At 46.7% G+C, this 121,896-nt stretch overlaps 1 protein-coding gene across 7 annotated transcripts; it reads right to left on the reverse strand.

The window, feature by feature from the left end:
* Positions 1 to 10,827: 10,827 nt before the first annotated feature.
* On the reverse strand, positions 10,828 to 121,576 carry ZFPM1 (zinc finger protein, FOG family member 1). 7 transcript variants are annotated; one of them, XM_081920160.1, is made up of 10 exons: positions 121,150 to 121,576; positions 65,513 to 65,644; positions 58,085 to 58,180; positions 31,420 to 31,553; positions 20,376 to 20,481; positions 17,561 to 17,770; positions 16,703 to 16,927; positions 15,692 to 15,736; positions 14,166 to 14,321; positions 10,828 to 13,146 (listed from the first exon to the last, which is right to left on the reverse strand). In XM_081920160.1, the coding sequence occupies exons 1-10, from the start codon at positions 121,187 to 121,189 to the stop codon at positions 10,859 to 10,861; spliced, it is 3,432 nt and encodes a 1,143-aa protein (XP_081776286.1). In that variant the 5' UTR covers positions 121,190 to 121,576; the 3' UTR covers positions 10,828 to 10,858. The 7 variants fall into 7 exon arrangements, with proteins under 7 accessions (XP_081776286.1, XP_081776285.1, XP_081776288.1 ...); XM_081920159.1 differs by having other exon boundaries at positions 15,692 to 15,787; XM_081920162.1 differs by lacking the exon at positions 121,150 to 121,576 and adding an exon at positions 118,448 to 118,466 and having other exon boundaries at positions 15,692 to 15,787.
* Between the last annotated feature and the right edge of the window lie 320 nt (positions 121,577 to 121,896).

Genomic DNA, 121,896 nt, shown 5'->3' on the forward strand with positions numbered 1-121,896 from the left:
CTGCTATCAAGGCAATCAGTATTTTAATGCTGGTTCTGGATGTGTTTTATTGTATTTTAACTCATTTGTTTTTATTACTCTGTTTTCAGTAATGTTGTTTTTAATTGTAAGCTGCACTGAATCCCAAACTGGGAGAAAGGTGGCATATAAATGTGGGATGAAAGCATCCAAAATGCTAAGGAAAGGGTTAATGCTCACAAGGGCTATAGAACTCTGTGATGTCATGTGCCCGAGGCAGTTATTTTCAGTTGGTTCAGTTATGGCAGTTATTTACAGTTTAACAGTTAGAGCAGCATACATTTCAAACATTCTCATAATCCTAAAAACCATAAAATTACACATCATGTGCTCCAATCTCATTAAAAGGAAGGAATATATTATATTTGCAACAATATGAAAGGTTAAAATGTACATGTATTCCAAACTATGTTACCCACCTCAAACACAACTCACCCATGCGCCTCACAACCTGTGTGTTCAATAAAATCGCCCCATACTGCGTAGATGTTACACTCCCATCACATATGTCTGTATGTCACAATTGTGGGACACCCTCTCCAACACATAGGAGAGCTGTTGGGTTTTATATAAGCTAGACATCTAGGTGTTAAATACCAGCCATGTGAGATTTTGAGGGCTCTTTCTCTTGTCATTGACAAAATAGATTTATACAGGGCTTTGATCCACAGTCCATTCCATGTCTCTTCCTCAATTTCTAAATTCCAATTTGATTCCCACCATTCTCTCATATTATTCTGGGGAGGGAAATATGCCTCTATAGTTGATTTATACAGGGATTATATTAATCCTTTTGTTGCTATATTTTCTTCTACTATTATTTTTTCATATGATGTTAATTGTCTCGTGGATTCAGTTTTAATCTTAGAATTTATTAGAAATGACCTTAGTTGATTTCCTAATAGCCACGGTATTTGAGGATATCCCAATTGGGTTTGTATCTCATTAATGGTAAGCGGCCTTCTGTTTTTGGAAAAATCTTTCAGTTAGTATAATTCTTTCCACGCTTTTATGTTATAGGTTTTATATTTATTTGTAAAGATTGGGTGAAACTGTATTGCCATTAAGGGCGATGTGCCTGGGACAAAGAGCTTTGCCCATTTGGTCCAAATGTTAAAAGTGTTCAATCTGTGTAAGGAATTTGGTTTATCTTTTAAAAGAGGTATTACTTTTATAGGGATACCGTCTATTTCCACATTCTCCAACTTATTCCATTGGATTCCCTCATTACCAGACATTAGGTCTAGCATATTGCTCAGCTGACAGGCATTATAATAGCTATTTAAGTCTGGAAGTCCCCATCCTCCAACAGTTGGGTGCTGATACAGCAGGGATTTTTTAATGTGTGTTCCATCTGATTGAAATATGAATTTATTAATTTTTCTTTGCTACTTGGACATGTGGGCTGGTGGGATCTACACTGGTAGGGTTTGGAATAAAAATACAATCATATCTTGGTTCTTGAACGGAATCCGTTCCGGAAGTCCATTCAATTTCTGAAAACGTTTGAAAACCAAGGTGCGGCTTCCGATTGGCTGCAGGAGCCAACCAGAAGCCATGGAAGCCGTGTCGGACGTTCGGGTTCCAAAGAACATTTGCAAACTGGAACACTCACTTCCAGGTTTGCGGCATTCGGGAGCCAAAACGTTTGAGTCACAAGGCATTCGAGAACCAAGGTATGACTGTAATAACTTTGGAACAATCATCATTTTCGTTGTGGCCAGTTGGTCCATAATAGAAAATTTCATTTCCCCCCAGCGCCGCATATCCGTGTTTATTGTTTTCCATACGTTACCACAATTTGTCTGATATAACTTATTTAAATTTTGAGCAATCAGAACACCTAAGTATCAAACTTTTCTTAGCTATTGGAATTTAGAGAAGGTTTTTTGAAGCTAGGGGGTGGGGGCAGGTTTATGAAAGAACATTACATCTGATTTTTGAAAATCTACTCATAAGTCCAGAAATATTGGAGAAGTTCTCCAATTCCAGACTCAATAGTTTTCCGGTGTTGATTGGCTCTGATGTGCATAAAACAATGTCACCTGCATACAGACCCAGAATACATTCATTTCCATTGATGATTAGGCCCTTTCCTGCCAGAATTTGGTGCAGTCTAATTGCCAAGTGTTCCAAGATTATGGCAAATAATAAAGGTAACAGTGGGCATCATAGCTTTGCCACGGCCAATTTGACATTTTTGCGAGTCTATATTATTTACCCTAATTTTAGCAAATGTGGTGCCATAAATGTTCTCTAATAATCCAGTGGATTTTGAGCCAAATGCAAACTTTCTTTATCACTTCAATTAAACACCTGGGTTCTACACATTCAAATGCTTTAAATACATACAATGATAGACAGGCTGGTGTTGAAGTCTGCTTGCTGTGGTATATTAAGTTCAGTAATTTTCTAATTGGGTCTGCAATTTTGCATTCTGGAACAAACCCTGGTTGGTCCAGGTGGATGTATTTCCCAATAAATGCTTTCGTTCTAGTAACCATTATTGTTGTAAAGATTTTATAGTCAAGATTAAGTAGAGAAATTGGGTGATAAGATTCCACCAGAGAATGATCTTTGTGTGGTTTAGGAAAGAGTACAATTCTCAGTGATTTCCAAGTTTCTGGCAGTAAGTCGCCAGCTAGGTAGCCGATCTATTCTGTTCTGTTGCTATCTGCCTTGGAGTTACTCATTCCATAACAGTATTTATCTTAGATAAAAATCTATGTAAGATGTATTAGTAACATAAGTAACACCTATCTGCATTGTATATTTTAATCCGCAAGTGCAAGTACACTAAGGTAAGCCCCGCACCACATAATTGATCACATGACATGATACACACACACCATTTGAGTGGCAGTGCCCATCAACTTTGGGGGCTCCCGGTCCCCTCAAATATTATAGGGGGTGAAGACCCCCTCAGCCTCCAGGAGATGCCTCCTATGACACTAAGTAAAAATTATGTTATTTAAACTTTAGAGAGCGTATTGCATAGTTTTTATAGGAGGGAAAAGGGAACTAAAAGGGTCAAATGATTCATGCTGTCTTCCGCATAACTCTGTAAATGGGAACTAGAGTTTAATTCCTACAATAAATCAATCAAATAAATATAAATAAATAAATTCAGTGAGGCAGTGAATTTACCCTTTGCCTTAGTCCTGGTTCTGGACTTGCCAGTGGGCGGATTTACCTCACGCTGCTTTTTGTGTGGTGGGTCACCATCACTGGGGCTGGGAAGGTCATATGTGACTGGCACTTTGGGTGCTTTCTGCTGGAGTTCCCCCTGAGATGTCAGCAGCTCTTTGGCCATCAAGCTACACAGGAGCCGCTTCAGGAAAAGGTCAATTGCAAATCAATTACGCCTGGAATTTACAGCCTTGCAGAAAATGGTGATAAATTTACCCTCCACTCCCACCCACCGCCCTTCCCTTTAAAAGGATGGCTGTCAGGTTTTGACACATCTTTAAAGCTCTCATGGTTGCTTTTTTGGGCATATATTTAGGAATAGGATTTGAATAAGCATTGTTATTAAAAGCCAGACTATTTAAAGATTCCCTTGCTTTGCTGCTGCCGTGGGTGAAGCGTGGAGGATTTCACAGGAGGGAAGGGTTTCCGGAAGTTGGCAGAGATGGTTTTGGCAGGAAAAGTAATTACTTCTTGCATGCAGCAATGTCCTGATCCAAAGGCTCTGCTTGCACCATGCCTGGGCAGCTTTTAGAAGCCTTTTCCTCATCCTTCTCTCACTCCAGGACAATATTCATGTCGCCCTTAAGCTTCTTGGGACTCTTACATATCTCAGGACCACAGCTTGACATTTGATTTTTTTTTTAAGCATCAAAGTAGTCACCATGGAAAAATAGAACTTGCATTCTTCTCAACATGCTCTCTCTTTTCTTCTGTTCTTTTTATTCACTTATCCCCATCTAAATGAGAGGGGCGTCCAACTGTCATAGATGGAAATAATGTGAGAAAAACAGATCTCATGTGTTGCAATGAATCTAAGTTTTATTATTATTGGTATGCGCTTCTGAGCTATATATACAGTGATACCTCAGGTTAAGAACTTAATTCGTTCTGGAGGTCGGTCTTTAACCTGAAACTGTTCTTAACCTGAGGCACCACTTTAGCTAATGGGACCTCCCGCTGCTGCCGTTGTGGCTTTGCTGTTCGATTTCTGTTCTCATCCTGAAGCAAAGTTCTTAACCCGAGGTACTATTTCTGGGTTAGCGGAGTCTGTAACTTGAAGCGTCTGTAAACTAAGGTACCACTGTACATGAATCTGTGTGTGTAAAAATATTTTACATAGTGCAATTTTATTTTATTTTTCAAAGTTTTTTATTTTGAGTTACATATTGGGGGCACCATCATTTTTTCAGTCCTCTCTAAAGGTCTTAATCCAACCCTGCTGCCCCTCCAACCTCAGCCCACCTCCACCTGCCTGCCTTGTTACTTCAAACCAGTCCAATGGGGTGGCACTGGCTGTCAGAATGAGTTGACTCCACCTACCATTGGCTGTGGCTCCACCTACTGTTGGCCACCCTGCCTTCCACCCCACCAAGCCCAATGCACACCAGCAACTGGTGCTTTTAGATGTCATGTGAAGATGACTGTTTTCCTTCCAGCTTTTAGGAACATAGGAATTATAGAATCTCAGAACCATAGAGCTGAAAGGGACCCAACTCCACCCAGTCCCCCATACAATTGGAAACCATACCATATCTTGCTTAGCTTTGCAAATGTGCTAGCAGTTTTATTGCTGCACTTCTACTGAATTGGTCCATCTAACTCAGTACTGTTGACACTGACTGGCAACAGTTCTCCAAAGTTTCAGTCAGGACCTCTTGGTCGTTCTCTCCCAGCTCTACCTGGAGATGCCAGGGATTGAACCTGGGACCTTCTGCATTCAAGGCAGGTGTTCTGCCACTGAGGTACATCTCCCTTTTGGAAATGGATGAACTACATGTCTGGTGATATCTATGGTCATGGCTGTGAGCTGCTGATGTTTTTCATGCTTATTGGTTTTATGTAATAAATAGCATCTTCCTATATACATAAAAATGTAAGGCTGTCCTCACACAGCCCCTGTTGGGTTTGTATGGATTTGCATGGTCAGGGAGAGGAGCAGGGGAGAGGAGTAAGAAAGAAAGCAGGTTTTAAAATGTTTGCCTGAACCAACAGCCAAGGTTTGATTAAAACAGGGATGGAGAAACACAGAGGAGCTGTGAGGGGATATGGGGGGCCCCTGAAGGCACTGTGAGGGGATTTGAGGTGTAAAAGGAGGAAATGGAGGGTTTGTCAGGGGTAGATAGAGTTTGCGATCAATGAGAGTAGTGGCAGCAGCCCCATGAGAGTAATGATGATGATGAATGGCTCTTATTTAAAAAGCAAACCCCTTCCTCTCTTGTGTTAACTTTGGATTGCAAGCTCCTTCAGGCAGGGATCTGTTTTCATAGTCTTTATAAAGTGTCATATCCATAGATGACACACAGCAGGAGGAGGAAGAAGGGGAGGTGGTGCCTAAAGGTGGGAGCCGGATCTGGAAAGGTTGACCACAGCTCTAGGGGAACAGTGTCTGACTGTAACGAAGGAAGAGGGTGGTTTCCACCCACTCCTCTACTGACCTTTGAATCTTAAATATGAGGGTGCAGAAGACGTGGCTTTGTGGCAATGCCGAGCTGGAGTTCCCCCTGAGTTTCATCCAGACCTTATCTAGAGTTTTATCCAGCTGGTGCCAGTCTGCTGCCTTCCAGATATTTTGAACCACATCTCTGATCAGCCCCAGCCAACAGACTGGTTTCAGGCACTTCAAGACATTTGCTGTTTTGGGGTAGGATTCCATCACATGCAGGTAGTGCAGTTAGTTGGGAGGTCTTGTGAAACAAGCTTGCTTCCCCAAAGGACTGGACTTTATGTAATAAGGGAAGTGACAGAAATGTCCTGAAAAGTGTGGATAATGCTTGCTTTGCTGCAACATCATCTAAACTCCCCACAAACAAATCGGGATGAATGCTCAATAAACAGGCCACCCGGAAGAGATCTTGGTCTCAGACCTAGTTTCCAGTGCCAGAGGCCTTGGGGCATAAATCCTTCAGGCAGAGATGCCAACACCCAACCGTGTTTGGAAATTATGCATTCCAATTTTGAAAGCCTTATCCCAAACCCTATAAATAAGGGTGCTCATTGGGAGAGAAATGCATTCTGCACAAGCTCAGGAGCAGTATATGCTTTTCTAACTACACGTTTCAGGGCTTGACCCATGGCACTAAAACATAGGTTCATGGGCTGAATTCTTGCTCATATCAAGCTGTATGTCGCTGTTGCTCATTGTAGACAATAATGAGATAGATGGACCAATCATATGATGCAGTATAAAACTTCCCATGATTCTTCCTGTTTTTCATAGCTCAGCTGTAGAGCATTTGCTTTGCATGCAGAAGGAACCAGGTCCAATTCCCAGCATCTTCAGGTAGGGCAGGGAATGCTCCCTGGCTGAAACCCTGGAGAGCAACTGCAAGTCAGTACAGACAACACTGAGCTTGATGGGCCAATGGTCTGACCTGGTATAAGGCAGCTTCCTAACTTCCTAACGTAATACGGATTATTAAAGGTCTTATGAGTCCCTGCAGTGGCATTACTCTGGTGTCAGTGATGCAAATATGAAATGCAGGTAGGGAAACAACTTCTTGTGGCTACTAGCAGTGTTTTAGCGACACCCTGTGGCCAGAATCATTGCGGGAAATGCTGTTTAACAGGCAAACTTGCTCTATTGCTTGTCTTTGTTCACATTGAACAGAAGGCAGCAGGTTAATTAAAACTGAATGTGTGGATATATCCAGGGTGGATATATTGCCTACACCCAGCAACAGAAGTGTTTCCACTTGTTGGCCACATAGCCTCCCACTGCTCCACCGCCTCTTCAAGTACAGTGGTACCTCAGGTTAAGTACTTAATTCGTTCCGGAGGTCCGTCCCTGAAACCGTTCTTAACCTAAAGCACCACTTTAGCTAATGGGGCCTCCTGCTGCTGCCGTGCCGCCGGAGTACGATTTCTGTTCTCATCCTGAAGCAGAGTTCTTAACCTGAAGCACTATTTCTGGGTTAGCGGAGTCTGTAACCTGAAGCGTATGTAACCTGAGGTACCACTGTACTGTACTCCTTTCAAACTACTCGCCCTGAGCAAGGAAAGAACTGTACTCTCCAGCAAAGCACCACAACAGTGGTTGTCATAACATCTTAGGAAGCACCATCAGGGAGGGACAATAGGGCCCATGCATTGTATTTTTCAAACCAGACAGGTGGAGCAGTAAGGCACCAGAGGTCCTCTGGCCATACCATCTGTCCCAGTGTCCCAAGGCCCTATTAAACCAGAATTGTATAGCCCTGCAGACTGGGGCTGATTCTGTCTCATACCTTGGAATGATGCTTCCAGAAGCTGCTAACTCTGTGGGACTTCCTTTGTGCTCAGTGGTCCAGAAACTGTGTTTTGTGCAGAATGCTGTTGTGGCAGGATTGTTGACAGGGACAAGACCCTGCCAGCATATGGCACCGCCTGTTCAAAGATCTGCACTGGCTACCAATTTGTTACCACGCCAAATTCAACGTGTTCCTCTTTGGAAAGCTACCAACAGCTTGTAACCAGTTTACATGAAGGATTGTCTGAAACCAGGCGCAGGGAACCTTTTGCTCTCCCAATGTTGCTTAAGTACAACTCCCATCAGCCACAGCATGCATGACTGACAAGGGGTGATGGGAGTTGAAGTTCAGCAACTTCTGGGAGGTCCAAAGGTTCCCCACCCCTAGCCTAAACCTGAATGCAGCTCCTTGAAGGCTTCGATCTGCCAAGGTGGCACCCCTACAGTCATCGCAAAATGTTTGCTCTGCATTTGTGAGAACTCAAGTCTTTGGCATCAATGCTATGCTGACTGGCTTTAGGCAGGCCCCTGCATTGTTGTTTTTTATGCCTACTCAAACTTTTTTTGTTTAGGCCAGACATGTAATTTTATTAGGTGTGTTTTAAAAATCTGTTGATTTTATCTATAGTTAGATAATGATTAAGCAATACGTAAATCTGTTAAAATTAATAAAACTTTTACAAGGGTTTGCAGATCTGGGGAACTGCCAGAATCTGAGACTGTGTTGAATTTCCTCCTCTTCTACAGGCACACACACAAGCTTCTTGGCTTGCCTGAGGCTTGTGTCCTTTGGCCAGCCAATCTTTGTGCAAAGCCCATAAACAGGCAACATACAAAGAGTAGCTATGACAGCAGCAGGAAGGTTAGAGAGGCTAGGGGCAGATATAGAAGCACCGGGGGGGGGGGGCTTGAACCTGTGGCCTTCCACATGTTGCTGAATTGCAATTCCCATACCCTTGAGCTGTTGGACATGATGTCTGAAGCTGATGGGGAGTTGGAGTTCAACATCTGCAGGGCAACAGGTTAGACACCTTCACTCTAGGGTGTCCTGGGGAGAGGCCCAATCAGGCGCCACCTGCCTTGTCCATAATGTGTGGATCAGAAGGCTGGGAGAATATTCAGAAGCAGCAGCATGGGGCTGTGCCACAGAGAAGCATCTTCCATCGTTATACAAATGAAATGGGGACATGGGGTGTGGACATCAAGGCCAGAAGAAAGGCTTTGCTGTTACTGAATTAATTCTTACAGATTTCATATTGTGTTGATATGAAGGTGGCTTTGTTGACTTATTTTATAATTTGAGATTTGCTATATTTATTACGCTGAGTTTTTGTACCAATTGAGCTGGTTTCTGGGCTTCCCTTAGGAAGGAAAAGTGGAGTTTAAGCAATAAGTGGAAGCAAATGAAACATCACAATTGCAAAACATGGCTCTGTGATCATCCCCCTCCCCCCGACTATCTGATTCCATTCATCAGCAGCCAGGACTTCAAATCCTCTGGCAAAAGGGCCCCTTTTCACGTGTATCCAGGCGCATCCAAACCAATGGAAACTGGAGGCACAGATTTAGTAGACATTTATTTATGTACACACTTATACACACAGTTCCCAAGCAGAGAGGCCTTGCCTTCTCTCTTCAGTGCTCTCTTGTTTGCAATTCAGTTCCAGTCCACATCGATTCTACATAAACCCACCGGACGACAATTTGGGAAGGGAAAGGGAGAAATGCACACCCAGAGGCGGGGGGAACCCTCCCTCCTACGCCCCATTGCCTCTGCAGAAAGGGACAACCAGAGAATGTGAGGGAGCTCCTTTGCTTTGCTTTAAGAGGATGGACACCCTACCATCTGGTGCAAGCTACCTGGCTGAGGAATGCCTATGGATACAACACCTGGTGCCTTCAGGCTACTATCCTAAGATGTCAAGGGGCAAAAGGAGTGGAGAGTTCTGGGGCAAGTGTGGATGGACCATAAGGTGCTTTTTGCCTGGTCAGTGCACTGCGGTCCAGCCCCATTCTTTGCACAATGCCCACTGAAGTAGAAATAAACCCAGTTGTGTTATTTGGGCCTGGGGCGCTTCTAGTTGGCAGAGCTGTGCCTCACTCTTGATTGACTGCTCTAGAAGCACAGCCAGCTGCTCCCAAGGGCACCTGTATGGCATTCCACCCTTGTTAGGCACTTGGAGGCTGAGAGTCTGCAGGCACCTGAGCTCTCGCGCCACTCTCAGGAGAGGCACATGGCTAGTGCCGCACCCCGCAGTGTGGCACCCAGTGCCCTCTATGCCTCTGCAATGGAAGCCTGATGCTTTCCACTGATCCATGGTTTAACCCCATAACTTTTTCAGACATCAAGGCATGTCAAGAAATCAGGGTCTCCCTTGAGCATATTCAGAGAATAGCTCCTTCACTGCCAAGTGAAGACAGTTGCTCTCTCCCACCTCTCATAGAAGGGGAGCCAGTTCCCAATAGAGAAAGATGTGTGTGTGCCCGATGCACTCTGTACATGGGTATGCACTCTGTACATGCTCAAGGAGTTGCTTCATCATTCTGACTTCATATGAAAAAAGCAAAAAAAAGGTGGGGCAGAAAAAGGAGATGTGGGGGTAGGGGAGCTGCTGTCCAGGAACCCTGGCTTAAAGTGAGGCCCTGAAAAAATAAAAAGGAGACAGATATATCTTGGGGGTCTCTCTGGGTATGAGAGGTCTTTCCCCAACACCCCTGGTGGAGAAAAGTCCCCAAAACTTAGGAGAAAGGCATTGGGGAAATAGAAAGCAGAGATAGGAAGCAACTTGGGCCTCCAGAGGGGTTGGCTGAGTTGGGGGATGCACTAGAAAAGCAGAGAGGCTCCCATTCAGAAGCTGGCAACCTGGCCCTTTGCCCCAAGATTTCACCTGTGCAGCTGCTGCCCATTCTGAAATGCCGCCACTGTTATTGTTTTCAGGTCAATTCATTCTAGACAATCAGGGCTGAGAAGGGGCAGAGCAGTGCACCTCCCCCGCAAACTGGCCTCAAACTCCCCCAGATGTAAAAAGGAGGGGGTGGGTGGGGTAGAGTGATCCCTGATCTCTTATTAGCGCTGGGATTGAGAGGAAGGGTTTACACCGAGTCTGTGAGCTGGGGCGCCCACTTTGTAAGGAAGACATCCCCATGGCTTCCTTCAGCTCCTCCGAGCCCCTGCGTGCAACTTGGCTGCCCCCCTCTCCAGGGCTCCACTGGCACCTTAAGGAAGAACCTGCCCCCTTTCCACAGCCCTAGTGCAAAAACAACCCTTCCCCAGGTCCAGAGCAGGGGGCATGGGACGCTCTCGACGGCAGGAGAGTCCATCACGACTGGCTGCTCCCAAGCCCTACGTCCTGCCCCCCCATAGCCATGAGGGACCAGAGGCTGTGATTCCGGGATGCCAAACAACACCCAGGCCTGGACGAGGCTTTACTTGACGTGCTCGGCAGCGTGTGAGGAGCAGTAGTACTTCTTGTGGGCAATGAAGGTCGACAGGCTGCTGAACTTGATGTTGCAGAGGCGGCAGTACCTGTGGTTGCCGTTGGCCACAGGGGTGGGGGGTCCTTTGCCCAGTGGGGTCTGCATGCTTTTGTCCGTGTACCCAGAAGGTGGGGCGTTGGGTGTTGCCTCAGGCAAGGGGGAGATGGGCAAGGGGGCAGGAGGGGAGAGGGGGAGAAGGGGCTGTGGGGAGACGGTAGGGCGCGGGCTCCCGTTGGAGACGGAAGGAGTGGGAGGCTCCTTGCCGTTGAAGCTGTCCTTGCGCAGTCTGGGGAGGGGCTGTGGCGGGGAGGCAGTGGGCAGCGGCGGGAGCAGGCTGCCCTCCGCCAGCGTCCGGGTGGCCTCTATCAATGTGGCGCCAGCCACCGTTTTGGCAACAAATAGGCCGTGGGCATTGCGGAAGTGCTCCACCAAGTCTCCCTTAATGGCTCCGTTGAGCGGGCAGTAGGGGCACACCACCAGGGGCACCTTGGCGCCTGGGAGGTGCAGGGCTTTGGCATCCAGGTAGCGCTGCGGAAGTGAGTCCAGGCCAGGGAAAGCAGCCGGGGGTGCTGCAGGGCTCACAGAAGGGACCCCCTTCTCTACTTTGACTAATGCCGCTTCAGGTTCCTCGCTCAGCCCTTCGGGGCTGCCCCGAGGTTTCGGCACAGCTGGGACGGCCCCTTTGATCTTCTGCAGCTGCTCGAGTGTGCTGGGCTGCAAGGGTGTGGCTGGGCAGTAGTACTTCTTGTGGGCCAGGTAGCTGTCCAGGCTGTGGAAGCTGATGCGGCAGGCCGTGCACTCGTGGTAGTCGGCCAGCGGCAGGAGGGAGGCCGGCAGCACTTCTGCACCGCTGTGGAGGCGGGGCTTCTTGCTCAGGTCAATGGGGCCGTCTGTGTCGGGGCTCGAGCTCGGAGAGGGGGCAGCCTTGACCACTGGAATGAGAGCTGGGACCACGGGGGGCACCTCGGGGTGGGTGGCATCCGGGGGACCGCTGAGCTGGTTGGCGGCATTGTGGATTTCGTACAGCTTGCGCCGCTTGCGTGTACGGATCGGCTGGGGGAGGAAGGGCACCTTGCCCGCAGTGCCAGCCCGCCGCAGTGGCGGGTCGTGGCGGGAGGCACAGTAGTAGCGCTTGTGCACCATGTACGTCTCATGGCGGCTGAAGCGGATGTTGCAGGCTTCACACACAGTCCGGCTGGGGTCATCGTCTGGCTCCTCCATGGAGCTGCCCCCGGGGCTCCGGCTGTCCTCACTGATGCGCCCCGTCCCATCGGCCTCAGGGGAGGGGCTGGTTTTAGCCCCACCCTCCTCCACCTTGATCTCTTGCTTGACCTCTGGGACACTGGGTGGGCTGGCGCCTGGCCCAGCTTCCCCCTCATGTGTGGCCTTGCTGTCTCCCGGCAGTGGGGGCGAGAGGAGGACTCCAGGTGTGGGAGGGCCTTTGGGGGGCACTGAAGGAGCCGCCTTCAGCTTGCGAGGGCCAGGGGGGCTCTCTTCTGCCAAGCGGCGGCTGGAGCAGTACAGCCGCTTGTGGACGTAGTAGTTGTTGATGTTGTTGAAGGTGATCTCGCACTCAAAGCAGGTGGCGCCCTTGGGCACTGGGGTGCCTGGGAAGAGGACAGGGGGCACCACGGTGTGGCCTTGCTTCAGGCGGCTGTGCACCAGCTCCGACATCTTGGCCAGGATCTCTGAAGCCTGGGGCACCACCGTGGCCTCGTGGCCAAACATGTACTGGGGGAGAAATATTGTGCCACCAGGTGTGCTTGACCCAGGCTCGCTGGGCACTGGGCTGGACCCGGGCGTGGGGCTAGTGATTTCAGACTTCACCTTTACTGAATGCAGGCTATGTGGAGAGGATGTGCGAGAGGAGGCGTCTGGCTCCAGCTCAGGAGCAGCGGTTGCCCCTGTCTGGGAGGTTCCCTTGAGGACTTCCCCCTCGTCTTCAGGCTCCTCCTTGATCTGCACTACTGTCACCCCATCCCCCAGTGTGGAGGAGAAACCTTCTTGGGGTGGGGAGCCATTTGCCGCTTCCTCCGTAGGGGGCGCCATCACACCCTGTGTTGCCAGTTTGGCAGGGGTGTCCAGCTGGCTCTGGGCAGCTTTGGGCTCCAGGCCTGGCAGTACAGCTGCAGCGGTGCTGTGCAGGACCACGTGCTGTTGGAGGCTGGGCAAGCAGTCAGCCACATAGCCACAGAAGCTGCACTTGAAGGTGGAGGCTGGGCCCGGCGTGTTCAGACCTGTAGGGAGAAGGGAGAGGTGCTTAGGTAGTGGCTCGGCCATGTCCTCACAGCCCTGAGGTGGCTGGCTGTAGCATTGTCACTGAATCTTGTAATTTTGGGCTCAGAGATCTACGGATTCTGGCTGCTTGTAAAGCTTGCCTGGGAAGCAAAATGGAAATTATTCTGCCCAGATTCTTCTTGGGCTCAGATTAAAATCCTACCTAGAAAAGAACAAGTCCTGCTCCACTCCAATTCCTCCCCAACACTGGCCACATACCTTCTTCCTTAATGCTTGGCCAGTAGTGGAATGGAAGGGATTTTGGGAAATGTACTTTTCCCAACCCTACTGGCCAATAGCACTAGGAAAACTACTTTGCCCAGTGCTCCAAGCTCCTAGGTAGCCAAAGAATGGGGGCAGCAGGGAGGGAGATTTCCTCCCTTTCACTGCTCCTCTGGCCCAGGCAGCAAGTCATGTAGACAGGCAGGGGAATGGGAAGATTCAGACCCTGTTGCTTTACCACAGTCCCATAATGAGGGCCATGATGAGGTCTGAATTAGCTTGGAATCAAACTCAGAATGAACTGAGGACGTTTCCAAGTCACAGAGGAAAGCAAATCTGCTTTAGTTCCCCGAGCATGCTTCTTCCACAAATGCTTGGCTGTATATATAAGCCCCTCTGTGGACACAACCCCCAAACTGACTCAAATCTCTGCAAGTTCCTGTCTTCTTTAAACAATTTATGGCAGGCCACCCCCTTAATAATATTATTAAATAAAGTAAAAATACTCAGTAGACTCACTGAAATAAATAATTATATATTAATTAAAACAATAATTATTAATATGATGATGGTAAGAACCACAACATAAAAATTCTATCCCACCTCCGCTGTAAGAAGCTCAAGGTGGTGTGCATAGCTCTTTCTCATTTTATCCTCACAACCACCCTGTGAGGCTGGCCTAGCTGGGATTTAAACCTGATCTCTTCCTGATCCTAGTTCTAGACCCAAACCACACCATGTCACGTGTCTGACTTACCTGGGGCCAGGGGCTTGGTGGCCGGGGCAGCAATGGTGGTGCTTTGGGCGTAGACCTCCCCCTTGGAACCTGGCTGGCAGATCATATGATTTGTGACCAGGTGACTGTAGAGGATGTCCCTGGTGGTGGAGATGAATCCGCAGCTGTGGCAGACACCTGTAGAAACAAGGGAGAGCGTTAAGAAATCAAGATGCATGAAGCTGCCTTCAGGCTGAGACCGCCTACCAGCCCACCTAAATCCAGTGCCATCCACTCTGACTGGCAGCAGCTCTCCCAGGTCTCAGAGAAGGGTCCTTTCTGAGCCCTGATACTCAACTGCTTCCCTAATGGAAGATGCTTGGGATGAACCTAGGGACCTTCTGAATGCAGAGCTGGTGTTATACCACTGAACCATGGCCTAATATTTTGTTGGGCTTTGAGTGTGAAGTGGGTGAGCAAGAGCTCCACGCATTAGCAAGGGTGTGAGGTCAGCTGATGGAGGGAAGCACTGTTGACTGCAAAGAGAAGGACCTCCAGACAGCTCTGCTATGCTACATGCAGAACAAGGCCACATAAGACCACCCTTAGCCCATCTAGTCTAGCATCTTGTTCTCACAGTGGCCATTCAGATGCCTCTTCTGGGAGGCTCAGAAGCAAAACTCAGAGTGCAACAGCAACTCTTCCCACTTGCGATTCCCAGCTGCTGGTGCTCAGAGCCACTGGGTGGTTTTCAGCTATGTCTTACTCAAAACAGACCCATGTAAATGAATGACTAAGCTAGGTCCATTAGTTCTAATACGTCTCCTCTGAGTAAAACTGAGCTGAATACCACCCATACTGTCTCTGATCCTCAAGGTGGTATAATGCCATCATGAGTTGCCACTGGATCGTTGAGCGGGCAGGAGGACCAGCACTTTTGTGTCTATTTATTTCATTTATATCCCACCTTTTCCTCCAAGGAGCTCAAGATGGCTTCCTGATTGTGGAATGTTCTCTCCAGGGAGGCTCACCCCGACACCTTCAATACTTTTGCACCAGGCAAAAACATTCCTCTTGTCCCAGGCCTTTGGCTAATTAAACAATTCATGGCCTTTTCAACTGTGGTTGGATCCAGGGGTATTGTTTTTGCTATGTATTTTTGTGTTTCTATATTGTAAACCACCCTGCGATCCTTGGATGAAGGGCGGTATAAAAATTTAATAAAGAAACAAAAATCCCAATACAGGTACATGGTTCTTCCCCTCTCCTCAGCTCCTGCAACAATTCTGTACGGTAGGTTAGGCTGAGAGGTAGACTTTGGTCGAGGGTCAGCCAGTGAACCTCATGTCTATGTGAACCCCAGCCTCCCAGGTTCTAGGTCCAACACACCGCACTGGCTAACATACTCTGGGATGGGACCACCTCACCTTTTTGTTTGAACCACTTCTAAAAGCCTGTCCCCATTGAAACCAAACAGTGCTCTATCTAAACAGTACTGTCAGTGGTCTACCTCTACAGAGCACTGCTTGTGAGCTGGATCTCTCACTCCAATATTGATTGGGGATTACCGTTCAGTGTGTCTGTGTGGACCTTCAGGTGACGCTCACAGTTGGCTTTTGTGGTGAAGGCAGAGTGGCAGATAAGGCACACAAATGGCCTCTCTCCTGAAAGAGAAGCCAGAAGGAGACAACAGCATGAGAAAGGTGACCACAAGACTTGTTCCATCCCAAACACCCAAACAGCAGGGAAGGGCCCAGAGCATTCCAGTGCCCTTTATGTTGGAGAAACTGGACATGGAGGAAGGAGTTCCTTTTTTCAAATGCACAAATAGCCTCATGTATGGGATAAGCCAACAGCCAAACCAGCTGCTATGTCAACAGCCCAGTGCTGTCTATATAAGTGATTAAGGTGTGTCAGCTCATCAGTCAGTGAGTGGGACTTGTGCTGTGTGTCAGGGTCAGTCTTCAGAGCCTGTTATGCTTCAAATGGCTGGAGCTACAGAAATACTTCTTACTTGTATGTATGTATCTATCTGTATCTGTATCTGTATCTGTATCTGTATCTGTATCTGTATCTGTATCTATAACTATAACTGTATCTGTATCTGCAAAGACTACAAACTATATGCACATATCAACATCTGAAGCCTTCTGCTGCAGTAAAAATTTGGGACCTTAAGCTGCCTCTGTGTGGTGACTGGAACTGGGGGTAACTTCTGCTACAACTTCACCTAAGATTCCCAACACCTTAGTAGACTATTCCCAGAGAAACATATCAGGATCTTCTGCAACGTTTCTGGGATGCAGCTGAAAAGCACCCCCTGCCAAAATGCTTTGCCAACCCAGATCCCCACAGCATCTGGAGGTTAGCTACCTTTGCTCTAAACCTTGCTGTGTCTTTTGCATGCCTGCACTCTTTGTCTCCATCTCTCTCACACATACACCCCCCACCTTCTGAAATGCTGCCCTTCTCCTGCAATCCAATTAGTTCAGTCTTCTTTAACACCTCCTCATTCCTCCAACAAGCCCAAAGCGACCACCCTCCCCCATCCCAGAAGGACAGAGGCAGCACCCTCGTACCACTGTGGCTCCGCATGTGTATCTCCAAGGAACTGGCGCTGGGGCAGCTCTTCTTGCACTGGGGGAAAGGGCAGATGCGCTCATTCGGATAGGCCTCTTTGGGCTTTTCATCCACCGTGGGAGACGTGGCGTTCTGGCGGCTGGCGCAATAGTACATCAGATGGGCCTGCAAGTTCCTCTCGCTCCGGTACCAAATTCCGCAGTCCTTGCAGGGAAAGACGTCCTCTGGACAGAAGGGAGAAAGTCGGGGAGAGGGAGGGAGAAAATAAAATAAAGGAAGCACCAGCTATATCCATCTGGATTCCTCAACTCCAGCATCAAATGAAGGGGAGTCCACCACCTCCCAAGGTGACACTCCTGTAGCCTCCAGAAATTCCTTCTAACAAGGACACCAGAAGAGACCTATGGGATCAGGCCAGTAGCCAATCAAGTCCAGCATCCTGTCCCCACAATGTCCAAAGCCGAAAAGGATGCAGGGCAAAGCATTGCATCTGCGCATTGAGCAGTTTGCACTACTGTGCAAGTGCGAAGCGTGATTTAGCGCTGCTGCGCATGCGGCAAATCCAGAAGTAACCTGTTCCGGTACTTCTGGGTTTGTTGCGGATGTTCGCCAGAATGGACGCTGGATGAGGCGGACGTTTGCGGAGGTATTACTGTACAAGACTTGGGCTATGTACACATTGTTGGCTTAAAGTGAGTGCATTTATTGTGCTAGGGTGACAAAGCACTTTCATCCTCTTTAACTGAGCAAACCTCAATGTCTGTTTTGCCCTTCCACACAATAATGACCACCTTGAGGTGCCCTAAATTTGGGATCCAGGGGGCATAAGAAGCATGGACCATACCCTGGGTACTTACTGTTCACAACCGCTGTGGCCAAGATGGCTGCCATGCCCGCTTGCTGTGGCAGAAGCTGGATTTCAGGGGCCAGTGCCGCTGGGTAAGAAGGCCCCTCAGGCTCAGTCTTCACGGTGTGGTTGGGAATCCCCATTGGCTCAGCCATGACAAACGCGCTCAGTGCGTCTCCTTCTGAGATGGCTTTGGTGGTTTTGCACCAGATAGAATCATCTGCAGATATGGCAATGGGTGGGGAGAAAGACTATTAAATTAGATTAGCCACATCTCAGTAAGAATGGTCACATTTGGGTTTCTTTCAGTTTCTCATTTCCCAAGTATTCAGTTCAGGTCTCTACACTTATCACCAACATTTTAGAGCTAATTTCTCTTAATATACACATTATCGCAAAGTAGTTTCCACTGATATAATGCATATTTGCATGCTGTTTCTTTGCACCATCCCTGTACCACTTAATATATAAAAATATCTCCATGTGGTGTACAGAAAACTAAAGCAGCAACAGCAAAGACAGCTTAAACAACAAATGTTACAAAAATACACACTGTTACATATGCAAAAATGTTAAAGGTAAAGATACCCCTGACCGTTAGGTCCAGTCGCAGACGACTCTGGGGTTGTACACTCATCTCGCTCTATAGGCCGAGGGAGCCGGCGTTTGTCCGCAAAAATGTTACATTAATACAAACGGCTAATAAAGATAGACCAACATAAATCGTATCTCCATCTGACACACCCACACCGTCTCCTCGCTCTTACCCAGGACTCTACCCATCCACTCTGACCCTCACTCAGGGCCCAAAACAAGCTCACAGAACACCCACATAATTTGACAAAGAAGAGGGTTCTTCCTGGAAACTGCTGGCATCATCCTAGCCTCTCACTCCAGGCTTGCTTTCATGGGCAGGCACCAAAATGGATGGAGCTTCCTCAGAGGTCTGTCCTGTTCAGCAGTTAATCAGCTCCACTGCACTCAGCCACTTCCAGGGAGCAGAAAGTTGGGTGAGTTTCCTGGGAGGCGGTCCCAAGGATGGGAAAAGGACAGCCCTCCACTCGCGGCACTCTCTCCCCCCCTACTTCTCCACTTCCAACTTCTTAATTTACCATAATATGCGCATTATACTCTAATGTATGCATTTGCTGGAGAACTGCAATGCAGAATTCGGATAAGTGTGAATTTTGAAGGGTTTGCTGAGTTTTGGTTCACATATTGTTTCAGAAAGTGTGAATTTGGTAGGTTGGCTTTTAAATGTGAACTGAATCAAATTTCTCTTTCATGCCCACTTCTGAATAACCCCCTGAAAAGTAGAAGACAATTGGTTTGGGGGGACATTTTCCACCCTGAGCTAAATTCCAGTGTAAAATGTCCCAAAAGAAAGACATGCTTGTTGGGTAGGCAGTTAAGGCTCTTTGCTTAGCTTAGATATTGTTTGGAAAATGTCATGGGATATGTTAAGACTGGCCAGGATGAAAAGGCAGTTGAGTGACAGTAAGAAACAGATTCCTTCTTTTGTTTTGTTTGTCCCAGGATCTCTTTTTGGTTTTCAGGGGAAAAACCTGTTTGGGTACTTAACACTGCATCATGGCTATTGGTACACATAGATCAGAGTACCAGAAAAATAAATTCTCATTTAAAACCTGAAAGTGAGAAAAACTGAGGTTCAAATCCATACACAGTTCATTAAGTGGCCTTTTGCAAATCACTATCTCAGCCTAATGTACCTTGCAGGGTTAGGCTGCAGCTAAACCGTTACTCTGAGTCCCCTTGGAGGCAAAAGGATAGGATGTAAGTGGGACCAAATAAACTGAATAATTAAGAATAATGTTGTAGCAGCAGATGCATGCAATACACAAAACCACCCATAGGTGGCAGCATCAGCCCATGGCTTGTCAAAAGCTAGCATTAATCATTTCCTTCTCTCTCTCCGTTTGCCACTCTGCTGCCCATAGCTATGCCGTCTCAATCTTTTTTTCCTTTTTCTTTTTACTCTCAGCCACCTGAAGGTCCTTTGCCTATTATCCTGGGCCTCCCCTATGGCTGGAACACCCTCCCTAAATGTGTCCACAGTACCACATCTGCCTGCCTTCATGTCTTTCTCTTGAAATCTGTCTCCAAACCCATTTTTTCCCAGGTGGGCTTTGGCTTAACTGTCAAACCCTCATGCCCAACAGTAGTTTTATTTTGGGTGCATGCTACTGTAATTTGCCCACCTTCATTCCTTCCTATTCTCGTCTCTCCTTTCCTCTGCTATTTTCCATATTGTTTATCTTAGAGGGCAGAGGCCAATTTGTTGCCTATGATAATCTGAAGGGCAGTTACGTACACTAATGGTGTTGTATATGTTGCGCTAATCATCACCATCACCCCGAGCATTTACAGAGTGCTTTTGTGAGCTCAAAGTGCTACACACACACACACACACACACACACACACCTGTGTTGTAATCTGCACTCTTGTGTTGTAATATGCACAACAACCCTCTAAGGTGGGCTAGTTTGATTATCCTCATATTGCAGACAAGGGCCGAGGGTTGGCCAAAGTGTGGCTTAATCAAAGGGAAACTGGAGAGAGGAGATGAAGATGTTCAGAGAAGATGAAAAGGGATGGGACATCTCTCTGCCCTGAGAATGGACCAATTACAGAAAGACTAGGTTGTGGCTTAAGAAAACCCTTAGGAATCCAACTCTGCCCTTAAGTGCCAATAAAAAAAAATCTGGCTCTGTTAAGCAACCCTGTTTTTGTTTTGAGAAAACACTACAGATCAAATGCCTCCAACTTCTGCCAGGTGCCAAGAGGCCATTGTCCAAATACTTACCCTTCTTGTAAATCACGGAGTTGGTATCGCCTTCTCCAGAAACCAAGGGCAGCTTCAACAGCCAGCAGTTGTCATCTTCCAGCACCAGGGTCACAGGTGGGTTTGGCTAGAGACAGAAATATAAAAAACAACATATGTGTCACTTACATAACCGGACCCTCACCAGCACATTGTGGTTTCTTCACTTCAGCTGTTACCCTGGTTCCACATTGTGTGGAGTGTGTGTATATACAGAGCACCCTTTGTCAACCAGGGGCCGTCCAAATAATTTGGGCTACAACTCAAGAAGAGAAGTCATACACCATCCACTGAAATGCCCTGTGTGAACATCTCAGCGAGCTAATTTTTCTAATATAGACACTTGCATAAGTTTCATAAATGGGGGGGGGGGAGAGAGGTTGCATGGACAACCTTCCAGGGGCCACATGCCAGTGGTGGGAGGTTCCAGTGTCAAAAGTGGGTGGAACAACAAATGTAAATTTGACCAAATGTACAATAGGCTAGTTTCTACACCCATCCTTCTTTATCCTCCATGCAGACAAACAAGAGGAATTACCAGGGTTCAAAGGCACATTTCAGTCAGGCAAAAACGCTTCCGGTGTAGCCTGCAAAGTTCTGAGGGCCAGTTGGAGAAGGATGGGTCCCAGGCCCTGAAGTGTCCCACCCTTCCCATATGCTCCAGCCCAACATGTGGCACATAAACCCTCCCACCACATGTGCAAGGAGCCTTTCCTCCCATGAGGAGTCATGAGGATAGGGAAAGGAAGCACAATGTGCACAGATGATGAGTGGTATATGTCTGTATGGCTGCTTCCATCCAGAGATGGCCAACCTCCAAGCAGCTGATTCATCCTTTCACTGGCCTAGTGGCAAGATCAGTTTGGTCACGTAGCAAGGGAGGGAACTGATGATCACAGCCAAATCTAGGTCAAAGATGACAAGACCAAGGCCACATTCACACCATGCATTTAAAGCAGTGTGATACCACGTTAAACAGAGATGGCTTCCCCCAAAGAATTCTGGGAGCCGTAGCCTGTTAAGGGTGTTATGAGGCCCCTGTTGGCTTCCTAGAACTACAATTGTCAGAGTTCCCTATGTGAAGAGGGATTGATTGTTAAACCACGCTGGGAATTGTAACTCTGTGAGAGGAATGGGAATCCCCAACACTCAGCACCTTTAACAAACTACAGCACCCAGAATTCTTTGGGGGAAGCCATGACTCTTTAAAGTGGTATCATAGAGATTCCCCTCACAGAGCTACAATTCACAGAGTGGTTTAACGGTCAATTCCACTTGGCAGAGAACTCTGCGAATTGTAGCTCTGTGAAGGGAATAGTGGCCTCTTGACAACTCTCAGCACCCTTAACAAACTGCAGCTCCCAGAATTCTTTGGTTGTTTAAAGTGGCATCACAGTGATTTAAAAGTATGGTGTGAATGTGCTGCAGGTCGTAGCAGCTGCATGCCTGGTTAGTACACAACTGGGGAACACCACATCTCCACCCTCGCTCTCTCACACAGGTCGGCCAGCCATCCTTGGGTTTCCCAGAAAGAAAGCCAAGGCTTAACTCCCCTCAGGGTGACACTAACAAAGGGGTCCCAGCAAACCTCCTACAGAGAGGCCTCCGCCTCTGGATAGCCCACCCCCCCCCATGGGGAAACTGAGCCCACTGCTTGCTGCCTGGGCAACCCCGTGGCACGGCCAACGGCTGGCGGAGCGTGACTGCGAACACAACAAGCTTGTTATTTCCTCTTCTTCTTAACCTGAGGGCCGACCATCACCGGCTGGGGAGGAAACAGCCACTTCACCCCTAACCTCAGCCATGCAGAGAGAGGAAAAGAGATTGGGGGAGGGAGGGAGGGAAGCAGGAGGGATGGGACGGGGCTGGAGCAGCCTCACGCTGCAAGAGGAAGGGCCTCGACGGCGTCCCAGGCCGGGCGAACAATCCTTGTGTTGCTGACACGGCCATTGATGGTCAGCAGAGATGGGAAGAGCACCCTGATTTGGGGCAGGCCAAGCCAGCCACAAGGCCCAAAGCCATGACAAGAAAGCCAACTGCCACATGAGGCTTCTTTCCACCCCATGAAAGAAGTGGCACTTGTAAGCACTGGCTAGATTTGACAGGTGTCTGGTCTGAGCCCTCTCTCCCCTGATCCCAACATAAAAGGTGTTCCCTGAGCCCAAGTAGAAAATGACAAACCATTCACTTTTGTGTGTATGAGACTGATCTTGGGGCTAGTCCCAGCCCAAAAGAGGCTTGCGAGAGTCAAAGGATCCGGTGAATCAAGAATGGCAAGGCCTCAGAGCTAAACAGGGTTGCCCTGAGTACAACCTCTGACTGGTACAGCAACAAAAAAGCTGTGTCCGGAAGAAGTGTTGGCCGAAGCCTAGGGAGGTTTTTTTTAAATGAGACCTTCCAGGGCAGACACACGCTCTAATGAATGCAAATTGCCTCGCTCACATTTATGCTTGCCAGCGTGCAATAAATAAATAAAAAACAAATGGATGGCAACACCCCCTTCAGGTGACCCACAGATCTATGTCCCCCTCTTTAAAAGGTGGCAGGTTAGTGCAAAGCACTCTGTCCTGTCAATTCAGCATCCACACTGCCTCTGGCGAAAGAAGAAGTAAAAAGAACACCCCCAGGCTAATTCATGGAACATGTGCATCTCCAGTGCCCTAAATCCAGCATTAGGTACGTATGGGTGCTCCAGCTCAGGAACAAAGGTGCAAAAACAAAGATGGTGTGACTATACATGGAATACTGTGCTTAACTCTTAACTGCTGTCCCTTACAAAGGATAGTGTGCAATAAGAAAAGGCTCAGGAAAGGTTGGAGGGATGGAGGAAGAGGCGGCTCTGGGTCAGGATTTGGGAAGCTGTGGTGTGCCTGGCCTCCAGATCCCAGCAGCCCCACAGCCAATCGTCAGAGATGATGGGAGCTGGCCTGGACCACACCTGGAGGATCCACAGGGTTACAGCCATGCCCTGGGCAGAGAGACACTTTCTTTGAGATGAGCAGCAGCGCTGGCCTTCCTCATTCTCTCCCCCCCCCCCCCCGCAACTTTGCCTCGGCTCCTCTCTGCCTTCATGTGCCGCTAATGAATATTAATGAGCAGAGGAGGGAAAGAGAGAGAGAGAGAGAGAGAGAGAGAGAGAGAGAGAGAGAGAGAGAGAGAGGAGAAAAATTAATCTGCCTGATCCTTCGATGGCTGCAGCAGTAACGATATGAAATCTAATTATTCGTCCCAATATTTCTAAACCCTCCAACTCAGACTGACAGTCTTGGTCGGTTTAGAGCTTATCACTCCAAGGAGCAGAGTGCTCACGGCTTGATAAAACGCACACACATGCACCACACACACAACTCTCCCCCCCCCTCATTTACACACACGCGCACACACTTTTGCTGATGCTGCAAGAAAAGAAACATTCCTAACTTCAGAGAGAGAGAGAGAGTGCTCAAGCAAGATATATCTTGGGGGTGGAAGAGAAGTGTGTCACTGAAGACACATCCACGTGCCTGGGTCTTTTTTTAAAAAAAAGGGGGGTGGATGATTCTCTCCAATCTGCTGATTCAGCATTTCTGCTCCTGGCTGGCCACAAAGCCATGAAAGGGGCCACCGTGAATGGCCGTGTTCACTGGGTGGAAAGATGCCCAAAGCCTCAGTACAGTATGGGACACTTCACTGTCTGATAATGGTTTGCTAAAGATAGAGATGGGGACCCATGCCATCCTCCCCCATCAAACAGTACTCTCCTTTAGATCCCTCCTCTAGAATGTAAACTTAAAAGTAATTTATCATATCATATACTGTATAACATTTTGGCACAACTAAATCGAAGATGTCATGAATCAATTGTGCAACGCAAGCAAAATTTTCAAAGGCTTTAGCTCTCTTCCCTATTCAGTTGTGCAGGGGGGCAATGAAGACCATCCCCACCCCGCTCTGGCTTCTCAGTGTTCCCCAGGTTCACTGGCCACATTTGGCCATCATGGCTTACTACACATGGCCCACTGGCACCTGCTATGCACCTCCCTGCTACGGAGGAACAAAGCACAATCCCTGGCTTAGACCCACATCTGAACTGGGGAGAGCAGCTTGTTTTGGCTGCAACATTTGTAACAAGCCAAGATCTGTAGCTAAAGGTTTTGCCCTTGGGCTTACTGACCGTGCTCTGCTACGAGCAAAACAAACCATCGTCTCTGGGTTGGATGTGATGCTAAGCCAGGGATTGTGGTTTGTTTTCTCCTTTTCTCATAGTACTAGAACTCAAAGACGTCTAAAGAAGCTGAGTGTTGGAGGAGGCAAGGCAGACAAAAGGAAGGACATCTTCACACAGTGAACAAACTATGGAATTCTCTCTCGCGAGATGCAATGATGGCCACCCACTCTCAGGCAGCTATAAAAGAGCATTAAGCAAATTAACAGAGGATAAGGCTATCCATGAAGACTAGCCAGGATGGCTATGCTCTGCTGCCATTGCTGGAGGCAGTAAGTCTGTGTACTACCAGTTGCAGGGAGTAGTGGGTGGGGACGGTGCTGTTGAACTAAGTTCTGCTTGCAGGCTTCCCATTAAGGTATCTGGTTGACCCCTAGGAGAACAGGTTGCTAGCCTAGATGGGCATTTGGCTTCTTACGTCCTTGAATACTTTTATTTATTTAACTTGTTCTTAATCGCTTGCTGTTATAATTTAGTTCAACTGTTTGTACGTTTGGTATTTTCATTATGGTTCGGGGGTTTGCTTTTGACTGGAAAGTGGCATATAAATCCCAAGTTTTCAATAAAATGTGTTTTTCCATTTTTTTTAAAAAAAGCTTTTCTTCTTTGCTGCCCCATATATTTGGAATCATTACCCAGCACAAAGCCACCTCTCCCAGGATCCCTCCTGAAAGCCCACATTTCCTTTGAAGATTCAGGGGTTTTGTGAAAGGTTCCCCTTACTATAAACAGCAGCTTTTTCAATATTTGTGCCTACCTGGGCTACAATTCTCCATCAGGCCCCATGGGCACAAGCTGTAGTCCAGAGCTCCAGGATGGGAACCAGCTTGGCAAAGGCTGCCCTTCTGTAAGTCAGTCATTCACTGTAACTCTATTCACAACTCTTTGGGGCAAGGAGTTCCCCCCACATTCTCATCTGCAAAGCTCCCTGCAGGCTTATGGTGCTATATGGGTGTAAAAGGATGCCTGCACAAACCACGACGATGGACACATTGGAAGTGGCTCATTCTGTTGCCCATTAGCCCTGCCCTGTCGTCACCACCCCCAGGTTCTCGAGGGCGCCCTGGAGTCAAGTAACAAGACTGTCTCTTACAAATAACTCCAGGCGACAAGCTTCCCAAAGGTCTGCATCCGTGCCAACCTGGCTCCCCAAAACAGCCCCCCCTTTCCTCACAATGCCCCATTGGGAGCATAAAGGGGCTGTGAGAGAGACAGACTGGCAAGCAAGGTGTGGCTTCCTTCCCGGACACTCTCCATGCCAGCCCCTCTGTGGTAAGTGGGTCCGGGCAGGAAGGCAAGGCAGAGAAACCCTCCTTGTTTTCCCCTTAACAAAGAGGTCAGTGTCTCCAATCTGCAGCGGCCCAGATAACCATCGGAAACTGTATCTGAGCAACATCCGCTTGGGACTTTTTTTTTATCTGGGGCAGCCGGACCCCTTGCCAAACAAGGGAAGGGAGAACCGTCACGCTGGTTAATCATTAACCTCCAGGATGATTTGGCCCTCCCCACAGGAAGGTTTGGGTTTTTTAGCTTGCCCTTCTTTTTTTTTTTAGGCTGCGGAGAGACACTTCATTGTGGCAAAGAGTGCCAGTCTTGCAGGGAGGGGTAAGGATGCAGCGAATGTGTGCTAATGGCATCTTCCCACATGCCTGGCTTGGGGAAAGTCCATAGCCCAGAGGCAGAGCATCTGCTTTGCATGCAGAAGGTCCCAGGTTCAATCCCTGGCAGGCTTGGGAGTGAGACCTCTGCCTGAAAAGCTGGAGAGCTGCTGCCAGCCAGAGTTGACAGTACTGAGCCAGGTGGACCAATGGATTTGACACAGCAGCTTCCTATATGCCTATGGCATTGTAGCATGAAGCTGGACACAGCCTATTTTTTTACAAAGCTGCATTAGGATGGACAAAGACTAGGGATGGGCTGAGGAGCTAATTCCATCTTGTTTCAGCCTCGCTGCCACTCAGTCGTGAGCCTGTCCCATGCGTCGTGTGTGCACCTTTTGATGTAAACACACACTCTTCAATGCATTCACCTCAAAACACGTGTTTTATATGCACTGTTGACACAACAAGCGGATTTTGGTGTGCACTTTTTGCAGACTGCAAATGCATTGCAAAATCCACCGTCCAACTGGGAGCTGTGTTATGATCCACAAGCAGGGCTGGAGCCATCAGGTCAGGTTGGTCTGTTGCAAAATGCAGATTCCTCCCTCATTCCTAGTAGGGCCTGGCAGACTCAATTCTGCTGCCCATCAATGGCATGGGAGCGTGAGGAGAGGGCAGCTACGTCAGCTCAAAGATCTATCTAGTCCAGCAACCCGGATTCCCGTAATGTGCCTCCTGGCTGCTCCCACAAGCAGGGTGCAAAGGCAACCCCCCCCCCGCTTCTCTTTTTGTCTCTATTAGGACTCACTGCAGCTGTGATTGTGAGCTGTTTTAAACTGTTTTGCATTTTATATTGCTGTAACCCAACCTGGGGCCTTCTGGTGAAGGGTGGAAAATAAATATAATAATCAACATATTGAACATATTTAATCCCGGCACTTTCAAGTTAAGAGGGTCAGCCAGCAGAGGATGGTAAATGTTTCTCTGCCTGGGACCCTGGAGAGCTGCTGCCAGTCAGAGACAACTATACTATCTTAGATGAACCAATAGCCTGATGATATAAGGCAGCTTCCTGCTTTCCCTTCCCTAATAGCCATCATAGACTGGGGATTTTTCATTCCAGTTACTGAAGAAAAGATGTTGGGAGACCCATTTTTCCATGCTTCCCCAACCTCCCCCTCCCCAGGCAAGAAAGAGACTGATAGTCACTTTCGGCCATAGAGAGCAACAACCCTTTCCTCTGTCTTCTGGGTTGGAGAAAAAAAAAAAACAGAGAAGGGAGGCAACTGAAAATATAAAGAAAAGGAAGAAACTGGGGCGGGGGGGATGAGAGGAGAGAGAGAGAGGGCAGGGCTGGGAATCATCAACACGACTTGATAAGGGAAGCTGCTGAAATGGGAGCAAAAATATTTAGACAATAAATGAAGTATCAGAAAAAAGCAGCGGCATATCTTTAAGAAATCAATCATCCCGTACCGGTTGTCTGGACATACGGCGCCACAGGAGAGATAGCCGCCAAACTGGTAAGATAAGGGTTAATCAAGGATTTAATTTGGCAAAAAAAAAAAGATAAACGGGGAGGCTTGAGCTGGGGGGGGGGGAGGGGGAGAGAGAGAGAAAGAGAAGGGAGAGGAGAGGCCAGGGCTTTCTGTCCCACATCCTTCACAAAGCCCCATAAAAAAGAGTTGGAAGAAATCCCAAAAGAGCCACCGCCGCCTCCTCCTTTTCCCACTGGCAGAGATCGGGTCTTGCCCAGGCCAAGGTCCCTTGGATAGCACTTGGGGGCAGCCTAACCACCTATAGAGCAGGGCATGAAACATTGTGGGTATGGGGGTGCCAGGCATCCCCCCCAAGTTGGAAATTCCTTCCCCCACAGAAGTGCGACTTTCAGCATATGCTGAAGATGCACCTCATTGCCCTGACCTTTGGGCACTTAAGGACACTGGATCAGGCTGAAAAGGTCCCGCCTAGCTGAACGTCCGGCTCTCATGGTGGCCAACCAGAAGATTGTGGGAAACTCTCACGCAGGACCTGAGCACTACTGCACTCTCCCCTTCTGTGGTTTCCAGCAGCTAGTATACATAAACATAGCTGCCTTGGACCAGGTTGGTACAGCATCGCCATCATGGCTAGTAGCCATTGACAGTGTCCACCTCCTCTACTTGAGATGTCTATTTTTAGGACCCACTCTAGTTGTGATTGCAATTTGTTTCAAACTGCTTTGACTGTTGTATTTTTACATTGCTATGACCTGCCCCAGGTTCCTTCTGCTGAAGGCAGGTAATAAATCTAACAACAGGAATGGCAATAATACAGTCAGGGCTCAAACAGAAAAACCCAGAGCTATGGAACAAGATCCTCCGAAGAAAGTTAGCACCGCCTTGCTCCCATTCTGCTCTTCCTGCCTCCTCCAGTGGGGGGCCAAGAGGGGGTGGAAGGGGCCAAACTGCTGCTCCTCTCCAGTGCCCAACTCCTCTCTTGTAGGAGGAAGGGTGAATCCTTTGTGTTTCCCACCCCCTTCCCCTTTTCTGAATTCCAAGTCATTTCAGAACTCCCTGAGCCTAGTTATAAATCATATCCATAGCTGTTTTTTTGGAGGCATGCACATTGCTATATTATTCTTATCATTTGTTCTAAAAGGTTTTGCAATATTTTTATTGGAATCAGACGTGTACTTGTTGCACAAAATGAGATACTCATGCACACACACAACCCCACAAAACAATCTTGATTCTGACGTCCTTCCCCTCTTCTGCCAAAACTTGAGAAGTTTAAGAGGAAAAGGAAGCAGGGCCAAAAGAGGTTGTGAGGATGAGATACTGGGTTTGTAAGTCAATACAAAACCCAGGTTTGGACACCCAAGAGGAGCACAAATGGAACAAACTAAACAACAGAAGCCAAAGATGCGCAAACAACATATTATGCTGCCTTCTTCTGTGATAGACCATCAGTCCAGCTACTTTAGGGATGCCTACACTCACTAGCAGCAGCTTTCCATGGCTTCAGGCGGAGAGGGGCCTTACCCAGCCTCATGACCTGGGATGCTTACGGAAGAGATGCCTTGTGGAGAACCCCCATTCCCACCACAAAGCTGCAACGCCCAGGGTGCTTTAACCACCAATCCCTCTTCCCAAGGAACTTTGGAAACTGTGGCTCTGTGAGAGGAAAAGGGGTCACTTAACAACTCTCAGCACCCTTAAAAGACTACAGTTCCCAGGATTCTTTGGGGGAATCTGTGACTGTTTAAAGTAGTATGATACTGCTTCAAATGTACGGTGCGGATGGGGCCCAGTTGTTCCAAAGGCAGGTCCACTTTAAGATTTATATCCTGTCTTCATTGTAATTCTTGCCGTTTTACTTTCAATCCCTTTCCTTAATCATCACTAACATAGAATTTCCCATTTCCATTGTCACCATTGGGAGCTGTCCACAATGACCCCAATACTTCTTTCCTGGCTAGTCAGGAAGCTCCCCAATGCAGAGACCTGTGTGGAGGGTAGTGGGGCTGAACACATGAACACAATGGGGAAGTAGGGTCAGCCAGCAAACCCCTGCTCTCGGAGAAATCAAGACCCAAATGAGATGGAGGTGTGGAAGCTGTGGCCCTCCAGATGTTGCGGAACTACAATTCCCATCATGCCCTGGGCTACTTGCCATGTTGGCTGGGGCAGCTGGGAGTTGAAGTCCAACAAGATCTGGCTAGCCACCTCCAATACAGCAGCTGGCTGTAGGTATTTAGCAGCAGAAGGAAAGCACTCTGTGCATCCTCAAAGGCGCTCGTATTATGTTCCAAGCTGAGGCACTGGTGTGGAAAAAAAATGTTCTGGGGGAATTACAGGCTCTGCAATTTGCCATCCATGAAACTGGGATACACATGGGATTATTTTTGGTTGCAATAAGCCTTGCTCCTACTTGGTTGACATTGGGCCTCATTTACTACTTTGTTGCCTGCTCATTACAGGGCCTAGAGAGATCCCTTTGAAGCTTTTCACAGCCTTGCTTGGTTCATTGGCCTCCTGAACAATTTGGGGTCGCCTGCGACTTGGCCACCTCCCTGCTCAGCCCAGCTCCAGATCGCTGATGAATAAGCGAAGCAGCACCAGTTCCGAGACAGAACGGCAAGACAACTGGGGAAACCAGAAATTAAACCCAGCAGGGTAGAGGCCTTCCAGCCGGGATTTCAAAAACATACCACAGGCCTGTGCAGAAAGGAGCTTTTAAGAACCTGATGCTGATGGGATATAGTCCTGCCATGAGCCGCACTAATGAGATTAGCTGCATGGGAGAAGCTGCATCCTGCTGACGGGCACTTTGTGTGTGGTGCTAAACACAGCCTCGTAGCTTGGTCTGTGCTAAAAGGATGCTGCTTGTAAGTGAGAAACAGAAAGAATCAGAAGCATTGCCTTGGGGTGTGGTTATGATGACCACCACTTATTACCTGTGGAGATGCCTGAGACATGCTGCGAGGGCTGGGCTAGCTAAGACGGTGTCCTCCAGATGCCTTGGACTACAACTCCCATCATCCACAATGACTGACCAGGCTGACTGGGGCTGATGGGATTTGTAGTCCCAAGGCATCTGGAGAGAGCCACATTGGCTTAGAATCATAAAATTATAGAGTCGTAGAGTTGGAATGTACCCTGAGGATCATGTAGTCAAACTCCCTGCAATGCAGGAATATAGAGCTGTAACATACAAGGATTGAACCTGCAACCTTGGCATTATCAGCACCACACTCTAACCAACTGGGATATCCATGCTTACACCTGTACTGGACAACATATATAGATTTTTTTAAGTCCCAGGAAGTGGAAGGGACTACCTTAAAAGTGCAGGAAGGTCTGAAATGACAGCCAGGCTAGGAATGTCATCTGGTGCAAGCTCAGCCCCAATGCCAGGATGGTGTAAGTGGCCAGACTAAGAGTCCATGGAACTTAGTACTGCCTGCACTGACTGGCAGTGGCACCTGTAGATGCAGACGATTGAACCTGGCACCCCCTGCATTCAAGGCAGGTGCTCTACAACTGCCCATCTCTTAACTCACAGGGTTTCTGCAAGGATAAAACTGGAGTACCATGGACTGCCTTGATCTCCTTGGAGGGAAGGTGGGATAAAAATGATGCCACCCACCAAAGGGTATTGCAGCTGTTTTCTGCAGAGAGGAAAAGAGGAGAGGGGCACTTGCTTTCATTTCTGCTGACTTAGTGACTGCTTTACTTACTGGCTCACTGTTCCCTGGAGAAGCAGGCTCACTGTGGATAGTCCCCTGGTACGGACCCCAAGACAATCCCTCAGGCACGTTCTGCCTGGCACGCACTTTGCTCTCGCCCTCTGATGTCATCAGCTCCAGTTCACCTGATGGGACAGGAGGGAAAAAAGGGAGATCAGGGAAGCAGAAATCACTGAGATGAGATCATACATAAACTTTCCAAGGAAGCTTCTTCGGTAAGGAGAGACCTCCCTACCCCTGTAGGTGGCGTGGGCTTTGTCCTTTCTTAAAACCACAGAAATGGCCAGATTACAATGTTCCCATAACATCTATCAACCAATGGAGTGGGAGAGATGGTGCCATCTGGTTGCACACCAGGGTGACAGATGGACCCTCCTTGTTTTGTCAGGTGAAAATGAGGTTTTCAAATTTGCTTGTGAAAGCATGGAAGACCTCGGTGCATGAGCAAAATAACTGAGCAGAGGCTAGGTACTATTTCTTATTCTTTAATGAGGTTCCTACTTCACATTAGCAGTTGAAGCAGAAGCACTTCTTTTGCAAAATTGTTCACATTTCCTGATTAAAAGATAAAGGTTGGGGGAGATCTTCCTTTAAAGTTCAATATGCTTAATAAGTTGAATTAATTCTACAAACATATTTCCTGTGGCTGTTGGCTGAGCATAATAAATTGGAATTATACTATGCACTGTTGCTTTCTGCAGAGTGAAGGTATGTATGTCTTAGGGCTGGGCGATGCTGAGTTTTCAACATCACCAGCAAAACAATGCGGTTTGGCGATATACCGCAATGTTGGGGAAAACTGCATTGGCCCAAGATGGCAAGATGCCGAGTGAAACTGCCACAGTTCTCATTGTGGGAACCAAGGCGCTTGCACCCCAGTACCTCATGGGCTGTGGCCAATACAGCTGGCCCTAGCCTGCTGCTCCGCCGGGGGGTGGGGGGCAGAAAGGCTCCTGTCCCCAGCTGAGCGAGCCCCGAGGCCACTGGGGGCAGGAAATGTTATTTGCAAATGTTATTTATTTATTTCTTACAATTTATATACCGCTTGATTGTAAAAACAAACAAGCCATCAAAGTGGTTTACAAAAATAAACATATGTAGTAAAGACAAGTAAAACATTGAGATAAGTAAAAGTAGCAATAAACTAAAAGCACATCAGATTCTATGTATCTGGGCAGACTTGTCTAAAGAAAAGTGCTTTTAGTAGATGGCCAAAAGAATACAACGAAGGCACCTGCTTGCTTCATTGTATCAACACGCAGGGAATTCCAAAGTGTGGGTGCCACCACACAAAAATATCATTTTCTTACAGATGTGGAATGGGTATCATGTGTCACCTGTAACAGTGGCAGTTTTACAGATCAAAGATCTAGAAGGGCAAACGCTCTTCTAGAAAATATTTCCCATAAATTAAAAGTTGCTGAAGAACACAGTACAAGAGACAAACACCCTATTTTTTTTTATTTTTTTTGCAATATAGCATGACTTCATTTACAAATGATGAAGCTCATGGCTAGACAGTCTCTCCTGCCTATAAAAAGCTGTGGATCTTGTGAGGTTTTACTTTGGTGGGTTTATTGTTTGCATAGTAAACTTTGTAACCTTCTCCTTCTTCATGCTGGACTTTATGCTGCATATGATTTCACTGACTTCTGCTATTTTACTTGCTAAGTTCTTTATTTATTTGTTATAATTCAAAATTTAATTATAAAAAAACATTTGCATTGATATATGGTACTTATGTGAGGCACAATTGCAAACACCAGAGAAACAAGGACAAAGCACAGCACTAATAATAACAATTGACACTAATAATTATCAGCACAAACCAAAATGAACAACAATACCACGATACTATTGTGGATAGCTCTTTTTGCATTCCACGACAAAAGCCTTTATTGTTGTTGTCATTATTATTTATTAAATTTGTATACCGCCCTATACCCCAGGTCTCAGGGCTGTTACAACATAAAAACACAATATAACAACACAAAATACATAACAAAAACAACCCAACAACCACTCCCTCCAACTTTTTTTAATTTTAAAAGGGCTTTGGATGTCAAACAGCGAAAGACCTGGTTAAAGAGGAACACAAAGGGATTTTTTTTTTTAGCTGCTACTGCAGAGGTGGCCACCTGGTTTGCAATGGTTTTACCATGTTCTGCCAACAGATTGCAAATAATATCAGGCAGAGCCCAGCCAGCTCTTGCTCTCCAAAGGTCTCCTCCAGAAATGAGCTCTGAGATCTCTATACGAGGGAAAGTGCAAAAGAGAATGCGCCACGTCTTCCACCGCCCCAGTACCACAAAGGCATGTCCACTGTGCATAAGGAATCCCTTTATGCTTTCCAAATAAGTTGGAGGAGAATATGAGCACATATAGGATCGGCAGAGCTGCCTATAGTTAAGGGAGTGTGGTTATGCCAGCCACCATGATGACCACTGAACAAGAACCATCACTGCTGCCAATGACCTACTGAACAAGAACCAGAGCAGCTCTTCTTCCAGATATTCACCTGTCCCTCGCCTGTTGTTTCCGAAAATTTCCCCTGTGGCCTTCTACTGCGATTAGCTGCCCACATTCTGAAGCCAGAGCTTTTGATGAATAGGTTTGCTGTCACCTCAGTTCAAAGGTGGAATTGGTGCTTCAGCTAAGTATGGGGTCCCCCTGTGAAAGTTGCACCTCAACAGCCACGTCCAAGATGGCTGTACCTGCTTAAGGTAAGATTTTCATGTTGCTCTGACAGCATCAAGCAACTGTTGGATGTATACTAAAGGGTTTGCAGCAAAATATTGCAGCGCAGCACACGGAAACGCCGTTTACCTTCCCGCTATAAAGCGGTGCCTATTTATCTACTTGCACTTAAGAGTGCTTTTGAACTGCTAGGTGGGCAGGAGCTGGGACCGAAAGACGGGAGCTCACCCCGCCGCGGGGATTCGAACCGCCGACCATAAGACCGGCAAGTCCTAGGCACTGAGGTTTTACCCACAGCGCCACCCGCCAGTCCAATTTCAATTGGGACCTTCTAAATTGAATGCAAATACTCTTCAGTTGAACCACAGATCCTTCCTTCGTGCAGGCAATCCTACCTAACATTTCTAGAACGTCAACATTACGGCATATTAGTTTAATTTCCACCACTCTACACAACCTGATGAGCTTTTGAGTTACACAAAATCCATCAATGTGCTTTTAACAACAACAACGGTTAAAGGTAAGAGATTGTGTTTGCAGCAACCTTTGTAAGATGACTCAAAAAGCACTGGATTTTCCCTGTCTGGGCATCATGTAGGGATGGGGATTCAGTTTAGTTTGCATTAAAAGGTCAAACTACCAGGTTTGTAATTTCCAGAACAATACAAGAACCGAAGCACAGCCATCTTTCAAAATTTGCTCTTCTGTGAATATTGCAGTGCAATTCTCCAGTCAAGTAACGTGTAGAAAAATGCATGTGCTAGAGTAGAGCATTATAAAACTGCCTGTATCAGTAAATATAATATTCCAAAATGCATTATATTAGGGGAAATTGCTTTGCAAAAATGTGTGCATGTTAGGCAAAAATGCAAAGAAGAAATCACACTAAAATACTGATGAATTTTTATGAGGACCTTTAGAAACTGCAAAGTGCTGCAGAAATGTGGAGGACCGAACTTAAGAAAGAAACCAAAATGGACAGATCCAACCCTTCCTGGCATCACCTCAGCCCACTGTGGCCCCTCTCTAGTTACTTTGCAAGGAGCTGCAACGCAGGGGACGGATCAAAGCTTGCTGGCATCCCTCCATCAAAAAGGGAGCCTCTTATTTTGCTTCATTAGGACCCTTGGTTGAGACGGCTTTGAGCTGTAATGGCCTTGATGGTCCGATAAGCCTCTCGGTTTAATGGGTTAGATAACATGTAAATCGGCTGGGAAGACCAGCCTAAAATGTTTTAGCTGCACCTTCATCTTTCAGCGGACAGATAAGATGGCAGCTAAGCAATACTCAGATGGATGTTAAACGGAGACTCCCAGCAGTCCCCCTTTGTACATCTGAAAGTGGAGAAAGGGGTCGGCATTGCATTTCGCCCTCTTTCCCTCCCTCCCCAAAGCCCTGAAGTCGAGGTGTTCCGAGGGAGCGACGGACAGAGGCGCAGGAGGGAGGCTTGGCGAGGGTCCAGATCCAACTCCTTGCGTGGGAAACAAGGCCTTGGAATCAGACTGCTCGTTCCACCAAAACACATCAAAGGCACTGGGGTGGACAGAGAGGCAAAGGTCCCCATGTGCTAAAGCTTATCAGGGCAGAGGTGAGGTGAAGGGAGGGGAGGGGAGACCATGGCTGGAGAGTTTCTGAGCTCAGAGCAGCTTCAGCAAAATTCCCAAGGTGGCCTTGCGCACACGAGGGATGGGAGGATTCAACCTGTACAAGAGCCCTGCTGGCTCAGATCAAAGACTGATCTAAGGCCCCATTCACAACATACATTTAACGTGCTATTACACCACTTTAAATAGCCATAGAATTTTGGGAGCTGTAGTTTTTCACGGGTGCGGAGAGTTCTCAAAAGGCCACTATTCCCTACAATTACCAGAGTTCTCTGTGAAGAGGGACTGACTGTTAAACCACTCTGGGAATTGAAGCAACGTGAGGGGAACGGGGGTCCCCTAATGACGCTCAGCACCTTTAACAAACTACAGCACGCATAATTATTTGGGGGAATCAATGACCGTTTAAAGTGGTATCATAGAGATAAACTGCATGGTGAGAATGTGGCCCAAGCACAGCATCCTGTTTTGGGCAACGGCCAAGCAGATGCCTCCGGAAAGCCCACAAGTAGGGCATGAAAGCAACAGCGCTTTCTCTTGCTCTCCATCAGCTGGTATTCCATGGCATACAGCCTTTGATCCTGAAGGTAACATACATAGCCATTATGATGGCCATTTTTGTATCTAACTGCAGCCAGTCAGATGCCTCCAGGAGACCCAGAAGAAAGGGGTGAAGCCAACTCCTCACTCCTGTTCTTTAGCCATGGCAACTGATCCCCAGACCCAACAGCCTTGCGCATGGGAAGACAACATGTGCACGAGCAGAGACATTCTGTGCACAGTGGCAGGTCACTGGGGAGCTGCCGTCTGTGGAGTGCTCCTTTAAATTATTTTCTGTGCAATTGGCAACATCTTACTGAGGCTACACCTCATTTACATTTCTGCCCCAAGAAAGAGCACACTAATAGGAAACCCTGCCCTTGATCTTGCCTCCATTCAGGAGGCTTCTCAAAGACCGTGCAATTCCCAGCATTTTTTAAAAGTGTGCCTCTGCTGATCCAGTCAAGTTCTGCTGATATGGTAATAATGGAGCCTTCACCTATCCACTTACAACTCACAACAGCCATGGCTGTTTTCTCCATGGTGCTGGGTAGGAGACCATTCCCAGCCACAGCTGGAGAAGCCAGGGATTGAAACAGGGACCTTCTGCATGCAAAGCAGATGTTCTGCCACTGAGCTATGGCCCCTCCCTTAAAGCAGGACAGCCTCTACTGAAATGCATCTCTCCCATCTGGGAAGACGCGAGGGAGTGAAATCCAGTTTCTGATCAGTCAGCCCTCTGCAAAAAGGTTCCTCCCTTTAGGGAATCTCAAGGAGAGCCGCAGCCAAGTGAGCAGTAATGAGCAAGTTCTGTCCAGCTTAGCAAACAAACCTGTTTTGTGCCCAACTGCCACCCTTCCTCCTGCCCCCTTTCCTCCTCTTCCAGCTTCTTGCTGGCTAATCAGTTGCGTTTGGGTCAGGCGACCATGTCTCCAAGATAAGAGCCTTTGCCTGACACTTTCCATGTCAGAGCACTCCATCTTCTGTGTATCAATCCCCACCAGAGAAAACACACAGCCACTGATAAAGAAAGCAACCGTTCCAGACACAAGGGGACGAAAATAGGGCAAGCCGAGCCGCTTCCCTCCCTCCGTCCCTGCCGGATTTTGCTAAAAAGGACATAACAGGAACTACTCCCCTTGTCGAAAGCCAAGGCGGATGCCGAAGGGCAGCTCCAGGAAAGCAAGGTGGAAACCGAGGCACAGCAGAGCAGAAACCCAACCACAGCACTGAGGCCAGGAGGCTCTCCAGCTGCTCTCCCGCCTCCCTGCCCTCTAGCACTGGGCCACCTGGCCAGGAATAGCCCAGCCAACCTCCAGCTGCTAGGGGGCAATGCAGAAACCGCCGGTAATCCGATTAACTGGGGCCCATTTGTAGAGAGATGTCAATAGTTAACAGTACCTCAAAGCTGGATTTATGGCTGAGAGGGTGTATACAACATATGAGCAAAGTAAAGTGTGCCCAACTCAAGTTTGTGTCTGCCAGAGAGCAACTTGCATCCTTTCAGAGAATGGACGATGGTTGGCTATCTGTATATGGCTTTAAAAAAACCCAAGGTTCAGCGTCAGTAGGCTTCTGAATTCCAGTTGTTGGGAATTGCAAGTGGGAAGAGTGCTGCTGCTCAGATTCCACTTGCTGGCTTGCCAGAGGCATCTAGTTGGCACCTGTGGGAACTGGATGCTGGAGGAGATGGGCTCCCTTTGGTCTGATCCAAAAACCAGGCTCTTAAGATCTTAAGCCCTATAGAACCCCTTGTCGTACGACCCGCCTCCTGCACTCCTTCACACATCAAATGAAGGTCTTCTCACTTATAAGAAACCCTTCCTGACTGCCATCATCATCTCAAACAACATTGCTGCTGCCATCTTTGCCATGGGTTTTGCTGAATTGTTGTGAGGCTTTCAGGGACTCATAGAAGCTGACAGAAGGAAGGACAGCAAATTGGTTGTCAGCTTTGGTTTCTCTTGGTTGATCATTTTTCTAGTCTTAATCTCCATTCACCACATTTCCACACCATTCTGCAACATATTTACCTTAAAAAAAAAGTCCTCATGAAAATTCTACAATATTTTGTGTGCATTTCCCCAAAGAGGCATTTTTCTATACAATTGTGACAAACAATTTTTTGTAAGCATTTTCTGCTAATAAAATACACCTGCTATTATCATCATCATCATCATCATCATCATCATCATCATCATCATCATCATTTTTTATGCACACCTATTTAGACATGTTGGGGTTGGAGAGCTACATTGCAACCTTCAGAGAAGGAAGGGCAGCTGTGGTTCTGTTCATGTATTGCAGGCATCCCCAAACTCGCCCCTCCAGATGTTTTGGGACCACAGTTCCCATCATCCCTGTCCACTGGTCCTGTTAGCTAGGGGTGATGGGAGTTGTAGTCCCAAAACATCTGGAGGGGCGAGTTTGGGGATGCCTGATGTATTGTTTCTGGAAAGGCTAGGGTTAGGTAGGATTGAATTACCTCTCCTCCATCCTTATGCTTAAGTGAGCATATCTGGGTCTACCCATAAAGCCCTATGCAGACTGCACAAGACAGGGAGAGAGAGATTTGAGCATGGGGAACATGAAATACTACAATGGGGCAGGAAAGGCTGGAGATTCCACAGTCTTGAGAGTCACTTGAGACCCTCAAACACACTTGTTCACACACGCCAGCTCTCTGAGCCCCATCCGGGATGAAAAGGAAGCCATGACGTGTCTATTAATAAGAGCCCAGCCCAGCCTAGCTAATGGTCAGAACAATCTTGCAGATTATCGCAAGGAACAAAGTCCATTTTCCCCCTCCCTCCCTCCCGCCTGCTCTGCTTGTGTGCGTGCGTCTCACTGCCCCTAATCTTGGGATCGGTGGTGCTGGCGCTCAGTTTCACCACCCTGCAGGTTAATACAATTCCTCCCTTATCTTATCTCCCCATCAGTTTCCTGGCAAAGCCGGCATCCGATTGGCTCCCGCAAGCCAGCTGGCCTGGAAGTTATCGGAATAATTCTTATCTCCGGGATCATTAACCAAATTGGGCTGGTATCGGCCTGCGCGCTTGTGATAATAAAATTACAAAAGGAATGGAGGAAAAAAGAAAATAAGGCGAGGGACGCCGTCTGAAAAACGCTTCCGTTCCCTGGGGGTGCCTCTCAGGCAGAGTAAGAAGGATCTCAGCCACAATGGTGGGGTTGGGGGAGATGAGAAGCAACTCAAACCTGCCACTCCGGGTCCAGATAGCTCAGCAATTGTGTCTTTCGACAGTGGGCCAACTGATGCCAGTCAAAAGTGCAAGGGTAGCATGGTACAGCCCATGCGCAAGCCTTTTAGCAGCCTGAAATAAATTCTCCTTACACATTTCAATAAATTTGCGCGTGTGTGTGTGTGTGTCCTTGTGCATTTTTCTGGCTTAGTGTGGCCACTACCCACTGTTTAAGCATGTATGTCACCTAAATTTAGCCTGTTACAACATCCTGCGGCCAAGCGTTCCACAGGTCCTTCTTCTGTACTTGCCTTCACCTCACTGCCAACCAGCTTTCAGGGGACAGCTGACTTACTAAACTTTCCTCTACTCATTCCCCCTGCACTACCTTTGATCTTGCATATATCCAGCATTGGCCATCTACTCTCTTTATTTTCTAAACCTGAAACGGACCACTTTTGGTAAGGTGAGGATAAGGGCTCCCTTTTGCTTGCACGAACATGACTGCCTCCTTCTGGGAGTTTTATGCCTGCTTGGTTCACAAGAGTAGCACCAAGTAGACTGCATCCCGCAGGAAAGGATAAAGGGAAGTGATACGGCAGTGCTGAGTTCAGTGTTCAACCTGGAAGCAACAGAGAACCAACCTATCACGGGATTAGAACTGCCACATGGAACGTTGTCAAGTTGCAATGACAAGAGTCTCATTGCTCCTTCCTTCTTCTCCCTTGATCGTCTTATTCGCTGCTTAAAGTTAGACTGTGAGCAACATGAACACAGAAGACACCCCAACCTTGTGTTATTCTACAAAGCACTATTTATACTGAGGATATTAACTATTAGTATCATAAGCTGATAAAAAAGCACTGCTGGGAAAGGGGCCTAAGAAAATGAGAAAGGAACTAGGAAGCATGTAGAGGCAGGCAGTGGCCCTTGGGTTTGCTTGCTCCTAACTACAATGTGGAGGATAAAAACGTTTTAAAACGTTTTTTTTAAAAGCAAGATAGTAAGAATTGTTTTATTAAAACAATTTTATTGTTTGGCCATCACTGGCTTAAACCTAAGCTGTGTAGATGGACTCATGTAGCCTAGCTTCCAAAGTGGCCAGCTAGGGAACCCAACCAGTGAGGCATGATGGCAACTGACTTCACCTTTTGGTGACTCTCATTGAAGATATTCAAGGGAACAGGTACCGTAAGTCTCTCAGGTGACATATAAAGGGTCAACATGCACAAGACAGCAGCATCCTGTTCTCACAGTGACCAACCAGATGGTCACTGGTCACTGGTCCCAATCCATGGGAAACCCTCAAGCAGAACCAAACACAAGAGCACTCTCCCTGTCTGTGGTTTCCATTATCTGGTATTCAGAACCATTACTGCCTCTGACTATGGAGGCAGAGCAAAACTACCATGGCTGCTAGCCATTGATAGCCTTGTCCTCCGTCAATTCGCCTGATCCTCTTAAAAAGCCATCCAAGTTGATGGCCATCACTGCCTCTTGTGGGAGCGAGTTCCATAGTTTAACTATGCATTGTGCGAAGAAGTGCTTTTTTTTGTCTTGTCCTGAATCTTCCAACAAAAAACTCAGTTGGCTGGAACTGATGGGACCTGGAAGGCTGATGTAAATTATTGTAACTAAATAAGTTTAGCCATCATATCTAATAACAGTTGACTGCCTGCTCCTCTCCCCACTCTTGTGCTGTTCCCTTTTAAAGTGATCTAAGGTAGTGGGGGCTGCCACATCATGTGTCAGGGAATTCCATCAGTTAATTAGGCACTGTGCAAAGATGGACTTGCTTTTTGCCCACCTCTACATTCGGGGACAGCGTACCATAAGCTGGGAACAAGAAATAAGGACTGGCCGGTGCCATCATACCCAAGCTTGTGAGCTTCTGAGAGACGTCTCCCCGGCTCTGATGGGCAGGGGTGCTGATGAAATGGACCAAGAGGATGTTTGTCAAAAAGGTGGTTTTCCTTTTGAGAAGTTTCAAACACGAGGCAGAGGGAATTATACATATTTTAAAACTGACAACTCAAGTAGCAAAACGATGTGTGATAGCACTGGCCTGATAAGATAGAAGGGGCGATTGGGGAGCATTTTTAAGCTGCGTACAAGCAACGTCTTTACACTTCACCTTCCCATACAAAAGAAAATATCTCTAAAGGGGCTAAGGAGATTATCCCAGCTTTGGCAGCTCGGATGCTCAAGTAATCAGGGGTAGCCTTGGGAATAACAAAGGAGCTGTTGGACATTAAAATTAGACAAAGAGAAAAAGAAGAGGGGCTTGGAGGGGTCCCGCCTTCATTCCCCCATGTCTGTGGCAGATTCCCACTTGCCTATTAGTGGAATCTAGGGAGTCAGAAGCCCACAGAAGAGGGGAAGCAAACTTGTAAGAAGGCATGGTTTTCCATTACATCCAGTATCCATCACATGCAGAACCGTTTCTGTTCTGCTGCAGTTGGTCTTCTGCCCAAACCTACCTTGTCTCACTGTCCGCCATGCTGAAATTACATAAATTGCATAGATCCAGTTACAGATAGGTAGCCGTGTTGGTCTGCCATAGTCAAAACAAAACAAAAATTCCTTCCAGTAGCACCTTAAAGACCAACTAAATTGCATAATTCATCACATAGGTTACGTTGTCATTTCCTTATTCTACTCCTTCTGTTAAAGTGCAAAGGAAATAGTGCAAATTTGGGGTGTGTGTGTGGGGGGGAAATCAATTACATATTGTTTGTGGACTGAAAGCAACAACAACAGACAATACCATTCATATATGCTGGGTTGATTTCTGTTCTGGACACGCAAGAAATAAGCAGACACTGACAATTACTGCTGCTGTTTCTGGTTTCTCAGAATTCTCTGACATCTCTCTGACACACATCTATACTGTTGCACACCAGGCAAATTCACCTTAAAAAGGAATGTCCCTCCCTCCCCCTAGCCCAGTTGCTCACAATCCCAGGACTAAATGTGAACAGAAAACGAACTTTGGGTGATGAAATTGCGCCACCAAACTTAAGCCCTTGTGCTCCTTGCCAACAGTGGCTTCAGGGAGCAGGTCTCTCCAGCTTGCCAACGCAAGTTCCCCACCAAGAGAGAGAGCCCTGTCGCACCTCTGTACGCTCAAGCTGCAGCGGCTCAGACCTGCCAGCAAGGCAAGGTGGGGCAAGGTACAGCCCATCCGATACGTGGCCCTCCTTCCCTCCCTCGGCAGGAACAGTCTTCACAGCTCTGCTCTGCCCCTCTCCTTTGCGTCTGGGTTGCCGACATCCACTCACCGTTGTCCCTCTCAGTTTCAAAATGGCGCCCTGGTAACCGAGGACTGCATTTCAGGAAGTATGGGGCAGGCGATTCATATACCCCCAAGTCCCCTCTCTTCTTCTGTAGGGTCTCCGCTTATCCGGACCGCCACCAACCCCCCCTCCCTACCTCACTGCCAGCACATGCCCAGCCCCCGCCACTTAGCTGGCTATTGGGGATTTCTCCTCTCCTATCGCAGCCAAGCATCACTGGGGATTTATTGATTTTTTGACACAGTTAACAACAGCAAATCTTTATCTCTGCAAACCCTGACCCCATTAGTGGAGGAGGCTCTTACCAAGCTTGGATAGCAACGTGGACCTGTCTACCCTTCCCCCAACCTCCAAGACAGGAGTTTTAGGCAAAGGGTCACAGTTACAGGACGAGAGGGGAGCCCTTTTGCCAATAAGGCAGTTTCGTGACTAAGGCACAGCCCCCTTCCACTCTCTTTCTTCTTTGCAGGCTCAGGGCAATGGAGGCAACAGTTTTAACACACCAGGATTTGGATTATACCAGGGTGGGTGGTTGCAGTGGAGGAAGAGTTCAAACTACCATCAAATTTTTAAAGCGGCTACCCTGTGCAACGATTGGCAGGGGTGGAGCACCCAAATTCTGAGCAGCAAAGGCCATGCCTATACTTCAAATATAAGCCAGTTTCAAAGCCATCACAACATCCCACTGAGGAATTTTGGGAGCAAAAAGAGCTGGGGGAACTCCCATACAATTTTCAGAGACCCTCCTCTCCAAGCTACCATTCACAGGATTTTTTGGAGGCAATCAAAGATTTCAAAGCAGCTTGAAAGTGGTTTAATTGTGGAGTGCAGAACGTAGCCAGAACTTTTGGCGCTGGGATATTAGCTGCCACCGTTATTATTATCGCTGCTCTTTCTATCATTATTTATGGAGCCCCGTCAACATGCATGACGCTTTACAGAATAACGGGGAACAAGGTGGAGTCCTGCCCTGTGGAGCTTTTCAATCTAAAATCTGACAGGGGGAGGTGGCAGAGGAAGCGGAGAAAGCCGGGAGGGAATGGGAAAAGAGGAAGTACAAGCATTCCCCTTCTGGACACGTACTTTGTCCTCAGAACCTATGGAAACGTTCATAGGTAGCCAATGTGCCGCCTTTATCCCTAATTAGAAATGCAAAAAGGTACTGAATTGCATTCTGCCCCACATTCATTGCAGCACTGTTTCCCTTCCGCTGCAGTTTAGCTTCTGTTAAATGCTACGTTTTCCATCTTGCTGTCTGCTGCGGACATAATTAACTATTTTATTAATGCTGCATTATCATTTTGCTTGTCTCAGTGCAAAGGAAATGCAAAGTAAATAGGTGAGGTCATTGATTCCATATTGTTTGAAGACAGAAAAACAACAGTGAATACCAATCATATTCACTAGATTGATTTCTGTTCCAGATGAATAAGGGAATACTGGCAATTTCCGCTCCTGTTAGAACTCTTCAACTTCTCTACCCCTAATCACGGGCTTCACGAGCATCACTTAAAGGAACAAGAGACCTTTGGCCATGATGCCGAATCTGCCGCAAAACGGCAGCCTCCTAAACAGCTGCCCTAGGATCTCCAAAGAAAACTGTGGCTTGCCATTATGAGAACGAGGTGGAGCCAGCCTCCATGAGTGAGGGGAGGGGAGGACAGCATGCAAGTTCAAAAGATCCTCCCTTGCCAATGGGTGAAGGATACAGAGGACCACTTCTGAGTGGTAAAGTTACCACTACATGTACAGTGCCATTTTCTCCTTTCACATTCCCCCCTCTTCTTAGAGCAGTGTGGGGACCCAAGGCAGTGTGCAAGGGCACCTACATGTGTCCTCCAGGTGCAACAGCCAGCTAGCCAAGCGTTCACATGTATACAGGAGAATTGAGAATGGGAAAGAGTGCTGCTGCTGCTGCTCTTGTGTCCTGCTTATGGGCTTCCATTGGGGCCACCATGAGAACAGGATGTTGGACTAGCTGGGCCATTTGGTTTGACCCAGAAGGGAGCTCCTTCTATTCTGACGCTGTCGCAACCTTGACTTAATAGTTCAACTCACACCCCCGCATCTATTTTTGAGCTGCCCTGTCAGCCCGAAGCCCCAACATCCTGCCATTTCCCCACCCCCAATATCAGGTCTTATTTCTTTATCCCACCCACCCTGCCCCCTCATCACCCTGCTTCCAGCCTCCCCACACACCCCTTTAGAGAATTTCTCATAAACTGGAGTCCTGGCCGGCTGGTCCCTGATACCATCAGCTCCAAGGAGAAGGGACAATAGGGAGATGGGCTTTGGAGGGTCTGATCATATCCTGGAGGCAAGGGCGGTGTATTCAGGCCTGGAATGAACCGTGATCCTATCTCCCCCGCCAGGGTGTGGGTTATTGTGTCTCATAAAAGGAGGGACTCTTCACTGCCTTTTCTTCTGTTTTACGCTGGCCTGCCTTATCAGCGCCAGCATGACCCACCTTGCTTCTCCCCCCCCCATCAAAAATTCCCTTCCTAAGTGGTTTTGCTTAAATAGTCCAGCAGCACACACAGGGCGTCACCCCAGAGCCATTTAACCCTAGAACACCTGGTGTGGCATCGGAAGGGTGTTCGTGAGCATGCACAGAGGAAAGCAGATTTATTTCTCCTATCCTGCTTGCCCTCCCTTCCCAGGAACTCTGATTAGCCTTAGGTGTTCTGCCTACCTTCTCCTCTCGCCACAACCCTGCAAGGTAGGTTAGGCTAAGGACGAGCTTTGTGGCTGAGAATGGAAGTGAACCCAGGTCAGGGTGGTCTCAGTTCAACACACTATAAGCACTAGACTCTCAGTACCACACCAGTTCCCAATACGAGGAATGTTTTGCAAAGCATCATGTGCTTTGTGGATCAAGGCTGGCCTCAGCCCCAGAATGCAACAGGCTGCTGCAGCCCAGCCCTCCCTTCCCTTCTCGCACGGTAATCTAAAACAAATAGGACTATCTAGTGTAAAACTCTGCTATGAGCGATAAAGAAAAATAGCTGGAATAATTTTTCCCACCCACACATACCAATGTGAAGGGGAAGAGAAACACACACACACACACAAAGCACAAAAAGATAATCAGGAAGATGGTGGCCAACCCTGCCCTGTCCATCAGAACGGGCCGTCCCGCCTCGCGCTGCCCTGTGCTGCCTGATAATAAACCTTGAGGTTTGCAGAGAAAACTTCAGGCGGGGAGAGATTACTCAGACAGGAGTCGCAGCACAGATAAAAAAAGAAAGGAAAGGAAAGGAAAAAGAGAGCTGGGCTGGGGGTAGGAGATGGAGCAAAAATAAAGGCCAGGGAAAGGGGGGGGAGGTTTAGTGTGTACTGTTTTAATTCGAGAGCAACAGTCGCCCCTTGGCTGTGGCTCAGAAACTATCCAAGAGCATCGACTGTAATAGGAAAATGGAGCCTCCAAGTCCAGTGGCAGGGTACCTTGGTCCAATCAGCCAACAGTATTCATGCCCTGCTCACAAGCTTCCCAAGGGCACCCACAGTTGGAAAGAGAAAGGTGGACAGGGTAGATTTTACTGATCCAGCAAGGCAACTGCTTATGTAGCAGCCGGTTCCTAAACACCGAGAATGCTGGAACTGAAGGTTGCTTGGAAGTGACATCTTCAATCCCAGAAGACGACTTTTGCTGGAGAAGACATGCAGGTCCTCCATGTCTGGAGGCAATCTATGCTCAAATGCAGCGTGCCTGTTGGGGGACAACTCTGGGAAAACAGTATTATTTCTGCCATGCCTTCTTTGGGCTTTCCCAGACTCATCTGCTTGGCCCAAGTGGAAATCAGGATGCTTGGTCTGATCCAGGTGGGCTGTTCTTCATGTTCCTATAATCACAGGTGTGGGCGGGTGGCCCCTGTGGGCCCTTTCGAAAGCAAACTCACTCAAGGATAAATCACTGGCTCTGGACAGGGAGATCTGGGTTTGTGTCCATCTCTTCTGCCATGGGTTCATCATCTGGCTTTAGCAAACTGATCTCCTTCCCTGCCTTACCTTTCCCTCTGTAAAACTGATAAAATAATGGCATTCACCACAGGGACAATATGAGGGTACCAGCCAAAACTAGACACCTTGATCTCCTTCATATTTTGGTGGGAAAGCTAAGCAGATGCTTACACCTGTGGGTCAGCAAATTCAAAAACAAATATTTTTTTTAAAATATATGTTTTAGAAAAACAACTCTGCAGGTTGAAAGCATCTTAAAACAGGCATGTTCTCTACATGACAGACAAGGGGAGGGGATAACTCTATGTCGATGGCCACTGTGACGTTTATGAGCACCATTTAAAACGCAAGGATGTTTCCTTCTGTCCCTTTAGAAATATTGTTTTCCCCCTCATGTATTTAAATTGAATGCCTAGAACTCATACAGTTAAATGAGCAACATGCCTTAATGCTAGCTGACCTATGCCCAGAAATACTGAAGAGGCCTGCTAATTAAGAGTGCAGGCTTACAAAGAGACACTTGCCTGTGGCAAGTTAAGAACCACCTACAGATCATTCAGAGAGTTGAGTCTTCCTACCCCTCACCCCCTTTTCTTTGAGATCCAAAGGACTATCTCAGGAATGTGGTCTTGGGGAATATTCTGAAGGCATGCTGTGTGGCAACCTAGCTGAAGGTTTGGGTCAGGCCAGTGGCTGGATATGAGACCTCCCTAGAATCCCTAGCTTTGCCACCTAGAGTCCCAGAAAGGTGAGAAACAGACATAAGCAGGTAAAGGTAAGGCCCATGGGCTTGGGTTCAAGGGGATGTTAGCAGCTTCTGCAGAGGGGGAGTGAAAAAGCAAAAGCTTCAGGCATCTGAATGAAGCCTTCTCTCCCTCCGAGTTACTGAAGGAAGGAGAAAGCAGGCTGGGGGGAAGGTCCTTAGCCCCTGTAATTAATGGCAAGAGCTCTTTACCAGGAGACAAAAAAGAAATAAAAGGTGACAAACGACCCCCCATAAAGAGGCTCAGGGGTCGCAGATACATTTGAATATTCGATAGGGTGTGAAAATAAAGGAGACCATAAAAAGGAAATAGGGCAGTAAAACACAAGGCTGAGTTACAGGTGGAGAAGGTGCCCCGTCACAACCCAATTATTTCTCCCCCGCTTCTTTTAAATATGCTTGCGGAGCTTGATCTATCCACAAGGCATGGATATCACTCAGCACAGGAGAAGCTGCAATGGAAGGAGGGCCCTCTCTGCTAATCCCATGACGCTGAGGCACATATTGATCTGGATGCGGGCCCATAATAAGCTCTGCCTGGCTTATTCACAGAGCAACACAGAGCATCAGCCCAGTTTTCAAAGCCGGTGTGTGGGTGTGACTCTGTGCAGGCGACAACACTCAGGGCAATGAGAAGAGACTCTCACTTGCAGACATCAACCGGGGGTGTGTCTGCACCATCAGTGTGCCAGGGTGGTGTAGTGGTTAGAAGGTCGGACTATGACATGGGAGACCAGGGTTCAAATCCCCACTCAGGCATGAAGCTCACTGGGTGACCAGTCTCTTGCTGTCAGCCTAACCTACCTCACAGGGTTGTTGCGAGGATAAAATGGGAAGGAGAACTATTTATATACCACCTTGAGCTCCTTGCAGGAAAGCTGGGATATAAGCGTAATAAATAAATAAATACTTGGGGGCTAAATCCTAACGCCACACAGGTAGTCGAAGAGAACAGGGGCCCCATATCAGGTACAAAGAACACAAGGGCTCAAGTTATACGAAGCCAGAGGGGCTGGAGCAACGTCAACACAAAAAACTTACTGGACATGAGGACTCCTTTTAGGCACTGAGAGCAGCAGATAGACCTGACTTCACTGACCTTGCCCAGTTCCCTCTGAAAGGCATCAAATCCAGCAGTTATTTCCAGCTCTTACGGCAGCTGTGCCCCCAACCCAATGCAACCTGGCACTCCTTTTAGGAAGTTTGCACTGCAACTCCCATCAGACCAGACAGCACTAGGAGTTGTAGCCCAAAACACTGGAGGGTACAAATTTTGGGGGAAGACATTTCTTACAGTAAAGAATTCCACATAGGAAGAATAATGTTGTGAGTTCGGCAGTGCCAGACACCCCTAAATTCCTAGACCCAGTCGGTGTTGGAAGTAAATCAAGTCTCCTGAACCCCTGGATCCAGAATGGATTAAAACATAGGCCAGGCTAGCTTCCTCACAGGGTAATCACCGTGGAACCATTAAGAACAAACAAAGGGAAAGGTGATGGGCCATGAAGAAAGAGAAGGGACTCTGGGCCAGGTGGCAAATGAGTGGGGGCCCCCCTCCTGCTCAAACAGCTGGTTAGAAGACAAAGCCAGAGTTTGAAGCAGAACTGAGAGTTGGCTGTGATGTGGCCTAGAAGGAAAAAGGTTGCAGGCTGGTAAGGAGGCAAGCTGGAGAGGGTCAGAGCATGATGGTTGGTCTGTGTTTGAATCCAAGGCTGTGGCTATGGGAGAAACCAGAACCTCTTAGGGTGTCGATGTTTTGGACCCCTCCATCATAGGCTCAGCTTGCATATATGTGTAAATAAAGTAAAGGTAAAGGTACCCCTGCCCGTACGGGCCAGTCTTGACAGACTCTGGGGTTGTGCGCCCATCTCACTTAAGAGGCCAGGGGCCAGCGCTGTCCGGAGACACTTCCGGGTCACGTGGCCAGCGTGACATCGCTGCTCTGGCGAGCCAGAGCCACACACGGAAACGCCGTTTACCTTCCCGCTGGTAAGCAGTCCCTATTTATCTACTTGCACCCGGAGGTGCTTTCGAACTGCTAGGTTGGCAGGCGCTAGGACCGAGCAGCGGGAGCGCACCCCACCGCAGGGATTCGAACCGCCGACCTTTCGATCGGCAAGTCCTAGGCGCTGAGGCTTTAACCCACAGCGCCACCTGCGTCCCCATGTGTAAATAAACAATATATCAAAAAGGCTCAGTCTCATTCCCAAAAGGAACCATGGATAAGCATCTAGGACCCCTGGAAGCTTGCACCACTTGGAGATTTGGGTGGTGGACAACATTATAATGACCCACCATCTTCCCTATTCTCACCGATAGCATTTTCACAAGGCCATTACAGCCGTAGGATCTTAGCCACCAACACTCCTTTTGTGATTGGCTGCTGCAGACTGAAAGCTCCTGCGACAAACAGAATGGGATCTGCCAAGAAACAAATTCGGGAGACTTTGCCCGCTTCCTCCCCTCTCTCTTACTTCTGGGGCACAATTCAGAAATGGCAACCCACTCTATTGGGAGCAACTAGAAACTCTCAGGAGGTTTTTAAATATATATATTTTATTTTGGGGAAACACACACACACCACGAGCCAGACTTGCAAGAACAGGAAGTCAAACAGAATGGGCAGCTACATCTGCAAACGCTCCCAAGTTGAGGATTATAGATTATAGCTATCAGCTATTTGCATATCAGAATTTTAAAGCAGCCAAGACCCCTCCAGCGAACAAGGTCATAGCAAAGATTAAAAAGAGAAAGAGAGGGGAGGAAAAAATTCCCTCTCATTTTCTTCTCCTTCTCTTGACTTTCTCATTTCAGTGAGGCGCATGAATGTGCGGGGCTATCAGAAAAGTGAAGGACGGCTGCTCATCCCCTCCCACCCAACCACGCCTGGCAGCCTGCCCTGCTGAGGCCTGTGCTGGAGGAAGAGTGGTGCAAAAATACTGGGCACTTGAAACAGGAGCAATGGGGTACTCCAAGCCCCATAGCACATCCCTGGAGAGATGTGGTAGAGCATCCTTGCCCTTCAGGAAGGGTTCCTCACAAACGGACCTTCAGCACACACAACTGAAATTTCCAGGTTCAGAAGCAGTAAACTTCTCTATATTCAGATTAGGGGGGTGCAACTGAGGGACAAGGCTCTTGTGCCTTTCTGCTTTCCATGTGGTAAGCAGGACCCTGGACTAGATCAACATAATTTCAGGAAGTGATGATCACTGCCCCATGTGGTGGGCCATGTGATTGCAGTCTCCAGGGAAGAAGCTTCCAAAGCAGGCCTGGCCCTGCCCATCCAAGATGGCGATTGGCTTGTTGAAATCAGAGGAGGAGCATATAAGGACGTCCTTTGCCAGCTTCTTAAGTAGCCAGGGTTCTTCCTAGAACTGCACCTTGAAAACTTCTGTCCTGGATTTTCATTAATACTTTTAATAGAATCAGAATCAGAAAGGGGAAACAATGTAATGAGTCCCATGACACCATCAGCCTGCATAGCCAACAGAGGTGGAGTAGAAATTTAATTCAGTTTGCATTTAAAGACAACAATACACCAACTGAAATGGAGCCCCACTTTGAAACTTGCTCTTCTCCGAATTTTGCAACACAGTTCTCCAGCCAAGCAATCATGTACGAAAGTGCATATATTAAGGTAAAGTGTGTATAGAAATGGAAATATAAGTGAAAGTGACATACAAAAAAATGCATATTGGTATTTGCAAAAATGTGTGATTTACTCAAAATGTGCACATTAGGAGAAATTCACACTAAAATATGATGAATTTTCATGAAGCCTTTAAAAAAAAACCACACCTAAAATTGATGTGGAAATGTGGAGAACTGAAATTCAGACTGGAAAAATAGTAAGATGAGAGAAACCCAAACTGATGATGGGAGCTGTAATCCAGCAACATCTGAAGGGCTGGATATTCCCTATCCCTGTCTTATTCCAATGCAGGATTTCAGATGCTCAGGCGTCCCTGCCAGATGTGCCCAGCCAAGCTTTTCTTGCAGGGGTCCAAAGCAGAAGTTTTGGCAACTTCCCAAGAAAACCTTAGTGCACTGAGTACATGAAAGTGAGCTTTTCCCCTATGCTTCTCAGTTCCATGCAGCAGCCCCGCAACAGGTAGAAGGCATGCTCAGATCCTTCATCAGCCCCCAATCCATTTTTTGGTTTGTTTGCATGCTTAAATGGGAAGGATTTCCCCAGCCCCACCAGCCAACCCTCTACTGATCTCCCACTCAGCCATGCTCTTCCAGGGACCAAAGGAAGAAAAGGAAACACAGAACATGGAAAGAAGCTGCAGATGATTCTGGAGCTCTGCTAGCGGGGAACCTGAAAGGGGAGATGGGCTTGGCCCCCAGTCTGGTCATGGAAGCCCTATCTAATAAATGATGGCCATGAAGTTGTGCCTACAGAACTTCACCTTGACTGCAGCTCCGTGGCAGAGCACCTGCTCTGCATGCAGAAGGTCCCAGGTTCAAGCCATGGCCGGAAACGCTACTAGCGACAATGTTGAGCTCAATGGACCATGGTCTGACTCATTATAAGGCAGCACCCCATGTTCACCTAGGATGCCGACAGGTTCCTGATTGGGCAAAGCACTTGGGGTACACCAACCTGGCCACTCAAGAAGTCAGCAAGGCTCTGCAGGAAGATTTGGCAAAAGAAGATTTGGGAGGGACAAAACTGGGTGGCACCCAGGAGCTTTGAAAAACACAACTCTCTCCTCCCCCACCCACCCGCCTGGCCTGGCCTCCACACAGCATCCTCCTAGCCTGCCACTGCTGACACACGGCGGATCCTGCCAGATAAAGAAGAAATTCAGGCTGCTCAAAGTTTCCCCCTTTTTTTCCCTCTTTCCCTTTTTTTTTTACCCATTCCATTCCTGATAAGTGTGGTGCCTGCACAGAGACTGATAGAAGGCCTATCGCGGCGGTTAGCGCAGAAAGGAAAAGCCTATCGCCGCAGCATCGCCGGACTCACATCAACTCCCAGCCACACAGAAATTAATATCACTCCAATTACCAGAGTGGAGATGGGCTGCACAGTGGCGATAATAAAATCTCTTTTACATAAAGAATGCAAATAACCAACTCCAGTGGGGGCTGGTGGGGAGAGGAGGGAGGAACAAGGGGGGAAAGGAAGAGGAAGCAACTTGCCACCCTTACTCTAGTTGCTTATGAATTTGATCCAGGATACAGTGTCAGGACCTATTTTTCAACTTCAGGGAACTGTATTAAGAAAACCACTGACTGCAACATTTGCAACATCTGGGACTTTTCTGGTAGGAAGGTGCATATGAGCATGTTCAGAGTGCACTTCCCTCACACAACTGGAAGCCAGAACTCTGGAGTCCCAGTTCACATCTCGTCAACAGAAATTAGAAACAGAACACCCACAACATGCAGTGGCAGAAGTCTACACAAGGAAGATCCTACCATGCAGATTCAGACTTGCATGGGTTCCACAGACACAAGGAAGCCCCTCCATGCAGAGAGTGGATAGAAAACAGTAAAAGGTGTTTTTTCTGACCTTTTAAGAAAGCTGCAATGAAATATAAGGGGGGCTCTAAGGAAGCTTTGACAGCAACCTGGTATCAGACTTGAAACAGGATGGGAAAAGTATATTTTGCAAGATGTACTTGACATGAAGACTAGTGGCTGCAGTTTATTTATTTATTGTTACATTTGTATATATTCCACCTTTCTGCCAAGGAGCTCAAGATGGAACTTGACTCTCTGCCCCCCTCCTTATTTATCCTCACAACAACCCTGTGAGGTAGGTCAAATTGAGAGACCAAGAGCCGTAAGCTCAGTAGTAGAACGGCTGTTCTGCAGAAGGTCGTTGGTCCAATCCCAGGCATCTCCAAGCAGGGCTAGGAGAGAACCCTGCCTGAAACTCATCAGAACTGTTGCCAGTCAGTGTAGATAAGTTTGGGCTACACAGACCATTGGTTTCATTCAGTATAAGGCAGCTTCCTATGTTACTGAGCCTGTGAGTGACCCAAATTCATGCTGTGAGCTTCACGGCTGAGTGGAGATTTGAACCTTGCTCTGCAGGGTGCTACTGCTGACACTCTAACCATGACACCATGGCTGGTGCTTTATGCACAGTAACATAGAAAACTGCCTTACATTGAGTCAGGCCCTTGGCCCATCAAGCCCAGCATTGTCTACACTGACCGACAGTGGCTCTCCAGATCCTCACAAGGTTTCTTCGTCCCATCCACTGCCACCAGATCTCATAAACACTTCGGGTATGGAGCTTAGCTCCTTCTGCACACCAATCAGGTGCACTCCACCACTGAGCTATGGTTGATACACTTCTCCCAACTCAGCCTAGACATGGTCTTAAGGCACGCAGGGTAGCCAGAGCTGTACACTCTATTCCTCTCAATTCCTAGTACACAGATACGCTGTCCCTGGGGAACACAAGAAAAGAAGAGATGTGGGTGAAATCTTGTGTCCAAGTTGCTCCAATCCTGACCATGTGTACACAGTTCCTCATGTGCTGGTCCTATCATCACCCACCATCTGCGGACAAGACTGAGGACCAATGCAGCTGGATGCAATGTGCTGCAGTAGTGTAGTGGTTAGAGGATCTAAGTTCAAATCCCTATTGGGTGACAAAATTCACAGGATGATCATGGACAAATTACTACTCTCTCAGCCTAACCTATCTCACAGAATTGTTGCACAGATTTAAGGGGGGAGGGCTTTGATGCTGCATTGAGCTCCTTGGAGGAGAGGAAGAATATCAATATAACAAATAAACCAAGAGTAAGGGATGGATGAATGGGTCAATTTCAAGTTTCTCCAAGTTTCTCATTTTTCCAGTCTTAAATTCAGTTCTCCACGTTTTATATCAGTTACTATTTAAAAAAAAAGTCATCATGCAAATTCATCAATATCTTCATGTGGATAATATAACATTCACCTTTTTGTATGACTTTTGCCTGATATGCACATTTTTGTAAAGCAATCCTCTCTAATATAATGTATTTTAGTATGTGCTATTTTCAACAATACATGCATTTTTATGCACGCTATTATACAAATCTTTGTACATATTGCTTGGCTAGAGAACTACATTGCAAAATTCAGAGAAATGCGAATTTTGGTTTGCGCATTATATTGGAAAGCACAAATTAGGGAGGCATCAAAACAAACTAAATCAAATTTATTCACCACCCCTAATATATGTGGACATGATAAGAATTTGCTGGATCAGGCCAATGGCCCAACAAACTGTTCTCATAGTGGCCACCCACTTTCTCCTCTTGTGGTTTCCCGGAACTGGCATGCAGAAGCAGTACTGCCTCCAGCAGTGGAGAGGCAGAGCATAGCTGTCATAGCTTGTGGTCATTAACTGCCTTATCCTCCATGAATTTCTCAAATCTTCTTTTAAAGTCAACCAAGTTGATGGCCAGCACTGCCTCCTGTGGGAATGAGTTCCCCAGTTTAAGTATGTGTTGCATGAAGGAGAACCTTGTCGTCATTTTTTCTAAATAACTTTCTGTTGGGTTTTATCAACAAGGATCATAGGAATAATAAATGATACAAATAAGCAGACCAAGTCTTCTCATGTCATTTGTATATCACAACAACCATAATAAATTTGCACTAATATTTACCATATTACAAGTGTATTGTTAGCGGTCAGTGTATAGATTCTTGGTTCATGAATTGGTTTCAATTTACTCAGTCAGTAAAGCGTGAGACTCTTAATCTCAGGGTCCTGGGTTTGAGCCCCACATTGGGCAAAAGATCCCTGCATTGCAGGGGGTTGGACTAGATGACCATTGTGGTCCCTTCCAACTTTAGCAGTCTATGATTCTACGAAAAAGAATGGGGGAAACAGGATAGAAGAGAATTAACAGATAACATTCAGCATCAAATAGCTAAACGCTTAATCAGGATCCCTTGTGGTGGTGCTTAGATTACGTATGAGTAATAGTCATTTTCCCTCTTACGTTACCAATGAAACAATATAAAGTGTTGAAGGAGTACTTTGTCTTATCTGGTTGTTGTGCCATCAGCTGAGCATCCTACCCCTTGAGAAGACAACAACAACACAGTTCTTGGGGCTGAGCCAGGGACAAAGTCAAGGTTAAGGGTCCCGTAAGCAAAGCTGAATATAAACCATTACTCTGCTCTTAGTATGTTGGCAAAAGGGATCTGGGCATCTTGAGTCTCCCTTGTGCTGTTCTGAGATGAATGAAGAGCATCAGTGGACAGAGCAGGCATAGGCAGGGTGGGTGGGAGGAAGGAGGGGGTGCTGTGCCATGTGGCCAGCCAAGGATGAGCAGAGCAGCCTCACATCCGTCCATCGAGGCCAAAAGGTCTGGGGTGGGAAAGAGCAGATAACCAAGGAAGAGACAGAGGAGGTAGTGGCGAGGGAAGTCCTGCAGATATATTTCCGGCCAATACATCTAGGAAGGGCTGGGGATATCAGCCTGGCTGTGAACAGACATTTCCCTTCCTGAACAGGGAGTGGTGTGTGTGTGTGTGTGTGTGTGTGTGTGTGTGTGTGTGTGTGTTGGGGCAGGGGAAAGAGAAGAAGAAAGCAGACAAACACTTTTAGAAGCGACTCTCACTTTCCTATCTCCTGACTTGAATCTCCTGCTTTCATTGTTGCTTTAATGGTTTCTCTTTATTGTTACACTGCTTTAATTTGCCTTGTTTATTATATACTTTAATTATGGATGTTATAATGTTGTTGCTTCACTGTGCCTTTTAATTATGGGTAGCTGCATTTTTAGAATTGGTTTTGTTCTTGTTATTTTGCTGTTGGCTAGGCTTTTATTCATTTCTTTGAACCACCCTAGTATTTCTTCTTGAAATGAAAGGCGGTGTATAAAGCCTTTTAATAATATTATAATACTCACAAACAACTGCTGCTGCAGAGGGAGATGGGATTCGCACTCAGGGCATGGGGGGGGGGAGAAGACTCAAGGCAGTCTGGACTTGGGAGTTCTTTACAAAGTGACAGAGAGGCTGTGTGTATGTGTGGGGTGGGCTGTCTTTGTGGATTTGCTAGGATGAATTTGGTCATCCTCTCAATTCAAGTAGCAAAAGCCATAAAGCAAAAGCTGGAGTTATGAGATGTGCTTGGAAAAGGAGGAAGGATAAGAAAACAACAAAGGGCCCTCCTCCACAAATAAGTAAGAAATGAACTTTTTTTAAAAAAAAAGACACCTGAGGCAGTCTCACAGACATGGAACTAGATTTCTCATCCTTGATCCATTCTAGATCACAGAGGCTGCCATCCTCAGTGACACACCGTGATGCCTGGTGCCCATTTGGATCCAACCCATTCTAGATCTGTCCCCATCCTCTTCCTTGATGAGTTCTGCAAGGGCAACACTAAGGAGGAGGAAGCTTACTGGCTTCATTCGGAAACGGGCAATCAAAATGATCGAGGAGGGTGGAATCAACTCTTCTCTGAGGAAACTTTTTGGGTTGGAGAGAAGGTGAGTAAGAGGCGACATGGCAGAAGTTCATGAAACGATGCATGGCATTGAGAAAATGGATGGAGAAATGTCCCCCCTCCTCTCATAACACTGGAACTCATGGAGCTCCAATGCAGCTGAATGTTGGGAGGCTGCAAGGCAGAGAAGAGGAAGTACTTTTTCCACAGAGTGCATTGTTACATTATGGAACTCATTCCTACAGAAGGCAGTAATGGCCACCAACCTGGATACAAGAAGATTAGGCAAATTCATGGACAGAAAAGCAATCCACAATGGCCAAGCTCTACCTCCATTGTCAGGGGAGTTATCCCTAATACTTAGTCAAATCATGGTCCCATCTAACTCAGAATTAGTTAAACTGACAGGCAATAGCTTTCTAAGGTTTCAGGCAAGGTTCTCTCCCAGCCCTACCTGGAGATGCCCGGGATTGAACCTGGGTCTATGCAAAGCAGGTGCTTAGCTAAGGATCCTTCCCTATCACTCTAAATACACATCCATCCCCCTCCACCCCAGATCATATATAACCAAGCTGCTGTTCGCCAGCTCATCACACACTCACAGACTTTTCCACTGACAGATGGAGACTGGCACACCCAATTGTTTCTCTGCATGACTTGTTGGTTTACAGATGAAAGTCCAGTGAGAAAGGCGGGGGGGGGGGGACTAGGAGCAGCATCCAGCTTTCCTAAAACTCATGGCTTCCTGCAATACTCAGGGCCCATGAGCTTACTAGCCTCCAGAAGCTTTTTAGCTCTGCTCTGTCTGTAACATCCCCACATTTGATGTAGAAAGGAAACACTAACGGTGGACTTTCTCCCTAAGCGTGGCAATTTTTGCTACAAATTATTGAAGAAGTCTTTGCGTTCTTAAAGACACTGTCCTTCAGGATTCCCCAAAAGGTGTCAATCAATCAAGGGGGAAAGAATTAAAAGTCTCTGACTGATTGCCTTCATTTGAAAACCAATTTTGGTTGGAGAGATCTGTGCTCAGTTTGGAACTTAGTTAAGATACCAGCCCCATGAGAGCAGAAGCAGCACAGGCCTGCCCCTACCTGCATGAGATCTTTTTCATTACTTAGGGGAGTTTGGGTTGGTTTAGCAGGGAAGACAGGAGGAGGAGCGGGGGTACTTACCTGGCCCGTTCCAAAGCTTCGGCTCCTGGGGCTTCTCCAGAATCTCTTGTTTATCTGGCTCCTTTGGGCTCTCCAAGCTCTCTCTGAGTTCAGTCTCTGAAAATTGAAGTAATGAAATCATTGAATCATCACTCAGAATCATTGAGGGCTGTGAAGAAAATATGGTCAGCCATTCAGGTGCACCAGGCTTTTATGAGGCAAGTCACATGACCCAGCTTTAAGACAGCCATTCACACAGCTGCATCATGAACAGAGCGCTCGCCATGGCTAAGAAGGGGGTGTTCTTTGGAGATTGAAAGCAAAAGACCTAACTCCCCCACACAGCAAGTGGGACGATCAGGACATAATTGTACTGCATGGAACTGAGTCTGGTCTGTACCATTTCACGCCGTACGTGGGGATGCACATGGGTCAATACCATACCCCTTCTGTCAGGTGCTGGTGTGGTTGCTTGAGAGCAAATAGGCAAGACTCTGACCTGTCTTTTCCAGGCTTTATGATTAGTGCAAGCTATTTACAGTGAAGAGCGTCGCAAGTTCATGTCTGGCTCACTCGCTAGCAGAATCTGGGAGTGGGCGGTCCTTATACCTCCTCCAGCATAACAGTCGCGTGACCCCCAACCTTCTCCTCCCTTCCCTGCACCTAAACCTACTGCGCAGAATGGGCGCTGGCAAAGGGGTACTTCCCTCCCCTCCGGTTTGCTCAGGCTTGGTGTTGAGGTTCTCCCTAGTATTCCCTGCTCCTACCACTTCCTCTCCACTGGAGGTGGGACTTCCCTCCTCACCAGAGGAGGAACTGCTTCACAAGATTTTCGGAGGTTCCCTATAACACAACAGCCCTTCCACCTCTCACCTCTGAGCTGATGGCAGTTCCCTGACACCTTCTATCCAAAATGACACCAGCCCCCGCATACTGGAAAGGGGTGTGTCAGCAGGAAGGGATTCAAGCTTAGCTTGTCTTCTGGAGACAACTGTTTTCTAAGTGCAGGAAATTATTTCAATTTAATTCTAGTAGAGCATTTGACCGTGTGAGCTGTGCTTCCCCCACCCTTCAGCTTTCAAAGACAGAAGTGGTCCAGTGAATTGTTTATCACCTCACCTAATGTCTGGGAGAATTAGACTTCAGTGAATGGGTTGGGTTCTCACTTGATGTCTAAGAACTAGGCCCAGGAATAATAATGACATTTAATATGTTGAACTGGCTCCCAACCAGGGATAGAAAGACGTGAATAGGATGCCAGGAAACCCCACAAGGTGACAATCAACATACAGAGCTGCTTGCTAGATAATAATGAATCTGACTGCTGCAGTCCTTGCCTCATCACTCATCCTCATAACAGCCAACTCCTAAGGGCCGAGGCCCCTTCAACTCCCCCAAATAAAATATTTGAGCTCGCCCCCCCCTCCAGTTGATGGGCATTGCCATTCAAATGGTGTGTGTGTGCTGCATCTTGTGATTGTGTTGGGCATGGCTTACCTCCCCCCCCCCCAATATTTTATTTAAGTTGGCACCACTTCCTGTGTATTATCTTCCCTGTACCTGATGTTTGGAGATAGAGCCTACAAACCAGACATACTTTGCAATATTTTATTTATTTGTGGCATTTATATCCCACCTTTTTCTCCAAGGGGCTCAATGTGGCATACATGGTTCTCCCCCTCTTTCATTTAATCCCCACAACAACCCTGTAAGGTAGGTTAGGATGAGAGGGAGAGGGACTGGCCCAAGGTCATCCACTGAGATTCATGACCGAGCAGGGATTTGAACCCTGCTTTCCCAGGTTCTAGTCTGACACTCTAACCACTATGCTGCACTGGTGCTCAATACTTTAAAAAAAATCTCAATGAAGTTCTAATAATGCAAGAAGCTTGTGTTCTGTGTGAAGAAAAGGCAAAGCCTAAAATCCAAATGAATTGTGCAAATTAAAATTTATTCAAATTGAAGGCGGGGCAACAAGCAGGAATAAGGAGCTATGCAAAGTGCTAATCACTACCTCTCTTGCTAAGACTCACTTGGGCATATTAAGTTTTACCAGCCACTCTCGATCTATTTTCAAGCTTATTTGCAGCCTAAAAAAAGAGAAGCCACAGCCGACATTTATACCTTGCCTTTCCATAAAATCTCCAGGTCAGCTAACAACAGTTTGAAAAAAGGTAAGAAGAAAAAGATAATATAAAATAAAAGAGCAGATAAAATCAGTATCAAGCAGTCTGAAAATAAAGATGTTGTACAGTACCATTACCTATCAAGCTGTTTCGGCACTAAAATATCAGGAGGGTCAATCACACCTTGTTATAAAGAGATTAAAAAGAACTTCCCAGAAAATGAATGCTTTTTGATAAAACAGAACAGAACAAAACAAAACAAAACAAAATAAGCCATCAGAATGAGCATGCCAATTGCTCAGGAACGCTCTCTCTCAAGTTATTCGAAGTGCATAATATCAAGCCAGGCCAATTGCTCCACATCGCTCAGTACTGTCCACACTGACTGGCAGCAGTTGCCCAAGGTCTCCCACACTTACAGGGAGATGCCGGGGTTTGTACCTGAGGCCTTCTTCAAGCAATGCATGAGCTCTTCCACCAATCTACGGCTATTCCCCAACCTAATGCAGCCCATGTAGAAAGGGCACATAACAGAGAGCCTCTGCTGAATTGCTCACTGGGCCGGCAATCCCAGAACACTCCCAGGATGCTTCACTTTAAACTTGTGTGAGACAAACATCAACCGTGACTGGATGATTTGGGGGGCTCAGAGTGGCTTCCTTATTTTCCAGGCCTCCCATCTGCCTTCTCCCAGCGCCAGCTGGCTGACGAAAATAAAAAACAAAAGAAAAGAAAATTGGGTGGGGAAAGGGAACTCACTTCCTGGGCCTACTCTCCCTGTGGCAGACTCATAGCAACTTGATGACAATTATTTCCCCCATTAACTGCTGTTCAAGATCCTGCCGATAAGCCTATCTGCATAAGACAGTGTGAAAGCTTAGTGGGCAGAGGGCATGTTTGCCTTTGCACCCAGGCCCCCAATAACCACCGCCACAAAGGGCCCCACAACCAAGGCCCAATCGATTGGCGCCATAAAGGGCGCCTGGGGGTGGTGACGTCACCGGCGATTGGTGATTATTAATACAGGTGATAAGGCGGGAATGGGGGGGTGGGGTGGATGATTAACATCAAATAAATCAATCGCCGGGTATAAAAGTCCCATTATTTTTGGCTATAAATCAAAGTGGCTGGCATATTGATTGTTATCCATCGCGCTGAAAGCTTTTTGCTATGCGCCACAGGAGCAGCAGTTATTGCAGCCGGTGCGTTATCATGCGCTATCGCCTCCTTTTATCACGACACGCTAGTGCCAGGTGCACTGTTCAGGCTGGAGCTTTCAGAGCTCTCTGCTCTCCCTAACCTCTCCCCCCCCCCGCAACCCCCCACCCCTCAGCCTGAGGCTCTTGTAGAGAGCCTTAAAAATCAGATAAAGGAATCTCTTGCTTCCTTTTCTACAGACTAGCTCGGTGGGTCAAAGTCTGCCATTGCACAACGCACTTGGCTTCCCACCCACCCACAAACTGCCTCACTGCCCCTGCCCCAGGTCCCAAACATCCTGCAAGTCCCTCAGAGATGAACAGCTTCCTAATAGACATCTATGCAGTTGTGCGTGGACAATGGCAGTTAATGTGTCAGGGGGGGTGGGAGAAGAAGGAGGAGAAGGAGAAGAGTTTGGATTTGATATCCCACTTTATCACTACCCTAAGGAGTCTCAAAGCGGCTAACATTCTCCTTTCCCTTCCACACTCTGTGAGGTGAGTGAGGCTGAGAGACTTCAAAGAAGTGTGACTAGCCCAAGGTCACCCAGCAGCTGCATGTGGAGGAGCAGGGAATCGAACCCGGTTCACCAGATTACGAGTCCACTACTCTTAATCACTACACCACAAGGGCTCAACGCTCAATGTGTGTGCATACGTGTGCATGAAAGAGGAAAGATTAGATGGCCAAGGGTCACCAAATAATGCCTGACATTTATCAGGGAGATAATCAAATTATGAATATTACTATTTATGCTCCCTTGTTTTTTATTATATATAAATATATAAAGAAAACAGCTTTAGAAATTTGCTGACACTCTGCTTAGGATCCAAGCACACCCACCATTTAAGAAGCAGAAAATGAAACCAAAACACACAACTTAGGCTCTAGGTTATGTCCCACTACCAAATGGGAACCGGTTGGCAGGAATATGAAGCAGGCCCTTTCTGTCTGTTTTTGCCCTGCAAGGAGGAAGAAGAGGCGAGCGAAGGAGGCACACACAACTTCAGGGCCTACTTCAGTCGGACTGCCCTCTGTCCCCTGCAGCCAACTTTACATGTTATATCATTTGTTTTAGTGCTTTAAAACGCCATTGGGAACTGTTAGAACCAAAGACTAAGGTACTTTCTAGAATGTATAACTTGCTGTTAAAATGGAATACTCAAGATGAAATGGTTAAATCAGCTATGATAAGGTGGGCACAGGACATTGGGCACAATATCATGTTTGAGGACTGGGAAAGGTTGTGGACTACTGGGTTGAATTTCACTGCATGTAATGCTTTGAAAGAAAATGTAATGAAAATGATATATAGATGGTATATGACCCCAGTCAAACTAGCAAAAATATACCACCTGTCTGATAATAAATGTTGGAAATGTAGAGAAAGTGAAGGAACATTCTTTCACCTCTGGTGGACCTGCCCTAAAGTGAAGGCTTTCTGGGAAATGATATATAATGAACTGAAAAAGGTATTTAAGTATACCTTCACTAAGAAACCAGAGGCCTTCCTTCTGGGTATTGTCGGCCAAGGGGTGGTAAAGAAGGACCGAACATTTTTTATGTACGCAACAACAGCAGCAAGGATACTCCTCGCGAAGCACTGGAAAACTCAAGATTTACCCACACTGGAAGAATGGCAGATGCAACTGATAGACTATATGGAACTGGCTGAGATGACCGGCAGAATCCGAGACCTGGGAGAGGAGAGGGTGGAAGAGGACTGGAAGAAATTTAAGATTTATTTACAAAAATATTGTAATTTGGCTGAATGTTAAGCAGGATGCTAGATCATAAATAATTGAGCACCACTAAACTAGATGGAATTAGGATGATAAGCGAGATTGAGAAAATATAAACCTTGGAGAATTATTAGACTACAAATTAAGTGTGTGGGACACAAGAATGTAAACAAGATGACAAATTGCTGATATAATGATGAAAGTGGGAGCGGGAGACGTGAGGGAGTCCAAAGAAGTTGTGAAAATATGTTATGATATATGTTATATTGTTTGTTATCTACGTACCTATATCGAAAACTTTAATAAATATTTATAAATAAATAAATAAATAAAACGCCATTGGGTGTCTTGCCATATAAATGCAACAAATAAGTAAGAAAAGAAACCAGGGCGGGGGGAATGAAAAGAAAAAAGTATATAATATAATAACCATCATCCAAGTTGGGTTCTATGACATATTCTTTTTTTAGGGAACCCTGTTATGGCCTAAAAGGCACAGGAGCACATTACCTGGGTAGGGTTGCCATTATATTGAAGAGCAAGAAAGAGGACACCATGACGGCCATTCAAAGCAAATAGATGCAATTTGTCTTAAATTTTACCCCTGAAAAGGAGAACATGTCCTGGATAAAGAGGACACATGACAGCCCTACCTGGCAGAGCACACATTATGCATTGGGAGGTAGTCACCACAGGCACTGTATTTTCAAAACACTATCATACCACTTGAAACAGTCTTGGCTTCCCCCAAAGAACCCCAGGAACTGTAGTTTGCCTGTTTGGTGCTGAGAGGAGACCCCTGTTTCCTTCACAGAGCTACAGCTCCTAGAGTGGTTTAATGGGTTCAGGAATCTGGGAACTGTAGCTCTGTGAGGGCAACAGATGCCTCTTAACTTTAAATGTTTAGCACAGACAGGGCCTTAACACAGCCTCCAACACTCTACACACCTCGTTGGGTGCCAGAAACGTTTTTTATCTGTCCAACTTTCCCCAGAAGGATGAGTTGACTCATAGGTAGTTATCGGATTTCTTTGTTTTGAAAAATGTGTTCTTAAATTCTGTTTTCAATTGTATTTTTCCTGCTGCATGCTGCTAAGCTATTTTGTAACATTCAAACATTTATACACATTTTGTTGGGTGCCACAAACTTTTCTTATTGGTCTACCCTTCTCCAGAAGGATGAGTTAACTCATGGGCAGTTATCTGATTTCCTTTTTGAGAAATGTGTTTTTAAATTCTATTTTCAATTGTAACATTTAACCATTTATAAAATAGTCTAAAATAATAAAAATGTCTTTATAGATAAATACACGAGAGAGGAGGGGGAGGGAGGGAGGTGTGGAGAGGTAAAAGTAGTCCAATTAGATCTTGTTGACATTAACACTCAGTAGTTAATCTTGCTCTTTTCTAGGGACTTTTTCTCTCATGTAAGCACACATAGTATTACAGCCTCAATATTCCTGCTGCTTTTATGGACAAATAAGACAGTCACTATTGTTTGGGCCAACTCATGTTTCTAAAAAGCTGGGAGACAGAAGCGGTGTGTGTGTGTGTGTTTTGCATTTCTAGGTCAGCATTTACCTAGCCAGGTCTGCAGTCTTTCAAGGCGCGGTAGCAAGAAACCCAGACCCTTAATTAGATTACAAATTGCTGTGGAGAGAGAGCAGAATTTATTGATTGAAATTTGAGCCAGAGCAGGGAGCTCTTGCAGCAGCACAGAGGCTATAAGAAGCAGAGCTACGAAATCCCCAGTTGAAGCCTTGCCTCTCCCACGAAGCCGTGAGCAGCCTTTAGGGTAGGCTGTTCATCTGCAGTATGGGGACAATAGTACTGACCTATCTTACAAGTCTCTTGTAAGGATTCCAAGTTAACGTGCACAATTTGCTTTGCTAATGTTACAAACCCTAAGTATGATTGCAGACAGTGGAAGAACACAGGAAGCTGCCTTACACAGAGTCATAGCCTTGGTCCATCTGGCCCAATATTGCCTGCACTGACTGGCAGCAGTTCTCCAGGATCCCCACCTCTATCTGGAGATGCTGGGGATTGAACCTGGGACCTCCTGTGTGCAAAGCACATGCTCTACCGCTGAGCCATGGCACTACCACTGAGCTGCATCTTTTTCTGTTCCCATATGAGAAACAGGAGTAATAAAAGACTGCACCTCTGAGCATAGACAGATTGCCTTTCCTTCCCTACAGAATGACCACAGCAATCCTTTCATGTATCAGAGCGTCGGGGGGGGACACACCTGCAGCCTCACAGATGTTGCTGGACCACAACTCCCTTCATCCCTGACCATTGGCCCTGCTGGCTTGTGGCTGATGGGAGCTGGACCCCAACACCACCTGCAAGTTGAGGCACAGTACAAGAAAGGAACTTACTTTCGCTGCAAGGGGAGCTGGACAAATCGCCTTCCACGGAGCCTTCGCGGTCAGAAGCGCCTCCCTCCTTTTCCGAATGGCTGTGGTCCTCCAAAGGAACTTCGTCCCCTTCTTCCATCTCACCAAAGGTGCCTGCAAGAGCAAAACTAGGTCAGAAATTATGCAGGCATTCCACCAGCCCAACTTAAAAGAGACGCTCAAATAACATGCTACATTTGTTTTTTTAATGCACCAAGAACAGTGCAATTAACGATCCACAGAGTTTGAGGTCTCCTGGCAAATCAATAGCGCATTGAGAGGATATTGGCAATAAACAGCAGCCTCTTCTGTCACATATGGGTGGATTTTGGTTGCATGCTCGTTTGGAAAAGGAGGAGAAAAAGTTATCTCTAGAGGTATACCAGGGCGCAAGCATAAAATTGTCTAGGGATGTGGTGGGCAGAAGGCAGAATGTGTTCCCTGGGTGATTTATAGTGCATTGAGTCGCAATAATTTAACAGCAGCAAGTAAATCTCTCGGCCGTGACTGCCCTTGTGTTAATTGCTTAGGCTCCATGTTACACACCAGGAAAACAGGAATATTTTTCTCCAGCGCTCATAATACTAGAACTCAGGGACAGAAAATGAGGTGGAGTACTGGGAGATTAAGGACACAGAAAAGCTTTGTGCTAGAATTCCCAAGATCTGTCATGGCTCAGACGTAGCATCGTCCTCCTATTCATTCATCTGAAGTCTTTTTAAGCTGCCTCCCAGAGTGGAACCATGGGCAATGTAAACCAAAATCAAACATGCATAAAACAACTTACAGACTTTAATTACAAATAAAAACAGTAGCGGCAATAGAAATTCAAATGCTCCGTATGCCTCCCCAAAACCCAAAGGTGTGACTTTAAGGGGCTGCATTATACCAAATAAAACCAGTGGTCTATCCAGTTCAATACTGTCTACACTGACTGGCAGCAGCTTTCCAGAATTTCAGGCAGGGAATCCTTCCCCCAGCTCTACTTGGGAGATGCTATTGGGGACTGGTGCCTGCTGTGTGCATATCTGGGGCTATGAATTGGAAGAATAGGGCAGAAACCCTCCCCTAGGCTCTCCTTGGCACAGCTGCCTTAAGGGTTTTTTTTTAGAGACTGGGGGGTGGGGGAGTTGTGTTCTTCCCCACCAAAATATGTGAACTACTCTCCTAAATTTGCACTTCTCCAAATATTGGGGGGAAAACAAATCCAAAAAATGTGAGCAAAAATGCAGTTAGTAACAAAAATAATGCATGCCAGTGCATTCTGTTAGAGGAAATTCCCTAAATGTGTAGATTAAGAGAAATGTGATCCAAATTATTCATGAATTTTCAGGAGGATCCTCCTTTTTCAAAAAAAATGCAATGCAGAAAATGTGGGCAGCTGAACTAAAGACTGGGGAAATTAGAAACTGACCTTGAGAGATTTGTCCATGCCCACCTGTTCTTGATAGTATGAAGGGTGGTGGGAAGCCTCTCTCCCCACCAAAAGTACACCTGGACACATCTGAGAATTTTTGGGTGTATGGCTGCTTCACACCAGCAGCTGGCATGATGAACCCCTTTATTAATTGTGCACCCCATGGCCAATGCTGACACTGCCCAAACATCTGGGCCAGCCCTATTTGCCAAGAGGGCAATACAATAACGAACGAGAGAAGCCAGCGGGTTTTCTGTGTGGTGCAAAGTCTGCCATTCTCTGGCCTTTCTCTCTTGCGCGCTCCGGCCTTATTCATCTGGGTGAAATAAGTTTCTGTGTGTGCGTGGGGGGGGGGGGAGAGGAGATGGAAGAGGAGGGGGTTAACTTTATCAGAACCCGAGAGCCGTGAAGGCGTGAAAGAAAAAATTAGCCTAACGATGTTTCATTTACAGCGAGAGAAACGATTTGTTAGCCGGCGATTGTTTCTGAATATTATCAGAGCCTTTTTAATTGTGCTGGAACTGAAATTAGTAGAATTAGAATAAATTGCCTTCCCTTCTCCGGCAGCCTCTTTATTCACGCTCATTGTTGTCTGCTTTGTATAGATTATGGGCCCTTTGTTCTCCCAGCGTAAATATACATGCCTAGAGTCATAGAGAGTGGCTGAGGTCTGGGGAAATGCACCGCATGCAGCGCCCCCCCCCCCCCGTGCCAGCCCACTTCTCCTTTGTTGTTGAAATGTTTGCCTTTTCAGGGTGAAGGTGGGTGCTGGACCCCCAGCAGCAGCACTTGCCAGCTCCCAGGAAGGGCAGACTGACCCCTGCAACGGTGTAAGACCTCTTCTCTTTTTTAGAGGCCCCCAGAAAACAATCAACACTGGGCCAGGTGTCCATTGCATTAGCGAGGCTGTATGTACATATTTATGCGCCCTGAATGAGCCCAATGTGCGGCACAGCACAACCACCTGAGAAACCTAAGATTCCATTATTATTACAGTGGTACCTCGGGTTAAGTACTTAATTTGTTCCGGAGGTCCGTTCTTAACCTAAATCTGTTCTTAACCTGAAGCACCACTTTAGCTAATGGGGCCTCCTGCTGCCGCAGCACGATTTCTGTTCTCATCCTGAAGCAAAGTTCTTAACCTGAAGCACTATTTCTGGGTTAGCGGAGTCTGTAACCTGAAGCATATGTAACCTGAGGTACCACTGTATTTACAGCTGTACCTCGGTTTACGAACTTGATCCGTTCCGGAAGTCCGTTCTTAAACCAAGGCATGCTTTCCCATAGCAGCGACGGACTCAATTTACAAATGGAACACACTCAACATGTTCTGCTTCCAAGGCAAAGTTCACAAACCAAAACACTTACTTTCGGGTTTGCAGCGTTTTTAATCCAAGTTGTTCATAAACTAAGCTGTTCTTAAACTAAGGTGCCACTGTATTATGATTAATAGGGTAAAATTAATAATAAAAACAAGCTTCTAGTCCTTCTGGCCAAGGAGGCAACCTTGAAAAAATGTGTGCAATGCTTGTGGAAATCTTGCGATCCAGAAGGGTTGGATAAAACCTCCAGGTATTTTGGGGGTCAGGGAAGAGAAGAAGAGGGACAGAAAGAGGAGGAAAAAGAAGCTGTTGAACAGACAGAGTATTGCTTTTATTATTTCCCACCAGGGAATTTCAAGATGCAGGGTGGGCTACACATTTTTAAAAAACAATTCAATAATGTAATCTGTACTAAATATGAAAAGCTCAAGTTTTTCAGAACACATTTACTTGGACCTGACGTAACTTCACTGTGGGCATCCAAATCCTAGTGGTCTTAAGCCTGTAAAATGAGCAACGGTTATGGGGGCTCTTTCCAAGAGAACTCTTCTATCTCAATTCCTGTGCCCCAAACTCATAATTCTTAAAAAGGACACTGTGGAGCTGGAAAAGGGCGACTAAAATGATCAAGGGCCTAGAGAGCATAAAAGGAGCCTGCTGATTCAGCATCCTGTTCTCACACAGCAGCCACCCACATGCCCATGGGAAACCCACAAGCAGGACCCGGGTTCAAGAGCCTGCTCCCCTCCTGTGGTTTCCAGGAACTGGAGCTGCTTGCCTATGAAGAAAGGCTGGAGGCTTCTTATACACTGAGCAAAGGGGAGGTGTGCTTTGTGGTGTGGTGAAACGGACAGGGCAAAGTTTTTCTCCATCTGTCTTATTATGAGAATTTAGGGCTACTGTCTAAGGAAACTGACCAGAAGGAGGTTCAACACAGACAAAAGGAAGTCACATCACAATTGCCACCAAGACAGTTTTATCTGCACTACAACCCTGCAAGGTAGGTGAGGCAGATGGTGGGGCAGGATGAGGGGGGCAAGTGGCTCAAGGATAGCTAGCGAGCTTCACGGCAAACTGGTGTTTTGATCCTGGATCTCTCCAATCCGAGTCCAGCACTCTAATCCCTGTGCCATAACTGCAGTCTCACCAGCCACTACAATCATCTGAGGGCTCTGCGTTCAGGAGCAACCACAGGAGGGAAATCACTTCCACGCCTGCTTGTGGGCTTCCAGGGGGCATCCTGATGGCTGCTGTGGGAAACAGAGCCCTGCACCTTTGATCTAATCCAGTTGCCTGTGGGGAATGGTGATGGCTTCAGTGACTTGACTGTAATGCAGACAGGAGACAACTCCACATAAATGAGCTATTATAGTGACTCTCTTCACAGGGCTTGCAGACAGGACTTCTCGGGCAGAAGGGATGGTACCCCAGGGAGAGCTGAACCCCAACCCACAAATTAAATACAGTGGTACCTCCAGTTAAGTACTTAATTCGTTCCAGAGGTCCGTTCTTAACCTGAAACTGTTCTTAACCTGAAGCACCACTTTAGCTAATGGGACCCTCTGCTGCTGCCGCACCGCCGGAGCACGATTTCTGTTCTCATCCTGAAGCAAAGTTCTTAACCTGAAGCACTATTTCTGGGTTAGCGGAGTCTGCAACCTGAACTGTATGTAACCTGAAGCGTATGTAACCTGAGGTACCACTGTATTAGCTATTGCACACATCCCCCTCCCTCTTTTTCTCAAAAAAGGGATATAAAAGCATACTATAGTTTTTGAGGGATGCAGGTGGCACTGTGGTCTAAACCACAGAGCCTAGGGCTTGCCGATCAGAAGGTCGGCGGTTTGAATCCCTGCAACAGCGTGAGCTCCCGTTGTTCGGTCTCAGCTCCTGCCCACCTAGCAGTTCGAGAGCATGTCAAAGTGCAAGTAGATAAATAGGTACCGCTCCTGTGGGAAGGTAAACGGCGTTTCCGTGGGCTGCTCTGGTTCGCAAGAAGCGGCTTAGTCGTGCTGGCCACATGACCAGGAAGCTGTCTGTGGACAAACTCCAGCTCCCTCGGCCAGTAAAGCGAGATGAGCGCCGCAACCCCAGAGTCGGCCACGACTGGACCTAACGGTCAGGGGTCCCTTTACCTTTTTATAGTTTTTGAACATATACTTTGCTCTTGCAGAACACTGATAGCCAGAAACATGCCATCAGCTTTCCCATGCCAAGCAGTGTGGGTTAACTGAGCTAGTAGATTTTTTTTTTTTAAAAAAAAAAAGGCAGAAGGGAGGGGGGAGGAAAAAAGAAAGAAAACTGAGGGGGGGGGTGATGGAAGAGAAGAGAGAGAAGCCAAGGCAGCAAACAGAGCCTCATTTCTGCGGGATTGCTGGAAGCCTAGCGGAGTTATCACCTCACGCAGGCTCCCTCAGTCGGCCTGATCTGTCTATTCTTCATTAAGCAAATACGCTGAAATGGAAATGAAAACATAATAGCTATTTGATTTTCGGCGAGATATTTTGCATATTGGTTCAGTGCTGATAGTGGAATTTCATCAACTCCCTTTTTTCATGCTTTAAAACTGAATTACTGAAGGCTGGCTTTACAGAGAGAGGATGAGCCCAGAAACCCACTCACTTCCCAGATACTCCGCTTAGACGATTAACTGGGGCTCCCTCCCTCCTCTCCCTCCCCCCCCCGCCTTTTTTGATAACAAGGAAGGATTTCTCTCTCTTTTTGAAAACTACTGTAAGGAAGAACTTGCGCAAATCTGAGATGATGCGACAAAGTTTCACTGTGCAGATACTAACTGGTTCTCGCCACCTCACTTCCATTAACAGATAAAAATAAAATACCAGGTGTGCACAGGTGTGTGTGTGTAGTTAGCAAGCAAGAGGCACACATGTAGCTCAGATCATGCCCTGCGAAAGCTCCAGCAAAATGCACTCTTATATATCGCAAGGAAGGGACCATTGCTCATGGGGGTAAAGGCACACACTTGGTGCAGGCAGTCAGGAGGACCTTGGCCAGTTCCTGGTACCTGCTAAGAAGCAGGTAGTCAGGTTAGTGGGAGAGACCTCTCTCCACTTGAACTCCTAGAGAGCTGCTTCCTGCCAGAGTAGACAATACTAGGATTAGTCTGGGATTGAACTGGGCCAAATCAGTGAGGCACTTCACTCAAAAGACCATTACATATAGCCAGAAGATCTCCTATGGATCCCAAATCCTAGTTTGGGGGGGTCTTCCTCCCCTCTCCACAAGCCCTGACAATCTTGGGTCTTTTGTATGAGATCTCCTGCTGCTATCGGCCAAGAAAGACTCTGCTCAGCAGATCAGATATGCTGTATGAAAGTGTTAGATCTGAAATGCTGTGTGAAAAATTATCCACCACCCCAGGTTTTCTGAAATACAGGAATTCTGAAAAACAAGAATTCTGCAACAGATTGCGTGGTATTTGGATCTGCATAGGCTTGCTTGGTTTAAATTTGTTGACCAATTTGTTTTGCTTTTTCCCCCTTTCCCCAAATAACTGAAGCAATTGTGAATTACAGTTCCCTGTAACATGAAATGAAAAATTCATAGCATTCACAGAATAAAGGTCAGTAGGATAGTAGAGAACAAATGAGGTTTTTTAGGGATAACAGAAACAGGAAAGGAACTACACCAATTTAGGAAGTACAACGTGTGCTAACCAGAAACTCCCTTTCTCGTTTCAAAATTTAACAGAAATTACCCACGTGCTTTCATGCTTTCAATGCAAAGGAAACACATTTTTACCCTAAAAGCATGTTTTGTTTTTAAAGCTAAAGCTCAAATTTTGCATTAGAGGTTACATACAGCAGTTCCACAATAAATAGTAAGAATGTTTCCAGCTTTGTGAACGCCAGTGTCAAGTTTTTGACTTTGCCACAGTCTCTTTGTAAACTCACACAAAGGAACTTTGGATCGCCAACTCTCTTTTCTTTCTCTCAAACGCGCCATGAACAGAGGGAGCGACATACTAAAATGTGTGGGCTGTCCGTCAACTCGTTCAGGCTCAAGGCAGCTGAGATAATTCCCTGACAAATCCTTGAAATAGCCATTTTGAGGAGGATGTCAGGTTCATATTTAGCTCATCAGTTACCCCGTGTGTCTAATTACCACCTCTGAAAGACAGCTGAGTCCGTGTTGGCAGGCAGGGATGGGAGATAACTCACAAAGAACTTGTTGCATCTCTGCGCTGGCTGGAGGTTCCCTGCGCTCAAGGAAGAGTTCCATCATCCAGTTTGCAGCACCACTTTCCCCCAGGAAAACCTGCAGTTTAGCACTGAACCATAACAAGAGACAATCATGTCTTCCGCAGCCATGCTTTCTAGGAACGGGAGAAGCAGCAGTGTGGACGGACCCTTAGAAGGCATCTTCAGTGTTGTTTAGCATGGATGTGGTCCCCTTAATGCTCACGAACTCCTCAGTTACACTCACTGATCCCATCATCCCAGGCTATTTAGCCATGGTTCAGTGGTCAGGGATGATGGGAGCTGTAGTCCAGTAACTTCAGGAGGACCACATGTTCCTCCACCTTGGATTTATACATAACCACCTTTGCTATAAGATTTCAGGGGAGCATGCAATGTAAAAATATATAAGAAGTGACATTAAAAAACCAAATGATGAACTTAAAGCAGACTTCCCCAACCTCGGCCCTCCAGATGTTTTGAGACTACAATTCCCATCATCCCTGACCACTGGTCCTGCTTGCTTGGGATCATGGGAGTTGTAGGCCAAAAACATCTGGAGGGCTGAGGTTGAGGAAGCCTGACTTAAACCATATGATCAAATAGGGGAAGTATTTACTGGTTGGTTGCAATATCATCAAGTAAACAATATATTTAGTGTAGCCAAAAGAAATACTGGTTTTGAAAACAAAAAATCCAGATTTCAAACCGAATTGTTGTCAAAGATGTATAACTTGTTGTTAGAATGGCACACAAAAGATGGAGAAATTAAAGAAGTGATGACAAAATGGGCTATACACTTTGGGTACAATATCCAGTATGAATCTTGGTCAAAATTGTGAAATGAAGGTTTGAATGTTTGAAATATTGTGTTGAAAAAGAAAATAATTATACACACACACACACATATCTATATATCTATATATCGACTGATGACAGCAGTTAATGAACAGCAGCAGATTTGAAGAATTTTAAAGATTTAGATGTTTCAAAGTTCTGGGAGAATTTTTTTAAAAAGGCTTTTGCCTGGTACTGAAGAGAAAGGATGACAGGCCCCAGGAAACCCTCCCTTGGGAAGGTGCTGCACAAGGAGAAAATGCGCTCCCTTCCCATCACTGCTCTCATTGCCTTTGGTAGGGGTTTGCAGAGATAGCCTTCAGCAGATGACCTCATTGTGATTTTGGGAGAAGCAGCTCCATCAAGTCAAAAAAAGATGGGCTTGTCAATTCTACTCAACTGAGCTCCTGGCTGAACTGCAGGCATCCTGGCTTTACCGTTCCTGTTCTTAGTCTCTAAGCTACAGCAATGCCCATTCAGGAAAGAGATGTAACCTGTCAGCTTCACAAAATGTGTTTCATTTTGGAGTCATAAAAACCATGAGAAGACCCATTCTGGATCAGATTAAAGGTCCACCTATTCTACCATCCTGTTTCCCACAGTGTCCTGATGCCCCTGGAAAACCCATGATCAGAGCTTTAGGGCAATAGCTTGCTCCCACAGCTGATCCCCAGCAACCAATATTGGAGGCTTCTGGTCCTGGAGTAGTATAGCAGCCAGGTGACTACAAGGTGATTCCCACCCCCCTCCATCCTCAGTAGTCATAGTGCCAGAATGATCTTGGGTGAGCGGGTCTCCCACTGCCTCATGCAAAGACCTTCAGTTACCAGTCTTGGGAAGAGGGCTGGGATCTCCAGACACATGAAGGCCAACAAAGCAGAAGGATTAGAGGCACTGGGGTTGAAAGGCCAGTGGTTCAGCTCCCAATGAGTTCACTGCAACCTCTCCTGGGTGTTTTCCTGCTCATTTCCCCTCACAGTCTTGTTGCAAGGTCAATGCAACAATAAAGTATTAATAGGGATTAAGCACTCCAGCTATTGCTCCATCAAGTCTGGCCTCTGTCTCTCTCTGGGTTTATCCAGATGATCTGTTAAAAGCATCCCTTTCCTGCACTGAGATTGCTCTAGCATTAATGGAGCTTACTTTTGACATGTATAGGATTGTGTTGCTGTACGAGCTGCGGTTCCAATCATTATTATAGCCATGCAAGTCCCATTTCAAAGGCAATAGTGCGAGGTCCAGTTCACTGATCCTGGAGGGCAGGGAAAGGAGAAGAGAGCTTCACCCCTTTCCACTTTAAAAGGCTGGATGAAGCACCTTCCACCTCAAGGTGAGGTTGCAAGGTGCCGGGGGAGGTGGGGCGGAGACAGACCACAGACAAAGGAATGTAAACTTTCTTGGGAATTGCTTGCATAAAGCTTTTATGGTAGTTAGACTATGTATGAACTTTATTAAGCATTATTTCTTATTTGTTTCCAGGGTGGTTCTGTTATATAATGGGTATTCATTCTGATTTGCTTGTGGGGCATATACAAGTCTTCCTGTTCATTATTTGTTCATCCGATACTTTTCCATGCACTTCTCCATCACTTTCTCAGCTGTAAAAAGTCAGTGCTTTTGTCCTGTTTTCAAAGTTGATTTGTTGTGCTAGTGTGAAAGAGCACATTAAAGGTAAAGGTAAAGGTACCCCTGCCCGTACGGGCCAGTCTTGACAGACTCTGGGGTTGTGCGCCCATCTCACTTAAGAGGCCAGGGGCCAGCGCTGTCCGGAGACACTTCCGGGTCACGTGGCCAGCGTGACATCGCTGCTCTGGCGAGCCAGAGCCGCACACGGAAACGCCGTTTACCTTCCCGCTGGTAAGCGGTCCCTATTTATCTACTTGCACCCGGAGGTGCTTTCGAACTGCTAGGTTGGCAGGCGCTGGGACCGAGCAGCGGGAGCGCACCCCGCCGCAGGGATTCGAACCGCCGACCTTTCGATCGGCAAGTCCTAGGCGCTGAGGCTTTAACCCACAGCGCCACCTGTGTCCCCGAAAGAGCACATTACTCCTCTTTAATTGCACAAAGCTAAATTTCCAGTACGCACTTGAATCCCCCCCATAGGGATTCAATAGGGAAAATAAGAACATATGAAGAGATCTGCTGGATCAGGCCAACGGCCCATCTAGCACAGCATCCTGTTCTCAGTGGCAAATAAGATGCCTGTGGGAAACTTGCAAGCAGGACCCAAGCAGAAGAGCACCTTTCCCTTCTGCAGTTTCCAGCCACTGATACAGTATTCAGAACCCTGGAAGCACCCAAAGTGTCAAAGTCAGAGACAGACACACAATGTGAAAGGGAGAGAGGGACTGCTTAGTTTACAGCACCTGTGTGAGTCACAGCTTTGTGGTCTGAGCAGGGGCAGCCACATGGTGGGGGGCGGGCAAGAGAAAGCTGTGGGGCTCATCTTTCATGACAGTGCAGACACCATCAACAGGTGTCCATCACATGTGTGACCAAATCCCAAAAAGTGCTTTCAGATTACAACAGCCCTGCTTTCTAAGGAAAGCACAGCATAGCCCCCAGGACCGGCATTACAATGGCAGATGCTAGGGAAATGTGATATTCCTGCAACAGAAGTACTCCTTTGAGATACACATCTGGACCCCATGCAATAAATAAACAGCAACAACTCCTTGTTGTGCTATAAACTGACCATCTGGCAAGGATATTCAGCTGATATTTTAACTCAACATGTGACAGTGAATGCACCAAGTCTGCCTTCTCTCTCCCCCCCATGCCAAATTAATCTCCTAGGTGTTACTGTACTCTACTCCACACACCCCAAGATATTCAATAAAATAAAGCACCATCCAATGAACAATGGCACCACATGGATAAAACGCTGCTAGAGGAACGGCATGTGAAACATTTGCTTCAGGAAGCAGAGAGACATGGGTCAGCACAAATCACCATTAGATGAGTAATTATTTGATCATTGCACTCAAATTAAACTTCTTTCAGCGTCTGAACAATAAACCTTTTCTTGATCCTTCTCATTTATCCAGTAAATTAAAAAAACCAACTATATCTATATATTTAGAAGTCCCCCCCCCCCCCGCCAAGCCTTCCAAGAGAGAGACCCTGGACTATCCGAAAGTAGGCATGTAGACAAGAGCTTAGCGATAAGAAGCTGCGATAACAGCTAGAAAATAGCAACAGATTCAAACTTTCCCACCAGCCTGGAGATCAGGGGAGGCAGGGATTCGGCAGCACAACTGACAGTTTCTCTGTTCCCTCTCCCTCCCCTTCCACACACCCATCAAACCCACAGAGGGAGGGAGGGGAGCCGGAGAGACAGAGAAGAGGAATAGGCTCCCTCTCTGGAGAAGTGGGATACACCTGGTCCTGTGGATCAGTTTGTGTGTGAGAGAGGGACTTGCAAGAAAGGAAGGAAGCGAGGTGGGGGAGTTTGCAAAATTTCCCTTAAAGGTACATTGCTGGGGCATTCACTCCTGCAACTATTCCTGCTTTTGTAATGAAGTCTTCCTCCAGGAGAACCTGCAGCTCTCTGGCAGGGGAACATAACAAGGACAAAGAGCTCTGCAGCAGCAAAGATAGCAGGATAGGATAGATACACCCACCCATAGGAGATAATACAAAAATCTCTGGGGAGGAGGCTTGTTCCCCCTGCAGTCAACTGAGGTCATTCCCACCAGACAATAGAAAAGGGTTCTCAACAGGCAGGATGCTTTGCACACAGAGAGGGAGAGGCACACTTTGAAACCCAGGAGGAGAACACAAGGCAGACAAGAGACCTCAGCTTGGCCTACAATCTGGGTCCAAATCTCTGCTCGGCCAAGTGATTTATGATGCGTGGCCTTGGGCTAGTCTTTTCTCCCTCTTGTCTGGCAAGCTGGTAAAAGACTACCAGGTATTAAAGAAAGAAACACAGGTTCCAAACCATGCTCAGCCAAGCAGCTCCCTGGGCTGCCTTGGGCACGGCACCACCTCAGCCTGTCCTACCTCACAGGGTTGTTATGAGGATAAAATGTGTAGATAGATAGATAGATAGATAGATAGATAGATAGATAGATAGACAGAGACAGATATAGTTGTTGGCTCCTTAGAATACTAAAAAGGTAAAGGTACCCCTGCCCGTACGGGCCAGTCTTGACAGACTCTGGGGTTGTGCGCCCATCTCACTTAAGAGGCCGGGGGCCAGCGCTGTCCGGAGACACTTCCGGGTCACGTGGCCAGCGTGACAAAGCTGCATCTGGCGAGCCAGAGGCGCACACGGAAACGCCGTTTACCTTCCCGCTGGTAAGCGGTCCCTATTTATCTACTTGCACTTTAACGTGCTTTCGAACTGCTAGGTTGGCAGGCGCTGGGACCGAGCAGCGGGAGCGCACCCCGCCGCAGGGATTCGAACCGCCGACCTTTTGATCGGCAAGTCCTAGGCGCTGAGGCTTTAACCCACAGCGCCACCTGCGTCCTTAGAATACTAGTGGGATACAAATGCAATTTCAACACACCCAATTCAGTTCTTCATCTGTGAAATGTGAATATTAATACCTAACTTCTCAGGGCTTTTGTGAGGATGAATTGCATATCTGTGTAAATAATAAAGCCCTTAGACATGATCTATAATAAGGGGGTGGAAAAAATTCCAGCACCTATTGCTTTAACGTTTTCTCATTATAACTTTTCCACAGTCACTGCTGTTTCTGCCAGCAGCTTTTGATCTGGTTTCAGCTGCAGAGAACATAGGAAGCTGCCTTATACCGAGTCAAACCACTGCTCCATCTAGCTCACTGTTGTCTACAGTTACTGGCAGTGGCCCTCCAGGGTTTCAGGTTGGTGCTTTTCCCGGCCCTAATTGGAGATGGCATGGGAAGATGGATGCTCTTCCCCTAAGGATGCTAGTCATCCCCTGTGGGGCGCATGAGTTCACTGTGCAATTCCTGAGACAGATTGGGCCAGGTTTGTTTGACCAGAGGAAAGCGAAACTGGTGATCAAGGAGATGCAGCAACTGCCCTATGAGGAAAGGTCGCAGCATTTGGGGCTGTTTAGAGAAAAGCCGAGTAAGTGGGGGAGAATGAGAGGTGTTTACAGAATTATGCAGGGCCTGGAGAAAGTGGGTAGAGGAAGGGTTTTCTCCCGCTCTCATAGCACTGGAACTCGTAGGCATCCAGTGAAGCTGAATGTTGGAAGATTCAGGACAGACAGAAGGAAGTACTTCTTCATGCAGAACACAGTTAAACTATGGAACTCACTCCTGCAGGAAGCAGTGATGGTCACCAACTTGGATGACTTTCAAAGACGACTGGACAAATTCATGGAGGAGAGGAATAGCAATGCAGTCAGGAAGATGGGGACAAGTTCTCTCTTTATTCTGTACCCATTTAAGGCATGGGGTGGGGGTATAGGGCTTTTATATTTGGTTATAGACCAAGTGTTTGGTTGCATGAACATGACAGGGGCAGGTTAAAGTGAGGAAAAGCACTGATAAAAAACATTATTCACAAGAGCTCTTCCTGACCTATACCACTATCTCCTACAGGTAGCAGATGCTACGTCTGAATGCTCTTCCATGCAATAATTTCTGAAATATAGAAACAAGAAATATTGCTCTAAAACATTCCCTCACCCCACCCAATTGAATGGTTTTAAACACAATCAGATTAGCACCCCCACCATAGTATGGTCCAGAAAGGTCTCATGCTATGTGCATTTTGCTGACTGGACAGCTCTGCTCTAAGCTGCTGGGGTATTGAAAAGGTGGGTTCAAGTGTACCTTTTGATAAATCTGCAACCTCATCAACATCTGGACTCAGAGCTAGGTTGATAAAAAGTCCCTTAATGAGGAACACATATAGCCACGGACACAGCATCTTGCTCCACGCTTGACTGAAAGTTTCAGAAAAACACGCTGAGCTGTCAACCAACAGAAGCCCCATCATCAGGCTAAACCCCATTCAGACCAAAGGGGAGGTACAGAAGGCTTCCCCAACCTGAGGCTATCCCAATGTTTTGGATAGCAACTCCTCTCAGCCCCAGCCAGCATGACCATGCTCCCAGGCTGACCCGGGCTGATGGGAGTTGTCTGAGAAGATATCAGGCGGGCACCAAGTTGGGACTTCAGGATCTCACCTCAAAGCTACCTCATGCTCCGCGTGTTCATTTGGACGAGGCCTCTCCACACAGAGGAGACATCTGCCCAAGGAAAGCTATACAGACAAGCTCCTATCTGCATAAGGGGAAGATGGGTGAGCGAGCAGATAGCGGTGGATACCACCAAAGAGGATGTTGGGCAGATAAAAGCAGAAGAAGAGCCCTCAGCCAGACGCAAGCCACAGATAGAAGGCCCACAAAGATGCCAAAATTGTTAATCAGAAACCTACTGCCCATAGTGGGTTTCCTTTCCCTCTGGAGCCTAAGAAGCTGGTATGTACAGGGAGAACAAAATCTTTCCCCCTCTATGACTAGGAATGATGGGGCCATTGGCTGGTTTTAAACTCAGAACTGTAAGTGTGTAGTAAGTTCTCCCCTAGGTAATTCATTTATGAAACTCACCTTCTCTCTCCCCCCTAACTTCCTAACACAAAGATGACAATGCTAGTCTATCTTACAAGGTTGTTCTTAAGTATTTCTAGGATACATGAAGCACCTTGAGTATTCACCAAGCACATTGTATCAGTGCTAAATATTGCCAGTCGTTTATTAATGTATTGTTCATTGTTTATATCCCATCCCTCATCTGCAGACTGCCCAGTGCAGATCAAAATAAGAAATGGAACAACCAATTAAAAACAATTCCCAAAGTCCACCATTAACTATATTCTGTGGTCCAAGCATATTATCCATCAAAGGCCTGACCAAATACATACATACATACATACTGCACGGTTTCAGCTGGCACATAAAAACTAGGTAAAGTTGGTGGTGCGGATTTATGTACTGTATGTATTCTACAACATGCCATTGATGCAATCATAATGCATTAATGGTGGGGAAGATTTTGCTGGACTGTACACATATCATTCTGCTTTATTAGCTGTTCTGTGATGCTTCCCTAATGTTATTCTATTATTGCCAGCTAGACTAGAGAGCGCAAGAAAAGCAGGGCCAAAAAATAACAACCCTGGAACGTTTGGGGTATGAAAAGTTACAGGATTTCAGCAGGAATTGATGAGACACCCACTGATTGCAAACAAAGCGGTATGTCCGCTCCAATACAATCACGAGCGCAAATAACCCCAAACAAACTACAGTTCTTGCGATTTGTTTTAGGTGGGTGAAATGTGCTTTAAATATATGGTGCGTATGCCGCCAGAGAGACCCCAATCAGCCCAGCACCAGACTCAAAAGCCTCAGTCTGGGCTGGTTTCTACTACTCTCCTTCTCCAGCCCTCCCCTGACAACTTAAAAACTTGTCCAAAGATAAGTTTAATATCAGTCTGGTGTGAGCAGCTGATAAGTGTGCAGGCAACGCCCAGCAGCAAAGAGGAACCTCTCTCTTTCTCTAAATGAGGAGTCCTTCTCCATTTTGCTCCAAGATGATAAACTGAGCCTGACCTTCCACTTCAGTCTCCATAGTAACACAGGTGCCCCCTCTGCATGTTATGTCCTCCACACGCCCCAAGTGATTAAAAATGCTAAGAACTGGGGAGGGAAGAGGCGGAATGATTTTACTATTTCTCTCCCTGCTCTGCTTCAGAGCTCTTTGCCTAATTTAAAAACAACACGATTCAGCCAGGAAGTGTGGTTGATAGAGGTCTCTCAGATTCTTTCTACCTCCTCGAGACATATAAGGTCCAGACTGCACAAAGGCCACATTCATATCATACATTGAAAGCTCTATGGCACTTTAAACAGTCATGGCTGCCTCCAAATAATTATAAGAGAACTGTAGTTTGTTATGGTTGCCAAGAGTTGTTAGGAGACCTCTAATCCACTCCCACAGCTACAATTCCCAGAGTTTCTGGTAAGAGGTATTGCTAAACTGCGCAGCAAATTTTAGCAGTCACTCCCTGGGAAACTGGGCTTCTTTGTGGGGTGGGGAGAAGGAAGCATCTGATAATTGCCAGGGTCCTTTGGGGGAAAGCCATGACAACTAAGAGTTTGCAGTGTACATATGTCCACAATCTGAACAGCTTGCACTGCTTTGAAAGCAACAGCCAATAAATATCCTCTACAATCATTCAAAGTGGACTTTTTCTCCCTCTCGTAACATGAGAACAAATGAAGATGAATGATGCAAGTTTCAGGGAGGAGGTAGAAATGATGGATTTGTCACACAGCACATAGTTAAAATGTGACCATTCATTATCACAAGATGGCCACCAACCTGGATGGCTTTAAAAGGGATATTAGACAAATTAATGGACTCAGGACCCCAGATCCTCAAGGACCACTCCTCCCCATATGAACCAACATGGACCCTGCAATCGTCAGTGAGGCCCTTCTCCATGTGCCCCCACTGTGGGAGATATGAAGGGTGGTAAAACAAGAACCGGCCTTTTTAGCAGTGGCCCCCAGTTTGTGGAATGCTTTCCCCAGGGAGGTTCACCTGGCACCATTATTACATATCATTAGGTGCCAGGCAAAAACATTTATTTTCTGCCAGCCCTTAAAAAAATATAAGTGAGCTTTAGATTTTTTTTCAGTTTTGTTTTATGCTAATTTTAATGTATGTGTCTTTTATTCTATGTTGCTTTGAGTTACTTTTTGAAAAGTGACTAATAATAATAATAATAATGGAGAAGGCTACCCCTGACTACTAAGTCACGACAGCAGTGGTGCCTGCCTCTGAATACCAGTTGACAAGGAGGAACAGCAAGAAAGGGTTATAGCTTTCAGGCCCTGCTTGTGAGCTTCCCAGAGGCATGCGACTGGCCAGTGCAGGAAACAGGATGCTGAACTAGATAGGACTTTGGTCTGATCCAGCAGAGCTGTTCTTAAGAAGCATCAGGAAAATGCTCCATGGCTCACTTTGTTCACAGAAACAGTGCCACAAAAAAACTAATTCTCCATGGCACAATACTGAGACTATATAGATGGAAGGATCTGTCAATTTCGACTCATGCAGTATCTCATTGTCCCAACGTTAAATTTTGTCCTCCACATTTTTGCAGCAATTTGCATTTAAGAAACAAAAACAAACAAAGTATCCTCATGAAGATTCATCAGCATTTTTGTGCAAATTTCTCCAAATAAGTACAGTTTTTTAAATGTACTTTGACTAAAGCATGTATTCTTGCAAACAATATCTCCTAATATAATACATTTTGTATATAGTTTTCACTAAATAAAACCACTACACTAAAGTACCACTACACTAGCGTTACGAGTTTCTGACTAGGACCTGAGAGATCAGGCTCAAATGCCCAATGGGTCATGGGGCAGGGGATTTTGCTTTTTAAAATCATAACTGTGTCTTTTTTTAAAAAAAGTGTTGTTTTTTTAAAAAAAGAGTGAAATAAGCCAAAATTCATAACAGCTGACAAGATGTAAATGGGACAATTTAAAAACTCATTTTTTCCCCTATACCTGGTCACATCCACAACATTGTATCCTGGTAAGCCTGTGCTGATGCAACATACAGGAACCCACCCCCACAAAATTAAGTGGGGCAGAAGGCCCTTTGGACGCTAGCACTAATTAATGACATTTATTCTCAGCTGAACATATCCAAGAAGGAAGGCGAGAAAGCCAGTGGAATGCTCAAAAGGCGTTTTTGAAGACACCCTTCACAACAAGATGGCTGCTCAAAGGTCAAGAGAGCATCTGAACTTTTTGGCTTTACTTCAGCAAAAAAGAAAAACCCTTCCCTGTTCCCCAAATCTCTTGGGAAAGGAAAGAGAAGAGGGGGGTAAGCGAGGAGGAGGAGGAGAGTCACAGCCTGAGAAAAAACAGCTCTGCTGCCGCTATCAGGGAGATTGGTTTCAGACAGAGCTCCTCTCTCTGCCAAGTCCATATCCTATCTGAGGCGGGTGCAGTTACTTAACATTCATCACGGACTGAACTCTGTAACTTTATCAGTTCTTGAGTATGGCGCCATCTCAGGGGCCGGCCATTCTCGGCTCTCAGATAGGCCCGATAAACCACTGATAGATTACAAAAGATTGTTTCACTTCAGGGGACACGATTACTAATACTAATAGTGTGTGTGTGTGTGTGTGTGTGTGTGTGTGTGTGTACGCGCTCTCGCGCTCTCTCACATCATATCAAGCTAAGAAGAGAAGGGAGAGAGAGAAGGAAAGAAGAGAAATAATGAGAAAGAAAATACGAGGGCAATAGCAATGAAGTGACTTTACGTTTCAGATGGGGGCCGATAACGCACTGATAGATTTTAAGAGAGGGGAAAGATTCTAATAGAGCTATCCCCAGTCCTCAGACACATCAGATGGATAGGAAAAGATTGCTTTGCAAAAAGGAGGCGGCGACTTCTAATGCAATGCTGAGCCTTTCATCTGATAGGGGTAGAGAAAAGGGGAGTCTGGAACAGGGAAGGAACAGAGGGCTGGGGAGTGTTCATAGGCGGGTGGTGAGGAGAGGAGAGAGATACAGACTCAAATTCTCTCCATTGCTTAATATTGCAAAAAATAAAATTAACATTTTAAAAGCTCCATGGAGGGGGGAAGATTGCATTTCAACACTGTAACGTGTGTAATAATTACTAAATAAATTTGTGCTTAGCATTTGCATTGCCGTTCAAAATGGTTTCACGTTGATTATTTCCCTAACAGGAACCAAGAATATTGTCAGGAATACTTTTGACACAAAATGTGTCTCTTCACAACAAGCCGGTTTTCTAGACTGACTGTTGAAATATAATATAAAATAAAATAAAAACCTCAATCAATTCTGTGTGATGGGAGGGTGAAGCAATCATCCAATGCCAAGGAGAGAGTAAGAAGGAAGGCAGTTTACTAGTAATTAGGTGTGATATCTTGCTCCATATATTATGCAGAACTGAAATTGCTCAGGGAATGGTATCTAATACAGCCTTCTCTGACCTGGTGCCCTTCAGTTATTTTGGACTTCAGCTTCCATCATAATGCCCACTGGCTCTGTTGGCTGAAGCCAATGAGAGTCATCGTCCAAACCAGCTTGGGGAAAGCTGGTATAAATGGGAAGGACATGCAGGCAACCAAAGGGGCCTTGAGAAATCATCCTGGCTCATCTTTATTCCTGTTATTTCCATTTGAGCTACCAAAGATCTACACATAAAGACAGGTGAGCAAGACCAAAACATGGAGAGAAAGAGGAAAGAAGGCAACAAATGGATCAACAATGGCACAAAAAGTGTTTGATCTTCAGACTCTTATAAAGAAAACCTTGTCCACAAGTGAAGCACTGGAGGTGTGAGCAAGAGGACAGAGGTGCAGTGCTGGAATGGGGAAGATTAGGATCTTTAGGCAGTCAGCCTCCTGACCTCCAGCAGAGGAAGAGCAGGGATCTCTCTAAATAATCTGAACATGAGACATTTCCTATTGGTACAGAACGATGAATCTACACCCTCCTCGGGCCCACTGACTCACCTACCTGGGAACCATCTCTGTTGCTGTGCCTTGTATTTGTCTCATGCAGCCCGGTTCTGTACTGCTGTGGTTCATCTTCTGGCAGAAACTACCTGTGTTATTGGTTTTGCAACTCATTGTGGCAAAATTACATAATCGGTTACATAAACTGTATAAGTTACGTTGCCATTCTTCTACTCCATTCATTTCAATGCAAAGGATTAAAGGGGCGGGGGCACAAACAATTATGTATCATTAGCAGACTAGAAACAACAACAGTGAATGCTGATTGTATTTGCTGGATTGGTTTTGTTCCAGACATGGAATGGATCAGTGATTTCTGCTCCCATTTCCATTTGTTAGAATGATCTGAAATTTGTACTGGTGGCGTCCAGTTTGAATTGCAGTTCCCATAGTCCCTTGCCATTGGCCATGCTAGATGCAGCTGGGTGGGAGTTGTAGTCCAAAACATCTGGAGGGTAGCAGGTCGGGGAGGGGTGGATGTTGTAATATCAACATCTTGAATCATTTGCAGTAAAGCCAACAACACTTCTAGGTTAAGTGTGAAATGCACTGGCCCCAATGTTCAGCAAGGATACCCTCATTTGGGTTACGGGAGACTGCATGATTCTATAGCTCTCTGTGAAGAACAGGGATATGGAGAGAGCAAAGCAGATGGGAACCTACTGCCTCTGTGTTGGCCTTTACCAACCTGGTACTTCAGAGACCTTTTGGACTTTATCTCCCATCAACCCTGGTCAACACAGCTGGCACCAGATTGGCAAAGGTTTCCCCCACCTGCCTGCTAGAAGCATCAGGAGGAAATACAAACTCAGGACTGAAATGAACCACCTGTGCAGAGCATCTCTTTTATTACCACCTTCAATAGCAGCCAGTGTGAGTTCACTGCATTATTGTTACATATGCAAAAGGACATTTCACATACCACGCAGACGCAAAACTTGTGCTTGCTACTGCGAAAGCATGCAACATGGGGCTGGAACCCAGTGCATCTGCAAAACCCAGTGTGTTTGCAAATTCTACATGTTACTGCACTTGCACATTATCAAGTCTATAGTTAAAATGCCTCATGTTATTATGTGACGGGGGGGGGGGACAAACCTGCTGGTGCCATTCAAATATAATATAATAAGAGAGGCCCCAATTTACTCTGCACTCAATCCAAGAGGTGGAAGGAAGGGAAACATTTCTGCTGCAAAGGTGGTTTTGAGGTTGGAGGAAACAGTTCTCTGAGAGACACAAAAGAAAAAAAGAAAAAAAAGAATGAGCTCTATTCCTTTGTGGTTTCCTCAGGTGGTGGTTAAAAAGAAAAAAAATCAGATGCAGCCCACAGAACAGGGATGTTACACAAGCCACATGGCAGTGGGGTGTGAGTGTGCGTGTGGGTTTCAAAGTCTTCCTTACTCTTGAAGAGAATTTTATGAAGAATTCCCTGCTCAATGTTTCCCCAGAAAGGCATCAACTAGTACCACTGTATCAGCCTATGGGCCGCATTTCCTTCTGAGAAACCTCTCGGGGGGCAAATACCAATGGTGGACGATGCCAGAAGCAACAGTGGGTGGAACAATGAATGTGAATTTGAACTTTGTACAGCTAGGCTAGTTCCTTTCCTCCATCCAGACATTATCAGAGATCTGGGGCACATTCTAGTCTGGCAAAAAAAAAACACCAGGCCAAGGAGAGGTGTGGCCTGAGGATAGTCCTAAGGGCCAGACAGAGAGACCTAGAGGGCCATATACAGCCCTGAGGGTTGCCACCCTTGATTTAAGGCAAAATTTCCCAAACTGCCAACAAATTGCTTCAATGAATAACTAATAAGAAAGAAAGAAAGGAAAGAAAGAAAGAAAGAAAGAAAGAAAGAAATCAGTTAAGTCAAAGGCTCCAGTGATTCCAACACAGAAGAGGTTCCCCACTGCACCTCTATATAATTAACTGTTCTGGCCTTTTCTTCCAGTCTGGAGGCACACTCAGAACAGTGACACACTTAGGTATATATGAATATAAACAGATGCCTCTGAAGTGAGGCCATTATTTCACTTTCATACCAAAAAAATAAAACCACGCGAAGTACGCCATTTTAAAGATGGTGGGAGATTTTCGTTTCAGCTTTCAAACGTTAGAGAAATGTTGCCTTACCGTTTGTTTAGCTGAAGTGAAGTGTACTGACATTTAACCCAACCCATGGCCTTGGCAGGAAAGAGCAAACAAAGCCTCAGGATACAGTGGGTCTGTCTGCTAAAAACACGATTGTTTCTCCATAACAATGCTCCACTACTTGTACCTGAAGACTTGTACCTATAAACACTTACAGAAGAGTAAGCCTCATTGATTAAATGAAACTTCTTCTATAAAGATATACGGGGAATTATGACGGGTCTTCTCACATTCCTTATGGGGCAGAGAATATGAACTTCCAATCCCTGAAAAAAAATGATTCCTTCAACGTTGGTTTTCTATATCACTTCAATTTCATAATGTAACATTTTCCAGATAACAGATGCCGTCTCCAAAGGGAATAAGGTATTAAGCAGGATTCCAAAGCAGATCAAATCCTGTAGCTGAGATACGTCAAGGCAGAACTATACCATCTTAGGGCAACGGTGAATGATCAAGGTTAAAATATAAATGGAGTAGCTTCAATATGCACAGGGGTGGGGTGAGGGGAGAGAATTCTAGGCAACATGGAAGTCACATGGAGTATGCTACCCCGTGGAAGAGGCAGGGGGAGACAGTGAGGAAAGCTGTGCATGACAACACATAAGCAGTAAGAAATCTCCTAAGAGGCTGGACAGCAAGATCAGAGCCAGGGTATCTTGATTTAACTTCCCTCAAACATAGCAATTTCAGCAAACTGAAAACTTTTCACAGCTTTAGCATCTCCCTGAGAAGACGGGAGAAGAGACTGGCTGCTGGATCAGTCCCAAGGCCCATCTAGTCTATTCTCTCATTTCTTGACAGTGGACAATCAGATGCCTCTCAGAAGACCGGAAGGACACGGGTGCAACATCACTCTCCCCACTTGAGCTCCCCAGCAACTTGTAGTCAGAGGCATACTGCCTCTAAGCAACCTGTGGTAGCAAATTCCATAGTTTAACGACTGGAGTAAGTCCTTAGGAACATAGGAAGCTGCCCTATACGGAGTCAACCATTGATCCATCTAGCTCAGTATTGTCTATGCTGACCAGTAGTGGCTCTCCAGGGTTTCAGGCAGGGTTCTGTTCCAGTCCTACCAGGAGATGTTGGGGATTGAACTGGTACCTTCTGAGTGAAAAGCAGGTGCTGGCCCTTCCCTTCCTCTGGTTTGTCCTGAATCTTCCACATTCAGCTCCATCAGTTCCAGTAGTATGGGGGGGTGGGGACTTCTCTATCCACGTTCTCCACTTGCGTACCTTAGTTTCACTCATTGTGTCTAGCTCATCGTCCCAATGCAGGCTCCTTCTTGAATCGCAATACAGCTCTTCTGCACACAGGCTACCCCATGAACTTCAATGGAAGAGGCACCTCCATGTGTGGAAAGGTGCAAATCTCAGATCACATCCTGCTACCAAAGTGAATGGAGTACCCTTGACGGTGCAGGAGCTTGTTTGTTTGTTTGTTTGTTTTGGTCTGAATTATCATTTTCACCCCCTTTACCTTTTGTTTTAAGAAGGCTTTTCTGTCTTCCTAATTCTAGACTGGGGTCTCTCCCAACCCAAACTGGAGATGCTAGGAATTGAATGTGGGACTTCCTGCATTCCAATAGATAGTCTGCCACGGAGCTACAGCAGAGTACATCACTAAAGAAAGCAATCCCCTACCCCCATATCACACAAACACTAAAAACAGTATCCTACCTAGGCCCCTCCAGAATACGGCTGCATTTTGTTGCTGGGTGGGATATTTCAATGTATATTTTTTTTCCAGGATTGTCTGCTAGATTTTTTCATTATTTATAAATTTAATAAATTGTTGTTGTTGTAGCAGCAGTATGGACGAGCACTCTTTTGCAACAAAAGAAGGGCAAACAAACAAACAACAGTCTGTGGTGTGAAAAGTGACTCAATTTTAGCAGGAAAACTAGGGAACAGGACTGATTGGAAACAAAGCAGTCCCCAAAACATTTGCAAGGCACAAACAGGAGAGAAAGTAGGGTCACGTAAAACTGTTCCATTTACCATCATAAGCGCAAATCTTGCTCAATAAAAGGATCTGCAGGAACCTTCTGCCTCCTTTTCAACTCGAACACATTTCAAGTTTTCATTTTCAGCATGGCTTGCACTGGAGAACGTTGTGGTGGATCAGACCCGTATTCACAACCTATTAGGCCATATGCCAATTTGCTCAAAATAAATTATTCCTTGCTATCTTGCACAGTGGGCCTGGAATGAAAGGAGTCTCCCATCCCGCCAACCCCACCCTGAAACACGTAGACATGTGAGTAAGTCCTATTCCAGATCTTATTACGTGACCAAAGAGTAAAAAAAGTGGGGGGAGGGGAGAGAAAGAGTCAGCTATTCTATTCTCATGAGCAGGATTCTTTCCCTCCTTCTTCTGCGTTTTTTGTGGGTTTTCTTTTTTCTTTTTGTTCCTGGGGTTGTGTTTTGACTTCATTTGCAAAAATAAAAAAAAAAATAATAATGTGCAATTTTAATTTAATGGTAACATTTTATCACCAGTTCCATGAATTATCAAGGCACCAGGGTTTGTGTGTTTTCTGTTCTTGGCATTTTGGTAGAGCGAGATAAGAGTAAAAAACAACAGAGTTGCTCAGAGAGTGAAAAAGGGAGATAGATAACGCAGATATCAACTCCTACACAAAACAGCCCTGGACTTATCTCTGCTTTTTATCACAGTTCCTTTTAAAAAAATAAAATAAAGAGAAGAGAACAGCCCAACTGGAATGGGGCAAGCTCATTGAAAATGAACTTTATACTGCCTGGTCTTTAGTTAGAAAATTTAGAGGGAAGAAAACTTGAGATTTGAAAGAGAGATAACTTCAAAGGTCAGTAAACTCTGAACAATTAAGGACTGACATTTATTTTGCACAGGGTTTATGTATATATATATATTAAAATACAGCCCCTAAAAAGGTGATTATTTATGGATTTTGGAATTTACCCCCTCCTTGAATGGGTTATTTTCAATGTACTGAAGGAACACCTGCAAAAAATGTTTAGGTGCTGAACTGGAAATGAAGAGAGTTGCATCTTTAGTCCTGCAGTGCAAATAAGAATTGAACATTAGTTAGATCCTAACAGCAATCCATATACAGTGGTACTTCAGTTTACGAACTTAATCCATTCTGGAAGTCAGTCCTTAAACCGAAACCATTCTTAAACTGAGGCACGCTTTTCCTAATGAGGCCTCCCACCGCTGGTGCCCTTCCACTGTTTGGATTCCGTTCTTAGACAGAAGTAAAGTTCTCAAACCAGGACACTACTTCCGGTTCTGCGGATTTCGTAAACCGAGTCGTTTGTAAACAGGGCTGTTCTTAAACCGAGGTACCACTGTACATGTATCGTCTTGCTATGGTAGATGTTCCCCAGGGGATCTGGAAACTTATTCCCTCAGAAGGAACTGGAGAGCCAGTGTGGCGTAGTGGTTAAAGTGTCGGGCTGGGACCTCGGAGACCAGGGTTCAAATCCTCACTCAGGAAGCTCAGTCGGTTTATTTGTAGCAGTCCCTGTCTCTCAGCCTATCCAACTTCACTGGATTGTTTTGAGGGTAAAATGCGGAGGGGGAAGAACTGGGCATGCCGCCTTGAGCCCTTTGGAGGAAAGATGGGATAGAGGTGTAAAAACAAGCAAATAAATAAAAGTTATCCCAGCAGAATGGGCAAGAGGCTGACTTGCAATCCTGATTTGCAGCCATTCACGTAAAAAATCAGGATTCTTAAAGGAGTAGTGAAAAGGGCAAAATTATTCCCATCCTGCCAAACAGCGATTAAAAGGGCAATTCCACAAAGTATTTTGGGGAGTTTGTTTTAATTACGCATTAACATAGGGTTGTAAATGAAAGTCTTGCCCCTAATCCCAGACTTGGTTGTGGATACTCACAGCTAAAAATGACTCTCTGCACATTTTCAGACACATCCTCATTTTTACAAGGACTATGTGTGCCACAAGTGTTCATACCGACGCTCTGCAGCTTTATCCAGAAGAACTTCTCTTCGAATCAAATCCTGAATACTCCCATGCCAGTGCATTCAAAAAGGGGGACATCTACCCATGCCATGCTTTGAACCAGACATCTACCCATGCCATGCTTTGGGCCACCCATTGTAGGAGCGGGGGTAATGACCTTTGTGTCAACCTGATTTAGGGGCAAACCCCTTATCATCACGCTTCTTGGCACAAGGACAAAATGCATCTCCCAAGCTGAAAAGGAGAGTAAAATATCTCCTGGTACAAAGCCCACATCACAATCAGAACTCCCTGGCTCTGTCTGTGGCAGTCCCTAAACTCCAAGTACCCAAGAGTTCACAAAGCTACAATCCACGTGGCAACCCCGCCCCACGCACACTAAAAGCAGCTAGGTTAAACAAGGATGCTCGTTTAAGCATATGACTAACATCATGTGTAGATGGAGATGTAAAATGGTTACAGCCTCCCATAGACCAGTGTAGAAAGTGTTAGCAATGTCACAGCAGAGTTCCCCTGGGATGGGGGGATATTTTGTGATGAGACCGGACTTGGGTACTGTAACCAAGGAATCTTGGTTCAAGGAATTGCTGTCGCACATACAAAAAGAGCTCGAGATCACTAACTCTGCAATAGTAGCAGTAGTCTATGGCCACTTTAGACAGTCATTGCTTTCCCCAAAGAATTCTGGGAAGTGTAGTTTGTTAAGGGTGCTGAGAGTTATTAGAAGACACCTATTCCTCTAACAGAACTACAATTCCCAGAGTGGCTTAACCCTCAAATCCCTCTTCCCAGGGAACTCTGGGAATTGTAGCTCTGTGAGGCGACTGGAGGTCTAACAACTCTCAGCACTCTGAACAAACTACACTTCCCAGGATTCTTTGGGAAGGTCTTTGGGGTTCTTTCCTGAAAGAAGGCATGGCTGTTAGAAAGGGTATAGCAGTGCTGTTATCTGCTGGTGCAGATGTGGCCTTTATGAACGCCTTAGAGTGGTCAAAGAACTTTCTGCTCACTTGTAATCACTAAAGAAGCCTGTAAGGCCAGGGCTATTTATTATCCGCAGCTGACAGCCAGGAGGTGAAAGCCGAGACTGGTGAGTCCCTCTAAGTTCACCTGGCAAGGCCAGTGCGGAGGAAGAAAGATTTGAACCTGAGCCTTTCTGCCTGCTCCTTTAGCCACTGGACTACCCAGATCTTTTCTTTACAAAGGAAAACAACAATATAGGGTGTCCCTTTATGAAGTGCACCCATTTCCTTGCCAGAGCAGTTGGGACCAAAAGCCCAGAGAAAATTGTCTGTCGTGTTCCGTTTAAATTGCCCAGAGGCCTCAAAAGCCACACAAACCCACAATAAAACTCTTTCACTGGGCACTGGGGGGGGGGGGGGAGAAATGTCTTCCTTGACATGATTCAAACCCCCACCAGCCCACCCTTTCCTCTGAGACACACACACAGGCACAAAATTGGTGCTTCAAGGTTGCTCCATCCCCAGCAAAAGGAAAAAGAAAAAAAGGACAAAATCCTCCCCAACAGCTTAAGAAGACAAAAAAAAGCAAATTCCAATCGTCTCATTTGCAGCACCGTCGCTTAAAACGGCATCAGGCTCACTCAACGCATGCTTGCATTTTTTTAATTGTCTGGGCCACAATGAATTTTTTAGAGCGCTCCGGAAGAGCCAGGCCTTTATGTAGTTGAAACATGGGGAAGAACAGAAGAAATATTGCGGGGAGGGGGCACAACGACTCAAGGCTCTCTCCCCCCCCACCGCTCTTTCCTTCCCCCCTCCTCTGCCCTCACACTCCCATCCCTACCTTCTTTTTTGAAAAACATAATTTATCTGTGTATTATCAAGAAATCCAGACACTTTAATCAGTGAGCTATGAAGTCAGTATTTCCATTCTTATCTAGTGGAGGAGTGGAAATGGAGAGGAGATAGGCAGCTCCAGAGCCAGCCCGTGGTGGGGAATGTTAATGGGAGAAGAGGCTGAGCGATTGGCTACTGAGCTTTGGCTATCTCCACCATTATCAAGCCCTTATCAATTCAACCATCAGTGGCGCAGTAATGGGGCCAGTTCAACTTCCCGCATTATCATATCCGCCTGAAACCTGCATGAGAGGCCTCAGCTGGGAGACAGAGGAGTGAGCGAGCGACTGAACTCCACGTTTGAAAAAAAAGAAAAAGAAAGGAAGGAAGAAAGACTGGAGGGAGGGAGGGAGGGAGGAGAGGGCTGGAATGGGGGCTATTTGGGGGAGGTGGTATGAGAAAAATGCCAGATGAATCAATCCAGATTTGCGGAAGCTAGAGAAGGAGGCGATGCGTGCAGAGCGGCTGGCTGTTTTGTTGCCCTTTTCTGAATGGTGCAAAACCCAGAGCCTTTCTCTGGAGAGTGGTGCGCACCAGAGACCTGTGGTGCCCTAAAGTCTGCTGGCTTTGCCAATTCAGGGGTTCCTAGAGAACAGTAAGGATGATGCTACCAGCGCTAGCAAAACTGACACTGCGGGCTCCTAAAAGGAGCCCAAATCTAAGGAACCCCAGAGCACACATGGCTGCTTCCACTACCCACCCAAAGCCATGCTTTCAAACATCTCACAACCAGCACACAGCATGCCAGATCTCAGAGGCCTGTTTGAAGCTTAAGTTCCAGAAAGGTCCTACCACTAGGGATAGCCAAAGTGGTGCTTTCCAGTTGCTCCTGGACACCAACTCCCATTAGCCCCCCCCCCCGGTCTGACTTTAAGTTTCCAGGTTTGCCTAGTCCCCTCCAAGTAGCCAGTGGAGGGCATGGAAGTGTTGCTTAAAATAATAATATTAAGACTGGACATGCAGCTTACAAGCTTCAGCTAGGCAGGAGCTGACTGCAAATTATAGCGCAGACACTCAGGTGTGGGGAGGTCTGCCTTCCTCTGCTAAAAGGTAAAGTTAAAGGTACCCCTGCCCGTACGGGCCAGTCTTGACAGACTCTGGGGTTGTGCGCCCATCTCACTTAAGAGGCCAGGGGCCAGCGCTGTCCGGAGACACTTCCGGGTCACATGGCCAGTGTGACATCGCTGCTCTGGCGAGCCAGAGCTGCACACGGAAACGCCGTTTACCTTCCCGCTGGTAAGCGGTCCCTATTTATCTACTTGCACCCGGAGGTGCTTTCGAACTGCTAGGTTGGCAGGCGCTGGGACCGAGCAGCGGGAGCGCACCCTGCAGCAGGGATTCGAACCGCCGACCTTTTGATCAGCAAGTCCTAGGCGCTGAGGCTTTAACCCACAGCGCCACCTGTGTCCCTCCTTCCTCTGCTACCCTCTCCTAATTACCGGTAACCTGTCTCCAAGGCCTGTCCCTGTGATGTCACTGGGGGCCGCCCCATGACACCATCAGGAGCCTCTCCCAGGTCTCAGGTCCAGACTCTGAAAACTCAGGGTCTGGGATTCTCTGGCAACCATAGCTGGGGATGATGGGAGCTAGAGTCTAGCATCATGTTGGCAGTCCCTGGCCTATGCATCCCAGGTGGTTAAGCCAAGAAACCTGTATTGTAGGAAACTCTCCGCTAAGTCCATCATGCTTCCTAGGTTGGATTTTCCCCATTAATAGGCAGGTGCCATTGCGGGAGGAAGGGCAACATGCAAATTTAATTTAAGAAATTTTTTTTTAAAAGGAAATGCTCCAGTAAGAAGCAGATTCCCTAGCATATTAACCCAAAACTTACGGAAGGAGCTGGAGTACAGCAGAGTTGTCAAACAATCACTTGCTTAGTTGTGTGCATGTGGCAAGTCACTGTTTTGCAAGAGCTGGTCCCAAACCCAAGTATCTCTATCTAGATTAGTCTTGGCCAACCTAGTGCCCTCCTGCTGTTTTGGACTACAACTTCCATAAAAATATTTTTTTAAAAACCCATATCCAACCTTGAATAGATCCTGCTCTACACATTTGGTGGCTGTGCCAAACACAGGAGCAGCTGTGCAACACAGTTACAGTTCTTTAAAAAAACATTGGATGTGAAAGCAATGAACTCCAAAAGGTCATTAATGGACTTTATCACCATCAGGAGGAGGAGAAGAATCTTACCAAACAGTGCAACAAATGCAGATTTGAACACTAAGAATTTCTTGCAGCAACTCTGCAGAGACACCTGGAGAATTATTCTTTTTTGCTCCCCACAAAAGACCCTCCCTTCCCCTCCAGGCCAAAATGACACATCTCAGCCTTTGCAGACTTCCAGGATAAGAGATGGGGGGGGGGGATATGCTGTCTCTGGGGCCCACTCATTTTGTCCTCTGTTGACAGCATTGACAAAAGGAGCCATCATCCATGGCAGAGTTGCGACAGGAGCCCCTCAGCAGAGGGGGAAACAGCAACCCACACTGACTCCTGTGGAAGCAGAGAACCATCTGGGGATTGTCAGTCACTACACACACACACACACACACACACACACCCGATGCTGAAGACCCCAGCACCTTTGGTCTCCTCTGTTCAAACACCCCACTTGTTGGCAGAGAAAACGTATGCATGTCTACTTATATGTCCCACGTTCCTGAAAGGTGCAAGGTGGGGAACCTTGCAATCCGAGGGCCACATTCTCTTGTGAACAACCTTCCAGGGGCTGCATGTCAAATGCAAAAAAATGGGCGTGGCCAGATGCAAAGGTGGGTGGAGCAACTTTATACCAAGCTGGGAAGCTACTTTGTATAAGTCAAACCACTGAGTCCATCTGTCTCAATACTGTCTACGCTGACTGGCAGTGGCACTCTGGGGTTTCAAACAGGGGACATTCCCAGTCCTACCTGAAGATGGCAAGGTTTGAACCTCGGACATTCTGCATGCAAAGCAGATGCTCTGCCCCTGAGCTGCAGCCCTTCTCTCTGTGTGTTCCCACAATCCCAACAGAGCATCAGCTGCAAAGTTCTTCAGATTGGTGCTGTTATCAAATCATCGTGATGTACAGTGCCTGACACCACCGGGGTGCCTTTTAACCAGGTGAGTTCTCAAGGCGGTTTGAAATGACAATTTAAACAGTTTCTAAAAATAACATTAGAGAGTTCAAATGAAAAGACAAGCAAATAGCAAAACATACAAACACTCGCACACAACTACAGAGTCTTGTGTCTCCTTGAAAACTAACACAGTTGTTATGATCAGTGATGTGGGATTTCAGGAATATTTTGAATCAGAAGATTTTCCTTGAATTGGAAAATTGGAGTAATTTCCATCAGAAACTTTTCTGATGCTCTAGATAGTGATCTAATTTAGCATGCTTATTATGCTTGTATTTAGTATTGCATTTAGCTGTATTTATAATAATAATAATAATAATAATAATAATAATAATAATAATAATAATAATAATTATTTATTATTTATACCCCGCCCATCTGGCTGGGCCTCCCCAGCCACTCTGGGCGGCTTCCATAAAAACCAAAAATACAGTAAAATCACACGTTAAAAACTTCCCTGAACAGGGCTGCCTTAAGATGTCTTCTGAATGTCAGGTAGTTGTTTATTGCTTTGACATCTGCTGGAAGGGCGTTCCACAGGGTGGGCGCCACTACCGAGAAGGCCCTCTGCCTGGTTCCCTGTAGCTTTGCTTCTCGCAATGAGGGAACCCCCAGAAGGCCCTCGGCGCTGGACCTCAGCGTCCGGGCAGAATGATGGGGGTGGAGACGCTCCTTCAGGTATACTGGACCGAGGCCGTTTAGTATTGTATTTAGCTGTATTTAGTATTATATTTAGCTGTGATTCCTGCATTGGTCTGTCCCAAACCTACAATTCTATGATTCCACTAAACAAAGCTAAAAATTTTGCAATTAGGCAAGCATGGCAGTTTCAGTGCATTCAACTGGCATCCATTCATTGCTACTATGAATTAAGTTCTAGGGCCAGATAGAAAGGCCTGGAGGGCCACATGTGCTCCCCACCCAAGCCAGACCTGAGATTCCTTACCCCTCCTATATAGTGACCAGGGCATCTGAACAGTCCCATTTGAATCTGCCACCCTTGCAAAGAAATGTGTGAGTCAAAAAAGCCACCTGTCAAGTCGCTAAAAGTGTGATCGGATGAGGGCATGGAATAAAGTTATTGCCACTGAAGTCAGAGAAGCTGTTTTGCCCATACTGAAGAACATGGGGGGGGAGGGAAAAAGACAGCAAACATCATGCAAATCAGCGGATAAATTTAACGATCACAGGAAAAGCTAATACGTGGCACAACAGCCAGCGATATCAGTTTTAAGAAACTTATTTACCTTGCCTGTTACCAAAGATTGTCAGTTAGAAGAGTTGCTGCCAATTTAACACACGCATGCAGACTCAACACGCCCTTTTGGCCACTAAGAAAGTGTTCCTTTTGGCACCACGGGAAAGGACAGGAACTTGGGGTGAGCAGGAAAGAAGCCAAAGAAATTGGAGGGAAAGACAGACAAGTACTATCCCCGGATCACAAGGGATGTACAACTGGAACTACCTGCCAAGACTGTATTTCCCCCCAAACTCACTCAAGCCCCTCAGCTGAGAACTGTGATTTGGAACACCAGGCTCTTGGGAAGTCAGACTGTAACCTGTCTCCGTGTTGGCCAAATCAGGGAAATACTGAGGGGCTGGGGGAGAAAGAAGAGAACCAGCCATTTCCCCCTTGGCTAGTCTGGCTAAGCAGACCTCCCTCTGGCTAGTCTACATGTGAGCTGCAGCTTCTACAGGAAGCTACATTATAATGGACTACACCATTGGTCCACCAGTGGCCTTCTAGAGATCACTGGACTCAAACTCCAGTCAGCCCCAGACACCAAGGCCAGGGATGATGGGAGCTGTAGTCCAATGACAACTGGAGGGCCACAGGTTCCTTATGCATTTACACAAATGGCTTTCCATGCCTCCATTTTTTCTCAGCCCTATGACCCAAGAGATGTCAGAGGTTGAATCTGGGACCTTCCACACATAAAATGGGAGTTGTACCACTGAGCTGCTCCTGTGACTCGGAGTTCATTGGTTATTGCATGACACACAGGAGCGGGGTCTAGTGCGGGGAGAGATTATTATTTATTGTATTTATATCCCACCCTTTCCTCCAAGGAGCTGAAGACAGCATATATGGTTCTCCTCCTCACTGAATCCCCACAACAACCCTGTGTGGTAGATTAGGTTGAGAGGCAGTGACTGGCCTAAGGTCACCCAGTGAACTCCATGGCCAAGCCTCCCAGGACCCAGTCCAACATTCTCACCACCCTGGCTCTCACACGACAGGTGCACTTACATAATCCCTGACATGCTCCTGGGGCTGAATGAAACTGGACTCCAGCAACAACTGGGATGCCAACTGGATGTACATCTGTCACCCTTCAAATTGCTCTTTCGGTATTTGCCAGTTTGCAGCAATGCCAGGCTAAGAAACACAACTGAACCCTTTAGCCAAGTTAGTATATTCTATTTCCATACAAGTCCAAAGGCTGCCATCATGCAGAGCGATCTGGGCTCCAGTCCACAAAAGCTTATGCCACAACACGTTATAAGCCTTTGAGGCACCACAAGATTTACTCTTCCTCCTCCTCTTCTTCATTTGCGAGGGACGGGGCATTATGTCCGGATTGAAAGATATCTTGTTTCATTATCAAATTAGTTTAATTGGTTAATTAATCAATTGATTCTGCAGAAGTCTGCATGCAACTAAACCAAGAGAGAAAAACACACTTCATTTCTTCGTACATGCAGATGGTAAATGTTTCAACAGGTGCCATTTCAGAAGAGGCTTCCCACCTGGTGAGAGAGAGTAGAGGAAGAAGGCCTCTTCCAAGATACAAAGACAGAAGTCAGTGGGCAGCAAGTCCAAGGTTAAAAATAGTTCTTTAAAAAGTGTTAACCAGGGATGTCTTTTTCAGCAATAAAGAAGTTGTGTCTGTGTGTTTTTAAGCAGTCCATCTAACGAGTTAAAAGCTGCAGTTCTTTTGTGCGTGTTTTCCTGGGGGTGGGCATTTCATAAAAGTCTGACATCAGCATGCACAAATTTAAATACTTAGCTCAGTTCCTGAAGGGCTAGTTCCTAAGTACTTGAAACCATTTCTCATGAAGCTTGGAATCACTTATTCTAATAATTTGCGTATTACACATATGCCAACCGTGTGTTGTCAGGGGACAACTGCACCATACAAATGGGCTACTACTGACAGAACACAAAATCGGTTGCCCAGTTGGCATGTTGTATATTTCCACTTTAGCTGAAGGGTTAACTCCAGGGTTAACTAACCTGCGGCACTATAGATGTTGTTGGACTCCAGCAATCAACCTCAGCCAGCAAGGCCAATGGTCAGAGGAGTCCGGAAGCTTCCGGAGGGCCACAGAATAACAACTCCTGCTCTGGACAGACAGAACTTTCACATACCACAGGGCTTCTCAGCAGAGCCTGTTCACACATTGAGCCGCCAGTCATCAAGTGACAGCTGTAGATGCTTGTGTGAATTAAGAGCTAATTTTCAGACTTGGCGAGTTGTGTAGGGAGAGTAAATGTGTTTGCATTCATAACAACCGAGAGACAGGGCAATATTCAGAGAGATTATAAAAACAGGAGATTAACGAATTAGAGAAAAAAGCATTTCCTTTCTCTGCTGGCAAATGAGAGATGTCACCAAAGCATGTTGATGTGCGAAGAGAAGAGATAACAGATATTTTGGAGGAGAGGAGGGGGGGAAGGCAGTGGAAGGCCCTTATCTGAAATGACTCAGAAGCACTCATTCCTTAACCCTATTCCAGCCCAAGGTCAACAGTTACATTCCTGTCAGTGTTTCATCCTTTCAAAAAACAACAGCAAAGCATTGCTATAGAACAATGAGGAATCTTCTTTGGCCGAAACAAGTCAAAGGCAGTTACTCCTTCCTTAGAAAGGCAGCACAGCAAGAGTTGAGGATAGCAGTACTCAGGCAGAATTCGTTCTGTTCTGCCCAGAAAAGCCATCCACTGATAAAAGGCAAAAGTTGGCATTCCCACATCTCCCACACCCTCAAGTGTGCAGAGGGAAGGCTTTTGAAGGATGCTGTCCAAGGAAACCTGGAAGGCTTTCCAAGGCTGAAGGGCTTTAGTAAAGAAGAGGCAGATGGGCAGACCCAGGTAACTACCGACAGGTGAGCTTGACATCGATACCAGGGAAGGTCCTAGAACAGATAATTCAACAGTCGGTCTGTGAGCATTTAGAAAAGGATGCTGTGATAAGACCCCACACAGGTTTCTCAGAAATAAGTCATGCCAGACCAATCTGATTTCTTTTCTCTTTTTTTGATGGAATTACAAACTGGATCAGGGATATTCTCGCAAAGAAGCTGGTAAAATGTGGGTTGAATGAGGCAACTGTTAGGTGGATTTGTAGCTGATTGACTGACCAAACCCAAAGAGTACTCATTAATGGTTCCTCGTTATCCTGGAAAAAAGTGGTAAGTGGGGTGCCACAGGGATCTGTCCTGGGCCTGTTGTTGTTTAATGTCTTTATAAATTACTTGGATAAAGGAATTGAAGGGATGCTCATCAAATTTGCAAAGGACACTAAACTGGGAGGGGGAGCTAATGCCACAGAAGACAGAATCAGAATTCAAAATGGCAAACTGAAGAACTGAGCGCAAGCTAACAAAATGAATGTCAATAGGGACAAATGTAAGGTTCTGCACTTAGGCAGGAAGAACCACAAACACAAATATAGGATGGGGGACACCTGGCTTACTAGTAGTACCTGTGAAAAGGATCTAGGGGTCTTGGCGGACCACAAGCTTAACATGAGTCAACAGTGTGATGCAGCAGCAAAAACAAAAGCTAATGCTATTCTAGGCTGCATCAACAGAAGTATAGTGTCCAGATCAAGGGAAGCAATAGCACCACTCTATTCTGCCTTGGTCAGACTGCACCTGGAATACTGTGTCCAGTTCTGGGCACCACAATTTAAAAAGGAGGTTGACAAGGTGGAATGTGTGCAGAGGAGGGCAACCAAGATGATCAAGGGTCTGGAAACTAAACTTTATGAGGAGCGCTTAGAGGAGCTGGGGATGTTTAGTCTGGAGAAGAGACTGAGAGGAGGAGATATGATAGCCATCTTCAAATATCTTCAGGGCTGTCACATAGAGGAGGGGGCATGCTTGTTTTCTCCTACTCTGGAGGGTAGGACTCAAACCAAGGGCTTCAAGTTGCAAGAAAGGAGATTCCGACTAAACAGTGGGGGAAACTTTCTGAAGGTAAGAGCTGTTCAGCAGTGGCACAGACTCCCACAAGAGGTGGTGGACTCTCCTTCCTTGGAGGTTTTTTAAACAGAGGTTGGATGGCCATCTGCCATGGATGCTTTAGCTGAGATGAATGAAAAGGGAAGAGGGCAACGTGGATATAGAGGAGTTCTTAAAAGGTGCCCATAGGAGGGACCTAAGGGATTTGGCAGGTGGGGCAGGGCAAAAAAAGTCCTTCATAAAAAAAACTTCAAAACAAACCAATCAGAAAATAAGAAGTTATTGACTGGCTCTCAGCTATGATAATCAACACATGGCTCTGAGAATTTATTTCCATTGGCTGGATGTGAATGGGAATGCTTTGGCATGGTTCCTATGGGATCAAATCAGGCCACATGGCCGTCGAGAAGATCCTACCCTCCTCAAGTTATTTATCAATTTAAATTTGAATGCCACTTTTCCATATAAATATTCTCAAAGCAGTTCGCAGCGAAACAAAATTAATAAACCAATACTTCATTACAATAACAATCAAGCACTAAATCATTTCAAGGCCTAACATGACAATTCAGCATTAACTCACGTAACGTGCGGACATTGTGACATTTTAAAGTCACCATAAAACAAACTAGCAATCATTTAAATATATTAAAGCACATTAATGCATTGAAACATGCCAGCTAATGACAAATAAAAGCAAGCGTCCCAATGTAATCCTAGATCAACAATAATAAAAGCAGCAGCCACTGTGAGGCTATACCAAATGGCCCAAAAACTAAACAGTCCATAAAATGTGTCATAAAGGCTAAAAATTAGACATTTATATATACAGTAAGTGCTAAAGGGACATAGGAAGCAACCTTCCCCAAAAGACGTCCCTCCATTAGACCATCTAACTCAGGGTAGCTTTTGGCTCACTAAGTTCAATATGATCTGCATTAGCCTTAGCCAACCTGGTGCCCAGGGCCAGCCTACCTATGAGACAAGGTGAGGTGACTGCCTCCGGTGGCTGGATCAATAAGGGCAGCAAGTCCAGCCTCCAAGGAACGCATTGTCCACTGCTGCTTCTATGGTGGCAGCGACAGCTGTGGTGGGCTCCTTGGGGGCCAGATCTGCCACCTCCTTGGCAGCCCCTCATGCCGGTTCTATGGCAGCCTCTTGGTGAATAGGAGGAGCTGCTGCTCTCCCCCCACCCAATATTAGAAACTCAGCTGTAGAAGCTAGATGCCAAGTAGCTCCTTAAACCAAGGTTACAGCTGCCAAAACGGAATGTCTAGTAGCCATTTGTGGGCAAGACAGCTCTAAAGTATTGTTTTTTGAATGACTGTGATTGACTATCGGTTAAATATCTGGCTAGTTCAGATGACAACCTCGAGAACTTGAAGAAAAGTCACTTGATCCAGGGACAGTCCATACATATATATTGCCCTATTCCTATCTCTTTCTCTTAATGGTGACACGGAGCATTCATAACGCAAGAATATTCTTCACACCTGTGAGCAGGGCAGTAGTGGGGAGGTGGGGGTAAGTGAAGACAAGCTACAACAATTAACTATAATGTTATTCACCACTCCTGCACAGAAAAAAGCACTTGGGTTCTGGAAATTCATTTCAATTGTGCAGATAAAATAGAACTGATGGAATTCTACAGGATAGGGCGGTATTAGTGTGTGAAAACAGTCCAGATCCAATGAACTGCAGGCATGCAGCTACAGATGGTGGAGATTGTCAGGCACCATCCAGGTGCCCAGGAATCTTCACTTGGTGCAAAATGTGCTTGGCAAAATGTGCTGCCACCTCCAGAGAGGAAATGGCAGGGGCTGCCCTCTGGGGGTCTCCGGGGGTCTCCTGGGCTCTGCACACCCCCACTGTGATTCAGATGCGGGGGCCTTTCCCCCACCCTCCGACAGCCTTTGATTCCCACTTCAACCATCGGTTAAGGTTGAAACGATTACCCACCCACCGATTTCCAATGAAGGTCTTTATTCGCCCCTGTTCCTGATGTAGATGGTCACTCACCCCTTCTTCCCTGGCTGGCAGGCAGGCAGGTGTGTCTGGGGTGTGTGTGCCATTTTGTGGTTTGCTTTCGGTGGCTAAATGCTTTGGGCTGGCCCTTCTGGTGCCTTTATGCCCCCGCCCCTCCCAGCAGCTTTTCCATGACTGGCACTTCCAGCACTCTCTCAAATTTCAAAATCTGTCCACTTTTCCAGAAGAGTTGGTGACCCCTGATCTAGGTGAACTAGCCAAGAAAACCAGTCGTTAAAAACAAACGGATGCATTTTAAAAGCAACGGATCACATAATAAAAGACTGGGAGCTTTGAAACTGTACACACACACACACACACACACACACACACACACAGAGAGAGAGAGAGAGAGAGAGAGAGAGAGAGAGAGAGAGAGAGAGAACCCCCTCCTATTTTATATCCAGTTTCACCCTTCACAAGTTCTCCACTTCATTCCAATACAGAGATTTATTCTCCCCCACATCTTGGCTTCATTTTCTCATTTCCACCCAGGAAGGAAAAAGTTAATGTTATCCTTAAAGACAGGACTTAAGATTATACAGAATTAATGTCAAAAATCACACACATACAGTAGGATGATCAGATGCTGCTAAGATGTAGCTTAATACCTGCCCTGATAATGTTACTGGAATATAGTTTTTGGCTTGAGTGATCAGATGCCAGTTTTGAGAAACTAGCGTGCAACCCTGCAACAGTCTGGGATTAAGTTAAATGTGGTGCTGTCCTGAACTTTGCAGCACGCCGTGTGAACTACCTGGAACACTTTGCTTGTAGCATAATGCTGTAATCCTAAAATTGACTCCCACAGATCAGAGATGTGATCAATCTCCATTACAAAATCTGCAGGTTAATCTACAATGTGAAATTTCCCTGGCAGGGTTCCCTTGGAATGCTCACGTCTGCTTTAATGCACATGTAATTGGGTGGCATCCAGATAAGTTTTACTCAGTGTTGACCCACTGGCATTAATAGGCAGGACTAACTTAGGCCCACTTAGCCCAGCCCATTAATGCTGCTGGGGTCTATCATGAGTAGAACACAGAAGGGTTTTACCTGCTACTACTGATTGTCAAAATCAGCCCCAATTAAGAAACACTTGTGGATACAATGTCTGGTTATAAAATTGCAAAACGGCTGTCGAGCATGATTAACTGGAACCTTCTGAGCGCATAGCTTCCAACAGAAGCTCATGCTCACGCTCTGGAAAAGAAAACTGATACAAAAGGTCCATTCATGAACCCAAATATCAACAAACCAAGTTGGAGGCCGCAGTACATTACGCAAGGCTCTTGTTGCAACATTGGCCTGCTGGACCCATCCATGCAATTCTTAGAATCTGGTCAAGTTACAGTGCCAAGCAGAGAAACACAGTACCATGCAGCTTCTGGGGGCTCCCAAAAACCAGGCTGACTTCCCCAGAAACCCCACCAGTATAAATAACTGGTCCTCTTTATCACCGATGCACTGAGGAGGATCAAACTATCAACACCCTAAACCTCCCCTCTGGAAAAGGCAAGTTAAGAATCTAATTGCCATCTCTGCACCATCAGAACTTCTCCCTCCTTGCTGTTTCCCAAGTCCTTTGCATCTCACCTGGACAGCTTGCAATATGCCTTGAAGGAATCTTTTACTCCCTAGGTGGCCGCTGACTCAGAGAAAGGAAGGCTGCTCTCTTACCAAACAAGAGAGAGAGTTGACGCTTCTTTGTACAGTTTCTGGGGCAACCAGATTTTGTACTGTGGATTGTAGTCTCTGGACACACTAGTAAGGGCATAAATTATCACCTGGCAGAGGCTGCACTGCCCCAATACCCCCAATTTCATATTTAAAAGCAATTTACTGGGCCCTATAGCAGTATGTAAACTTGAAAGCATTTTGATGCTATCAAGCAAAAATTTAGAAGCTGGAGGAGAGAGGGAGGCAGATTTGAGCAGGATTCCCAATAGGCAGGGTATAGAATCTGGCTTTTTTAAAAAAAATAAAAATGTGTTTTTAAAAGGACCAATGACTGTTTCTGAGTGAACAGCTGGACAGCTGTGGCTAGTAAATCACTCACACTTGATTTATTAGCAAGGGCCTTGCTAGAGCCTTGAAACACTTTGTACGTAGCCACAAAATTAGCACATGCTAATTTATATGTGCCGATTCAAGTTTCGGCTGACTGGCAGAAGGAAAGTTGCCCGCTAAGAAAAGTAAAATGATATTAAAAAAAAGAATAAGAAGAAAAGAGGGAGGGTACTCCTGGGCCACACCATAATAGCATCCCTGCTTATTAGGAGCAAATGAATGGAAGAGTAGCTGCTTAATGACCTACAGAATTCATACATTTTGAGAAGGGAGGGGAGGAGATGTGACAAGAGATGTGCTAACAAGAGATGGGAGAGAAATAATCTTGCCAAGATCTTGGGGGGTGGCAGCGGAGGAAAATTAGGAATGGGCAAAAAAAAAGATGCCAGACAGGGGTCTCCTCCTGCTGACAATGCAAAAAAATTGAAGGCACAGCCAGGATTCTGTACATCCTTAAAAATATAAAATAGACCCTCCCACATGTTTAAAAATGGAAGCTCAAGCATGCATCTTTCTGGCCCCCCAGGAAAGATATCCAGGAAACTGTACCTATCAGTATTGTTGTAGCCATATCAGGAACCAGCAGCATTAACTTTGGAGCCATCCCTGCAATGCTCTTATGCACCGAGAAGCTGCCAGTGGGCATGTGCTTGGAATTCTGCAGAACGGGTTCTGCTACCAGGCAAGCATTGCCAAAGCCAGATTATGCAGCAACAGAGGATGCCCACAGCCTCCCTTTGACTCCGTGCTCACAAAGAAAAAGAAGAAATGGAAGCATCAGAAGGTGCCTGTTGGGTCCATCTGAGCGCAGAACTCTAACCACTGAGTTACGGCCCTTCTCTCCCCTAGTTGAGAAAAAGTAGCTTCCTTTCTTCCCTCCCCCCCTCCTTCCTTTTTTCCTTTTTTGAGGACTAGTATCATGGAGCGACTTGAAAGTCTAAAAGTTCACATTGTTGTGAAAGGTAACTAACCTAAGCAAATAAAAAGTTCCAAGCCATAGGCCACTGGGGGGACATGCACAATCACACTATGAAAATGCTCAAACTGCCTGTGACAGGCAGCAAGCGAGGAGCAAAGGGGGAATTTAAAGCTAAAAATAGATGCCAGACTGGCTACTGCAGCCTTTAAAGAGTGGGTGAAGAAAAACACCACCCTGCTTACTTTTTCTAGAGCTATGGCATTCATGACCAAGGAACTCAGAAACATTGCCAGCATACTGTATTTTTCGCTCTATAAGACACACATTTTCCCCTTCAAAAATTAAGGGGAAATGTGTGTGCGTCTTATGGAGCGAATACAGGCTTCTTGGCTTCAGTGATAGCAACACAAAGCCTCCGAAGCGCAGTGGGAGTGCTCCTGCCACGCTCCGGAGGCTTCGCGTTGCTTTCGCTGAAGCCTGGAGAGCGAGAGGGGTTGGTGCGCACTGAACCCTCTCGCTCTCCAGGCTTCAAAGATAGCCGCCTGAAGCCTCGAGAACAGGACTCTCCTGGCTTCAAGCGAAAGGAACCTGAAGGCTTTGGGTTCCTTTTGCGGAAGGGTAGGTGCCCCTTCAGCTAAGGCACAGTGCCCCTTCAGCTAAGTGAGAGGAGAAATGGAAGGGGCTCCATTTCTCCTGCCGCTTCACTGAAGGGGGGCTGCGCAGAGAGGGGGAGATTTTTTTTTCTTGTTCTCCCCCTCTAAAACAAGGTGTGTCCTATGGTCGGGTGCACCCTATAGAGCGAAAAATACGGTAAATCACAGGCAAAGCCATTTTGAAGGTGAACTGGTCTTTAGGACCACAAGGAGGATTCAAAAGGTAGCCCCAAACTGAGTGTGAGAGTAACAGCAGAGGTGAATTCAGACGTCATGCAGTAGTATTAAAGAAGGGTGTTCCATGCATGCACAGTGTGCATTTATTTATTTACAGATTTATAAGCCACACTTTCACGTAAAATATTTCAAGGATGTATACAATCTAAAACAACAGCCACCACCCCACAGTTAAAACCATTTAAAGGGTCAAAGACATCCATAAAGCTAGTTGGCAAATAATCTCAGGTTTGAATGGCCCGTCTGAATGATACAGTGCTTAGAAGACATCGAACGGACAACAGGGATGACTCCTGCTGAACTTCTACTAGCAAGGAGTTCCACAGGGCACGGCCGGCCACACTAAACCCCTGATCCCTGTTCAGAGTCGGCTAAACTTTAGGAGGCATGTGGGCTCACCAAGGGTCCCATCTTGACCATGAGGCCAGCAGCTAAAGCCACTCTCATACTTCTGAAATTAAGGGTCAGGCGTTGAAGGACAAAACATCTGGGGAAAGCAGCACGCTCTCAAACTAGTTCCTAATTTATTCCTCCAAACTTCCCATTCCCGGTCACTGCAGCCTCAAACAAATGCACAAACTCCCTCTGAGCAAACAGGACCGTGAGGTCTGTCTATGGCAGGAGCTGACACTTTTACCAAACGCAAAGACTCACATCAGATTTGCATCAACACAACAAATGCCACACTGGAACCGGTGAGCTGGGTGGGGAGAGTAGGTAAGCTCTAGTAACCGTAAGAACTGAAAACACAACGTATTTTGGGTCCCCCTCCCCCCCATACACCACAAAGCTAAGCAAAAATTGCTGCAAGAACCAGCCCTTTCCCCGTTTTCTTCAGCTGAAACCTGTCATAGAAGTCATAGATAGAATTATACAGCTGGAAGGGACCCTGAGGGTCTGCTAGTGCAACCCGCTGGAGAGCAGGAATCCTGCCCACAACTCTCCCTGGGTGGGCAGCCAGAAACACTGACCCGTTGTGCCACCTGACACTTTGACTGAGAACCCGTGGCCCCTTGGGTGCTGTTGGACTATACCTCCCAGCAGCCCCCAGAACCAGCATGTCCTGTGATCAGGGAAGCTGGGAATCACAGTCCAACAAATTCTGGATGGCCCCACTAGTAGAGTTGGGCCAGAATTTCAATTTTGGCTTCTTTCGGTTTTCTTTCTCATTTTTTCAGTCTTCTCCATCAATTTTAGATTTGTTTACCAGTAAGTCCTCGTGATATTTCATTTGCATTTTGGTGTGAATTTCTCCTAACATGCACTTTTTATATGCAAATGTTCCTAATTTCTCCAAACGGATTGCATTTTGGTGCGTGATTTTCACCAATATGTGCATTTTTAATGCACACTTTATCACAGTGTGTGCTTTTCCATATGTATTTCTTGGCTGGAGATCTGCTACAAAATTTGTAGGAGTATGAATTTAAAAGGAGGGCCGCATCTCTATTCACAGGTTGTTTCGGAAAGTGTGAATTATGTTGGTTCGCCTTTAAATACAAACTGAACCAAATTCCTCCCCCAGTATCTGCCAGAAGTGGGATGTTTCCTCAACTACAGCAAGGCTTGCTCCTCCCCTACCCCAAAATCTCAGGACCTCCCTCTTAATTAGTGCTGTCACCTTAATAAAGGAATGCTAGCTGGTATTTAGTCAAATGGTTTATCAAATGTGCACCAGCATAAAACAATTCTTCTAACACACAAACCACCCTTTGTTTTTAGACCATGCACTAATGCTTCATAGCAAGCATCATCTTGAAAGCAGAAGGGAAATTTGGAATGCCTATTGGAATGAGGGTGCTTCCTGCCTGCAGCTTGAAAAAACTATTTTCATTAAAAATTATACATGTGCACACACACACCTTGGCAGGATCTTTTTAAATCAATGAACAGTGTTCTAATCAGTAAGACTGCTGCCCAATAGCTCCGCTGGAGTAAAATAGGGCTTAACGTTGGAGTAGACATATATATATATACACAGGACAGAATAAATCAAATAGGAATCAAATAAATAAGTAGTTACATTCATACCAACAAGACATTCAGGAGCTGGCAGGGCCCATATGAGACTCAGCTCAGTGACTGTGTACATGCTCAGCAGGCAGGCAGTCCCAATTTCAGTCTCGGATATCTCCAAGTAAAAAGGATCAGGAAAGTCCGGAGAGCCTCTGCCAGCCACTAGGAAGACCAAGGGTCGGATCCAGTAAAAGGCAGCTGCATTGGGGTACATGTAAGATAGACCCCCTTTGGGCATGTGGGAGGGGCTCCATAGTTCGGTGCCAGTCGCCCAGCTGTGCCCCTATCTGGACAGGGACAGCCTATCTTCTGTTGTCTATGCTCCATCAGCCTCAAGGTTAGATGACTGCAATGTGTTATGCATGGGGCTGCCTCTGAAGACAGTTTTGGAAACTTCAGCAGGTGCAGAATTTGGCAAGAGGTGCAGAGGGCAGAAACACAAGAACGGGCCTTTTCTGCTGTGGCTCCCAGCTTGTGGAATGCTCTCCCCAGAGGAAGCTTGCCAGGCGCCTTCATTGCATATCTTTAGGCGCCAGGCAAAAACATTCCTCTTTTCCTAGGCCTTTGGCTAATTAAACTATCTGTGCCTTTTTATACTGCGGGGGGTGGGGGGTATTGTTTTTGTTTGTTACTATGCTATGTATTTTTGTGTTGTAAAGCACCCCGTGATCCTTGAAGCAGAAATTTAATAAATAACATATAAATAAATAAAACGTCGCAGCTTCCCATGTCCTTAAACGCTCCACACTCAGCAAGAGCAGTACCCTCCAAAAAGTATGTTTGCTTTAAGAGTCTGTTAATTGGGGGGGGGGGCGGGAGGAACTATGCAAATAGTTTCAACAAGCATCCTACACCATGTGGTGTGTTTGGGAGGTGGTAGAATCTGGGATATTCCATCTCCTAAACTGGCCAAGGTTCCTTGAAGCTGACTTGCCCAACTTCCCTTTACCAGCAAGGCAGCCAAGTAAGGGTGCAAGAGATTAAGCTCAACCCATAAGCGAGAGCCACTCAGTCTAAACTCTAAAGCATTGCAGCAGAGAGGTCAGACCCAGGACAGGAGTCACCTCACTGCCAGCTAAGCGACACCACCGTACCACAGCTCAGGGACTATCCACAAGCATTTAAGACTCGCCTTTCAAGTTTATTAAAAAGACATATTTGCTACACTTAGCAAAATGGAAGATAAGGATCTAAAAGCTTTCTTCGAACGAAGCAACATCTGGGGCTGATAAACAGACCCAGAAGAGAAATCAAGTCTAAAAAGAAAAGAAAAAGGACACATTATATTACTTACATACATATATATATATATATATATATACCGGTATATGCGCGCACTACAGCAAGAGTGTGGGGAAGGGCCCAACCTCTCTCCCCTCCCCATCTCAATCAGATAATTAAAATGCCTGCATTAATCACATTTGCAATGGAACAAATCGTTGGAGCCCTCCTGCCTCCCCTTTCCAGGGTCTGTTATTGTAGTAGGCGAATCCTGCTGCCGTCTGTTTGGTAGAGATAAGGAAACCTTTATCTTACTTGGCAATCTTTATCAGAGGAGAGATCGAGTCCCTTGCTTATCAGCAGCTCAGATCTGCTTCAGCAGAAAGCAAAAAACGGAAAGGGGGGAGGGTTTCGGGGAACGGGGTGGGGAGGCGAGAAATGCTCCTACAAAACTTTACAGACCATTTCTGCCTCCGTGCTCCCACAAGAGAGTTTTGCTTTGTTTGGTGCATGTGTGCGCGCGTGCGTGTTTTTGTTTTTGTTTAAAAAACATTAAATGTGCACAACCACCCAATCGCAACCAGATCAATCTGCAGGGTTTTATCGTTCGCCTCAATCTAAAGAGCCCAGGACTGTAACTGCTTGCAGAAACGCATATACACAGCTGCCAAGAGGTTTGATCATTTTCTCTGTGTGCCCACACTCCCGTGTTTGAAGTTAATAAATGTAACCAGCTATCTCGGCTAGGGATCAGCTCCCTGACTTCTTCTCTCTTTTTTATTTTATTATCAGCTGTCCACAACTATCAAACAGCAGAACAAAAGAGAAGGAGAGAGAGAGAAACAAAACAACTGGTGCCAGGGTGCACCTTGAGGTTGCTATGTAGGTTTGTCATAAAAAGAAAAGAAAAACCTGATGGGAGGAGCAGAAAACAAAAATGAAGGATGGACGAAGGTATTAAAATAGTCTTTATAGTTACGGTTGCACTTATCTGATTGACTTGCAGCAACCTTGGCGGGGAGGGGGGACTCTAAAAAAACAACAACTAGCTAGCCGATTGCCAGGGCAAAAGCCCAGGAGAACACAGAAAAGTGGGTTTAAAAATTAAAGCCCCGGCATGGCCTGATAGCTGGATGTTCTGATCCCCTTATCGGAGTCACCATCAGCTCCCAGTTACAATCAAGCTTTTACTGCCTTAACTCAACGCAGCATCTACGCTCCAGCCAAAAAGGAAGAGGAATGAAAGAGAGAGAGAGAGAGACGCTGCGCTTAAGGCTGCTCTCTGAAAACCCTTAATAGTGAAAGCAATTACGTGCCAAACCTCCACAGGGCGCTTGCCACCGCTGGCTGAACCGGGGCAGGGGGGGAGAGCATCCAGCAGCTAGCTGGGGTCAAAGTTGCCTTGTGTTTTACGGGCTTCATTCATGGCCAAAGCGGTTGGGAAGGCACCACAACTTTGTTGTTTGGGGAAGCGGGGATGCAAGTAAAAGGCAAATAGAGTTCTGTAAAATTACGCGCTTTGTGTTTTTTAAGAAGTGGATCCAGCAGAGACAAGTTTTCCTCCCTCTCTCATAATAATACCAGAGCCAATAAAGTTGGGTAGTGGGAGACTCAGGACAGACAAAGAGGACTTCATCCATCACTTTGTTAAAATATGGAATTGGCTGCCATGGGACATAGTGGTGGCCACCAACTTAGATAGCCTTAAAAGAAGATTCGAAATGCTTCTGAATACAGTACCAGTTTGCAGGAAATCACAATTGGACTTCCCATTTCAGCATCAAGTTGGCCACTGTCAGCAAGGGATGCTGGACTAGATGGGGCCCCAGCAGACCAGCTCTTAGGATGTTATCTTCAAGCACTTTGGGAGGAAACTGTTTACCTGGGTCTATTTCCATCAGGCTATGGAGCACTAACTGCCCTTCTTGCTTTGGTAGATTACCTCGACCAGGAGAAACACTGTGGCACTATCGATTCTCCTGGGTCTTTTGGTGGCTTTTTAATAACCAACAGCCATAGTATCCTTCCGCAGTTTAGGACAGGATGGGAGCCTATGCTTGGCCAGGGTACTGCTCCTACCTCGGAAGGCGGCAATATTGGGAAACTTCCCCTGTTCCTGGGGTGAACTGTCCTACAGAGTTTTGAAGACTCACATCCTGTCTCCCATGCGTTTCAACAGCCACATGCTGCTGCTGCGGCAGCTGCGCAAGGTCATTCAGGGGGCTAGTATGCTGATGACACCTGACACTTAGCTCTATTTTCTCCTTTACTCTCATCATCAGGTTTGGCTCTGGAAATGGACCGCCCAAAGTCGGCGTAAGATGAGGACAGATGAACCCAACATCCAGACAGACAGGAGAGTGATGCAAATGCTATACAGGTTGGTTGACCTAGATATGTGGCAGGGATGTGCGACCGGGATGCACACTCTCAAAGAACCACGTTGCCGTGTGAGAAGAGTGCTCCGGGATGCAGCCTGGCTTTTCACTTCCTCCCATCGTGGTGGCATACATCTGGTTCTTTAGCAGTCACCCACCCTAACACTGATCCAGATGTGCTAGGTTTAAGCAAGGTGGTGGCCTCATGCGCCTTCACACCATACTCTGGCTTTTAGAGACTCAGCCATATTCTGAAGAAGAAGAAAATAAGGAAGAGCCCTGCTAGATCCGTCTGACAGTGCATCAAATCCAGCATCCTGCTTCTACAGGAGCCAACCAGAAGCCTCCAGGAATCGGAGAAGCAGGGCATGACAGGAACAGCCTTTCCAGCAGCTAGGATCACAAGAGAGCTGCCTTCTACCAAATCAGGCTATTGGTCCGTCAAGCACAGTATCACCTACAGTGGTAGAAGCTCTTCAGGACTTCATTTGGGGGAGCACTACACTCCCTTCCTAAACATGCTAGGGAATGAACCAGGGACCATCTGATGCAATGGAGATGCTCTGCTACTGAGTTACAAATGTCTGGTCACAGCTGGTAGTTAGAAATAGACTACCTTTGCACCTGGAGGTTCCATACTGCCATGACTAGTAGCCATCAACAGCCCCTTTCCTCCTCCATGAATTTGTCCAATCCCTTTTAAGGCCATCTTGATGTATCTATCCTATCAGGTTCATTATGCACTGTACAATGGAGGACTTCCATTTTGACAAAGGTACAGTCTATCATGCTTTGGGTGCCTCTCAACCTGGGCATTGCCATGTGCCACACACACAAGGCTTGTCACTGAAAACAGGTGAGAAGCTGGTCTGGAATGAGGCTGTTAACTCCCCCCAGGTGCTCCTTTTGATCTTCTCTAGTTTGCTCTGGGCCAAGTGGAAGGCCCTGCATCTTCACATTTAACAGCCTAAATCCACCCCAGCCTGCATGGCCAATGGTCAGGGAAGATGGAAGTTGTGGTCGTAAGAACATAACAGGAGCCCTGCTGGATCAGACCCAAGACCCACCTAATCCATCAAATCACCCTGTTCTCACAGTGGCCAACCAAATGCCAGTTGAAAGCCCAAACTTTCCAAAAGGTCTGGAGGGCACTAAGCTGGGGGAGGCTGTCCTAAATGCTATGAACCCAGGATAATTCAGGAGGTGTATCACCATATGTACACATGATGTACAAAAGCATGTCTGAAAAGCTGCTGCTGCCACAGGGACATTATCCTTTGCCACAGTCTGGGCCTTTTTAGTAGGGAGTCTGCCACAAGAATCCTCTTTCACCAGAGATGCCTGGCGTTGGACACTGAGCCTTTCTGCATACAAAGCAAGAGCTCTAAACAAACCCTTCACAAACATTTAAACTTTAGACAGTGAACTATTCAAAAGGCCATTGTGGCAGAAAAATGGCATTAAAAAATAAAAAGAGTCCAGGAAATGGGATCTACCAAGTCCTAATTATTGCAGCAGCCAAACCTCCCAGCCCTCAGCTGGAGGGACTTGTCTCTCAAAAGCCATGACATCTCTCCCAAAAGGATTCTGCTCATCAGACTGCAACATTTCAATAAAGGAACAATAGCTTATGAAATATTTTTCAGAGGAAAAAAAGTGGCGGCATAGTACCTCTTGAGATTCAGCAAATACTAGCTAGAAGTTCCTTAAGAACAGAAGATGAGCTTGCTGGATCAGGCCAGTGACCCGTCCAGCATCCTGTTCTCAGAGGGGTCAATCACATGCCTGTGGGAAGCCTGCAAGTTGGACTTGAGCAGCACCCTGCCCACTTGCGACTTCCAGCAAACTGGTATTCAGGGGCATAATCCCTTTGACAGCCATCGGTCTTCTGCCAGCCAGTGCAGCATGGGCTGGGTAACCTACAGCCTTCCAGATGTCACTGGACTACAATTCCCATCATCCCTGACCACTGTCCATGCTGCCTGGTGCTGAAGGAAGATGGAATCCAGCTGACGCTGGAGGGTCAAAGCTTCCCCAACCCTACTAGGCCACAGTGAGCTAAAGGAGCAGTTTAAGGGTAGAGGGTCTGCCTGGCATCAGCCGTGATACAATTTTCTCTCCAAAGTAGTTTTTCTTAGGCCAGCACATAACATAAGCTGGCTTTCAAACTGCTCTGCCGACCTTTTACCGCTGTTTGGATTTGACGCTGGGCGGTGGGCGATGTGGAGCAGACAAAGGGAAGAGTTCCTTTAGACAGCAGGTCATTGTAATTCCATGAAATGCAGCAATGGCCAACAATTTAAGACAGGGTTGGGACAGATTTGGGAAGTGTAAGGCTACTGATGGCTTGCAGCCACAAAGGCTATACTCTACCTCCAAGATCAGAGTCAGTACGCTTTTCCATGCCTCTTGCTGAGGAGGAACAGGGCTTCTTGGCACCTGTTTGGGAACATCACCTTGCCTACTCCTGGGAAATGGGAGGCTACACTACACAAGCCTTTGGTCTGGTCCAGGAAGGCTCCTCTTCTTGAGAGCTATAAGAAAGAAAATGCTCTGGTTCCAAGGCTGGGCCCTTCTCAGGTTGCACTTTTACTTCTTATTGTATTATCATTTTTATTGTGCACTGCCCTCACTTCACAAGCACCTCGGCTGAGGGGTGGCCCCAAAGTAAACAAACCATAAACGACAGATGTGGTTAAACTCCAGTGGAAATCGGAGTGACCTTCACACCGCCAGTGGTAAGGGACAACTTTCTTAGTCATCTCTGTCGTGAACAGTCACGGCTAGTAACTGCTGTGGCGCTTCGGAAGGAACACACATCCTCCGCAGGATGGGACAGAAGGAGAACTGACTCTTTGCACATACAAGCCCACCAGGTTGATTGACTGACATCTTCCTAGGAAGGTGCCTTAGAATGAGTCAGACCACTGGGCCGTCTATAGGGGCAGATCCACACCATACACTGAAAGTACATCCTACACACATGACTTCTGCCCGCCCCCAAGAATCCTAGGAACTTCAGTTTGTTAAGATGCTGGGAACTGTAGCTCTGATGGGTAAACTACAATTCCCAGGAGTTTTGGAACGAATTGTGTGCTTTAAATGTTTGACTTCCCCATGGCACGTTGACTAGGAGTGGCTCCCCAGGACTTCAGGCGGGGTTCGCTCCCGGTCCTACTCGAGATGACCTGCAGGTAAAGTGTCTCCTGTGGCAAAGCCAAAAGTGAGTGGTACCAGCCCCCCCGGGGCACTGAAATTACCTAGGGGGCACTAAGAGGCAAGTGGGCGCTTGGAGGGGGGTGCTGGAGGTGTAAACGACTATCAGAATTTGAAATCTGGCATCACTGGACCAAGTTCATAAATTTGGTTGAATTAATTAAACCACATAGTTTTATAACTGAATTTTGAATAAATGTGCAATGTTTGGGAACCACTAGTATAGTATTTTCCTATTTAAAAAATGCAAACAAAAGGCAGCATATCTGTGGCCTGAGAAGCAATTCATTATCATAGTAATAATAATAATAATAACTTACACCAACTAGCTGGTTAAATATAATCCAGGGTCTCATCTTCATCTAATCACTTTCTGTCAATCTCCCAGGCTTCCTCCCCCTCCTTTCAAATATATCTGCATTTCACATCAGGCATTGGGGGGAGGGGGGGGGGAGATTGAGAATAGAAATGGAGCCAAGAAGCAGTGAAGCAAACTCAAGTCAGCAGATATGAATCAGGAAGGCAGAGATGATCTGACATCTACTTAAAGAAAAAGGAAAAAAAGGTCTGCAGCTCAGTTACAAGAGCCTTAACTCATGCATACTTTTCTCCCCCTTGAGAGAAAGCAAAGTAACAAAAAGAACAATTTTTCTAAACGCCCACGTATTTCACTGCCCTGTGTTCTTGCTGACTGCCATTTTCATGCCAATGGAGGGTGGGGTGGGGACAAGAAAGGGTGCCTATCTGCCATCTCCAACCCCTTCATCAGTTCTGGCCATCTCTATCTGGCCTCCCATCAACATCCTCCACTTTATCATCGCTTCACATCTCTGAAGAAACCGGAGGAGGAGCCGCAGCAGCAGCAGCCTGGAGCTTTCAAGTGCAAGTCAGCTTAATGTATTCACAGAGCTGCCCATCCCTGCAAACATCCCAATCCATCTTCGGATCACCTTTGGCTCCTTATTAAGCGAAGAACAGCGCACGGGGGTGACAAGAAAGGAGCTGGAAATTAATGCACAACAGCAGCTCAGAAAGACCTAACAACTCCTGGCAAGACAAAACAGGGTGGAAAGTTGAAAGGAGAAAAGGGGGGGGAGAGGAAGACACACCATCCAAACAAACGGCATCTTCCGGAAGATGGAAGCCACAGGATCTCTGCTAGGCATGTGCCAGGGGGCGGCTAAGAGGCCTGCAGTCCTGGATGGCGCCACTTTCCTCGGCCAAAGAAAAGAAGCAGGCAGATCACTTTGCGCCTCTCCTAAGCCCACAACTGAAGCAGCGCTTGGCCTTCCTTGCAGCCCCCCAGCCTGCCTGTCATGAAGAAGTTTCCCTTCTTCTTCTTCTTTTAAAGGTTCGCACCCAACACCGGATAATTGACACAGACCCACAAATCCTCCAGTTACACAAAAAGAAATGGACAAACGTGACCAGCCCCTCAACCCCCTCGTGAACTTCACTCTTCATGTACAGATTACGCACGTCACGGGATCATTTGAGGGAATCTGGGAGCATTTCGCACAGCACAGCTGAATGCCAAAAACATCATCGCAGAAACCCCTGGGGCTTAGTCTCCCTCCCATTCTCTTCAAGCGTTCCAGATATAATCCCACCTGCAACCCATTCCTTCTAACTAGGAGCTCACATGCCTAATCCCAAATATTTCAAGGGAAAGATGCGCTCTGCATGCGCGCAAAAGCACTCATTATTGTTTCATATGTTCCTGGACTGAAACCTGGGGAAATTAAAGAACTGAGGCAGGGGAGGCATGGGGGGAGCGAGTTAAGCTCATATTGAACACGGGAAATTCCTCACATTGGTTTTCCACTGTGATGGGTGGAAACCTGTCAAATCGAGCCAATTCCCCTTGTATAAGAGGTTTAGTACCCATTTTTCAACCCAGCAGGATCTCAGATTGTTACAAACTTATTATTGTATAGGAAAGTGTTGCCTCACCAAGCTCAATACAGTCTACACTGACTGCCAGCAGCTCTCCAGGGTTTCAGGCACTAGTCTCTCTCATCCCTATACCTGGAGATGCTGGGAAGGGGAGAACACCTGGGACTTTCTGCGTGCAAAGCAGATGCTCTCCCATTGAGCTATGGCTCTCCCCCCCCCCCCAAATAGAAGACATCCAACATAATGAGGCAGCTGATGGCATGAAAGTCCCGCCCCCACAAACAAGGGGAGTGGCTAAAGCAAAAAAAGTTGTTGTGAGGCAAGGAAGAAGTTGAATATTCAGAAAAATTAATGGAAATTGCAGGGGTGTGTGCAGGGGTAACTATCACCCTAAAAAAAAAGTTTGCTTTGTTCTTATCAGTAAAAGGAATCAACTCAGGCAGGCAAACAGGTAGATGCAGCTTAGTATAGCAATTATTTCCAGGGGAAGATAAAGCAATATTATCACATGGGGCCCTGCTTCCCTATCCACACACACATCTCTCTCTCTCTGCCTTATCAGCGGCTAAGATCTGTTCAGGAAGGAAGGGAGCAGAAAAAAAGCAGTCAAACCTGCCAGTGGGAATGTTCCAGTAGTTGATATTAAAATCCCCCATGCCCCCCCAAAACAAACAATCACTTTCCTAGATGGCTGACCTGAATCCAGACCACCTTTGACTGATCATTTTGAGAACCTCAAGAGGACTCTTTGATCCAGAGACACCAATATGAATGCCCAGGAGAGTTAAACTTGCAGAGAGGGTGGTGCCTAACATTGATGTTCCCGGATATGGAAATCATCAAGGATTACCAAAACCTAATTAGGTTATGGATATGTGGATTGGAAGCATGAGGGAGGGCAAGATAACCAGCAGCACAAGAGCAAGGAGGAGAAAGAACCATAAAGAGAACATGTGGGAATGGAGCATAGGAAGGCGCTTCATCCAAAAGCAGAACATTGGTCCAATTCACTCAGTACTGTCTACTCTGACTGGCAGCAGCCAGGGTTTCAGGCAGGGGGTGCCAGGGATTGGACCTGGAACCTTGCAAGCACCCCCTGGTGGTTCAGCAATAAAAATTCCTGGCACATTTGCAAAACTAAGCAGGGTCCAGCATGGTTTCAAACTGGATGCTGGACAGTATGTGTTGGGACTGTTTGGACCAGGTGACCTTTGAGGGGTCCCTTCTAGCTCTCTACATCTCTATGGTTTGATGACCCTTCCCACAACCTAGCAGAGTATTAAAATGTGCCTTTTAAAAAATGCAGTTTTATTAATTTCCAATATATAACAACTGCAAAAAAGAAAAAAAGAAAAGTGGGGGAGAGTTGGGATTTTGTAACATGTACCTTAAAAAAAACTTTATTTTTTTTAAAAAATAGTCAAGTGAAACCAAAACTATTTCCTTTTCTCCAGATGCAGTAATAGTTACTAAGAAATGACCAAGTAGGAGATGTAAAATAGGGAAAAGGTCCATGATTGGTCCAAGCATGGCCTATGCAAGCTTCCAACTTTCACATAACTCTTCACCTGGTTGGGAACCCATTATCAGCAGTGAGCTTGCTCCTGTACCTTGCATGTGGATACATTCTCACGGGGGCCTAACTTCCAGTGATCTCCAGCAACACAATTCTCTGTATCGGACACTATCAGAGGGTCCTCCTTCAGTGAGCATCACGTCCACAGCACGCACTTCAACTGTCCACACCTCCAAAGGCCACAAACACAAATCTCAATGCCTCAATGATGCACATGCGAAAGCATTTTCCTTGATGAAGAGTGCTGTGAAAGTCACAAGTCTACACCCACCTAGTTCAGAAGATATAATCTTCTCACTTCCTTTTTCTGTTATTCCTCCTCCAGGGACAACAAGCTCATCAGGATATAAATGATGAGTACCAGAACGCACTCTGCAGACACTCAGAGGCAGGTGTTTTTAAGGCACCAAATGTCCCAGGCACAGATAGTCAAAACCTAACCAGGGTCTGAGCCCCTCCAAGAAATTTCCTAAGGAAGACCCTCTCCCAAGCCCCCTCCCCTTTAAAAACACGCACCGCCAACATTTGCAAAAGTCCCTCAAGATGAGGCTTCCTAATGCAAGAGGAGATGGGAGTGAGTCAAGCGCGAGATAAGATCGCAATTTCAGCCCATCCCGACAGGGCGATCTTATCAGGACGGGACTTGCAGAAAGGAATATTTTAAAGCCTTTATCTCGGCTCTCATCAGGGGCGGCTCTATCAGCCTGGCGATCGCACCAGGGAAGGAGGAGAGGAGGGGGCGGGGATGGAGCAGGAAGATCGGAGGGCAAAGGACATCGCGCCGCCAACCCCCCAAAAGGGGGGACTTCTGCCGCCACGGAGCCCGAGAGAGACCCTCACCGGGTCGTCTGGCTTGCAGGCTGGCGCTTTCTGAGGAGGCGCTGGGGGAGCTTCCAAGAATGGTCATTGTGTAAATAAGAAGCATTGCTGGCGAGGGTGGGGTGGTAGCAATTCCTCTTATCCGGGGACAAACAAGGAGCGACAACGCCGCCGCCGCCGGCCCCCCCCCCCGCCTCCATCTACAGGGCAGCTGTCAAAATGACGCCTCATTCCCCCCCCCCCCCCGCAGACTGCCAAGTTCGTTCCCACGAGGGTCAAGTAAAAGGCAGGCGGTTGAGCAGCGGGGGAGGGACTAGAATGGGATCGTGCAATCCCCCCTCCCGCCCGGAGACTCTTAGGATTGACCTAAAACCTAAACCAGCAAGGACTATTGGGAGGGGGATGGAGCGGGGAGGACCCGATCCAGGAGTTGCATGGGAGTGGGACGTGAAACTGACCCGAAGCCTTCGGGGAAAGGTAAAGATCAAAGTGGTGGACGCGTGGAAGTGGAGAAAAGAGGACGGTCCCTGGCAATTAGCACCGCGTCGAAAGGGTCGGGGACAGAAAGCCCCCCGCCCCACAGACACACGCCTTGTCACTCCAGGATAATTGGCGGCGGCGAGGGGGGGGGGTGTCTAAGGGCGCCGCAAGGCAGGAGTATTTCCCAGTCAGAGATATACAAAAAGGGTGGAGGGAGAAAACCTCCGGGGAAGGAGAACCCTTCAGAGTTTGGCGGGGTGTGGGGAGAGGAAGAAGTCTCCAAGCACCAACTCTGAGTACATCTGGAAATTGGGAAGGCGCGGGGGGAACCGCGACCACTAACTTTAGATGCATTGCCATGGGGGGTGGGGGGGACAGGACACAGAAAAGCAAATAACGAAGAGATTATTGGGATGGGGGGGGGACGTTACTCCGAGCCCGGGCGGGAAGCGGCCAAGAACGGGGTGTACGGGGGAGGGGAGCGGGCGGACAGCAAAGTTGTCGGGGAGGCGGCGCTGCTCACGTTTGATCTGCCGGGGCTTGCTCTGCTTCCTCCTGGACATCGCGGGGCGGCGGCGGCTTCGTCTTCCTCCGGCGGCGGCGGCGGCTGCAGAGGCAGGTTGGCGGGGGGCGGCCGGCTCGCGGCTCTCATGCCCACCCGGCGCTCCCAGGGCTGGGCGGCGGGCAAGCAGGGCGAGCTGGCCGGGAGGAGAAGGAGAAGGGCTGCTCGCCCGGCGGTGGCGCCTCCGTCGCTCTCCTCCGCGTCGTCTTCTGGTGCTTCCCGCCGCCGCCAGCGACGGCGTCCCTCGCTGACGATCCGGCACTCGGCGGGCTCCGGCTTCCTTCCCGCAGCGCCGCTCTCTCGTTCTCTTTCTTCCTCCTCCCGGCTCCCGTTCTGCAAGATTTCTACGGGGGCTTCTGCGCGCGTGTCTGTTTTTTTCTCAATGGAACCTGAAAATGTATCAAAACCGCCGAACGTTCCAAAGGGGCGTGGTCTCGGAGCGAGCAGGGCCCAGGCGCAGCCGCTCATAGGGCAGCCGCTCGGATCCTAGCTACGCCCACCGGATAAGGTGGATGCAAGAAGGAGGAGTGGGCGGAGTTACAGCCGAGCGGGGAGTAAATTAGGGATTTGGGAGAGGTGAGGACCCGAATGGCATAGCCTCCGCGGTGATTCAACCCATTTGATTAATTCATTGCTCGCATTCTATATCTTGCCTTTCCTCCGCGGAGATTAGAGTTGGCTACCATGGTTTTTCTCCCCACCCGAAGC

The sequence above is a fragment of the Podarcis melisellensis genome, assembly GCF_964234715.1.
Source record: "Podarcis melisellensis genome assembly, chromosome: 8".
Taxonomy (NCBI): Eukaryota; Metazoa; Chordata; class Lepidosauria; order Squamata; family Lacertidae; genus Podarcis; species Podarcis melisellensis.

What these genes read in the sequence shown, in the direction of transcription:
- ZFPM1 (XM_081920159.1), bottom strand. Translation starts at nt 121,189, where the DNA reads ATGTCCAGGAGGAAGCAGAGCAAGCCCCGGCAGATCAAAC. An exon ending in GAAGCTTTGGAACGGGCCAG is followed by an intron (nt 31,554 to 58,084) that starts GTAAGTACCCCC and finishes CTGTCCCATCAG; the next exon opens with GTGAACTGGAGCTGATGACA. An exon ending in CTCCAGGGAACAGTGAGCCA is followed by an intron (nt 20,482 to 31,419) that starts GTAAGTAAAGCA and finishes TTCTGTCTCTAG; the next exon opens with CCAAACCCACCTGTGACCCT.